At 32.6% G+C, this 144,179-nt stretch overlaps 3 protein-coding genes and 2 long non-coding RNA genes across 8 annotated transcripts in view; 2 read left to right on the forward strand and 3 right to left on the reverse strand.

Annotated features, from left to right (window-relative positions):
- The first annotated feature begins 14,342 nt into the window (after nt 1-14,342).
- On the forward strand, nt 14,343-62,886 carry LOC127721549 (UPF0394 inner membrane protein YeeE-like). 4 transcript variants are annotated; one of them, XR_007991300.1, is made up of 12 exons: nt 14,343-15,257; nt 34,062-34,145; nt 34,698-34,855; nt 36,386-36,434; nt 38,197-38,299; nt 38,855-38,978; nt 40,931-40,991; nt 41,491-41,660; nt 42,041-42,192; nt 43,523-45,565; nt 52,411-53,042; nt 59,892-60,435. XR_007991300.1 is itself a non-coding variant. In XM_052228315.1 (10 exons), the coding sequence occupies exons 1-10, from the start codon at nt 15,014-15,016 to the stop codon at nt 43,668-43,670; spliced, it is 1,293 nt and encodes a 430-aa protein (XP_052084275.1). In that variant the 5' UTR covers nt 14,343-15,013; the 3' UTR covers nt 43,671-46,724. The 4 variants fall into 4 exon arrangements, 1 of the variants encoding a protein (XP_052084275.1); XR_007991302.1 differs by lacking the exons at nt 52,411-53,042; nt 59,892-60,435 and adding an exon at nt 62,636-62,886 and having other exon boundaries at nt 43,523-44,002; XR_007991301.1 differs by lacking the exons at nt 52,411-53,042; nt 59,892-60,435 and adding an exon at nt 55,787-55,967 and having other exon boundaries at nt 43,523-44,002.
- LOC127721556 (uncharacterized) lies at nt 45,870-53,646 on the reverse strand. Its single transcript, XR_007991306.1, has 2 exons — nt 53,382-53,646; nt 45,870-46,519 (listed from the first exon to the last, which is right to left on the reverse strand). It is a non-coding gene; the product is annotated as an uncharacterized LOC127721556 (long non-coding RNA).
- LOC127721554 (uncharacterized) lies at nt 56,894-59,892 on the reverse strand. The gene is made up of 2 exons (XR_007991304.1): nt 58,925-59,892; nt 56,894-57,196 (listed from the first exon to the last, which is right to left on the reverse strand). It is a non-coding gene; the product is annotated as an uncharacterized LOC127721554 (long non-coding RNA).
- Nucleotides 62,887-72,146: 9,260 nt separating the features above from the next.
- On the forward strand, nt 72,147-75,207 carry LOC127721550 (uncharacterized). Its single transcript, XM_052228316.1, has 2 exons — nt 72,147-73,402; nt 73,534-75,207. The coding sequence occupies exons 1-2, from the start codon at nt 72,373-72,375 to the stop codon at nt 73,593-73,595; spliced, it is 1,092 nt and encodes a 363-aa protein (XP_052084276.1). The 5' UTR covers nt 72,147-72,372; the 3' UTR covers nt 73,596-75,207.
- A 53,270-nt stretch (nt 75,208-128,477) lies between these two features.
- LOC127722345 (mucin-5AC-like) overlaps nt 128,478-144,179 on the reverse strand; it is a 19,651-nt gene continuing 3,949 nt past the window's right edge. The window contains exons 2-4 of the mRNA XM_052229230.1: nt 139,726-139,882; nt 137,455-137,827; nt 128,478-134,842 (exon numbers count right to left, since the gene is read on the reverse strand). Coding sequence (XP_052085190.1) covers nt 130,305-134,842; nt 137,455-137,827; nt 139,726-139,882 — 5,068 coding nt within the window. The 3' untranslated portion in view covers nt 128,478-130,304. The remainder of the gene's footprint in view (nt 134,843-137,454; nt 137,828-139,725; nt 139,883-144,179) is intronic.

Raw genomic sequence — 144,179 nt, forward strand, 5'->3', positions numbered from 1 at the left:
TGCGTAAAGCATTTATAGAGAGTGAACTGTGTAAATAGTGGACGACCATTTGATATTCTGAAAAGGGGGGGGAGATAATTTTTTTGCAGAATGATTATTCGTTTTCATCTGTTGCTACGCATGGCTTTTCTTTTATATAAATATTTATTTTCTATGCAAGGTTATTTATTTTCAGGTCTTACCAGGACAGGATTTACATTTTTATAATCCTCATGCCCCCCCTAGAAAATCAAAAAGTCACCAACGAACGTATAAAGGATAAGACTTTTGTACTAGGATAAGATGGTTCCCGCTGGAAGTTGAATTGAAATCAGAAAATGATTTTTGTGTAATCATCTTTTTCTCAAACATCCGAATAAACGCACATACGAAATAACGTTCAATTGTCATTTCGGGGACTTTTACTGCTTGCTATGCGGTATGGGCTTTGGTCATTGTTGAAGGCCGTACGGTGACCTATAGCTGTTTACTTCTACGTCATTTGGTAGTTGTCTCATTGGCAATCATCTCATATCCTCTTATTTTTATATGTATGTTTTTAGAAAAATTGGAAAAGGTTTGAGGATATTTCCCTGTTAAGTGCTACGTCATTTATCATGTTCACAATATTTCTCGAAAAAAAAATATGGCGGCTTCCAGTACGTTTCCATCTATGATGCAGCCTAGCCAGTTTTCAAGTAGAGGTTGAGGAAAAAAAATATAGAGAACCTGGATCATAATGGTTAATGAATGTTCAAAATTCCATGCACACCAAAAAAAATTTTTAAATTCCGGAAAAGAGTGTGCGCAAGTCAGTGCTATAAAAGACTAATAATCATCCCTTGTCAACTATGTATATGTTTATTGTGAAAGTGTCCATCGTCTTTTTACTTATTAACGAATATCCCCATGATACCGGCATTCATTAATTTATGGGGATGTCGGATTCTCGGGGTCTTACCTAAAATTTTAGGGGAATTCATATTTTTTTATATAATTTTTAAAATGAAATGGTGAAACAAATCACAAGGATATTTTATCATATCAAATACGATCAAGAGATTTGCAAAATTGATCTCAAACAAAATTTAAGTGATTCAACAAAAAAAAAATATTTTGAAATTTCTATTTCAACCCGAGGATTTGTCCCAGTTTTAACTGTACTATTTAAATAGATAAACCCAATCGAATTATCTGATTGGTCAATCTTTAGCTGTGACGTAAGCATGAAAATTATGTTTAGCATTTTGTGCTGCTAACGCGTTAAAATCTAACAATCAATCAATCACCTAAATGTAACGATTTACTTCTATAATGGAGATGAGGTAAGATTGCCAATGAGCCAACTATCCAAAGATCAAAGCACAAATAATATATATCTTTTAATAATTTCTTTTGTTTGGGTGCACTATGACGTGGGATGAAAACCACTGAATTGAACCTTCCAATCGATGAAAGATCGATAGTCCATAAAACAATCATAACGGCGCATATGACCCCAAATCGACCTGTGATGTAAACAGTAATTTCAAAATTACGGTTCGTTTTAACATAGACACCGGATAAAAGAAGATATATTTGGACAACAGTACACCTGTCATTTGTACAATAGATGGCTGATTGCAGGTTATGTATTAGATACACCTTGAGGGCGTTAGCAATCACGAATAGGTGCATCTAATGTACACCAAGATATTATTGTCACATGCAAAATGATAGTTTTCAACAATTTAAGACGGCCGGGGTCTTTCAGCGATTTGATCAAATGTTATTAAAAAATTTATTTAAGTACAAATTACACCCATAAGAGGGCCAAAGGCATGACAATTACATGTAATAACAACAATATAATGATGACATTGAAATTTACATAAAAAATAAAAATAAACAAAAACATTAAACATTAAACACAACAAATGACCTCAAATGCCCCCTGTCCTCAGTTCCATAGACTGTTTAATAAAGGAGCCTAAAGATTTCACTTGTTTACTAGTGGTTGGATTTAGTATATATTTCATTTTATTATCAGAAAAATCTTTGTATTGAGTTTTTAAATCATTAAAAAAGACATGTCTTAAATCATCATTTATTTTACATATTAAAAAGAAATGGGATTCATCATCCAGAACTTTGCACTTATTACAAAGTCTTTGAGGGCGTGGAATATTTTTATATCTTCCAGTTTCAATAGCGAGGGAATGATCATTGAAAAGCATGATAAATGTAGGGTATCAAATTTCATTTAACGACATCTTGGTGTAAATATATATATATAGTTCAAATCGTGCAGTGCTAACCACAACAACAACTGGATGTGATTCGTTTAGATACATAAATACGCAACATTGTCTACTGTAAATACTTGATTTACGTGAATTTTGAGATTTCAGAATTATACAAGCGTTGTTCGATTTTTAATTTGTATTACGTTCAAGATTAATTAAAAAAAAGAATCAGTATAGTTTCATAAGACTGCATTTTACATTATACTGATGAAGATTACCTGCAATTCAAAATTGAAAAAAGAGGCAAAAGAAATCACTTAAACAGGGCCTTGTGAACCGTCTAGTGAATTAAAATTTATGCTCAATGCTGAAGTCCTCGTTTTGACTTTGGGGGAAAAGCAGCAATACAGAGCCGTTCCTTTGCTTTTAGATTTCCTGTGCGTGTAGTGATTATGTCACTTTTTGTGTCATGAGTTGATACTTCATATACTCCTTCCCTAATATCTCTAATTTAATCTTAAATTCCAGAATGTAAAATTCTTTTGAGTTATTGAGCAGCCTTCCTGCGTTTTCAATCAAAAACGTATCATGAATAAATAAATAAAATAATAAAACTTTTGTAGTAAAATAATCCAAATTAATGAGTATTCCTTAACTTGATTTTCGTCCAGAATATACGTGAAATAGTTTCCACTGGACGTTAAGTTAACATCAATAAATCGATTAAAACATGGACAGATAACAAACGAATACATACACATATCAGTAGTTGTTGGTTTATTATGAAGGAAAAAAAATCTTATATGTCATTGACCTTGACAGATGATAAGATTATATATGTCTTTTTATATTTCCTGATAATAAATGTGTCAACTCCTACAATAATGATTGAACGACTTTGGACATGACGTAGTTTGTATAGATGACTTGCAGTTCTTTTACAAGGACGTACTACTAATATTTGTTTTAGCGTATAAGATCATTGTTATAAGTGCGAAACCGGAAATCCTGCTACCTACCACTTCGAATACGTTATCGTACTGCATTACCTACCTACTAACGAATTTTACTAAACAAAGTTTAATTGCTCCTCGGGATTCGGACCCCTACCCCCCTCCCCCCTTTCCGTGGATATCGGATCGGGATAGACGGTGTTGGTCTGGTTCCGTCGACATGCTTCTTTAAATCATGTAAATAGATATAAGAAGATGTGGTATGAGTGCCAATGAGACAACTCTCCATCCAAGTCAAAATTTATTAAAGTAAACCATTATAGGTCAAAGTACGGTCTTCAACACGGAGCCTTGGCTCACACCGAACAGTAAGCTATAGAGGGCCCCAAAAATTACTAGTGTAAAACCATTCAAACGGGAAAACCAACGGTCTAATCTATATAAAAAACGAGAAACGAGAAACACTTATGAACCACATCAACAAACGACAACTACTGAACATCAGATTCAGATCAGAAGCATGTAAAACACAAACAAAATTTTATAAACCAGTGGCTGGTCCAGAATTTGAAAAAGGTCAACCCGGAGGATTTCACCAAAGAAAAGGAACACCCGGCCGGTGTTCAAAAAAAGAGAAAAGGGTATTGAAAACATAAATTTTAAGCCATTAAAGAGGAGATTACTCCCTCTTGGGTCCCTCTTGATTAAAGTTTTGACTTTTTACACATTATTGAATATACTCTTAATCTGTCTGAAAAAATAGATATGGCAAAAATAGGAGGCATGTTTCCATTATGGCTTCTGTCGTCAATGTTTAACAAATCAAAGAGCGTGTTTCTTTTCTAAAAAAAAATCGAAACGATGCGTCCTAAAGTTGAAATAACAAAGTTAAAAGTCTACACATTAAACCTTAATCATTTTGTTTGCAATTTCAGATGCACAAGTGAGTGAATAAACATGTTATAAAACAAATGTCTTTGTATGTTTCCCCGCAGGATAGCTTTTTTACAAAGTGAAATGTGCGTAGTAAATATTGCGCACCATTGCTAAAGTGTTAATACGTGACTTGGATGTTAATGCAAGGTCGTACATGAATGCAGAATTAATGTATCGCACCCCAATTTAGATGATGCATGTTTAAGTTACAAGAGGAGTTCATTCAATGTCATAATATGCACCTGTTAAGTCAGGAACCTGTTGTTCAGTGGTTGTCGTTTGTTGATGTGGTTCATAAGTGTTTCTCGTTTCTCGTTTTTTATATAGATTAGGCCGTTGGTTTTCCTGTTTGAATGGTTTTACACTAGTCATTTTTGGGGCTCTTTATAGCTTGCTGTTCGGTGTGAGTCAAGGCTCCGTGTTGAAGGCCGTACTTTGACCTATAATGGTTTACTTTTACAAATTGTGACTTGGATGGAGAGTTGTCTCATTGGCATACCATATCATTTTATATCTCTTTATTCGCTTCAGACCCACTGATTAGACCAGTAATATATATCGACAAATATCGCATTCTAATTTTACAAATAAAATTGATTAATCTACATGAAATATTTGATATTATATATAATTGTATATATAAGCTGATATATAAACCGAATTGAACACTAGAGTTTAGGCTTTGGCAATATTAAACATAATTATTTTGAATACATCGAATATATCAAGTGTCTAATAATTTTGTTTCCTCAATTTAAATCTGAAGGAAAAGTAAACATTTTAGAAGCTATAAAAATGAAATAAAAACCCATATATTTGTAGAATTATGAAATATTGCAAAGTAATAAAATGGTATTTTGAGCCAATAAAACGTTAAGATATCGCGTGATTTCCTCTTGTTATTTGTAATTTATAAAATAGTCTATTATGTTGACATATTTTATTATTCTATAATATGATACTTCAATACTTCAATCAAAATTTTGTTTAGTCATTTTAAATCTTTCCTTGTCTATGGAAGACCAAATTTTTAATCCATTACTTGCCTAAGTCCCGCATTTTTTATCAATATCCTTCAGTATGTCCTCTGACGAAAACACATCTTTTATCCTGTTTGCAGAAACACATCTGGTATTCTATTTGACCAAAACAAAGCTTGTACATGTACCCTTTCTGCAAAAAAGTCACTGTATACCCTATGCACACACACAAACAATCGTACAACTTACTAAATGTACATTTAGCAATGGACACATTGCAATTTGGTGGAAACTAACGATTTTTATCTACTTGCGTTACAATTCAGTTTGATCAAAAAAAAAATTTGTAAGAAAAGGTCATACATAGCTAAAAAAAAAACTAAGTAAAAAATAGGGCATTCCATAAACAAAGGGGAAAAACGACACTTCCATTTTTGTTGCTTCTGTCTCTGTCGTTGGGTTGCTGCCATATTAACGTGCATAGTACAACATCTATAATTCATGTTCGCTTAACTTATCATTGACACTCTATCGGTTTGCTGATAAAACACAGAAAAAACTATGTAAAACACACAACCGCTATCCAAAAAATCGATTATCAGATTTTCATCATATTGATATTATAAGATATCAGCCGCTGGACAAAATATGAAGCCTTTTTGAATTTATATGCTGCAGTCACCCGACAAGAAGTTTCATATTGTGACTCGTAGCTGATATTTTACAGTATTAACATGCAGGAAACCCGACACTAGGTTCATGTCAGTCTCGAGCCACAATCTGAACCTTGTTGGCAAGTTAGCTCAGCGAACCCACCAAAAACTTAGCATTGTATCCAATGGCTGATATCTCACGATATCTGTACGCAAAAAAAAAATAATCCGATAATCTGTTTATTGTACCATTCCGTTTTTGTTTTTGTTTTTTGTTTTTAATTTTTATCTTGCACTTAGTCAGTTTTACGCTTGGTTGTTCGAAAGAAAAATAGCTAGATAAGTCCCGCTGAACTTTCTTTAAAATGTAGGTCAAATACGTTGCCGTGTACAGATACAGCTTACGATATTCTCAAATGATTCAATCGTTTTAGCACGCTACCAGTTTGACATCCAAGCCGTTTAGAATGACAAATAATGTTTCATATGAAAGCTTATTATTATCGAGCGAAATCCATACTTATTCTTTTGAAGGCGCCATTTACATCTCAAAATGAAAGATTAACGTTATGCAGAGTCATGCACTGAACCAAATGATGGTTTGTCACGTCATCGTATCGATATAACTAAGAACAATCAATTCTAATGACATTAAAATTCATTCATCGAAACCAATATTGTCTTTCCCCGGCCGGTAATTACTTTTTTTTCTTTTTTTCTGTTTGTTTCTGACGATGGAGCTGTGACGTAACACTTTAAGTTCTGAAACATCATCGTATCTACATAAGACATATAACTGTAAGAGAACAAACGATTTCAAGGACATTAAAATTCATTAACTCTAAATCATTACTTTACCTATAATCACCTTCTTTTTTCTGATTGTTTCTGACGATGGAACTGTGACGTAACACACGCAGTTCTGAAACAGTTATGATTAAACTCATTATACTATAGCAAATGAAAAGCATTTAAAACATCGTACCAAGCTAAACGGTTATTTCCGAACTTTCATGGTCTAGGAAATCCAAAGTGTATCGATGTCGTGGTACAAATTAAAACTTCCATATTTGTCTTTTGGGCAACCACGTGTCAAATTATGATGTGAATTCTTTTAAATGAAATAATTATTAATATTGGAGTCAACAGCTGAGGGACAGTCAACTATCTTCGCTTCCGATTGACGGCTGTTTTATAAATGCAACAGTTTTCGTCGATTTTAATGTTAATCTCTTGTATTTCGCTGAAGTCAAAATAAGGGTATGATTGCCAAATAAATGTTTAGTGTTTAGTTTAGTTTAGTTTAGTTTAGTTTAGTTTAGTTTAGTTTAGTTTAGTTTAGTTTAGTTTTTTTTATAGTTTTGTTTAGTTTAGTTTAGTTTAGTTTTTTTAGTTTAGTTTGGTTTTATTTTATTGAATACAATTTTATTTTATTTTATTTTCATTAATTCAATTCAATTCAATTCAATTCAATTCAATTCAATTCAATTCAATTCAGAATTTCTGAATTGAATTGAATTGAATCGTGCCGTGCCGTGCCGTGCCGTGCCGTGTCGTGTCGTGTCGTGTCGTGTCGTGTCGTGTTCATTTCATTTCATTTCATTTCATTTCATTTCATTTTATTTTATCTTATTTTATTTTATAAAAACTTATTTTATTTTATTTTATTTTACTTTGTTTTATTTTATTCTATTTTATTCTATTCTATTTTATTTATCTTCTCATCTCGTGTCATTTGATTTGATTTGATTTGATTTGATTTTATTTTATTTACTTTTTTCATTCATTCATTCATTCATTCATCGATTTATTTATTTATTTACAAGTTCCTTTATTCATTTATTCATTTTTTGTTTTAATTATCTAATCATTGATTTACTTATTCATTTACATGCATTAGCAAACAATAACATTTAGCCGTTTAACGCATTGAATTACTCTTCATTCAATTTTCTGACTGTATAATACTATAAAACGATTCCCTCAGATTAAACTGATTGCATTCCATACATTTAAACTTTTGCATGTTGCATAAAATATATTAGGTTGCATTTTGATACACTTTAAACGTAAAAAATGAGAGTTAATATCTTTTTGTATGGATGATTATCCAATAGAATTAAATACAGTGACACAGCAAAACTTCGCCATCTGATCGTTAACTGTTGACATAATTTACATTTAAGGCAGTCTTACTGTACAATGATATAAATACATTCACGGTTGAAAAATGCCAAGTTAAAGGACCATTAGTTACTTTAATTGTATATTACACAGTGCTGGATCCGATCTCGAATATATATGCTCTGGAAGGAGAACTGTTGTGAAACCCTGAACCGTCTTTAAGCAAGCGATGTTCTCTTCTAAATAGTTCCACTGCACTATTTTTTTTATTTTTTCTTTCGGATTACTGTCTTATGATCTATTAATTTAAATGATCAGCTGATTTTTGTATTTTGCCTTTCCACGATATTTATATGTTGGAAGTCACCAAAGTCGCCTTGACTTGGTATTTATTTCGTTTGGGTGTTAAGTAATCAATTGGATCAATCCCCTCACCACTTTGTAAAACTTAATCAGCCTCTTATGTTTCCTCTGTTCCTGGAGAGTTGCTAGTTCTAGCGTGGAAAGCATATCTGTGACACATCCTGTTTCTCTCGTTTTGTAGTCGGTGCAGGATGAAGATTTACGATCTAGGCAAACATTTTTTGAAGCGAAATATTGAAATAATAATTTGCTATTAGTAGCAAGTTTAGTCCAAGTTTGTATGAAATGAGCTCAAAACCACGCTGATATGTTTTTGTCTTGCAAACCAATTTAAGTCTATATGCATGAAACCTTTAATTTAAACCTTGGTTAGTGATTGGTTACGCAAGTGCTCAGCATGTTCGGTTATTTACCAGACAAGAATGTCAAAATTTGAAAGTGAAACAAGGGAGCCATCAGGAAAACCATTTAGGTGATTGATTCGGCCCACAAAACATCATTGATTTTTGATTTTTGGTGTTTTAACGCCACTTTTAAGCACCGCTTTTGGGCTATTTCGTGGCGGCCAGTTTTTATTGGTGGAGGAAGCCGGAGTGCCCGGAGAAAACCACCGACCTTCGATAGGAAAACTGACAATCCTAGTCAATTAAGATTGGAGTCGAGTGCACCCACACGAGCGGGGTTCGAACTCACAACCTCAGTGTTGACAGGCTAGTGATTACAGTAGTAACTACTTAGACCACTCGGCCATCGAGGCCCCTTAAATAAATAGTCAATTAAGTATTGCACATGCTTGTATGTCTATTTCTATTTTATATTAACATGTATATAGGTTAACATGACCATCGGCAGTCTTCGGAAGTCATCCTAATGGTTAATAAGATATTTTTTCAAACAGAAAAACTCACGAAAAACTGCTGCTTTATTACAATTTAATGCATTTTTTATTGTTTTTTACGGAACTTTTGTTATTCATGACCAAACCCGTATTGTAAAGTAAGGTATAAGTTCTCATATCAAAATTTGAAACAATTAACCTGCCGTGCTAAAAAGTATGTACTGAATTACCATATTTGGCCTCAAGCGAAATGTCTGAATATTAAAACGTATCAAGATTTAACACCGAAAGAGTGAGATATGAGTACAAAACATTATAGTGAATCTGGTGTGGATAATTGGTACGATTAAAGCTATACAAAAGAATAAAGAATGGAAACGAGGAATGTGTCAAAGAGACAAGAACCGACCAAAGAGCAGAAAACACCAATGAGTCTTCAACGCAGCGAGAAAATCCCGCACTCAGAGGCGGGCTTCATCTGGTCCCTGAATAATAATGTATACTAGTTCAGCGAAATGGACGCCACACTAAACTCTTAAAACACACAAATGAACCAAAATGTAAAAAACACACAAGACTAACAAATTCTAGAGATTCCTGACTTGGAACCGGCGCAAAAATGTGGCGGGGTAAACATGTTTTGTGAGATCTCAATCCTTCCACAAATGTAGGTAAATTTTATATAATGCGTTTCTATACAGAACTTGACTTCACGTGAGATTGACTGTCAAGTTATCAACTTCTCAGGTATTTAAATTCAAAATCTACAAAAACATTCTGTACATAGGGAATATGAATCAAGATAAAAATTACAAAAAGCTGGGTTTAGAGGGTAGAAATGATTTCCGTAGAAGATATTATGGGTACAATACTGTGACATCATCTGTGTTAATAGTATTTTGCAAACATGTTTTGTCTTTGTGTTTTATCCGATTGTTGGTATGGTTTTTGATGATCTGGATAAAAAAGAACAAATACGTTGTGAATGTATAAATCAAAATAAAGAATATAAAGCAAAATAAATAAAAACAAAATTATCATCTTAAAGAAAATGTTTTAAGTTTAGTACTTTAGATGCCCTTAATTTTTGTTTGGTAAAAAAAACCTCCCCTTTAAAGAAAAATCTTTAAAAAAAATCATATCAATGCAAATTTTTTAATGGCACCCGTAGCCCGTTTCTATATATGGTGGCGTTTGTATTTGTAGCAGTTCAGTGTTTCTGTTGTTCCGTTATTTTCCTCTTATAGTTGATGAATTTCCCTCGGTTTTGGTTTGTGACCCGGATTTGTTTTCGCTTAATCGATTTATGACTATTGAATAGCGGTATACTACTGTTGCCTGTACTTTGACCTATAATGGTTAACTTTTACAAATTGTGACTTGGATGGAGAGTTGTGACGTCTCATTGGCACTCATACCACATCTTCTTATATCTATTTAGATAAAATTTTGAACAAATATAATTTTGATGTTTAGTTTATTGTAAGTGTTTTTTTTCATTTTATGTGGGCTGATTGGAAAGTTTAAATTGGAAATTTGTCAGTATAGAATCCTTTTATTTGTGTTATGGTAATTGTATAATATATAATAAAGAAAATTATCTGAAAAATTATCATTCAGACTTTATTCAACTGTGAGTATGTCAGTCGTGGTTACACATCAATTAACTCCTGCAAAATAACCTTTAACCCCAATATTTCCAAAACCTTAAAAGCATGCCAAAATAATGTTAACAACTACGTTAAACAAAGGTATATCAGATGCTTCCTTTGTTCCTAATTATTTGGACTCTAGGTGATTACAAGATTACAACGTGGATACTGTCATCAGACTTATTTCGGTGCTTTGTGTCTATTGGTTTTATGTCAGTGGTTTTTGTACTTTGGAATTATAAACTTTAAATGGTAATAGTTTAGATCTATGAATTATTTGAAAGAATTTAACTGAAACGTGATATATTGAACTAACGTATTATAAATCACTAATAACTATTCTACCTCGATCTATTACAAACATCTGGTTATAATTCTCGGTTGATATGTATATATATATATATTTTAATTTTGCAAAAAAACGAAGTTGCTGTCGTCATTTTAGGTCTTTTACGCTTGACAGCTTGTAATGTATTTATCGGTCTTTGACTGCCCCGGTCTTGTTTGTAGAACTTCTTGATACAAGACTTAGTAAAACTGGAGTAAACACGCCTCTACACGAGAGGGGTCCGTACTCACTACATCAAAATTGACATGTAGGCTAGTGGTCACTGTAGATAACCTAGTGAGACCACTCGACCGCCGAGGACTCAACAACGGATGTCATTAGTAAAACAAAAACGCCTATCCTTCTGTAGCATCGAAGTTCGCCTCTCTTTGTCTCAACAACATGTGCCATTGGCGAAACAGGAATCGCTTACCCTTCTGTGGCATCTAAGTTTGTCACCCTCTTTGTCTCAACAACGGATGCCGCTAGCGAATTAAGAACTGCTTACCATTTTGCATCATCGAAGTTCGTCACCCTCTTTGTCTTAACAACGGAAGCCACTAGCGGATTAAGAACTGGTTACAATTCTGTATCATCGACGTTCGTCACTTTTGTCTTAATAACGGGTGCCACTAGCGAATTAATAACTTCTTACTATTTTGCATCATCGAACTTCGTAACCCTCTTTGTCTCAACAACGGGTGTCACTAGATAATTAAGAACTACTCACCATTCGGCATCATCGAAGTTCGTCACCCTCTTTGTCTAAACGACGGGTGCCACTAGAGAACTAAGAACTGCTTACCATTCTGCAGCATCGAAGTTCGTCATCCTCTTTGTCTAAACGACGGATGCCACTAGCGAATTAAGGACTGCTTACTATTCTGCATCATTGACGTCACCCTCTTTGTCTCAACAACGGGTGCCACTAACGAATTAAGAAGAACTGCTTACCATTCTGCACCATCGAAGTTCGTCACCCTCTTTGTCTCAACAACGGGTGTCACTAACAAATTAAGAACTGTTTACCATTCTGTACTATCGAAGTTCATCACCCTCTTTGTATAAACAACTGGTACCTATAGTGAAACATGAATCGTTTACCATTCTGCATCATTAAAGCATTCTCAATTGTACGGGGTTGCATTTAACGGAAGCGTTGGTCTTGTCGTTTTACTTTTTCTGTGTGCCATAATGTTGTCTTTCCTTTGTCCAGGCATAATTTTATCTTTCCTTTCTCAGGCATAATTTTGATTGCCCCCCCCCCCCCCCTTTCTGGTATCATCTTACATTTTTTGAAGATTTGAGCTTTCATTGTGACGGTTTTATATGCGAACAAATATAGTTCTCGTTCCTGTTCATCCTTAATGTTCATGCCAACCCTAAAACAAATTATCATCGGACATGTTTAGTTAAGGAGGTTCGCTACTCAGTTTCAAAATAACAAGCTTTTCATAACACTAGTATACATTGATAGGGGATTATTTAAGGAACCAAAAGAGCAACCAAAAAATATAGGTCAATGTGTTTGTTTTCGAGATATTAGCCATTGAAATTTTTGGCGGGAAAATGTTCTCTCTTGATTTTTCATAGCCTTATCATTGAAAAGTTCAAGTTCTCAAAAACTATTAAAAAATAACAAAGATTTTATAAGACTTTTACAGATGGCTTATAATTATACATGTAAAAGATTTATAAAAAGAAAAATGGGGGTCAATGGGCAAAATTTTTTGAGGCATTCACACGGATAAAACCAGAAGATTCCGAAAATCTGACAAAAATTCCAAAACATGACAAGCGAACATCCTTAAGCACCGTTTAGGTCTTGAACCTTTCCAAACAAAGTCTATGTAAAAAGTAAAATAACAAAAGTACCGAATTCCAAGGAAAATTTAAATCGGAAAGTTTCTTATAAAATGGCAAAATCACAAGCTCAAACACGTCAAACTACTGTATATACATTAATATTCGTTGGATACCAATTTTCGTGGATTTCGTGGGTACAGTGGTACCACGAATTTAAATGTTCAACGAATTACAAGTTTTCTAAAGTAATGTATGCAGACTTTGCCAAAACAAAGAAATTAAATATCCACAAAAATGCTAGTTTTCCTCAATCCACGAAAATTGGTACCCACGAAAATAAATTAATCCACAGTATCATATTCCTGACTTGGTACAGGCATTTCCTTATGTAGAAAATGGTGGATTAAACCTGGTTTTATAGCTAGCTAAACCTCTCACGTGTATGACAGTCGCATTAAATTCCATTATATTGCCAACAATGTATGAATAAAACAAACAGACATAATAGGTAAAAATTTCAAAAAATAGGGGTGCAGCAGTCAACATTGTGTTATCATCTTAATCACTATAAAAATAAACAAATATGTTAACAAAGAAAAACAAAATGGGATATAGACAAAGCACATAAGCAAAAATGAAAGACAAGAATGCAAAAAAGTGGAACTTCTATTAGGCGGAACAAATATACGTTGACACCTTTCCTATTTTTCTGTCAGGAGATAAGAAACAGGCAAATATATATTTTCGCCTTATCAAGATTTTTGTTTTGAATAACGGTACATTTTTATAAACGTGACTGTTACATGTTAAAAAATTTAGAACAATATAGCCAGAAAAAAATCTTACAAACTGCATGTCATATGTTGATTAAAGCGTAAATTACCAAGACAAATTATGTCGCGGGAAAAACAGCTATATTGCATGTCATCCTTTACAAATTAAGGCGTGAATTAATTAAAAGTGCATAAAATCTATCACAACCTTCGTGTCGAACGTTTCTTAAGGAGAAATTAAAAGCAAAAAATTGTTTCAGAAATCAAATTTGAAAAAAAAAACGCTTGTCACCCGTTAATTATAGTTGAGTTAAATTCTAATTAACTTTGATCAATATTGTGTACTTGTCGTGTATGTAATTAAGCTGGTAACAAATGTAATTATAAAACATTGTTATCGGCTGTCAATTTAAATAATTATGTTATGACAGGTGAAACAATCTGTAAATAAAAATGAAATATATGCGATAGATCTAATTTTTCTTATCTATATAGGCTTATTTACATTTCAATTTTACTCAGATAATATGATATGTGAACGTGCATAGGAAATAGTCACTGCGCATGACAGAAACCCTGTTAAGCACGTTAAAGATAATAAATTGGGTTAGACTAATTCTTTAAAGAGATTATTACGAAGGTATTTAAAGATCTGTTGACATGAATCAGCAGAAAAGGTAAAGTCCAATGAAAATGGGTTTTCATTCACAATATATATTCATTAAACCGTCCCCTCTTGTTAACGTATACTATAGGTATACAAGTGAGCTGATTTGATATAAAACCAATCTATACACTGAAAGAAATACAAATAGGTTTTTTTTTTTTATCTATTCGATTATTTAGTATAATATGAATACAGAGATTGTTTAAACATGCAACGGAAATAAGAAGCGGATTTTTGTTTTCCTATACGAAAGGAGGTTCGTGTTGAAATAATTAATTTATAACTTTAACATTTGAAACGTGTAGTACTTATTACTTGGTTCATGTGAAATATAAATTGTTGATAAGTGGGATACTGTTTGACATTTCATTGTTACTTCGGATACACATCATCTGGTAAAACATTGCATATAAAAGATTGTACCACATGTTTCATGCTATTTGTGTTGCATGTTTTAAAAGAATAACGGATATTACTCTGCTAAGACAAATGCAACTGCGATAATTCTGGGACAGAAGCAAGAAGGCGATTACAAGACTTCTGGAATTAAACACCACAGCCTCAATATACGGTATGCCATAGACAGCAAACAGTGGAAGGATAATGCCTCGCTAAGATTCGATGATAAACGTGCATTTCTTACAAGAAATATGTAGTGTGAAAGATAAAACGAAGCCTATTATCAGAAATCGATATTTTGACAAATTTTAATATACTGATAGACAAATCTTCAACAATGGCATTCGACAAAACACAAATTAAAAAGACAAAATCTTCAGTCACAGTTATTCATGTGGCGGGAATGGAGAAAGAGCAGACGGACATATCCAATGGATCGTCTGCAGACAGTGAAACTAAATTTCCACTGGATTCCAAAACGTCCTTGAAACAGAAGGACTCTGCATTGACAGTTTTCTTGAAATTACTGATATCTAGTATTTGTGGAATAATATTTGGATTTGCAATGGAAAAAGCAAGAGGTAGGTTTTCATATATTTAATATACCCTCTTTTATGATGGTCTGGAGGAAGGTGTCTTCATTTCTGTATTCTTTACTTTTTTAAGGCCATGTTTTTCTTCTTTTCTTTCTTTTTTGCTTATTATATTCTATTTGTTATATTTGATGTCCGTAATATTCTTTATTCCTTATTTGTTCTTTTTTTTTTCCTCAATTTTTTTAACACTATTAAGACCGTCTTTTATACAGTCTCATTCTTGGATACCGCAAAGAGGGTCCCTGATACTGCATACATAACAAAGGGTCCCTGATACTGCATACATAATAGAAAAAGACAAGCATTGTATTGTGATCTGATTAATATTTTATATTGTGATTAATATTAAAACAAGCGAATTTTAAGACAAGCAATTTTCAAAAGTTGAAACTGTTGTAATTCAAGTTTACCTCTAGTTTTAGTTTGCACTCTACTACTATCAAAAGACGAATAGTTCAAATCAATTTGTCTTTATCTGCTCGCTGCCTTTTTCAAAATACAATTCTCTTTTGAAATGGACTATTGATTTATTTGTAAAACGATCGAAAACGGTGGAATATAAAACTTCAATCTAGAAGGCACAATCATCAATTATTTGAAAGAAACAGAAATATTTTAATAAGGATTGTAAACCTTCTAACATTTTTTTTAAAACAATCATTTTTCTTCTACGGAAAATTAATGTCCCACAACTCTTAAACAAATAATAACACTCCCAATATACTACAATATCGGTAAGTACAAAATACAAAACGGATTGAAAAATTAAGTTTGTGTATTAAAACAGGTGACCAGAGACTAATCTAAAATATCTAATCTTATAATGTCCACAAATACTACTATATATTAGTAATCTTTTAAAACTTCGGGCTATTTAAAATGGCTTAGGTTATTTAATTACAAAAAAAAAAAAAATATAACATCTATGCGAAAAAATGTTTTACAAATTCTCATGAAAAGACATCTGGATAATAAGTCTCTAATAGGTATAGAATATTGTAACGTGATTTATAAAAGAACTACATTTGTAAAACGAACAATTTACAGTAAACATGCATTGCACATGTTTTGTAATTTGAGAAAGATTTTGATAAGAGATTTAATGTTTTGTAACTGTTTAGGTTTTACAGCGTCGAAATTTATGGAATTTGGTTGTCACGTATAAAGTCCTTTGGTTAGGTTCCTTCAGAATTGTCACCCAGCGGCTTCCATATAATCAACCTAAAGATAAAAGAAAAGTTGACACTAAGCAACTTCCATAGCATGCATTTTTTTTACCGTAGATAGAAATAAACACGAAAGAGCATTTAGACGTCTTGGACCTGTTTTATGTATACAGTAAAATTGAATTTCAGAAACGTTACAAACAGTTTTATGGCGGATGATAAATGCAGAGCTGTAGATAACTTACCCTGTCGACGTACCCGGTCTCTACCCTCTGTCAGTTCATGCGATTCAATCAGTTCTTATTTTTATACCCCCGCTTTAAAAAAGTGGGGGTATACTGTTTTACCTCTGTCTGTCTGTCCATCCATTCGTCCGTCAGTCCATCCATCCGTCAGTCAGTCCATCCATCCGTCCATCCGTCCCATGAATATTTTTCGTCGCATCTTTCTCAGGAACTATATCATTAGGATTTCTGAAATTTTGTTTCAGGGTTTATATAAGTCAGCTGTACCGTGTGATGCGTTTTCAGATTCATCACTCAACAACTTCCTGTTTACCGAACACTTACATTGGGAGGCGGGGGTATCATCAGTAAGCAGTAGCTAACAGTTTCACTTGTTTTACTTTGATTTGTATCTTCTTAACTGATTTATAAGATTTGAATATCAGTAAACTAATGCAGTATCTATAAAATGGTAGAATGCCACAGTACCAAAAATAATTAGAACAGATAAAACTGAAAAAAGTGTTCTATGTTTAGTGTGACGTCCGTTTTCACTGCACTTGTACATATTTTTGTTTATAGGGACCAGCGGAAGCTCGCCTCCGGGTGCGGGATTTTCTCTCTGTGTTGAAGACCCATCGATGGCCTTGTGCTGTTTTCTGCTCTTTGGTCGGGTTGTTGTTTCTTCGACACATTCCCCATTTCCATTCTCAATTTTATTATTCGTTTCAGTTGTGTTTCTTAGAAATTGATTGTAGATTTAAAAAAAAAATAACAGCATTTTTACCACGTCCAGTGGCTAGTATTTCGTGCATATTCAAAACGATTATTTCTTAATTAACATATGCTGTTTTGTACCAAACCAACAAGTCAACAGGAATACCCCGACATATTAATCTGACTCCGAGCTGACCGATATCTGATATTTCGCCCAAATGCCGAGGGCTCGAAAATACCAATTTGAAGGTAAACTTGGACCTAGTCAGTGGTAAGACCAAACACTATCCCGCACTTGAGGCGAACACTACACCACGATTCAAAACAAGAAGATCAACATGAGTTTTACATATGCAAATATCATAAATCAATTTGAAGTAAACATATATTAAATTATCTTTAGATTGTTGTTGCATTTTGTTTAGTTTTGGATGTACGTTTAACTTTTAGTATTTGCTCTGTAAATAGTTTATCAATTTTGTTAGATACCGCTAAAGTCAATTTTGAGAACGATCGGTAAGCTGAGAACGGATTTTTCAACAGTTAAACTAATCTTAAATAAATTGATAAAACTAACAAGTGTCTTCTAAATGCGATATAAAAGATTAAGATTATCATAGACAATTCTCAAGGTAATTAAAGTACTGAAGTACTGTAGTAGTACACTTTTACAATTGAATTTTTACTAACGTTTCACTCTAAACGAATGTTGATTACCCATATGTAGCCCTTGGAATTTCTTCTCTTGATTTCTTGTGTTAAAAGGTTGCTGCCAAAATGACGTATATACCCCAATGTCTTTCCCTAACTTATTGTAATTTATTTCAATGTCATCCAAGCAAATTAACATTTTAGAAAAGAAATGACAGAGAAAAAAATACGTTTCAATGCCGGATGTTTTTTAAGGTTTGATACCACTAGAACAAACATGTGTTTAGTTGACCGAATGGTACAGTTGCTTAATTGTTGTGACAATATCTCCCTGTAAACTTTGGCTGTCATTGGTTGAGGCTCATATCTACGCAGGCTGAAATGCTTACTCGATCTTGGTCTACCAGATATTAGAAAGTTGCTCATAGTCGTAAGGTTACCCCAGGTGTTCTGTGTTTCTCCGAAAAATAAAATGACGGCCATGAAATTGCGCAAGAATGTAAAATCAAGAACGAAACACACAGTTAATTCAAAAATTTAGAAAATAAAACTGATTGAAGAGTGCTGAGATCAACTTATCATTTGATAGTACGTTTGTGGTATTTTGTAATTCTATAAACTGACGGACGGACAATTGGGATAATTAGCCCTACTTTTTACTCGTTCACTGATGTTACGAGAATCAATTTCTCCAAAAGATCAATGCTTCTGTGTTATCTTGTTTTCGTTATTTATTGTATTTTTGTTGAACGTGTTTCCACAAATACATATGTTTATTCTTCTTAACTATTTGACAAAGTTAAATCATGAATACATACAAGTACTAGATGTAGGCTTCTCATATCTGAGGGGCGTTAGTCCCGATGATATGAGACGACTACATCCGATTTATATAGAAAGGGTAAATAATTATTTTATCTTTACTCTTGTTCTAAAAATAGCAATTAGTTTTGATAAAACAGGAAAAGTGTCATTATCTCAAATTTTCCAGATGCAGTTATAATTTCAGAAAATGTTTTGTGGTTATGGATTAGGCTTTAAATCATAATTGGGTCTTTTTTTTCTGTCATCAAATTGATAAAATAAAATAAGGAAAGCAAAGTAAAAAGAGTAAAACGATCAAGTATTTATAGTCTTAGAATTTGTCGCGTCTCTTGATTGCTTTCCACTTTATGTATACTCAATGCATCTCCAAAAACCGTGGAGTATACATGTCAGGATAACTTTAAAAAAGCATTGTGCCTTTTCATGTGCTTATGAGAATATAATCTCGGATAAATCTCCATGTTACACGAGATTATATAGAAATCTTAATTATCCCTGTTATCGTATCCATTATTAATAAACATCGGCCTAAGAACTTCTTTGTGGGTATAAAGAACAAAGACTTGTAAGTAGGGCAATTAACAACAAGTATGCATTTTAACAATAAAATTATGAAATGTATTAAAACATATTTAGAACTCTTCTAAATTTGAATAATATATCGTCAATGGTAGTTCTTTAAGAAGCCTTCATTTTATAATTTATAAGTATATCCGTATATGACATTCAAAATAACGCTATTTGTATTTACTAGTTCTTTATTTTTCCCAGTAGAATATTGGAAAAAGAACAGATGAAATATGCACACGTTGTTTTTAGTTACAATTTTCTTTTTCAATGATTTGTATCCTAAATGATTAATTTCGATTGATAAAGAAAACGGTAGAACACTGAAGTGCACATGCAGGGGCGGATTCAAGCAAGGGCGTGGCGGGCGTGCGCCTCCCCCCTAAAATTTGCAAAGCATAGGTTGTCCTTAGCTTAATAAAGAATATTTCGATAATTTTACTTAAAAAAAATTTAAGTTTGCCCCCCTCCCTCCTCCAAATCTAAAATCCTTGATCCGCCCCTGACATATGTTGTATTTTGGAAAGGCAAAAAGACAGATGTGTTACAAAACTGATGCTGCAAAAGGAAAATGTATATCTATGGGTGGATCCTCCTGAATACTGAGTCGTGAGCCTTTTCGCCGTGTTTAAACACCGACTCTTACTTTGAGTTAAAGAACAACAATTAAAAACGTTGTTCCCTTGCTTAGCCCTTGGTTGATGGTGATTTTGCTCATTGTTGCACGAAACCAATTCTAGTCAAACGAATGAGGATACTAAGGGGGTTGTCATGAATAATGAATCGTGCCCTAGGTCCGTGTTGAATCTCTAATTGTGACTTTAAACGAAGAATAGCAATAAAATACGTATTTTTATCATATCAACTTTTTGTATTATTAATTGGGACTTAAAGTTTTTACCCATATTTGGCCCCTATAGACATCAGTACACTTAGAAATGTCTAACGAAGAATGCGTTATAACAAATGGAAGACATTATTCCGAATATTCTAATTTTCCTTTCATTAGTGCTAAATGACATCACGAACTAGAAATATATCGATCTAAAGAATTATAGAAAGACATTATATTCTACTCTTTATAATAAAAAAACCCCGTCTATTTCAAAGTCATTCTTTATAAACTTATTCATTCATTTTACGAAAAGTGACAAGCTATCATTTTCTGTACATATTATTCTCTTTTATATAAATATAATTTAAACACATTTACTTTGCTATTTGAATAGGCATTGCACACAGAGAACCTATTTAATATTTGTTTATTTTTTAACTTTTATTTAACTTGTTTGAAGAAAACAATTATTTTTTTTAATGTTCATATGGTGTTTCAAACATTTAATTTTATTCCCGTCAGAAAACAAAATATATAGGTAATGGACACACCTTAAAACAGCAATACTGTTATGTCTGGACACACACGCGAACAAACTCTTAAAGCAAGTTCTAGTAATTATTATGTAAACAAATTTTGCGGACAAAACGCTGAGGAATTTTTGGTCAGATGTAACGCCTAACAATTTTCATAAGAAGTATGAACTAAAGGAGGTGTGGTGTTTACGTGAATGAGACAGCAACCCAACGAAATAAATTACCATAAGACATCTAGACTTTAACAATAGACATGTGTCTTTTCAATACGTCAATCGTCCCGAGGCCTTTAAAGTTGTGATTGAACTTATCAAAGATCTACCCTCAACACCATATACAAATAACAATTGTTACAGATCTACCCTCAACACCATATACAATAACAATTGTTACAGATCTACCCTCAACACCATATACAAATAACAATTGTTACAGATCTACCCTCTACATCATATACAAATAACAATTGTCACAGATCTACCCTCTACACCATATACAAATAACAATTGCTACAGATCTACCCTCTACATCATATACAAATAACAATTGTTACAGATCTACCCTCAACACCATATACAAATAACAATTGTTACAGATCTACCCTCTACATCATATACAAATAACAATTGTCACAGATCTACCCTCTACACCATATACAAATAACAATTGTTACAGATCTACCCCTTACACCATATAAAAATAACAATTGTTACAGATCTACCTCCTACATCATATAACAATTGTTACAGATCTACCCTCTACACCAAATACAAATAACAATTGTAACAATAAACATTAAGATATAATATAATAGAATCAATGATGAGGTTCCTGATTTTGGACAGAGATATGAATTTGTAAACTAGGCTAATTTATTGTGTTCTCAACCCCTTATTTTATCAAACAATTACACATGATGAAAACTCGTATTCGTGGAAGAAGCATTTAGTTCATTTTTCAGTCAATAAAATTTAATTATTCGGTTAACGGGTAAAAAAAAACACACACACTACAAGTGGGCGGAGAATAATGGTTGAACGACATTCGATTTTAAAGATAATATAGAAACAATAAGGGATCGATTTTGACATTTAAGCAATTCTGTAATTCTTTTTCATAAATAATTTAGAATCCATAACCAATCGATTTTGACATTCAAAAATCTTTGATAATAATTAATGACTTTTTCAGTAATATAGGAATATTGAACTTCTCAATGCAAATAAACTTTTGAATAAAACATTAAAGTTATAGACGAGAACCACGAACAGTCCTGTGGTGATATCAGGTGCTCCTGGAAGGAATGCAAGACCTTCTCAGTTCGTACCATCCATTCGGAAGAAATCTTGGAATAAGTTATAGATATAAGAAAATGTGGTATGAGTGCCAATGAGACAACTCTCCATCCAAGTCAAAATTTATAAAAGTAAACCATTATAGGTCAAAGTACGGTCTTCAACACGGAGCCTTATACATGTATAACCGGATAACCAGAATCGCCAACCATATTGGACAGAACTATTGACACACCAACTAGCATCAATCGACTCCTTCGAGAAGAAAAACAGACGTAAAAACAAACGTAAACAACAAATAGTTCCGAAAGCTCGACTTAGAACCAGCACACAGCGTGGGATTTACCAAGTTATAAGTGCCATCTTTGTCTATATAAACTTTATACCGTAAAACAAAACACCCTATAAAAAACTGCATTGTTTTATAGCTACCAACAGGATGACCTCTAGAAAATGAAAGGATATGGAGTAAATGTTTTACATGGGACAAAATCGCACACAATACATAGAAAAAAATAAAAAATTATCAATGAACAGGGCTTTTATTCCTGTTCTTCATCTTGACAGTTGATGTAGGGTCTTCAACAATGAACGAATCATTCATACCCTACAACAAGGTCAAGACGTCCCCTAGCGTCGACTTAAGCGGTACTATTGATAAAAATTAACCACAGTTCACCTTCTTGCTCCCCACCCGCCTCGGAGTGCCAACTTGTGCAATGCTTGTGTACGACGGTTCTCCAGTCGAAAGCACCAGGGATACAAGAAAAGTGCAGTAATTTTGAAAGACATCGATCGCCGCTAAAATATGCCTTGAAGTTACACATGTCGGGAGCGGTCAATGAATTACATAATTTATAATTACGGGCGAGGTTTTTAAACATATATTTGTCATACATTGCCCAACAAAAGACCAACGAAACAACAAATGATCAAATGATAGACAATGCATATAAAACTAAACAACAAATTGTGATATATATTTCCCCTTTCAATGCTTTTAATTTACATCATTATTCTATTTAATTTCTGTTTCATTCTTATGTTCATATATATATATATATTTGCTATTATTGTATGCATTGTGATATATATTTTCCTTCAATTTTATATGTTAAGCGCTTAGAGTATTATGTTTATTAGATAGGCGCTATATAAAAGCTATGTAATAAATAAAATAAATAAAAACAAATGATAGACAGCACGGGCCACTTCGAAATATATGTAAGAAAACCTAGCTGTTTAACATGAATACTGAAATCTGAAATGTACATAATTTGGAAAGCATGGTATACTCAGTACGTCTATAGATGAAGCTTGTGCCGCTCAAGAACACGAAAATCAGATACAACACTCCTTACATGGTTCATAAAGTAAGATGGGGTGAGTGCAACGACTAACGGCACCTGTGAAAATAAACCATTTGTTTTTCTCTATACGAAACTAGCAAAGGTAGTTATAGCTGATTATAGAAACTGCCGCTAATGTACGCAAAAACTCAGATAAAACACAATCCTACCGCTCATGTATGCAAAAACTCAGATAAAACACAATCCTATCATGTTGAATGAAGTCGATATGAAGGCTGACAAGACGATCGGAACTAACCCATTGTCATATGTGACAAATACATTTCTACTTCTCAAACAATTGCCAACGTCTTTTTATCTTATTTTCCCGTAGACTTTTAATTCTAGGTCAAGACGTTTGAATGTCACTTATGAAACAGTCCAGTGGCAAATAGTTCATGCATATCGTTCAGAATATAATTTTATGCGTGCAATATTTGCCGTTTCACGTTAAGTAAACAACAATTTAAAACGAATCACGACCAGAAATTACTTTCCCTTCTTGTGAAGATGACACCCTTTCAACGGGATTGCTGTATTGATCCATTGCTGTATTGTATAAGATCCAAGTTTTGTGGACCATTGTATACCATTTCATTTCTTCTATTGTCTAATTGTTGACTGTCCTTTATTAGATTTGCGTTTTTTTATGTACATGGCCCTTTCGGTAATTTCTTATACTTTTGAATGACATGTTAATATCTACGACAATTGATAAGAAATATTCAAATTGTACTTCAGTCCATTATTTCCGTGTTTGATCAAATGCTCGTTCTCTTTATTAAAGTGACAACGTAATGTTCGGCCCATTTGAATTTTAGGGACATAATTAACGTGTTCACGTTTACAAAGGATATTTATTATATCGTATTGATAATGACAGAATTCTTTTTCTAAAATAAATTCTAAAATTCTAAATAATTTCTTTAAAATAAAACTGATCCGCCAAAAAATGACAGATCGCTCTAAAATAAAAATAATAAGTCGGAATTTAAATGATCTAACTACAATGCATTAATGAGGTTGATGTACAATCTAGTTCGATAATCCATAATTTATTTTTTTCATTTCAAATAGAGTACAATATTTAAGTTGAAAAGCATGTGAGTATTTTTTTCATTTTATAGTGAATCATATAATAACAGCAATGAAACTTTTCACGCACATTTTTTTAAATAAGTGTTTTGTTTTCCCAATTCTCTGCATTTTAATCAATTATTCAAGTAATTGTTAAGTCGCTGTTATTACATAACACAACTCGTTTAAAATACAATTGTTTATGTGTGAAAAAAAGGTCAAATGTACTCTTCATCTCATAATGAGTCGACTATTTCAGAATTTCTCTTTCTGGAATAAATTGCAATGTGTTCGATGGAAGACGCTTGTCTACAATCACATGAATAAACGATCTTTCAAAGGGATTTTTACAAGCTATCTGTTATCAGACCACGGAGCCATACCTCATGTTCCTTGCATTACCATGCATCAATTGATTATTTGTGTTATTTAAATTTTTTTTCAATCTTTAAACATTGAATTCGCGAAAGTTCAAAGTAAGACACATTAATTTGCGAAAGAAATCATACTTACTGTTACGAAACATTTGAATAATACTTTAAAAAAATTATTTGAAACCACCAAATTTATACTGCACCCCCTAACATAATCTTTGCGAGCTAAATTACATAATTTGCAATCATATCTTTAGATGCGTACTAGAATCGTATATGTAATAATTAGTCATATGAGTATATTTACGTTCGATTTCAACTGTCAAATAATTGTTAAGGGATAAGTATTTTGTGTGTTTCAAATCCGTGGTCTATTTAATAAAATAACTTTATTGAAATATCTTTTCTTATATTCTTATAACTTGATAAATTTTACAATTGTTACGTAATATTTACACATTGTCCCTAATATTGTATTATGTAATTTTGCATGTTTCACTTTGAATTTTCTTTAAATATTAAAAAAACGTGTTGCATACCGCTATTGTGAAGTTTTGTTCATTAAGCAGTTTATTTGATTAAAACATATATTATTTTTGATTAAACATAGTTGTAATTTGAGGTCAGTAAGAGAGCTGATAGAGGAAATATAACCACTCGAGTTCACCGAATTTATTTCTCAATCATCGGTTTTCTGTGTTGTGTATACGAACTGTTTACGATGTGTGTCGGTCTCTAACTTATAAACTCCATTACCATATTCTCCCATCTTTATATAGCATTTATCAAATTCATTAAGATTCAAATTTACTTTTTCTGGAAAATTGAAATTCCATAAATTTCATTCGAAATTTTAAAACTACTGTAACATTTTTCATCTTTGCTTAAAATCAAATTCTGTGGTATATAAAATTCGGAAAGCTATTCACCTATTGATACCTGCATTGTACATTCAGACGTGTGGGGGTTTAATTTTTCAACTGTATAGTATTTTTGTTAATTTTCGTTTTGGAGCCTCAGAAAATTAGATATTAAAACAGTATTTTGTAATCAATAAAAATGAAAAATACAATTTCACAACTACGTTTTAATTTGTAACATAAATTAAACTAGTTACGTACACAATAGAAAATTCTAAAATACAAATCTGAAAGAGGGTGCGATAAAAAGTGTAGGAGGCGAATTATTGGAATTATTGAGGACTTTTAAACAGATCAACTGAAATAATATCAATAAATATATTAATGCGGGGAGGGGTGTAATATCTTTATCAAGTCAAACCGCAGAAAGAATTAGAAAAATTTCCAATGTGTATTTTTTACAAGAGAGCTGATTTCCAAAAGTCTTTCAATCTTTAATTTTAAAAACTGCATTACAGATTAATGTGTGTACTTCTTCCAATATTGTTGATTATTTGTAAAGAGAAGACACCTTATAAATGAGCTGCGTCGGATAGAAATCGACCTTATGCAAATGAATGTCAATACATCTGTTAACTTATCTCGGGTCAAACAAATTTCTATGCAAAGTCTATAACTGTTTAAAAATTGAGTTGATATAAGAACCCTACAAAACTGACACAAATTCATCTTTTGTTACGTATTAGAACGTTCTAAAATCAATCAAAGTCTTATACACGTACATGTATACGTGCACTTGCATAAGGTCGATTTCTATCCGACGAGGCTCATATATAAAGATAGCTAAAACATCATTTTTGAAAGATGTTGGTATATCTTGATTATTTATCCAAAAAAGTATACCAAATCTTAAAATTATGTTGGAAGTAAACGTATAAATAGATAATCTCTTTCAAAAACAAAATATATTTTTGGTTAGAAATGTCCTATGCAAATTTCAGCTGGATATAATTTCTATTTTATTTATATAAATATGTAAAGTTGATGCAAATTGTTAATAAAGTATACAACTTTTTATATACCAGTTCCAATAAGATTTTGACTACTTTTAGGATTGACTCTATGAAACATACACTGGAAATTGGTCCTGCCTCTTAAAACACAATAATTGGAGATTCGTAAGATCGGTTTTGATGTTTTTGTTGACCATTTGCTGTCGCTGTTACATATTTTGTTCTGATAACGTTTCGAAAACTTGCATATATATAGGTATTTTCAATATTTTTTTATCATACAAATCAGAATATCTCAATATTTTCAATGTTGGATCGTAAGTATAAAATAAAATTGCATTCTCGGTGAACGTGAGATGGTGGTTGATACTATAAATCCCTATGAATTTACAAATACTAGCAGTCAAATTCCTTTTTCAAGTTGAAAGTCCTCTGAAGGTGATTCGGATCAATATAACGATTTTAGTTACATTTTAATCTCTTTTTGTAAGTGTTCGCTAGAATGACTTTATAATAATCTTAGGGTTTGTAATACGTCTTTACAAATAAATATTGTAATTAGTTTAAAACACGTGTAATCCGGTTATTTTGCCGAATTAAACAACATGAAACATTCAGTAAATACCGCAGGAATTATGAAAAATAAATTGTTATCGAAAACATGACCAATTCCTATGTTTCAGATGAACTTGGCATATTCGCAAAACTAAAGATATCTAACATTTATGAATATCTTTGGGTTAATTAGATTTAACGATGTATTCCTGTCTGTTTTTAAGTTTAACTGTTTCTAACATCCGCTAACAAGATTAGAGTATATATATATCTATATATCTTTATACGTAAACCAAAATACAATGGTATAGAGACTTATACACATAAATTAACATACATATCTACATGTAACAAGATTAGTGTAAAAAGTGATACATCTCATTTCCATAAACTAATTTATTATTTGATCACCCAAAATAAGAAAAACATTAGTTAATAAAAAAATAGATAGAATATTTAAACATCGCAGCAAATCTCTCCCCCCCCCCCCAAAAAAAAAAAACTAATCGTAAATCATATGTTAAGAAGAATTTGTGTTTTTGCCAGAACTATAGATAGCTTGCGTTTATTCATATATAACTCCGGGTTAATTTGAAGAAATAATTGATAAACTATTATTGAAGTTTAAAAGGTATCCTCTCTGACCCAACAACAGAAACAAATTCAAATATTCTAAAAAAAAAAAAAAAAGAAAGAGTAATTGTTCAAAAAATAAAAAAAAAATGAATAGAATAATGCATTAATAAATAAATCGAATGACTTTTTTTTCAAACTACAAGGGACAATAATTTCAAACATTTCTCAGAGACAGAAGTTACAGCTTTCGAAAGGTGGTGTGGTGATGGGGATTTGGGGATATTACCCTGAGATAGAAGGGTGCATGTTCTCCTAGTGAATACACATTGAATATTTGCCACTGGACGTTATGGAAGCACACGTCTAACGTGAGTAATTGAATTAAATTAAAGGAGAGTAAAGATATGGTAGGGTTTAACAACAACTGTTAAGAACAAAAGTGAATTATAAATATTTAACGTCCATCAGCTAATAACACGTTAATATCAAAGATATAATTTGAATTTGACGGGTTTTTCTTGCGACCAACAGGTCAAACAAGAACGGTTTACTGAACCTGGTAGCTTGCAGGGTAACTGTCCATTGGAACTAAACATGGAGACATTATGTTAACACTGAGTAAATTAGTCTTTGATGATTTTCCTTGACATAGAAACTGCAAATAACAGTTTTAAAGTCTGCATTTAGGTCCTTTAAATTATGAATCGAATCCTACATCCCACACGGGTAACGCTGACCGTTGACGTTACCACCTGACCAACGAGCAACAAAGATCAATTCATTGGTGTTTGCCAAACCTCCAGTTGCAATAATTCATGCCAATTCAGGACGAATTTCAAATTACTAGTAACAACAATGTTGCCTTGAAACAGGCCACCTGTGAACCAATAAAAAATTGTTCTTTACCACGCAGAAAGCAGAAATCGCTCCTCCTACTCCCTATACGAGAAAAGGGCTTGAACGTCTTCATATGGGAAAATGATATGGCAACGTGTTTGTACATATACCTTGCAAGACAGCAGTACACTCTCCCTATAGGAGGAAACGGATTTAATGTCTTCGTTCTGACAGGACGTGGCTGCGCATTTTTAATACATGGACATAGTCAAACGGACCCAGAAAACATTATTGTTTGAAATGCAGACATCATGCCACTCTCCTTATAGGAGAAAAGGATTGAATATCTTGACGTGGCTGCGAATTTATACATCCCACACAGTCCATCTTACTTGCTGGATGGAAGGCGTTGATGCATGACTGTATTTTCTATACCCTAGTCAACACTTGGGGCTTGTTATGAAATGAATTAAAACAATTGAGCTCCGTCGGATAGAAATCGACCTTATGCAAGTGCACGTATACATGCTAATATGTAAGACTTTTATTGTTTAAGGAACATTCAAATGCGGAATAAAAGATGAATCTATGTCTGTTTTGTAGTGTTCTTATATCAACTAAATTTTGAAACAGTTACAGAAACTTTGCATAGAGATTTTTTTTAACCCGAAATAGTTTAACAGATGAAGTGATATTCATTTGCATAAGGTCGATTTCTATCCGACGCAGCTCAATTATTATGATTTTACTAGTCTGATATTTTTGCAACTTTTTTCAACTGATTTGATTTCCCATTGTTATTAGTCCCTTTTTGAATATGCCAATTCATGTTCCTATACTTCCTATAAACATTTTATTTATATGTTACAAATTGACCCTCTTTCATCTAGATATAATCATTCAAGGATAAATAGTTTCATTAAAATCGTATAAAATTATACAATTATAAGATCAAAATCTATTTTACTAAACAGGTGCGGCTTTGTTAAAAATCAAATCAAAATTTAAACTTTTCATTTAACCCATTTTGTTTGCTCCAAGGTGCCTGTCAGAAAATGTAATTGTTTAAATACCAACAATCTTTTATTTTATTACTAATAAATGTCATTTTTTTTTAAATTACTGGCTGTTGAAATTTGATGAAGTTAAATTTTGAAAAAATGCCATGAATGAAAATGTTTATGGTGATTCGGCAAAATAGTACAAACTAACCAGATATTTTTAATGTTTCACTGTAAATCTGATAGAAAGAAAACTTTGTGGACCTTTTTAAAATTTGTGACGTGGCCTCGGTGTCCCAGTAGTATAACAGTCTAGTAATATATCTACTGTACCACTAGCATGTCAACACGGAGGTTGTGGGTTCGACATTTTAATTGACTGGGATTGTCAGTTTCCCTGCCGAAGGTCGATGGTTCTCTCCGAGCGCTCAGGCTTCCTCCATCAATGAAAAACTGGCCTCCATGAAATAGCCAATAATGCTGAAAGTGGCGTTAAATACAAGAAATCAATAACCATTCTAAGATTTGTTACACACTAATACGTTGATAAAGTATAAAGCTATTATTTTTTTAAATGTTAACCTACTCCAGAAAAATATGAAATAAAAAAAATATTTTAAATGAAAATATAACCATTAACAGGTAGATTTAATTTTGAAAATTGTTTCTGCGGCGTTTTTTTTAGGGTTTTCCTCAAAAAAATTAATTAATAGCAATCAGGAAATTTCTGCAACTTTAATTTTCATGAACGATATAAAACTGTTTACTCTAAATTGTTTGTTATGAAAGGGAAAAGGGAGATAAATAATAAGGGATAATCAAAAACCATACGTCAAAGAAATAAGACAAATCACAATGGTAAAGAAACGGTGCACAAATAACTATACACAGAAAACTTAAGAATGCAATAGATCCCCACAAAACTGGGGACGAACTTATTGTGCTAGATTACATTTAGATCACATTAAACCACTCAGCAACATAGGCGCATACATTTTACGAACATTCTATTCAGAAATAAGAGTATGACTTATCTTGATTGGTCGTTGTTTGCACCAGGTAATTATTATGATTAGGCACCTTGTTGGCTCTTCCATACACCAATGACAAAATGATATATTTTCCTTTGCCATAAATGAACCAAGAATACGGTGTCGAGACATGTATTTTTCAGGGCAGAATTAATAGGCGAGGGAGACCAGTAAAAATTAGTGTAACTTAGAAAAAAAAAACAAAAACAAAAAACGAATGCCTATATTTTTATCGACTTAAAAAATATTGGCCTTATAATTTTTATTTAATTCTAACAAGTTTTCGCCCTTCGCATACGCGCTTCATGTAAAATATGTGATGGTCACTTGTTTTCGTTTTGCATACATTTAAAAAAAAAATCAAAAAATTCAAATCAATAATAAAAGGCAATGACGATTATATACTAAATGCTTCATTTTTGTACAAAACTATGTTTCGATCAACGTTTAAACCCCCCTCCCTCACCCCACCCCCGTTTCCAAAAGGAAAATTACAAAAAAAAATAATAATTCATAAGTAAAATTATGTGTCAAAGTCCTGTCAAACATTGACGCTGATGAAGGATTTTTCTATTTTGTACGATGTAGTTGTATATGGTGAACCAATACCTGGAGTGTGATTGTGCGGTAGGGTTAATAAACAATTCCGTTGCGGTAATTTACGAGTGTTGTTGTCTTTAATATCGATTATTTTGTACAAGATATACAAATCTGATAGTGGTATAAAGAAGAGAGATTAATTTGAAAACAAAAATTAAAGAATTGAGAAAAATCGCTTAATAAAAAAAAGAAAATATGCAAATACAAAGACGCCCTTCAAGACCCTCAAATATTAGTATACCTTAGGACAGACACACGACTGACACACACTGGATAATCCTAAATGATAGTTAAGTACTTTTTCATTTAAAACTTGTGTCCCGAACTTGTTAAAACTCTACGTCTGCATTATGATTACGAAGTAATAGTGATGGTTCTTTAAGGCGCATAATTTACTGTCTTACGTGTATAACTATTAGTTTTGTGTAGATTTCGACAGGTTTCAGGTTAAAGATAATTGCTAAATTCTTCAGTGGCAAATATGTCACGCGTATTCAAGCATTGACTTTACCGGACGTGACTGCGTATTTATGCATTCCGCACTACCATACAGCAGGAATTTTACTGGCTAACGGGAGAATTATACCCTCTCGTTTCGTAGTTGTTCGTTTATCATTTAATGGTCTAGGCTGGTTTGTGTGAATAATTTATTTTGGCATTGATAATTTCTTAAACTATGGATATGGTTCTCCATGCCAGTGTTAAATTTGTTTCAACGACAAAGGTACAGTCATCGCTAAGGGAAAATCATCACTTTGAAATATATGTACTTTATTGCAAAAAGTAAAACCCTGACGGGTTAAAATGCAAACATAATAGACATATACACACGAAACATACAATACATGAAAAAAGTTCTAAACAAGTCATGTTAATATTAATAATATATACATACGTATATAGATAATTGACCAATGTGGACCTTTTTTTCGCAATTCCATGGATTGCTTGATATAGCCTTCAACACTAGACAAAATATCTTTATTGGGATCTAAAATAGTTTTAAGTTTAGAGTTTGAGTCAAGCTAGGATAATGGGTTTTAATTGCATTTATCAGGGGATTTCTAACATTACTGCTGATTTGGCAATGAAGGAAAAAGTGTTCCTCATCATCTAAAATTTTATAAACTTTACACACTATGTTCTCTTTGAATTTTTTTATATCGACCTATTTCAATTTCCAAGTTATGGTCACTTACACTGAATTTTGTTAAAAGTTGACCACGATTAAAATTGTTTAGATTGTGCAAGTAGTCTTCCAGTTTAATTTCATTTTTAAGTTTACATTGTATATATTGTATTGTTCATGTGCATGCCTGACCCAAGTCAGACCCAACTATATTTTATTTTTATTTTGTCGTTGTTGAGTTGCTATTTAAATGACGTTTACCCCACATCTCTTTCGTTTATACTTTAGTTCATCATTTAAAACCTGACAACTGACAAGGTTGTTCATGGACGAAGAGAGACATTGACATAAAACATACATGTGAGGGTTAATTGGGGTGGGTGGGTTGGGTTTGGGGGGGGGGGGGGGCTGTGATCAAAATCGGGTAAAACATAACGAATAGAAAACAATAGGATATCAAATATAAAGAATAGAGAATATTGGACCAACAAAATATTAAAAATTGGGGAAAATACATAGTTTGCGACTACCCGGCATCCAGCCCCTCATGTAAACGTAACATGTCGAAAAACTCAAACTGTGACATTGACAATAAGAAACTGAATCATATATTCATTCATTTTTACCATCCTTCATTTGTAACAATACATTCGCTATATATTTCATTTGACTGGTGTATATTTAAAAAGAAACGGTGTATCTATGAAATATCTATTTGAATATGATGCTGTATTGATATTGATATTTGATATCAGATTTCTAAATGTCAGCCATGAAAAATTCATAGTTAAACCCGTATTAGATTTATGTATCAATTGACGACATTTTTTAACATAATTTTGTTTGTATGTATAAGTACGGAGTCCTGTTGGTATCGCATAGAAATAGAGTTGTGGTTTTAACGTCAAGCGTGGAGATGTAAAGTCTAGGGTTAAATATTTAAAGTCAAACGCTGGAGAAATAAAGTCTAGGGCTGAAGATTTAAAGTCAAACGATGGAGAAGTCAAGTCTAGGGCTGGAGATTTAAAGCCAAGCGCTGGAGAAGTCAAGTCTAATGCTGGAGATTTAAAGCCAAGCGCTGGAGAAGTCAAGTCTAGGGCTGAAGATTTAAAGTCAAACACTGGAGACTTAAAGTCTAGGGCTGAAGATTTAAAGTCAAACTCTGGAGAAGTAAAGTCTAGGGCTGGAGATTTAAAGCCAAGCGCTGGAGATGTAAAGTCCATTATAGCGCGATTCAAAAACATGAATTGATAATCAATCCCCGGGTTCATTTGATAATCAACACACAAAGCAAGATTTGCTTACCTTTCCTAAGAACATGTCTTTAGTTTCCTGTATTGTGTTTTGTGGACTGTTGCTTGTCTTTTTCTAGTTTTTGTTTTTTGCCATGGAGTAATCCGTTTCTCTTCGACTTATGATATTTTAATGTCCCTTAAGTATATTCTTCCTTTATTGTAGAGGATATACAGTGAAGGATATAAGGCATTTATACACACACATAATGCATTATATTACAGTTGGTGTACAAAAAAAGGAGACAATTTTCTTATTTGATATGTTTTGTTTTTCAGTCTTCGAACCAATATCAATAAGAAAACAGATGGTGTTTGAGATGTTCATTATGCTGAAGACATTCTTAGCGGCAGTGGCAGCAGGTACGTTGAAGCATAAGATAACGGTACCATCTTACTGCACCAGATGCTCATTTCGATAACAAATGCATCTGCAGTGATGCTTGAAAAACTTGTTAAAAAATTGAAGAGCTTATAAACAAAAAAGAACAAAAAGTATAGCCAAATAATGGAAAAAAAAACTAAAACAAAATCGAGAAATAAGCAACTAATTGAGATACAATCAAACCAAAGTATCAGCATAACAAGACAAAATCATTAACAAAACGGAAACAATAACTTGAAACCTGAAATAGAAAATATCGTTTGTATATGCCCAATTTTAGGCGGAAATCTAAAAAAAAACAAAAAAAAAACAAGTACACAAACACCAGGCGACTCACTTTTATTTTCGACTAATGAGTTGAAATGTCCCTTAGGTATCCTTGGCCTCTCTTGAACGAGACCAGGTTTATTATTTTTATCCTTAAAAGTGCATGGTACGAATATTCGTTTTCTTAACTTGTTTTTAAGCCACTTTTTCAGTTCTGTTTTTTTTTGTTAACATATAAATTGGAACTATTTGTTTTATTTCAGGACAGTTGTGTTTTGTGATATTGTCTATAATTCCCCCAGTCAAGGAGAAGTTTGTACATGCTTTAGAGGAATATACTAGTTGTTTTTCACAAAAGACTCTCTTTACATCAGCACTTGGAGCTTTCATTTTAGGAATCGGCATGGCATTGTGCGGAGCTGTAAGTTTAATATCAATTTCATTTTGGTTTTAACACAAGTTGTTTCTTTTTGCTAATTGGACAATTTGTCTGATTCTAGACCGCACAAAATGGGCTTCAATATCGAAATTATATACATGGGCTGCAGTCCATGTAAATAAACTCATCATAGATACCAGGATTAAATTTTGTACGCCAGACGCGTTTTTCGTCTACAAAAGACTCATCAGTGACGCTCGAATCAAAAAGTTAAAAGGCCAAATAAAGTACGAAGTTGAAAAGAAGAGAGGACCCAAAATTCCGAAAGAGTTTACAAAATCTATTCCTGGGGTAGATAATCCTAAGTATTTCGAAAAATTTGTAATTAGTTAATTTATAATTATGACCATATATCAATGATAATTCAAGTCAACACTTCTACTTGACTGATAAAGCATGATAAGTTGAAAGTACAAAATGTATTAAAATAGCGTTTTACCCGTTTTTTCTGAAAAATAACTACTGGTATTTATATCAAAAGTTTTTAGCTTATCAAAATCCGAACTGTAATTGAAAGATCAGACAAAAATAATAATTACATACATTACGCACAGATAAATTTGCTCTTCCGGCTGCTCTTTATTGATAGTGGAATTTTTGTTCCTCCTATCGGAAAAAAATCTCGTGAAAATGGATCTCTTATTTCGGGTAACCTACGGAATTGGAAAATATACTATTATTGATATTGTAAAAAGACAGTAAATAATTGTATAAGATATATCCAATTGCATTCGAAACCTTGATGTAAATAATTAAGCACGCCAGACGCGCGTAACATTTGCGATTTGCTCATCAATGGAGGTAGAATCAAAAGTTGGAAGGCCAACTCTATTACGAAGCTGAAGAGCATTGAAAACTTTAAGGGGGTAAAAAAATCTGAAAATCAATATGCTCTGAAAAATGCTAGACATGATCTGTATGCTTATCATAGAAAGTCTTCAAAATCTAAAAACGAATAATTTAATTTTGGATGTAACGCGTCTTCCGATTGGCTGACGTTGTTTTGTTTATCAGCTCATAGACATAATTTTGTCATGTGACCTTGACGTCATCAACGTTTTTTCATGATTTACTCCGGTTTAAAATGGAATTAAGAATTAAATTATAAGAAATGACTGTAATATTTTTTCTGTCTATTCGAAATAACATAAAAAATGTGGTGCACACTTTAAAATAACCCGCTACGCGGGTTATTCAGTGTACACCACATTTTTTATGTTATTTCTTCATAGACAGAAAAAATATTACAGTCATTCCTTAATTGGTCAACTTCCAAAGATTATCTGTCGGTTTGATTTTAGATTAATTGGAAAATAGACTAAGTGGTGCGTTTTTATTGACACTCAGTATAATGATTTAAGAAATAAATAATGATATATCTTGCTTAGTGTATTCAAAGTTTAAGACACGAGATGAAAGAGACCTGTCACTGGTAAAGCTGTGTTTCATGAATTGCCTACGCAACTTAAACTGTACAATCAGATATTCACTATGAGTTTTTTTTTCTTGCAGTGCCCTGCCATGGTTTTAATACAGATAGGTACATGGGTACCGAATGCAAGTAAGTATATTATCAATAAAATGTTTTAAGGACAATTACAATATTCTCACTGAAGCTTTGCCTCAAAATGTGCCATGCTTCAGTCCAAAAACAAAGACTTCAAAACCTAATAAATCACACCTTTTAAAAAGAACTTAAGAATATAATAATTCCATTAAAAATCAAATCAACGAAAATATTTTTTCCGGTTCAAAAATAAAGTAGATTTACAATAAGATGGTATGCTTTTAGAATTTTTTAATTTAACTTCAAGCAGAAATGTTTAAATAATATATATAATGTCCTCTTGGATTCAAAGAAAAGCAACGAAGAAAACAAGACAGGTTACGTAACTAAAATAGTTAGTTTTTTCTATGATAGGGTTATTATACCATTATGTAAAATGTGATGGAATAAGAAAAAAGAAAACAAGAGACATGTTTAGATATGGAATTTCGAACAAATGCAAACACCATCGGGCAGTGATTTAAAAGCTAAATACTGGTACAACATATGAATATATTTGTTTTTTTGATTTTTGATTTTTGGTGTTTTAACGCCACTTTTAAGCACCGCTTTTGGCTATTTCGTGGCGGTCAGTTTTTATTGGTGGAGGAAGCCGGAGTGCCCGGAGAAAACCACCGACCTTCGATAGGAAAACTGACAATCCTAGTCACTTAAGATTGGAGTCGAGTGCACCCGCACGAGCGGGGTTCGAACTCACAACCTCAGTGTTGACTGGCTAGTGATTACAGTAGTAATTACTTAGACCACTCGGCCACCGAAGCCCCATATGAATATAAGGAGATGCTCTGTATATATACGCAAACAGCATCCCAAGGACCCAATTAATGGAAAACATCTAAAAGTCAAATCCTAGTCTAAAAATGTGTGAATAATTCAGCAGAATCTATTAAAGATCTGCTATAGACATAATATGAATGCCGTTCACTACAATAGCTCCAAATAACAAAAACCAATAAGACACAATACAACCACTGCCGAGAATCCTGACTTCTTCCGGAAAAGGATCGCATTCTGTCGTTTATTTCGTGACCAATCAGAATTACCTGCAATAGTCTTATTGATAGACCAAGTACAACTCTTTCATTGATATTAAGGATGTTCGCTCCTCTTGTTTTTGAATTTTTGCCAGATATTCGGAATCCTCTGGTTTTATCCATGTAGAGCCATTAAAAAATTTGCCCACTAACCCCTACTTTTCTTTCCGTAATTTGATTACATATAGTTTAAAATGCCATCTTTGAAAATCTTATAAAATCCTTCTTATTTTTTCATCGTTTTTGAAAGAAAAAAGGTGTCAATGTTAAATGTATGAAAAATCTAGAGAGAAGTATTTCCCGCCAAATTTTCAATGGCTTATATCTCGGAAACAAGCACACGGACCCTTCATTTTTTTCTGCTTTTTTAGTTTCTTTATTTATATACTATCAATTTATAACAGTCTTTTAAAAAGCTTGTTATTTTGAAACAGAGTAGCGAACATCCTTAAACATTCATTTCATAGTGTCACTCAAAATAGTACTGTACATAACCACCAATATTGACATGAAAAAACGGAACATAAGCTTAGCTAACACGAAATGATGAGTATAATGTCGTTATATCACGCTCCACTCGATTTTGTGATTTGTGTTGCTCCTTCGTGTTTATATTTGGTCTGTTTACCGTGGCTTCAAGTTGACAAACAAGTATGAAATAATTCAATATATGCGTTGCCTTTTTTTCATAAACTTTGTATTATTTTTTTTTCTTTTTACAGTATTTACACTAATAGGTTGCTTACTTGGAGCCTTGACCTACGGAATGATCGCCCCTTTTGTAGAAAGATTAACGAGACCCAAGAACCCAACGGAAAAACACAGGTATTTAAATACAACTTTTTAATTCAAATGATTTACTCATAGTAATTGGACTTTGTACTTTTGGTTAGATGCATTTTTTTTTTCAAATATATATATCTTACTCATAAGTCGAGAATATTTTGAAACAGGATTTTAGTTTTATTTATATATGAAATTATGAACATGATTCTTTAAGAAACAAGTGGCAGTAAATAACAAAAGGACATTCAAAACTCATAAGTCGAAGAAAATTTGAAAACGCCATGGCAACAAAAAAATGAAAACTAAGAAAAGACGGAGAAGTCTATAAAACACTATACATAATTCTCAAGAATGAGAAACACAAACCCCATCAAAAATCGACCGGGTTTAACTCGGATGCTTATAATTATATTATATTTTTGTCTTTACACTGGTCTAAATGATAAGTAATTCACATATTAAAAGTATAATTTAGATTTAACTCAATTTTGGATTTATAGGATTCAATTTTGTGTCTATAAATATCTAGTATCTCATGTGAGTGTTTTCAGTTGTTACATATTATATGACTTCCGTCTGTATTTATTTTTTTAGTGTTCCAGCGACATTTAAGATACCATTTTTTGCACTGGCATTACCAATGAGTATTTTAATAGGAATAGTAGGTTTTATAATGGAATGGTTCTGGCCCTGGACCAAAGATACAGACTTAATTCATGTAAGTATTTTGGCTTATTGGTAGCCGAACAAAAACACAGACTTTGAAATTGATTAAAAAAACCAAAAACATGGATTTTCGGGACCGTAAACGACAAACAAAAAAATACTTTCGGAATTGATAACAAAAATAAGGACTGTCGGTTCTATGGACCCTTCAACATCTTTATTTCGGATATTATGGCTTGAGCATTTTAATAGATTTTTTTTATTACAGGAACGATTCGTCTTAAGAGGTCTTCGAACACATTAAAAAAAATGTATGAAATTAACATAAAGGGGAAATAATTCATTAAATTCTACCTTATTTATTATCATTCTAACAATAGAAATATTTGTAAGTATATAGATGCATGAATATATTTAGTACAAAACACATCTGATATTAATGAATACCGGAAATATGGCATAAAAATGCCTAATATGCTCAATGTCTAAAGCAGATATGGATATTTGATTTCGTTTTAGGTCAAGTATCTCATTAATTTTTTATTCTCCTTTGATCGTCGATGTTAATTTTATGCTTGACGAAATTTGATAAACTGTTTACATATCCTCTTTTTTTAAAAGACATTTAATGTAAATTTCGAATGCTATACAGTATATCACATTTCTATCAAAAACACATTTTCCTTGTTGGGAATCTGACATTGAGACATCTTACTAAACTAAGTACTAAGACGTTGTATTAGGCTCAAAACACGTTTAAGTATTTAAGAAACCCAATTAAAAAATAAAGGTGTTAATTGCCATTCTATTTCGAATGAATAAATATTTTCAATCTCCGAAACAGTGGGTTACACTGACTTGCTTCAGCGTCCTAGCTCAGTAACAATTTCATATATAGAGAAAGATATAGCCTATACTTTTGAAATTTCATTTTATATAGGACATAATGCCATCAGACAGAGTTGACCCTGAACACCTTTGGCTGTTGCGGTTAGGTATTTTGGTTCTTGACCCTCTGAAAACGTTTAGTGTTCTGGTTTTCCAGTGAAACTATAAATCTTGTGTAATGTTCTAGAGAATCGGTGTCGAATGTTTACAGTAACTGACAAAGTATTATTTTGTAATAAAATTGTACTGAACTTAGAATTTTAGAAGGAATACTATTTCAGATGTTAATATCTGAAAAAAAAGAACACAGGCTATAAACTACTCATCTATTGGCAGTCTATTTAGACTTGTTTTCAATTTAGACTTGTATATATATATAGACTTGTTTATATTTTTTCGTTTGGGCTTGCATTATATTTGCCTTCGGGTTTATATGATCCGTTCATCCTATTTCGACTCTTCAAAATTCAAGAGTCAATCCCAAATTGAGGTAAATTATGTGGCCTTCCAAATACCGTTTCGATTCCTAACATCACTGAAGAGACATTAATTGTCGAAATCCGGATATGGTGTACAAATTTTTGCACCTCATGTTTGCGGTATACCATCTTTTCCGCAAGTTTATTGTTTTCTGTTTGGTATTAAATTAATATAATTAAGATCCATTGTGTTACATCTGTGATCCGTTTATTTGGCAATCGCCATGGCAGTCAGCAGGGTTTAAGAACATCCGTTGTTCGACCTGCTAGTCAAATGCGTTTTGTTAAAATATACTTTTTCACTTTTTTGGTCTTTTGGAAAATGTTGTTTGTGCTGTATTTAGACCCCTCTACAAAGAAATTTGTTTTGCATGCACACGTATAAAAATTGCGGTTTTTATCCAACGCAATCATAGGTTTGAACGTTGTTTTCAATTTAGACTTGTTTATATATATATATATATAAGTCTAAATATATGTTGTTTGTTACCTTGATATGTCGTTTTAATCGATTTATGAGATTTGGATATTGGTAAAATACTGTTGCCTATATTTATACAATCTTTTCAATAAATTTTCAGTTTGACCACGACATACTCTTTTTTAACATATTAACATACTTTTTATTTGATTTTAGAGAAGTAATCCAGCCACGGCTAATGTTTTTACAGCAGTGTCATGGCCGCCATATGCTTCTGGTAAGTATTTGTTTTTTTTAAATTTTTATATTCATAATCTATACAAATTATTTTATCCTGTCAACCTCTGGAACTGTAAATGAGGTATATAATTTGTCTGCCCTCACAAAAGAGGATAACATACGGATAAGTCGTTGACAACGGCATGTCAAAATGCAAACCACAGTTTACAAAACACAACATAGAAAGCTAAAGACTGATAAACTAGACCCCACCAAAACTAGGGGTGATCTCAGGTGCTCCGGAATGGTAAGCAGATCCTGTTCCATATAAATACTGCTATGAATTATATCATGTCTTTTGAATTAAATGGACAGATGTGCAATGGCCAATTGGGATATTTTGTACGTTGATTTAAACAAATGCATAAAAAATTACACATCCAAATGAACAAGTTAACATACTTCTTAAAATACATTCGCACTCTTTGTCTGGTATATACATTTGTTTTTATCAAAAACCCAGTTTTATTGGAACAATGTATTTTACTATATTATAGGTATAATCCTAGGAGTTATACAGTTACCGTTAGTTTTATTTGTACAAGACACATTAGGTGGAAGCAGTGCCTTCGTCACAGTGATGTCACAATGGGTTGTAACAGACAAATTACAGAAAATCTTTCCTTATCTTGCCAGTAAAAGATTAGGCGTTGGTAATTGGTGGCAGGTATGTCTTGTCTGTTTGAGTTGTAACAATAGAAAAAGAACATGTGGTATGATTGCGTAAGAGACAGCTATCCACCAGAGTATAAGTGATATGAATGTTCACACCGAAAAGTCTTCGTATTTATGCATCCTACAGTACCTGGTTTCCTGGGAGCTGCGGAGATATACAGGCAAACACCAAAAAGACAACATTTTATAATTAACAAAATGCTGATATGAAAACTGAAAAAGTTGAAAATTAAAGCTTCTTCAATTGAAAGCTCCATAGAAATATGAAGTCATAGTCGAATCCTTGAAACGTACTGTTTTTGCTTTAACAAAAATAAAAATCAACTTTTAAAACTTTTTAATCTATCTTATATGATTTACTTTTATTTGTAGGTATTTTTAGTGTGTGGAGCAGTAATTGGAGGGTTAATATCAGCGTCGGCGTCATCATCATTAACAATCGCTTATGGTGCACCAGCACATGTAGCATTTTTCGGTGGATTTTTTCTCATATTTGGAGCACGATTTGCTTCAGGATGTACAAGGTATATATGACTTCCCTTTTTAACAACTAGTCAGAACGTAGACGTTAAATTTGATGCCTCGAGTAAAAGGATTGACAAGTTATCTGCACAATAAAAAAAACCCTGTAAGGGGCCCATATATGTGGCATGTTGAAATCCAACATGCTCTCATTTCCAAATGTCAGTCCAAATTTTTCACTTCCATTCCAGTCGACCAATACCTTACGGAACCTACCTATTGTATGTATTGTCAGTTTGTTTTCGTCCTGAACATGCATGTAATATTTGCCACTCGACGTTAAGTAATCAGCAAATAATCAAATCATTCTGTTGCAACTGCTTAAATCATTAAAGGGACATTAGCTGTCAAATTTATGTTTCCCGATTTGACTCCAATTCTCATATTTGATTTATAACATACTTAAACGTATATCCAAATTATAAAAAGTCTAAAATAAAAATTTACGATGCACGGACTCGATAATATGTATCAGCATTTCGTGTTTATTTTAGTTTATACGCCATCTAATTAACCATCGCGATGACCTCCGAAGACTGCCGACAGTCATTTAACCTGATATTAACATAAACATAAATATAAAATAGATAGCATGCATATGCAATTGGATTTTTCTAGGTCTGTATGATTTCATATTATAGGTTAAAATATATGTTAATAATCGTTTTTACCTGTATACGAATGATGTTTTGTGGATCGAATCAGTCAACCAAATGGTTTATTATTGTTTCACTTTCAATTTTGACATTTTTTTTTAATAACTGAACACGCCAAGTACATGCGTAACTCATCTCTGAAGGTCACATGAATATGGATTCAATGAGGTCGAATTATTAACTTGCAAGTGAATTCATTAGCGATGTTTCTTAGCTTATTTTGACCAAATCGAACCTAACTAGCTGCTAAAAGCGAATTATTTTTTCACTATTTCACTCTCATTAAAGATTGAACACACAAATAATCATATTTAATTTTTTGTCATATCTCGTAGCTAATGCCCCTTTAAACTATTGAAAATAAAAGTGTCTGGTGAGCCTGTCTGTTACCACTCTTCTATTAATAATTTTCACTACAGCTTATGTAGATATTTCAATTTCCAATTAATCATCCTATTCTCTCATCAAAATAAATAAGTTATTATTGCGATTGTTGAGCATTGGTAAAGACCTTGAGATTATTTCTTTCTATGCCAGAAAATGCTACATATAAAAAATGCTATCCAAATCCAAACTTATTTTTGCGTAACCCATTTTGTCACAATTTTCGAAAGCAGAAAAACATCAACATCATTTTTGAATATAAGATATTAACAGAAATGTCTTTTATTTTCAGTGGTCATGGGATATCAGGCATGGCGTTGTTAGTGTGGATGTCATTTGTAGCTGTTCCTTTTATGTTTGGAGGGGGGATAGCAACATCTTTTGCCATGCAAGCAACCGGTGCATTAGACACGTATGTGATGTCTACCGGTGCTGTATGAAAACAATGATCTCTAAAACGAAGATAATTTCCGGTAACGTTAATTTCCGGTGCTTATTACTATGCAACATATCAGCAAATGTGTAGTTCAAGTGAAATAGAGGAAAACATTTAAGGATAAAATTATCGTTGAACCATGACCAAGTTGTTTGAATGTGCAATGCAATTAGTATAACAATGACGTAGATTATTTGCCTGCATTCAGATAACTAAGTGGAGAAATTAATTCAGAACAATTACATCACAGTAAATGATACAACAATTTTTCCATTTGGAACATTCCTCGACTAAAGCAGTTGAACAAAACCCTGTTTTAAAGTTTATTTAACGCAGGTAATTGCCATTCGAGACAGTCAACCATTTATTCAGTAAGATAATTGTATCAAATTACAGAAATGTACAAATCAAATGTGCCAAATGTTACTTATTTTGTGATTATATGCATATTTATACATAATTATTATATCATTTTGATTTATATATACATGTATATATATATATTTTGCCTTAATCAAAAGTTGTATGATTATCGGAAACCTCATTAGAGTTTTCATTAACCAGGTTTATTTGTTATTGGCTATTCAAACTACATGACTAACACTGAGATAAATATGAAGACGTTCCTATGTAACTTTTCTGCTCTGTATTCTACCGAACTGAATATTTTAAGGAATGTCTACGTATCTAAGTATGCCCCGTCGGTGTAAGGCATGCAACTGTTTCAATGGCTAGTAAATTATTCTGCATAGCAATAACAACTACATATCACGGCGGAACGTATATATTGATTTATAAGCTCTATGACTGGCTGTCCTATTCTCTTTTGTTTGCGTCTATACATGGGGCATTATTTCGATACGCTGTGATTATCATCCCATCTCATCAATATTTTCATTTCGTGTTTTCCCTTCATTTTATTTAACCTTGCCAATTTATGTAATTTTTATTCATTGAGTTGCTGTAAATTTCTATAAAAATTGGTTAGACAAAAAATTCTTTAAGAATCAAATAGAAAAACCGAAATAAGAATCAAAGAAACAAACAAAAATTTTTCAAAATCAAATTCATAAAGACTGAAAAAAATATATAACAAAGGCCACCTTGCAAATTGTATCCCAAATTATATTTTCTTTTTTTAGATGGACTAAGCAAAATAAAGGATATACATGTATATTGATATCATTTGTGTGGTTAAAGGGAAGTAATCGGTGCTGGTTTATAAATACAAACGTTTTTTTTATATTTGACGTAATTTCCAGTCTTATAACATATGTGTACATTTGTATTGCCTTTAAGAACAATTCTAATTTTTCAATTACGGAGCAAACAGCTGATTGCGGACGAGAAAGAAAGTTGCAAAAGATCTCAACATTTTGAGACATTTAAAAGACTTGGATCATTTTACTGGTCTGATATTTTGATTCATTTTGATTTATTTTGTCATTTTGTTCTTAAACATTCTATCATTTATGCGCTTTTTCTCATCAAATGGTTGCTCCTTTATTCAATGTGCCATACACGCTTCATAGCCTTTTTACCTCAGTTGCCAATCATTAATTTATTATATGTTGTAGTAACCATTTGTCAACAATTAAGCATCGTGCATATTCTTGTATTCTAACAATTTCTAAACCCACCTGTTTTAACAATTAACAAATGGTGACAAAGGGGAATCGGAAACATTCGATCAAATTACCGAATGGATAACGAATTTCACCGATGTGTTATGGTTGTGTTATGGTCACACGGGTCAGACGGCAAGCTTATTTACAGCTTAACAGTTTTTGGTACGGGTTTTCGCACTAGTTAATATAATATAAATCGTTATAGTCAAAAGGCAGTTTTTTATTATTCGTCATTTTTGTTCTATTTTAAGAAACTTTTATTTAAAAGTAGGTCTAATGATTTAAATTTCGGCAAATTTTTATTTTATTGATAAAAAAGATCGGATTATCATTCAATTTTGTTTTTCTAGATGTAAACGTATGAAAAAGTCTCAAAGACTTTGAAACTGAAAACAAACCAAACATAGATAACAAAAAATTAGTAAAGAGCAATATGAAATTACAAATGTTAGAAATTATAATTGGTTTAACAACTTTTAAAAGTGAAACAGATTGTGAAATATAAAAAAAAAACAACAATAAAGATATGACAAAACTATGATGATGACAACGTTTAAAAGCTGTACTTTTGGCTATTTCTTTAAAGATTGTTTAAGTACTTTTCCACTTTCACTTTTTTTTTTATTTTAACGGTACTTTGAATAATTGTCAATGTTATGGTTCAAGTTCCAAATTCACAATAACTGCACATCTAACTGACAGATTCTGTCTTGTACAAACTGAAATCACCACAAATAACTTAAAATTTACCGCACTTATCAACGACTAGGAAACCTAGAGTTACATGTAAATTTGACGGTCATTTCAAACTACGTGTAGCATTATCATACTCATGAGATCCTTATTACATTGTGTTACATTGATGTGTGATTTCTACTTGCCAATGGTATAAGGTTTTGCAATGTATACATAATTTAGTCATGCCAAATTCAGTGTGTTTTGTCATTCAAAATGAAAACAAATTGAACCATGTACAAGGAAAGATAAGTCTCTGGCTACAAGCAGTATAAATTTACCATTGAAAAAAATACCACATTTTTATGAAATATATTGTTTTCTGTTATTATGTTTTGTTTTTTTGACGTTTATCTTTTTGGAAGCAAGATAATGATTCAGGTAATAAAAAAATGGAACACGTGACTAAAATACCTGTCAATAAACAATGAAGACTTTAACTCGTGCAAAAGTACTTTGTATGTCTATGTAATGCTGGGAGATCTTTGACCTGATTATGAACTATCAATGGTTTTTTTATACTGTTTGTAGACTGATGCACATAACCATTATACGATAGATTTTATATGATTAGTTTGAATGGACTATGTCTATGAAGGAGATTTTCTGTGTTTCCATTGTTACAATACGACATTGTTATTCATGTTGACTTTGTTATTATTGTTGATTTTCATATTAAATTTCAATATAAAGATTGTAATGTTTATCTTTTTTGTTTTGAAGTCTGTGTATAAAAATAAACACAAAGGCCGTGAAAGCCAAAATGATATTTGTATCAGTAATGAATGAACACTTTATAAATTTTGTGCGCCCGACGCGCTTTTATGTATTTACCTTCATCCTTAAGGATGTTCGCTCCTCTTGTTTTTGAATTTTTGCCAGGTATTCGGAATCCTCTGGTTTTATCCATATATTGTCATAAAAAAAATTTGCCCACTACCCCCTACTTTTCTTTTCATAGTTTTATTACATATAGTTTAAAAGCCATCATTGAAAATCTTAAAAAATCCTTGTTATTTTTTCATCGTTTTTGAAAGAAAACAGGTGCTAATGTTTAATGTATGAAAAATCTAGAGAGAATTATTTCCCGCCAAATTTTCAATGGCTTATATCTCGAAAACAAACACACGGACCCTTCATTTTTTTCTGCTTTTTTAGTTCCTTTATTTATATACTATCATTTTAGAACAGTCTTTTTAGAAGCTTGTTATGAAACAGAGTAGCGAACATCCTTAAAAGTGCTATATGACCACCAAGGACCTAACCAGAATGGCAAAATTTAGTTACGGTCAACTTTTCCTGTGGTAGTTGCAACCTAAGTTTTTTTTATAAAAGGAGAGAATGGCAATCAAACATTATAACCGGACAAAAACAAAAGACGTAAACATTTCAAAAGAAGAAAATAGAATGATATAAACATGACCAAAAAAATCTATCAATTTATCAACATTTAAAAGGAAAAATAAAATGATAAATAAAAGTCTACAATACACTACATAGAAATCTAAAGATTGAACACCTCGAATCCAACTAAATGGCTGTGAATTAAATCTGGTAGTCTGATATGGTCTCTTATAGTGACACACTTCGTGTTATTTGTGTTACATGTAAAATTGAGAATGGAAATGGGGAATGTGTCAAAGAGACAACAACCCGACCATAGAGCAGACAACAGCCGAATGCCACCAATGGGTCTTCAACGTAGCGAGAAACTCCCGCACCCGGAGGCGTCCTTCAGCCGGCCCCTAAACAAATATGTATACCAGTTCAGTGATAATGGACGTCATACTAAACTCCAAAATATACACAGGAAACTAAAATTAAAAATGATACAAGACTATCAAAGGCAAGAGGCTCCTGACTTGGGACAGGCGCAAAAATGCGGCGGGGTTAAACATGTTTTTTGAGATCTCAACCCTCCCTCTATACCTCAAGCCAATGTAGAAAAAAAACCCACAACAGTACGCATAATACATTGATGTGTAACGTCATGTGATTGCGAATCATTCAATAGTTGATTGGATAGTTAAATGACTCTTATCCAATAAAATTCGTAATATGTATGTACATGTTAATTGTGTTACCCTAAAATTTGACCAAATGTAAAAGTTCGAAATAAATTAGAATAGAGCATGATTCTCAATATAAAAGTCCAATGTCACATCTGGGAGTCATGAGACGTCTGTGTTCGTTGGCCGCGATAAGACTATTTGTGCTGATGTGGCGTAAAATATTCTACACCTATTTACTGGTTATGAGGGTAATAGCAAGTTTGTTGTCCCTGAGATACCATCTATTGCTCGAGGCAAAGCCAAGGGCAAAAGTTAGTTTCAAGGGGACAACAAACTTGTTATTACCCTCATAACCAGTCATTAAGTGTTTTATTATACCGAAGAAAACAACATTCTAAAAAGACTACATAGACCACTACGAAAAAAAAACAAATAGTCACATAGACATGCACAATATGACCTATCAGGTTTTTTTTGTCCGTGTGGTATTTGTCAATATTTCATTTACTGTAATCAAAACCAGGAATCCGTGTGTAAAAATTTCCATGCATATAATAAACGCTAGCTTAAATATATTAATGTACACCAAAGCAATCCCAGATTATGAAGACGACGACAGACACATACAATACATTTGTTATGTTTTAGTTCTTATAATATGTCATGTATATTTTCTTTTTCTTTTTTAATTGCTTCTGGTAAGTAATATATTAATTTGAAATTACGACGACTGACGTAGATTATGTGCTTGTATTCAGATAAAGTGGAGAAATTAATTCAGAATAATAACATCACAGTAAATGACGAAACTTTTTTTTGAACATTCCTCGACTAAAGCAGTTGAACAAAACCTAGTTTTAAAGTTTATTTAACGCAGATAATTGCCATTCGAGGCAGTCAGCCATTTATTCAGTAAGATAATTGTATTAAATTTCAGAAATCTACAAATCATATGTGCCAAATGTGACTTATATTGTGATTATATGCATATTTATACATAATTATTATATCATTTTAATTTATATATACATGTATATATATTTTGCCTTAATCAAAAATTGTATCATTATCGGACACCTCATTGGAGTTTTAATAAACCAGGTTTATGTGTTATTGGCTATTCAAACTACATCGTATTGCAGAATGACTAACACTGAGATAAATATGAAGACGTTCCTATGTAACTTTTCTGCTCTGTTGTCTATCGAACTGAATATTTTAAGGAATGTATAAGCATCTAAGTATGCCCCGTCGCTGTAAGGCATGCAACTGTTTCAATGTTTAAAAACATGGCTAGTAAATTATTCTGCATAACAATAACAACCACATATAAACAAAGGCAACATTAGTATACCGCTGTTCGAAACTCATAAATCGATAGAGATAAAAACAAATCCGGGTTACAAACTAAAACTGAGGGAAACGCATCAAATATAAGAGGAGAACAGCGACACAACAAAAACACAACATTAAAATGTAACACACACAGAAACGAACTATAATATAACTATTAAAGAGGAACGTATATATATAAGTATGAGTTATAAGCTCTATGACCATCTGTCCTATTCTCTTTTGTTTGTGTCTATTCATGGGGCATTATTTCGATATTCTGTGATTATCATCCCATCTCATCAATATTTTCATTTCGTGTTTTCCCTTCATTTTATTTAACCTTGCCAATTTATGTAATTTTTATTCACTGAGTTGCTGTAAATTTCTATAAAAATCGGTTAGACAAAAAAAATCTTTAAGAATCAAATAGAAAAACCGAGATAAGAATTAAAGAAAGAAACAAAAATTTTTAAAATCAAATTCATAAAGACTGAATAAAATATATAACATAGCCCACCTTGCAAATTGTATCCCAAATTATATTTTCTTTTTTTAGATGGACTAAGCAAAATAAAGGATATACATGTATATTGATATCATTTGTGTGGTTAAAGGGAATTAATCGGTGCTAGTTTAGAAATACAAACGGTTTTTCTATTTGACGTAATATCCAGTCTTATAACATATGTGTACATTTGTATTGCCTTTAAGAACAATTCTAATTTTTCAATTACGGAGCAAACAGCAGATTGCGGACGAGAAAGAAAGTTGCAAAAGATCTCAACATTTTGAGACATTAAAAAGACTTGGATCATTTTACTGGTCTGATATTTTGATTCATTTTGATTTATTTTGTCATTTTTTTTTAAGCATTCTATCATTTATGCGCTTTTTCTCATCAAATGGTTGCTCCCTTATTCAATGTGCCATACACGCTTCATAGCCGTTTTACCTCAGTTGCCAATCATTAACTTATTATATGTTGTAGTAACCATTTATCAACAAGCATCGTGTATATTCTTGTCTTCTAATAATTTCTTAACCCACCTGTTTTAACGATTAACAAATGGTGCTTTGAATAATTGTCAATGTTATGGTTCAAGTTCCTAATTCACAATAACTGCACATCTAACTGACAGATTATGTCTTATACAAACTGATATCACCACAAATAACTAAAAATTTACCGCACTTATCAACGACTAGGAAACATAGAGTTACATGTAAATTTGACGGTCATTTCAAACTACGTGTAGCATTATCATACTCATGAGATCCTTATTACATTGTGTTACATTAATGTGTGATTTCTACTTGCCAATGGTATAAGGTTTTGCAATGTATACATAATTTAGTTATATCAAGTTCATAGTGTTTTGTCATTCAAAATGAAAACAAATTGAACCATGTACAAGGAAAGATAAGTCTCTGCCTACAAGCAGTATAAATTTATCATTAAACAAATACATCATTTTTATGAAATATATTGTTGTTTTAATTGGAGTTTAAATTAACCAGGTTTCTGTGTTATTGGCTATTCAAACTACATCGTATTGCAGAATGACTAACACTGAGATAAATATGAAGACGTTCCTATGTAACTTTTCTGCTCTGTTTTCCATCGAACTGAATATTTGAAGGAATTTCTACGCATCTAAGTATATCCCATCGCTGTAAGGCATGCAACTGTTTCAATGTTTAAACACATGGCTAGTAAATTTTTCTGCAAAGCAATAACAACCACATATAAATAAAGGAAACAGTAGTATACCGCTGTTCGAAACTCATAAATCGATAGAGATAAAAACAAATCCGTATAACAAACTAAAACTGAGGGAAAACGCATCAAATATAAGAGGAGAACAACGACACAACAAAAAAACAACATTACAATGTAACACACACGGAAACGAACTATAATATAACTATTAAAGAGGAATGTATATATTGATTTATAAGCTCTATGACTAGCTGTCCTATTCTCTTTTGTTTGTGTCTATACCTGGGGCATTATTTCTATACTCTGTGATTATCATCCCATCTCATCAATATTTTCATTTCGTGTTTTCCCTTCATTTTATTTAACCTTGCCAATTTATGTAATTTTTATTCATTGATTTGCTGTAAATTTCTATAAAAATCGGTGAGAATCAAATAGAGAAACCGAAATAAGAATCAAAGAAACAAACAAAAATTTAAAAATCTAATTCATAAAGACTGAAAATAATATATAACATAGGCCACCTTGCAAATTGTATCCCAAATTATATTTTCTTTTTTAGATGGACTAAGCAAAATAAAGGATATACATGTATATTGATATCATTTGTGTGGTTAAAGGGAAGTAATCAGTGCTAGTTTACAAATACAAACGGTTTTTTTTATTTGACGTAATATCCAGTCTCATAACATATGTGCACATTTGTATTGCCTTTAAGAACAATTCTAATTTTTCAATTACGGAGCAAATAGCTGATTGCGGACGAGAAAGAAAGTTGCAAAAGATCTCAACATTTTGAGACATTTAAAAGACTTGGATCATTTTACTGGTCTGATATTTTGATTCATTTTGATTTATTTTGTCATTTTGTTCTTAAACATTCTATCATTTATGCGCTTTTTCTTGTCAAATGGTTGCTTCCTTTTTCAATGTGCCATACACGCTTCATAGCCTTTTTACCTCAGTTGCCAATCATTAATTTATTATATGTTGTAGTAACCATTTATCAACAAGCATCGTGCATATTCTTGTCTTCTAACAATTTCTAAACCCACATGTTTTAACAATTAACAAATGGTGACAAAGGGGAATCGGAAACATTCGATCAAATTACCGAATGAATAACGAATTTCACCGATGTGTTATGGTTGTGTTATGGTCACACGGGTCAGACGGCAAGCTTATTTTACAGCTTAACAGTTTTGGTACGGGTTTTCGCACTAGTTAGTACAATATAAATTGTTATAGTCAAAAGGCAGTTTTTTATTATTCGTCATTTTTGTTCTATTTTAAGAAACTTTTATTTAAAAGTAGGTCTAATGATTTAAGTTTCGGCAAATTTTTATTTTATTTATAAAAAAAGATACTAGTAGGGGTTATTATTCAATTTTGTTTTTTTTACAGATGTAAACGTATGAAAAAGTATCAAAGACTTTGAAACAGAAAACAAACCAAAAATAGATAAAAAAATGAGTAAGGAGCAATATGAAATTACAAATGTTAGAAATTATAATCGGTTTAACAACTTTTAAAAGTGAAACCGGTTGTGAAATATAAAAAAACAAACAAACAATACAGATATGACAAAACTATGATGATGACAACGTTTTAAAGCTGTACTTTTGGCTATTTCTTTAAAGATTGTTTAAGTACTTTACCACTTTCACTTTTTTTTTATTTTAACGGTACTTTGAATAATTGTCAATGTTATGGTTCAAGTTCCAAATTCACAATAACTGCACATCTAACTGACAGATTCTGTCTTGTACAAACTGAAATCACCACAAATAACTAAAAATTTACCGCACTTATCAACGACTAGGAACCATAGAGTTACATATCAATTTGACGGTCATTTCAAACTACGTGTAGCATTATCATACTCATGAGATCCTTATTACATTGTGTTACATTAATGTGTGATTTCTACTTGCCAATGGTATAAGGTTTTGCAATGTATACATAATTTAGTCATACCAAATTCAGCATGTTTTGTCATTCAAAATGAAAACAAATTGAACCATGTACAAGGAAAGATAAGTCTCTGCCTACAAGCAGTATAAATTGACCATTGAAAAAAATACCACATTTTTATGAAATATATTGTTTTCTGTTATTATGTTTGTATTTTGTCGTTTACCTTTTTGGAAGCAAGATAATGATTCAGGTAATAAAAAAAAAATTGAAACACGTGACTAAAACAAAACACCTGTCAATAAGCAAAGAACAATATAACTCGTGCAAAAGTATGTTGTCTGTCTTTGTATTGCTGGGAGATCTTTGACCTGATTATGAACTATCAATGGTGTTTTTATACTGTTTGTAGACTGATGCACATAACCATTATACGATAGATTTTATTTGATTAGTTTGACTGGATTATGTCTATGAAGGAGATTTTCTGTGTTACCATTGTTACAATACGACATTGTTATTCATGTTGACTTTGTTATTATTGTTGATTTTCATATTAAATTTCAATATAAAGATTGTAATGTTTATCTTTTTTGTTTTGAAGTCTGTGTATAAAAATAAACACAAAGGTCGTGAAAGCCAAAATGATATTTGTATCAGTAATGAATTAACACTTTATAAATTTGGTGCGCCCGACGCGCTTTTATGTATTTACCTTCAACCTTAAGGATGTTCGCTCCTCTTGTTTTTGAATTTTTGCCAGGTATTCGGAATCCTCTGGTTTTATCCATATATTGTCATAAAAAAAAAATTGCCCACTACCCCCTACCTTTCTTTTCATAATTTTATTACATATAGTTTAAAAGCCATATTTGAAAATCTTAAAAAATCCTTGTTATTTTTTCATCGTTTTTGAAAGAAAACAGGTGCTAATGTTTAATGTTTGAAAAATCTAGAGAGAATTATTTCCCGCCAAATTTTCAATGGCTTAAATCTCGAAAACAAACACACGGACCCTTCATTTTTTTCTGCTTTTTTAGTTCCTTTATTTATATACTATCATTTTAGAACAGTCTTTTAAGAAGCTTGTTATGAAACAGAGTAGCGAACATCCTTAAAAGTGCTATATGACCACCAAGGACCTAACCAGAATGGCAAAATTTAGTTACGGTCAACTTTTCCTGTGGTAGTTGCAACCTAAGTTTTTTTTTAAAAAAGGAGAGAATGGCAATCAAACATTATAACCGGACAAAAACAAAAGACGTAAACATTTCAAAAAAAGAAAATAGAATGATATAAACATGACCAAAAAAATCTATCAATTTGTCAACATTTAAAAGGAAAAATAAAATGATAAATAAAAGTCTACAATACACTACATAGAAATCTAAAGATTGAACACCTCGAATCCAACTAAATGGCTGTGAATTAAATCTGGTAGTCTGATATGGTCTCTTATAGTGACACACTTCGTGTTATTTGTGTTACATGTAAAATTGAGAATGGAAATGGGGAATGTGTCAAAGAGACAACAACCCGACCATAGAGCAGGCAACAGCCGAATGCCACCAATGGGTCTTCAACGTAGCGAGAAACTCCCGCACCCGGAGGCGTCCTTCAGCTGGCCCCTAAACAAATATGTATACCAGTTCAGTGATAATGGACGTCATACTAAACTCCAAAATATACACAGGAAACTAAAATTAAAAATGATACAAGACTATCAAAGGCCAGAGGCTCCTGACTTGGGACAGGCGCAAAAATGCGGCGGGGTTAAACATGTTTTTTGAGATCTCAACCCTCCCTCTATACCTCAAGCCAATGTAGAAAAAACAAACCCACAACAGTACGCATAATACATTGATGTGTAATATCATGTGATTGCGAATCATTCAATAGTTGATTGGATAGTTAAATGACTCTTATCCAATAAAATTCGTAAACTGTATGTAGATGTTAATTGTGTTACCCTAAAATTTGACCAAATGTAAAAGTTCGAAATAAATAAGAATAGAGCATGATTCTCAATATAAAAGTCCAATGTCACATCTGGGAGTCATGAGACGTCTGTGTTCGTTGGCCGCGATAAGACTATTTGTGCTGATGTGGCGTAAAATATTCTACACCTATTTACTGGTTATGAGGGTAATAGCAAGTTTGTTGTCCCTGAGATACCATCTATTGCTCGAGGCAAAGCCAAGGGCAAAAGTTAGTTTCAAGGGGACAACAAACTTGTTATTACCCTCATAACCAGTCATTAAGTGTTTTATTATACCGAAGAAAACAACATTCTTAAAAGACTACATAGACCACTACGAAAAAAAAAACCAAATAGTCACATAAACATGCACAATATGACCTATCAGGTTTTTTTTGTCCGTGTGGTATTTGTCAATATTTCATTTACTGTAATCAAAACCAGGAATCCGTGTGTAAAAATTCCCATGCATATAATAAACGCTAGCTTAAATATATTAATGTACACCAAAGCAATCCCAGATTATGAAGACGACGACAGACACATACAATACATTTGTTATGTTTTAGTTCTTATAATATGTCATGTATATTTTCTTTTTCTTTTTTAATTGCTTCTGGTAAGTAATATATTAATTTGAAATTACGACGACTGACGTAGATTATGTGCTTGTATTCAGATAAAGTGGAGAAATTAATTCAGAATAATAACATCACAGTAAATGACGAAACTTTTTTTTGAACATTCCTCGACTAAAGCAGTTGAACAAAACCTAGTTTTAAAGTTTATTTAACGCAGGTAATTGCCATTCGAGGCAGTCAGCCATTTATTCAGTAAGATAATTGTATTAAATTACAGAAATCTACAAATCATATGTGCCAAATGTGACTTATATTGTGATTATATGCATATTTATACATAATTATTATATCATTTTAATTTATATATACATGTATATATATTTTGCCTTAATCAAAAATTGTATCATTATCGGACACCTCATTGGAGTTTTAATAAACCAGGTTTATGTGTTATTGGCTATTCAAACTACATCGTATTGCAGAATGACTAACACTGAGATAAATATGAAGACGTTCCTATGTAACTTTTCTGCTCTGTTTTCTATCGAACTGAATATTTTAAGGAATGTATAAGCATCTAAGTATGCCCCGTCGCTGTAAGGCATGCAACTGTTTCAATGTTTAAAAACATGGCTAGTAAATTATTCTGCATAACAATAACAACCACATATAAACAAAGGCAACATTAGTATACCGCTGTTCGAAACTCATAAATCGATAGAGATAAAAACAAATCCGGGTTACAAACTAAAACTGAGGGAAACGCATCAAATATAAGAGGAGAACAGCGACACAACAAAAACACAACATTAAAATGTAACACACACAGAAACGAACTATAATATAACTATTAAAGAGGAACGTATATATATAAGTATGAGTTATAAGCTCTATGACCATCTGTCCTATTCTCTTTTGTTTGTGTCTATTCATGGGGCATTATTTCGATACTCTGTGATTATCATCCCATCTCATCAATATTTTCATTTCGTGTTTTCCCTTCATTTTATTTAACCTTGCCAATTTATGTAATTTTTATTCACTGAGTTGCTGTAAATTTCTATAAAAATCGGTTAGACAAAAAAAATCTTTAAGAATCAAATAGAAAAACCGAGATAAGAATTAAAGAAAGAAACAAAAATTTTTAAAATCAAATTCATAAAGACTGAATAAAATATATAACATAGCCCACCTTGCAAATTGTATCCCAAATTATATTTTCTTTTTTTAGATGGACTAAGCAAAATAAAGGATATACATGTATATTGATATCATTTGTGTGGTTAAAGGGAATTAATCGGTGCTAGTTTAGAAATACAAACGGTTTTTCTATTTGACGTAATATCCAGTCTTATAACATATGTGTACATTTGTATTGCCTTTAAGAACAATTCTAATTTTTCAATTACGGAGCAAACAGCAGATTGCGGACGAGAAAGAAAGTTGCAAAAGATCTCAACATTTTGAGACATTAAAAAGACTTGGATCATTTTACTGGTCTGATATTTTGATTCATTTTGATTTATTTTGTCATTTTTTTTTAAGCATTCTATCATTTATGCGCTTTTTCTCATCAAATGGTTGCTCCCTTATTCAATGTGCCATACACGCTTCATAGCCTTTTTACCTCAGTTGCCAATCATTAACTTATTATATGTTGTAGTAACCATTTATCAACAAGCATCGTGTATATTCTTGTCTTCTAATAATTTCTTAACCCACATGTTTTAACGATTAACAAATGGTGCTTTGAATAATTGTCAATGTTATGGTTCAAGTTCCTAATTCACAATAACTGCACATCTAACTGACAGATTATGTCTTATACAAACTGATATCACCACAAATAACTAAAAATTTCCCGCACTTATCAACGACTAGGAAACATAGAGTTACATGTAAATTTGACGGTCATTTCAAACTACGTGTAGCATTATCATACTCATGAGATCCTTATTACATTGTGTTACATTAATGTGTGATTTCTACTTGCCAATGGTATAATGTTTTGCAATGTATACATAATTTAGTCATATCAAGTTCAGTGTGTTTTGTCATTCAAAATGAAAACAAATTGAACCATGTACAAGGAAAGATAAGTCTCTGCCTACAAGCAGTATAAATTTATCATTAAACAAATACATCATTTTTATGAAATATATTGTTGTTTTAATTGGAGTTTTTATTAACCAGGTTTATGTGTTATTGGCTATTCAAACTACATCGTATTGCAGAATGACTAACACTGAGATAAATATGAAGACGTTCCTATGTAACTTTTCTGCTCTGTTTTCCATCGAACTGAATATTTGAAGGAATTTCTACGCATCTAAGTATATCCCATCGCTGTAAGGCATGCAACTGTTTCAATGTTTAAACACATGGCTAGTAAATTTTTCTGCATAGCAATAACAACCACATATAAATAAAGGAAACAGTAGTATACCGCTGTTCGAAACTCATAAATCGATAAGGATAAAAACAAATCCGGGTAACAAACTAAAACTGAGGGAAAACGCATCAAATATAAGAGGAGAACAACGACTCAACAAAAAAAACAACATTAAAATGTAACACACACAGAAACGAACTATAATATAACTATTAAAGAGGAATGTATATATTGATTTATAAGCATTATGACTAGCTGTCCTATTCTCTTTTGTTTGTGTCTATACCTGGGCATTATTTCTATACTCTGTGATTATCATCCCATCTCATCAATATTTTCATTTCGTGTTTTCCCTTCATTTTATTTAACCTTGCCAATTTATGTAATTTTTATTCATTGATTTGCTGTAAATTTCTATAAAAATCGGCGAGAATCAAATAGAGAAACCGAAATAAGAATCAAAGAAACAAACAAAAATTTAAAAATCTAATTCATAAAGACTGAAAATAATATATAACATAGGCCACCTTGCAAATTGTATCCCAAATTATATTTTCTTTTTTAGATGGACTAAGCAAAATAAAGGATATACATGTATATTGATATCATTTGTGTGGTTAAAGGGAAGTAATCAGTGCTAGTTTACAAATACAAACGGTTTTTTTTATTTGACGTAATATCCAGTCTCATAACATATGTGCACATTTGTATTGCCTTTAAGAACAATTCTAATTTTTCAATTACGGAGCAAATAGCTGATTGCGGACGAGAAAGAAAGTTGCAAAAGATCTCAACATTTTGAGACATTTAAAAGACTTGGATCATTTGACTGGTCTGATATTTTGATTCATTTTGATTTATTTTGTCATTTTGTTCTTAAACATTCTATCATTTATGTGCTTTTTCTTGTCAAATGGTTGCTTCCTTATTCAATGTGCCATACACGCTTCATAGCCTTTTTACCTCAGTTGCCAATCATTAATTTATTATATGTTGTAGTAACCATTTATCAACAAGCATCGTGCATATTCTTGTCTTCTAACAATTTCTAAACCCACATGTTTTAACAATTAACAAATGGTGACAAAGGGGAATCGGAAACATTCGATCAAATTACCGAATGAATAACGAATTTCACCGATGTGTTATGGTTGTGTTATGGTCACACGGGTCAGACGGCAAGCTTATTTACAGCTTAACAGTTTTGGTACGGGTTTTCGCACTAGTTAGTACAATATAAATTGTTATAGTCAAAAGGCAGTTTTTTTTTATTCGTCATTTTTGTTCTATTTTAAGAAACTTTTATTTCAAAGTAGGTCTGATGATTTAAGTTTCGGCAAATTTTTATTTTATTTATAAAAAAAGATAGGGGTTATTATTCAGTATTTTTTTTCTAGATGTAAACGTATGAAAAAAGTATCAAAGACTTTGAAACAGAAAACAAACCAAAAATAGATAAAAAAATGAATAAGGAGCAATATGAAATTACAAATGTTAGAAATTATAATCGGTTTAACAACTTTTAAAAGTGAAACAGGTTGTGAAATATAAAAAAAAACCAAACAATACAAAACTATGATGATGACAACGTTTTAAAGCTGTACTTTTGGCTATTTCTTTAAAGATTGTTTAAGTATTTTACCACTTTCACTTTTTTTTTATTTCAACGGTACTTTGAATAATTGTCAATGTTATGGTTCAAGTTCCAAATTCACAATAACTGCACATCTAACTGACAGATTATGTCTTATACAAACTGAAATCACCACAAATAACTAAAAATTTACCGCAATTATCAACGACTAGGAAACATAGAGTTACATATAAATTTGACGGTCATTTCAAACTACGTGTAGCATTATCATACTCATGAGATCCTTATTACATTGTGTTACATTAATGTGTGATTTCTACTTGCCAATGGTATAAGGTTTTGCAATGTATACATAATTTAGTCATACCAAATTCAGTGTGTTTTGTCATTCAAAATGAAAACAAATTGAACCATGTACAAGGAAAGATAAGTCTCTGCCTACAAGCAGTATAAATTTATCATTGAAAAAAATACATCATTTTTATGAAATATATTGTTTTCTGTTATTATGTTTTGTTTTTTGACGTTTACCTTTTTGGAAGCAAGATAATGATTCAGGTAATAAAAAAAAATTGAAACACGTGACTAAAACAAAACACCTGTCAATAAGCAAAGAACAATATAACTCGTGCAAAAGTACTTTGTCTGTCTTTGTATTGCTGGGAGATCTTTGACCTGATTATGAACTATCAATGGTGTTTTTATACTGTTTGTAGACTGATGCACATAACCATTATACGATAGATTTTATATGATTAGTTTGACTGGATTATGTCTATGAAGGAGATTTTCTGTGTTACCATTGTTACAATACGACATTGTTATTCATGTTGACTTTGTTATTATTGTTGATTTTCATATTAAATTTCAATATAAAGATTGTAATGTTTATCTTTTTTGTTTTGAAGTCGGTGTATAAAAATAAACACAAAGGTCGTGAAAGCCAAAATGATATTTGTATCAGTAATGAATGAACACTTTATAAATTTGGTGCGCCCGACGCGCTTTTCTGTATTTACCTTCATCCTTAAGCATGTTCGCTCCTCTTGTTTTTGAATTTTTGCCAGATATTCGGAATCCTCTGGTTTTATCCATGTAGTGCCTTTAAAAAATTTTGCCCACTAACCCCTACTTTTCTCTCCATAATATGATTACATATAGTTTAAAATGTCATTTTTGAAAATCTTATAAAATCCTTGTTATTTTTTCATCGTTTTTGAAAGAAAACAGGTGCTAATGTTAAATGTATGAAAAATCTAGAGAGAATCATTTCCCGCCAAATTTTCAATGGCTTATATCTCGAAAACAAGCACACGGACCCTTCATTTTTTTCTGCTTTTTTAGTTCCTTTATTTATAAACTATCATTTTATAACAGTCTTTTAAAAAGCTTGTTATTTTGAAACAGAGTAGCGAACATCCTTAAAAGTGCTTTATGACCACCAAGGACCTAACCAGAATGGCAAAATTTAGTTACGGTCAACTTTACCTGTGGTAGTTGCAACTAAATTTTTTTTTATAAAAGGAGAGAATGGCAATCAAACATTATAACCGGACAAAAACAAAAGACATAAACATTTCAAAAGAAGAAAATAGAATGATATAAACATGACAAAAACAATCTATCAATATATCAACATTTAAAAGGAAAATAAAATGATAAATAACAGTCTACAATACACTACATAGAAATCTAAAGATTGAACACCTCGAATCCAACTTAATGGCTGTGAATTAAATCAGGTGGTCTGATATGGTCTCTTATAGTGACACACTTCGTGTTATTTGTGTTACATGTAAAATTGAGAATGGAAATTGGGAATGTGTCAAAGAGACAACAGCCGGACCATAGAGCAGACAACAGCCGAATGCCACCAATGGGTTTTCAACGCAGCGAGAAACTCCCGCACCCGGAGGCGTCCTTCAGCTGGCCCCTAAACAAATATGTATACCAGTTCAATGATAATGGACGCCATACTAAACTCCAAATTATACACAGGAAACTAAAATTAAAAATGATACAAGACTAACAAAGGCCAGAGGCTCCTGACTTGGGACAGGCGCAAAAATGCGGCGGGGTTAAACATGTGTTTTGAGATCTCAACCCTCCCTCTATACCTCTAGCCAATGTAGAAAAAACAAACGCACAACTGTACGCATACATTGATGTGTTATGTCACGTGATTGCGAATCATTCAATAGTTGATTGGATAGTTAAATGTCTCTTATCCAATAAAATTCGTTAACTGTATGTACATGTTAATTGTGTTACCCTAAAATTTGACCAAATGTAAAAGTTCGAAATAAATTAGAATAGAGCATGATTCTCAATAGAAAAGTCCAATGTCACATCTGGGAGTCACGAGACGTCTGTGTTCGGTTGCCGCGATAAGACGTTTTGCGCTTATGCTGCGTAAAATATTATACACCTATTGACTGGTTATGAGGGTAATAGCAAGTTTGTTGTCCCTGAGATACCATCTATTACTCGAGGCGAAGCCATGAGCAATAGGTAGTTACAAAGGGACAACAAACTTGCTATTACCCTCATAACCAGTCATTAAGTGTTTTATTATACCGAACAAAACAACATTCTAAAAAGACTACATAGACCACTAGGAAAAAAAACAAATAGTCACATAAACATGCACAATATGACCTATCAGGTTTTTTTGTCCGTGTGGTATTTGTCAATATTTCATTTACTGTAAATAAAACCAGGAATCCTTGTGTAAAAATTCCCGTGCATATAATAAACGCTAGCTAAAATTTATTACTGTACACCAAAGCAATCCCAGATGATGGAGACGACGACAGACACACACAATACATTTGTTATGTTTTAGTTCTTAAGATATGTCATGTATATTTTCTTTTTCTTTTTTAATTGCTTCTGGTAAGTAATATATTAATTTGAAATTACGACGACAGACGTAGATTATTTGCTTGTATTCAGATAAAGTGGAGAAATTAATTCAGAATAATAACATCACAGTAAATGACAAAACAAGTTTTCCATTTGGAACATTCCTCGACTAAAGCAGTTGAACAAAACCTAGTTTAAAAGTTTATTTAACGCAGGTAATTGCCATTCGAGGCAGTCAACCATTTATTCAGTAAGATAATTGTATTGAATTACAGAATTGTACAAATCATATGTGCCAAATGTGATTTATTTTGTGATTATATGCATATTTATACATAATTATTATATCATTTTAATTTATATATACATGTATATATATATTTTGCCTTAATCAAATGTTGTATTATTATCGGACACCTCGTTGGAGTTTTAATTAACCAGGTTTATGTGTTATTGGCTATTCAAACTACATCGTATTGCAGAATGACTGACACTGAGATAAATATGAAGACGTTCCTATGTAACTTTTCTGCTCTGTTTTCTATCGAACTGAATATTTTAAGGAATGTCTAAGCAACTTAGTATGCCCCGTCGCTGTAAGGCATGCAACTGTTTCAATGTTTAAAAACATGGCTAGTAAATTATTCTGCATAGCAATAACAACTACATATCACAGAGGAACGTATATTTTGATTTATAATTACACCTTATATAAGAATGCCGGATTTTGATTGGTTGTTAGCCAGTGTATTTTTCGCATATTCTAACATTTTTTCCTCATTTCAAACGAATTTGCCTGTTTTTTCACCACTGCCGGTGAATTTGCCTGAAAATCCCCTCTCTGCCGTGGTATTTGTCATTTTGGATATTCCCTTTTTACCCTCGCGAGCCTGTCCCCGCCAAAATTATTCGGAACCTTTCTCACTTTATCCCGACAACATGGTCAAGCACTATTGATTGAGTTAACCCGAAAACTGTCAGAAATATACACATAAAGAGGAAAAAAAATGTCTATACAAATGAACGATTTAATGATGGAATAACAATGACGTTTACACATATAGATACCATGACGTTACAAAAAGACAGCACTAACGCATATAAGTACATGTATAATTCCCGCGGTACTACGATTTCCCTTCACATATACAGACAGTTTCAATCAAAATCTATTCGGTGTAATTAAACAGATATATCATGTAATGGAGGGGTATTTGCGAAAAATACCAGTCTTGGGACCAAATTTCCCTCGCCTAGCGGCTTGGGAAATTTCACCGTCCCTTGACTGGTATTTTTCGCAATACCCCTCCATAACATGATATATCTGTTTATAAGCTCTATGACTAGCTGTCCTATTCTCTTTTGTTTGTGTCTATACCTGGGGCATTATTTCGATACTCTGTGATTATCATCCCATCTCATCAATATTTTCATTTCGTGTTTTCCTTCATTTTATTTAACCTTGCCAATTTATGTAATTTTTATTCATTGAGTTGCTGTAAATTTCTATAAAAGTCGGTTAGACAAAAAATTCTAAAGAATCAAATAGACAAACCGAAATAAGAATCAAAGAAACAAACAAAAATTTAAAAAATCAAATTCATAAAGACTGAAAAAAATATATAACATAGGCCACCTTGCAAATTGTATCCCAAATTATATTTTCTTTTTTTAAGATGGACTAAGCAAAATAAAGGATATACATGTATATTGATATCATTTGTGTGGTTACAGGGAAGTAATCTGTGTTAGTTTATAAATAACAAACGGTTTTTCTATTTGACGTAATATCCAGTCTTATAACATATGTGTACATTTGATTTTCCTTTAAGAACAATTCTATTTTTTTCAATTACGGAACAAACAGCTGATTGCGGACGAGAAAGAAAGTTGCAAAAGATCTCAACATTTCGAGACATTAAAAAGACTTGGATCATTTTACTGGTCTGATATTTTGATTCATTTTGATTTATTTTGTCATTTTGTTCTTAAGCATTCTATCATTTATGCGCTTTTTCTCATCAAATGGTTGCTCCCTTATTCAATGTGCCATACACGCTTCATAGCCTTTTTACCTCAGTTGCCAATCATTAATTTATTATATGTTGTAGTAACCATTTATCAACAAGCATCGTGCATATTCTTGTCTTCTAACAATTTCTAAACCCATCTGTTTTAACAATTAACAAATGGTGACAAAGGGGAATCGGAAACATTCGATCAAATTACCGAATGAATAACGAATTTCACCGATGTGTTATGGCTGTGTTATGGTCACACGGGTCAGACGACAAGCTTATTTACAGCTTAACAGTTTTGGTACGGGTTTTCGCACTAGTTAATATAATATAAATTGTTATAGTCAAAAGGCAGTTTTTTATTATTCGTCATTTTTGTTCTATTTTAAGAAACTTTTATTTCAAAGTAGGTCTGATGATTTAAGTTTCGGCAAATTTTTATTTTATTTATAAAAAAAGATAGGGGTTATTATTAAATTTTGTTTTTTACAGATGTAAACGTAGGAAAAAAGTATCAAAGACTTTGAAATCTGAAAACAAACTAAAAATAGATAAAAAAAATGAGTAAGGAGCAATATGAAATTACAAATGTTAGAAATTATAATCGGTTTAACAACTTTTAAAAGTGAAACAGGTTGTGAAATATAAAAAAAAACAATACAGATATGACAAAACTATGATGATGACAACGTTTTAAAGCTGTACTTTTGGCTATTTCTTTAAAGATTGTTTAAGTACTTTACCACTTTCACTTTTTTTTTTTATTTTAACATTACTTTGAATAATTGTCAATGTTATGGTTCAAGTTCCAAATTCACAATAACTGCACATCTAACTGACAGATTATGTCTGATACAAACTGATATCACCACAAATAACTAAAAATTTACCGCAATTATCAACGACTAGGAAACATAGAGTTACATATAAATTTGACGGTCATTTCAAACTACGTTTAGCATTATCATACTCATGAGATCCTTATTACATTGTGTTACATAAATGTGTGATTTCTACTTGCCAATGGTATAAGGTTTTGCAATATATACATAATTTAGTCATGCCAAATTCAGTGTGTTTTGTCATTCAAAATGAAAACAAATTGAACCATGTACAAGGAAAGATAAGTCTCTGCCTACAAGCAGTATAAATTTACCATTGCAAAAAATCATGTACAAGGAAAGATAAGTCTCTGCCTACAAGCAGTATAAATTTACCATTGAAAAAAATACATTATTTTGATGAAATATATTGTTTTGTATAGTTAGGTTTTGTTTTTTGACGTTTAATACCTTTTTGGAAGCAAGATAATGATTCAGGTAATAAAAAAAATGAAACACGTGACTAAAACAAAACACCTGTCAATAAGCAAAGAACAATATAACTCGTGCAAAAGTACGTTGTCTGTCTTTGTATTGTTGGGAGATCTTTGACCTGATTATGAACTATCAATGGTGTTTTTATACTGTTTGTAGACTGATGCACATAACCATTATACGGTAGATTTTATATGATTAGTTTGAATGGACTATGTCTATATAGGAGATTTTCTGTGCTACCATTGTTACAATACGACATTGTTATTTATGTTGACTTTGTTATTATTGTTGATTTTCATATTAAATTTCAATATAAAGATTGTAATGTTTATCTTTTTTGTTTTGAAGTCGGTGTATAAAAATAAACACAAAGGTCGTGAAAGCCAAAATGATATTTGTATCAGTAATGAATGAACACATAATAAATTTGGTGCGGCCGACGCGCTTTTCTGTATTTACCTTCATCCTTAAGGATGTTCGCTCCTCTTGTTTTTGAATTTTTGCCAGATATTCGGAATCCTCTGGTTTTATCCAACATCAATGGCAATCAAACATTATAACCGGACAAAAACAAAAGACATAAACATTTCAAAAGAAGAAAATAGAATGATATAAACATGACAAAACAAATCTATCAATTTATCAACATTTAAAAGGAAAAATAAAATGATAAATAACAGTCTACAATACACTACATAGAAATCTAAAGATTGAACACCTCGAATCCAACTAAATGACTGTGAATTAAATCTGGTGGTCTGATATGGTCTCCTATAGTGACACACTTCGTGTTATTTGTGTTACATGTAAAATTGAGAATGGAAATGGGGAATGTGTCAAAGAGACAACAACCCGACAATAGAGCAGACAACAGCCGAATGCCACCAAATGGGTCTTCAACGCAGCGAGAAACTCCCGCACCCGGAGGCGTCCTTCAGCTGGCCCCTAAACAAATATGTATACCAGTTCAGTGATAATGGACGCCATACTAAACTCCAAATTATACACAGGAAACTAAAATTGAAAATGATACAAGACTAACAAAGGCCAGAGGCTCCTGACTTGGAACACACGCAAAAATGCGGCGGGGTTAAACATGTTTTTTGAGATCTCAACCCTCCCCTATACCTCTAGCCAATGTAGAAAAAACAAACGCACAACAGTACGCATAATACATTGATGTGTAATGTCACGTGATTGCGTGATTGCGAATCATTCAATAGTTGATTGGAAAGTTAAATGTCTCTTATCTAATAAAATTCGTAAACTGTATGTACATCTTAATTGTGTTACCCTAAATTTGACCAAATGTAAAAGTTTGAAATAAATTAGAATAGAGCATGATTCTCAATAGAAAAGTCCAATGTCACATCTGGGAGTCACGAGACGCCTGTGTTCGGTTGCCGCGATAAGACGTTTTGCGCTGATGCGGCGTAAAATATTATACACCTATTGACTGGATATGAGGGTAATAGCAAGTTTGTTTTCCCTGAGATACCATCTATTGCTCGAGGCGAAGCCAAGGGCAATAGTTAGTTTCAAAGGGACAACAAACTTGCTATTACCCTTATAACCAGTCATTTAGTGTTTTATTATACCGAACAAAACAACATTCTAAAAAGACTACATAGACCACTTGGAAAAAAAACAAGTGGTCACATAAACATGATAAACATGCACAAGATGAACTATCAGGTTTTTTTGTCCGTGTGGTATTTGTCAATATTTTATTTACTGTAATCAAGACCAGGAATCCTTGTGTAAAAATTCCCGTGCATATAATAAATGCTAGCTAAAATATATTACTGTACACCAAAGCGATCCCAGATTATGAAGACGACGACAGACCCATACAATACATTTGTTATGTTTTAGTTCTTAAAATATGTCATGTATATTTTCTTTTTTGGTCTTTCCACTTTTCTGTGGAAAGACCTATTGGTTTTCTTCTGATTATTAGGTCTTTCCACTTTTCTGTGGAAAGACCTATTGATTTTCTTCTGATTATTATTATTTTTTTCTTCTTCCGCCACTTTTTTCTGACGGTGCTTTTTTGTTTCGCAAGATGCCGCTTAGATTTTTTGCATATGATATCGAACAGTTATCATGATTTTGAAACTGACCCTGTTAAGCCGAACACTTATTATTGTAAGAGTTATCTCCCCAAACACTGTTTTTCTTGTGTACAAATCTCCTTTGCAACTGTTAAAGATTACGACAAAACTATTTCACCAATTTGCTTGTTATATCTTCAGGATCTTAAAAATAATTTTGACCGAAGAGGTCCGGAGACTACATATGGGAGTTATTTTCCCTTTTGTCTTTTTAATAAGAAAAATATAGTTGTAGCTTGTAAACTATAAGTGATAAAGACCTAGCGTCTTTTGATTTGAGATTTTTGGTCCAAAAAGAGAAAATAGGGTCAAGGTCAAAGGTCAAGGTCATTTCAAAATTTGGATTTTGGCTTATTTTCACCACTTTTCAAACACGATATCAGATATCGACAACATAGTTTTACTTAATTGCAAGTTGCGACATGTCGTAACACAATACATATTGGTTTAAAAGGTGTGCTTACATCAAAATTGAGTTTTCTCCCCTCTTTATTTAAAAATATGCATATGGTGATATAACTCATGAACCAAATATAATTAAGATCTAGGGTCTTTTGATTTGAGGTCCTTGGTTGATGACCTTGAAATTGAGGCCAAGGTCATAGATTAAATTGACGTTCTAGATTTTGACCTTTGCTTTTACCTCATTTGTATACATGATAAAGCCATAGGACTTTTTGCATTTAGTTGCAAGCCGTATGACCTTGAAAAGGGAACCGGACGTGACCCTGTGTTAACCGGAAGTAGCTATTTGTTTGTACTTTTTGAATGTAAAAGTATATAGAACCATATATTTTTGGAATCAGTGTCAATTAAACAGTTAAATAATACCGGAAGTAACCTTTTTCAAACCGGAAGTAACAAATTATTTACCTTATTTTAAAAATATTGTATAGAAACCATATATTTTTGGAATCAGCGAACTATAAGCTATCATTTGACGCTGTTAATGACATTTTAAACCGAATTTTTACTATTTTCATATCAAAAATACTTGTTTTTTTGTGAAAGACCTTCAATTGTTCTCTGAACAATTGGTTTTTAATTATTATTATTTTTTTCTTCTACCGCCACTTTTTTCTGACGGTGCTTTTTTGTTTCGCAAGATGTCGCTTAGATTTTTTGTGTATGATAACGAACAGTTATTGCGATTTTGAAACTGACCCTGTTTAGCCGAATACTTTTTATTGTAAGAGTTATCTCCCCAAACACTGTTTTTCTTGTGTACGCATCTCCTTCGCAACCGTAAAAGATTATGACAAATTTATGTCTCCAATTTGTTCGTTATATCCTCAGGATCTTAAGAATAATTTTAACCGAAGCGGTCCAGAAACTCCATATGAGAGTTATTTCCCCTTCTGTATTTAAAATAAGTAAAATGTAATTGTAATTGGTAAACCATAAGTGATAGGGACCTAGGGTCTTTTGATTTGAGGTCCTTGGTCCAAAAAAAAAGAAAATAGGGTCAAGGTCAAAGGTAAAGGTTATTTTTCAATTTGGATTTTGGCTTATTTTCACCTCTTTTCAAACACGATATAAGATATCGACAACATATTTTTACTTAATTGTTAGTTGCGACATGTCGTAACACATGCATATTGGTTTAAAGGGTACGCTTACATTAAATTAGAGTTTTCTCCCCTCTTTTATTTAAAAATATGCATATGGTGATATAACTCATGAACCAAATATAATTTAGTCCTAGGGTCATTTGATTTTAGGTCCTTGGTTGTTTATCTTGAAATTGAGCTCAAGATCATAGGTTAAATTGACGTTCGTGATTTTGACCTTTGCTTTTACCTCATATGTATACATGATAAATCCATGGGACTTTTTGCATTAGGTTTCAAGCCATTTAACCTTAGTAAATCCAACCGGAAATGACCTTGTGTAAACCGGAAGTAGCTTTTTTTGTACTTAATTAATGTAAAAGTTTATAGAACCAGATATTTTTGGTATCAGTGTCAATTAAACGTTTGAATAATACCAGAAGTAACATTTTTCAAACCGGAAGTAACAAATTATTTCTCTTATTTAAAAATATTGTATAGAAACCATATATTTTTGGAATCAGCGTACAATAAGCTATCATTTGAAGCTGGAAATGACATTTTAAAACGAATTTTACTATTTTCATATTAAAATACATGTTTTTTTTGTGGAAAGATCTTCAATTGTTCTCTGAACAATTGGTTTTTAATTCTTTTTTAATTGCTTCTATTAAGTAATATATTAATTTGAAATTACAACGACAGACACATACAGATTATACCGTTCACGATATTTCAGAGTTTAACGTTGCCAAGCGCAAAAATCCAAGCAGAATAGCCAATGACGTCATAGTTGTCCAATGAAAAATAAGTATGAAAAAGTACGGGAAATATGTTTATAAAACAATTGACCGGGGTAATAGTCTTTGAAACTATTGAATAGCAAACAGTATGTGGAATGAAATAGCATAAATACTTCATTCTTTTTATATAGAAAAAACATACTGAGGTATAATAAAATCAATTAGTCAATCAATCTGTGTTCGAAGTCAGTGCTTTAGCCGACTGAGCTAATGAAGTACTTTCCCAGTTCCACCACTTACGGCTGGCTAAGTATCTACTACGAAGGATAAACTAGTATATTAATGTATCATTCCTAAGTCATGAACTTCGACTGAGGTGCTTGCATCTTAAAATGTTTTTGTCTTTGAAGGAATTCAGGAATTATAGTATTGTAATCGTCAGTTTGAGTTTCGTCGTTCGCAAATGCAATTTGCGCCTCAGCTCAAAATAAAATGCATGCAAAAGAAAAAAAAAACAACATGTGTTTGCTTTTCGTGTTCCTTGAGTCGATGTCTCATTGACGTTAACACTTCGTCGGTGGTCTCGTGTTAGTGTACATGCCTCAAGTGCTTGGATGTCTTGGGTTCGATTCTCGGCCGGGTAAAAACAAAGACTTGAAAATTGGTAGTTGCTGCTTCTCCTCCTTACACGCAACATATTGAGGAAGCAAATACTGGTCGACCCGAAGTCAGAATGATATATCTGGGCAGGGTGACATGTCTTCCTGGAGACTGTTACCTTATGAACTATCACGTTAAAGTAGGGCTCAAAATTAATATTATATAAAACATGTTCTCGTCCTGAATATGCATTTAACATCCCCACTTGACGTTTAGCAGCCATCCGCCATCAGCATTGGCGTTTACATAACACCTCCTTCTACTTTTTCTTAAAACCTATTGCATTCTCCAAGTCCAAATTTTTAGTTTACGCGATACACGATTGGTGTATTTAAAAATAAGGATATTTGAAAGTGTACATGAAAATACGGGATTGTGGCATGACTGCAAGTGTATATAAAAATAAGGAAAGCGGTAGGACTAAAGGTGAATATAAAAAATAAGGAGATGTGGTATGATTGCCAATGTATATATCAAAAAGAAGATTTGATAGGAATGCCAATGCGACCAAAATCCACCAGAGAATAAAAAGACGTTTATATAATCGTATGGGCTTTCAATGTGAGCAAACCCATACCACATATACCAATATCAAGGCATTGACGTGACAAAATTGTATGTTATAAAATATGCCAGCAAATATTGTTGTAAAAAACAACTGATAAAGCCTTTCATCTTGTAATCAGCAAATTTTGCACAAATAACACATCTACAAATAAATGTTTGCTTAATTTGTATGTAGAACGCTAGTATCCTGCCTCTATGTTGAGCGAACGCTAATGGTAAAATTACTGACCACGTCACAGCCCATTCGGGGGTTCTCTTGGCATTTCAAGATTTAGACATGTCGATTTCTATAAGAATCGAAGACTACGGGTAGGTTTAAAAAAAACTAAGTGTTAAAGGGTCATGGTTTAAACGTGTGGGGTAAAAAATATATAAGTACATTGTCGAAATTGAAAAGAATATATATGAAATGAATAATTCTTTACCTTTCTTTTCACTTTTTATTATTATATAAATTGATGACAAAACAAAACGTTGGTAGCTTGTTTAAAAAAGGATAAGGAGACCGAATATTCATAAGTTGTAACAAAACCTAGCTTTTGTCGTATAGCCTTATTTTCTATATTGTGGTCTACAAGTTAAGCTTAATAAAAATATATTTTAACCAATGAGGTTATTGGACTCTTGACGACGTTAAAGTTGTGATATTAAATTTCTTAAATGTAAATCAATATTTGTTTAAATGTTGTTTCTAACGCAGAGTTAAAACATATGCATGCACGAGTAAATCTTTTTTGTAGATTGATTCAACAGCTTTGAAAAAAATAATACGAAGAAACAAAACGTATATGCCAATAACAAATTTCTTGGTTTACATTTAAAGCCATTTACATGTTTGTCCTTGATCCAATTTGAATTAAGTGTACAGACGATATCTTGCACATTTACCTGACGAAGAAGATAATATTTTGTCATGTTATTGAGGAAGTGAAATATAGTAGGTTTTTCATTTAGGAAGCCATTTTAAAACCTATATTCGATATGGCGACATCCATTTGTAAAGCACAAATACCACTTTCATGTCAACTGTGCAACCTTCGGATAGCAATACAATGGAAATGTACCGAATGTGAATTATTGATGTGTGACAATTGCAAAAACAACGTTCACTCTCGGATTAAGACTGCAGAAAAACATAACATTATCACTATCCTGGAGATAGGTAAGGATCTATCAGAGCGTCTTAAGGCTCTTCAGATTTCCGAGGTATTTTCTTCCGTTTTTAATGCATATACCACTGAATTGCCGGGAATCCACAAATTGATTTGCTGCGCTGATGATATAATTTATTTTCTGAATAGTATAAGCTGGGAGGAGTGTAGTATTTTGAAAGCTAAATTGTTAAAGGCTTCCATGAAAATATTTAAAAAAATGGACATTCAATGTGTCGATTTTGCTATCAGTTTTAATGAAGAAATACTATTTGCTCCGCTACCCGGATCCAAACTTATTGCGGTGACAACGACTACAATGGAAACGAAGACTGTATTGGATGTTTCCCCAAACAAAATCCTGGCAATTTACATGAGTAAACATAATGAACTTCTAATTGGTCTTCGAGACAATGGCAAAAAGTTCCCTGTAACTGATTCAAGTACAAGACAAGTTGCTATTTTCGGGACTGATTATAAACATAGATCAACATTTGAGCGTGATGGTACCGGGAAAAGGTTATTCAATTATGCGAGAAGAATCACAACCGACTCGGCTAATAATATTTACGTAATTGACTGGATTAATGATGATGATGATGAACACATAGGAAGAGTAGTGAGCATAAACAGAAATGGCAGTAACAGATTTGTCTACAACGGATGCGCTTCTTTCAATACACACGAAGCAGCCTTTAATCCTGAGGATATTGCAGTTTCATCGAGGGATACAACAATAATATCGGACTGTGATAATCATGCTTTACATGTTCTTAGTGCAAATGGAGAATTAATAGGACTACAAATCACAAAAAACTTTGATATTTTATATCCATGCAGCTTATGTATAGACAATGAAGGCTTTCTATTAATAGGATCAAAAACATTTAACGCTAAGATACATGTTGTGAAATTATCATCTTAACAGATGTCGTATATGTAAATATTTCCATTCTTATTTTCAAATTATTTGCTTTGAACAAAAATGAAGGATTTCTGTTGATTGGATCCAACGTAAATAAAAACGCGAAGATATATGTTGTGAAATTATGACCGTAAAACTATAGCAAATATCATTTATGTTGATATGTCCACTTATTTTTCAAAAACAACAAAAAATTGAGAATTAACCTGCTGATTTGCTTTGTTTTTATTTTATGTTATAATGAAAAGACATCGGATAGATGTACAAATCTAAAGTACATGTATAGAGTATAGAAAAATAAAATTATGAAAATAAGGGGATGTGGTACAATTGAAGGCAAACGTACGGCCTTAAACAATGAGAAATACCCATACCAAATTTTTAGGCAATACAAAATATTTTTATAACACTAAACAAGAGGCTAATTTGTTTAATTTACAGTGTGAAAATGAGAAATATGTTTCTTTAAATCGAAAAAATAATTAGAAAGACCTGATTTTGACACACTTTGATTCTCTAAATAAATGAACATATGCAGAAATTATGTACTGTTACCAGTGTTGATTTTTTATTGTTAAAAACTTCTATCGATTTTTCATACGTTTTCCCGAACTTTTTTGAGTGATAGTTTTATTATACATGTTATACTTTGAAGTTCGTTTCTTTCCCCCGTCATTTTTTGGTTCCTTAATTGTTAGACAAAACGTCATCAAACGCATTTAAAAGTATCATAAACTACACCGAATCACAATGTAAGTTTATAATGGTCCCACGTAACGTGTTGCGAGGGACATGGAAATACCGGGCGTCCGTCCGTCCGTCCGTCCGGTCTTGTTAGCGCTCTCACGTGTACAATTCTTGCCAGATTTTTATGAAACTTAGGTTTATATCAGCAATGTCTTGGACGAGTTCTAAAATCAGTGCCGATCAATTATTTTTAAAAGATTTATGCCCCTTGGACACATTAATTATATGGAAAATTGCATCGTTAGCGCTCTCATGTGTACAATTCTTGCCAGAATTTTATGAAACTTATATCATAGGTTTATATCAGTAATGTCTTGGATGAGTTCGAAAATCAGTGCCGATCAAGTATTTTTAAAAGAGAAATGCCCTTGGAAACATTAATTATATGACAAATTGCATCGTTAGCGCTCTCGTGTGTACAATTCTTGCCAGAATTTTATGAAATTTATATCATAGGTTTATTTTAGCAATGTCTTTTATGAATTCGAAAATCGCATTGCATTTGCTCTGAAGCCTTCATTTCTCTAAGATATAATATATGAATTGTTTAACAGAACAAAAAAAAAGTTCTTTTTTAAGTTATTGCCCTTGGACAGATAAAATATGTGCAACGCGGAGGACATTGGAACTCTGTTCTGTTATTCATTGTTTTTATTGAAAGTATCACGATAGTTGCTTTGTGTTCACATTAAGATAGGTTATTTGTATTTTGATATTAAACAAACGTGAAATATGATTATCGTTAATTATGTCAGTGTTATTACAAAATGAATGGGAAGCCATGTGTGCTATAATTTTTGAATAATTTGATTGAAAATTCATTTTGATACAAATATTTGAGCTGTTAATTTTATGATTTTTGCAGTCATGATTATGATGTGTTATATAGCTAAGGTTTATTGTTTTTTGTTTTTTGTAGCTTTTTACCAATATCACAGCGCACATACAGAATTCATTGTGTTCCATGATTTTCGGAATAAATGATTAAACCTGTTTACGTGTGGCTAATTATGGTTATACTATGCATTCAGGCAGGACAAATTACTTGTCGCCTTTGCGATTACTGCTCTAAATGTGGTTTTTAATAGTATATCTCTGTATATTTGACTTAGTTGGCTCCACGAGGGGCTTCAATAATGGTGATATTTTAATAGCGAATAAAAGAAAACGCGATATTTGCTTTTTGTGTTTAGGGATAGTTCAGTATTTGTTATTTGCAGCTTTGTAAGTTATCGTACGACATTCAACTAGGAACAACGTACAAGTACGTACATGTAGCCACATCTGGTCAAAATGGGACGTGTAGAGAGAATGACACACTCTCTGCACGTTAAGAACCCTTGCAACAACTCTTTGAGGGGTTCGTTGGTTGCCTGTTGCATGCAAGGCAAAATTTCTGTCCCTATCCAATATACCCTCATTATCCAGTGGCAGTCTAAATTTCCCGACATTAATCCCGAACGGACTCTATTACAGGACCTACTTATGGTATTTATTGTTAATTTGTTCTCGTCCTTAACATACATGAACTATTTGCATCTGGACGTTAAGCAACCAACAATTAATCATCTTAAATTGTCCGTTTATAAATTTAAGAATTATAAAGAAACTAAGGTTTCAACTCCCTCAGGCAAAGTTGACCTAAGATGGATTTTGCTATCTTTCATGTCCTTTTTGCTATAAATATAAATATTCAGCTTTGAGCGTTCCTGATGTAGGTGAATACAGAAAAACGCTTCGGACGAATGAAATCAAGTTTTTCATTTTTTATTAGATATTCCATTTAATTAAAATGTTATTGTCAATGGGAAATAGTGCATGAGCGGATAATGGTTTTTGATATTGTAATTTTACTTTTTGCAGGGAGGCCTCTTTTAGTAGAATATTTGTGTTTTATTGAATTTTTCTGATTTCCTGATTTTTCACTGCTATTCGTTAGTTTTCTCACCCCTATTTTCAAAACTCACTGTAATATTTATCAATCATAAAATTTTATTGACTAATAAAACAAAGGTAGCATGAATTGAAATTGAAAAAATTATGAGTCCCCTGTACTCGGTTCAAAATATGAAAAGTAAGAAAATGTGGTATCATTGCCAATGAGACAACTCTCCAACAGAGACCAAATTACATATTAGTAAACAACTAAAGGTCACCGTATGGCCTTCAACAATGAGTAAAACCCATACCGCATAGTCAGCTATAGAAGGCCCCGAAATGACAAATGTAAAACGAGAAAACTGACGGCCTGATTGAAGTAAGAAAAACATGAACGAAATACAAATATGATATACAGCAACAAATGACAACCACTGAATTACAGGCTCCTGACTTGGGGTCAGGCACATACAGAACGTGGCGGGGTTAAACATGTTAGCGGGCGCCCAACCCTACCCATAACATGGGACATTGGTGTAACAGTACAAAATATGAACCAACTATAAATCAGTTGAAAAAGGCTTAAATCATTAGGTCGATACAAAGCAGAAAAAGAAGTAACAAAAACACCGACCGGACGTGGTAGGATATTTATACATCCTACAACAAAAAAGGCACTACGTCCAGATCTGAGAGTAGTCGCAGTTACTGACAGCTAGTTCAAAGCCGATAACAACGAATAAAAAAAAACATGTATCTAAGACTAAAGTATCAATCAGTACACATCCAACATCTAATGGATTAAGTTTAAAGACGCAATTAACAGTCAGAGAAAACATGACCTTGTGCAATGCCAAAATAAAGGTATCGATAGATTGTAGAACCGCGAATGTGCATATTTATATGTATATAACAATAATATTAGTTTGGTTTTAATTTACTAATAACACAATCAATATTTATACTAATAAAAACAATATCTAAAGATCTAGATATCCTCTAATTATTTGTGTCGCTGGGTTGATGTCTTATTATTGTATACCTTCATATATTTAATCTGAAATGTTGATATATAACATTTTGCAGTATGTAATAACAACAATGAAGTAAATCATACATAAAAATAACAGGAGGTGACACAAATATTGGACAGTACAAAAATCACATCAACCGCAAATGTCAGATTCCTCCGAAAAAAAAAAAAAAGTACAAACATAGACAAACAACAACGAACAACACATTATTCAGATAACCTGATAAAAATGTCATACTTAATTGACAAGAATTGCCAAAATATTAGCTGTAAAATATTGGACTGTACAACAAACCATATTAACCACTAACACTGGACACCTGACACATCTGATGAAATAATAGTAAACAACGCACGGTTTACATAGCCTGGTTTAGTACAGACAATAAACTGTGGTGGGGTTTTTCCCAGTATTACGTGCTTATAACACCGCTATCCTTATCGTAAAGGTACCTGCATGGTCCAGCTACCGACAGGATGACTACTAACTAAATAAGAAATATGAAATGGTTCATAATTAGGTAATCAGGCTCAAAACGAGCTTGATTCTACAGCAAAGATAGCTAAAGTATACGTAGCCATAGCTGTTGGTTGAATATTGCCGCTCAAGAAAGCAAATAAGAAACGACACTCCTAAAGTCTTATCATAAACTTCATTGAAATCAGCTGTAAAAAAGGAAGATAATTTAACATGTATGACCAGATATATTAAACAGTGAAAAAGACCACACCAACCACCGTTGATTATGTTATAATTTTGGAGTTTCCAAAGGGGTCCGTCTAAGTTCCGGTTCTCGGTCAAGGGTCAGTCTCTTGGTCTCAATATATAATGGAAGAGACAAACAAATGACCAAAACATATGTTCTGCATAGTTTCAAAGAACATAAAAGAAAAGTTTTGTTTTGATAAAAAAAAAAATGTCCAGGAGAACAAAACTAAACAAAAACATTGGAAAAGATTCAGTAATATAAATCGGTCTCTGTCACGTTTTCTTGCATTTTCTTACAATGGATTTTCATGATTGTAAAGTTACTTAAAAATGTCATTATTGATTAACATTAATTGCTTGTGATTTGTTTTTTTATTACCAAAGTTATATAAAATTGACGTTGTTTAATTTTGTACATCAGTTTAAAACAGAGATACTGTAATACAAATTACAAACTGACAAAAGTCGAAAAAAAATTAAGGTGTTCACGAATCAATAGCGAGCGGATATTTAAAATTAAATATTTCATATATCTAACTATCTTTCATATTTGCATATAATTTCATTTCGAATGTATATAAGCAGTAATACATGATGATTTATTCATTTTGATATTTTCTCTTTTTATTTTTTGTTGTATAAGTTTTTCACTAATGAATGCAAGCACTAATTTCTCTACGAAATCAGTAAATTTAATAGTCAAATTAGGTCTTTATTGTTTTTTTGAAATATTTTCAAATTGCCTTTACGTTTTCTTGTAAATATATCATACAAAGAGAAACAACTCTGTTTCAATCTTTATCATTTTTAGTCCCCGTTTAGATGAACATTGGTTTCGAAAATAATATCAATTAACAAGATATGATCACATTATCGCAAAACAGAAGTTGTACCTTTTTTCTTTTGAGGGGAGAGGAGTCATATTTCTTTACTTGTTGCGATCGATACAAGCACTTTGAATACAGTCAGGAGCCTGTTGTACAGTGGTTGTCGTTTGTTGGTGTGGTTCATAAGTGTTTCTCGTTTCTCGTTTCTTATATAGATTAGACCGTTGGTTTTCCTGTTTGAATTGTTTTACACTAGTCTTTTGGGGGCCCTTTTTAGCTTGCTGTTCGATGTGAGCAAAGGCCTGTGTTGAAGGCCGTACTTTGGCCTATAATTATTTACTTTTTACACATTGTATGGATAGTTGTTTCATTGGCACTCATACCACACCTTCTTATTTATATGAAAGTTCAAAATAAAATTATAATAGTAGCATTTTGACGCTAGGAACGATATTTTTTCTCAATTAGTAACGTCAAAATTTGACGTTTCACGCCGATAATCGAGGATATTTGTTTCTTTTTGTCGGCAAATTTTTCTTTCTATAAAGATATTTCTTATGTTTGATTGTCTTGAATATGCATGAAATACTTCCCACTGGACGTTTAGCAAATAACAACTAATACAACATATGCATTTGGTTAAGATAATAGGATATTGAATGTAAAAACAATGAAATAGTTTCCCCATTTTGATCCGAGAAGAAGGAAAAAGCTCTCAATTTTGCTTTAAAAAGTATGGGAAGGGAGAGCTTCAAGTAAAACAGGTCCTGCTCAAAAAGTAGTGCATTACGTGTATTAGAATTTGTTTCTGTTTTGTTTCATATATGAGACTCTTTATGTTTTCTTAGACTTTTTTAGAGAGAGATGTCCACTGTAGTTTCAAAAATTGTTTTGCTGTTAGTGACGAGCACAGATAGTGTTGCAGTATGTTTGCAGTGCACTGCATTTGGTCATCTTATTTTCAAACATTGAATTTCAATAATAGTCATTTTGGTTGATACATTGTTTTACATTCTGAGCTTTTTTCGTGACCGACGTTTGTATGCATTCTGTTTTTCTATCTTTTCTTTCATTTTCTGTCTTTGATTTCCGGACTTATTTTTTGTATTTCTTTGTTAGTATGTATTTATCAGTTTTATTTTCTGCTATTTTCATTTTTCATTTCTTTATAAAATTTATTTATCTTGGTTCCGGACATATAATTCATTGTTCCTGCATTTACTATGTTACCGATTCATTTCAGTTTGTCATATGTTTATTTTCGATAATTATTTGAGTAAATTACGTAAATTCTTTACTTTTTCTTTGCAATTGTTATCTTCTTTTCTACCATAGCCATATATAAATTTTTCGATACATAAACATTTGCGAAATGTATAAGTTTTTTTACTTTGTTTTGTCTTTTGATCTTAAAATTATGTCGGACCGTACTAAATTGTTATTTAAAAAAAAAACTTTTAAAGGGGCTTTAGCTACAAGATATATAAAAAATTAAAATATGATTTTGTTTTGTTCAAACACTAATGAAAGTGAAATAGAGAAATAATAATTCGCTTTGAGCAGCCAGTTTAGTTCAATTTTGTCAAAGTAAGCTAACAAACATCGCTGATGAATTATTCACTTGCAATTGAATAATTCGACCTCATTGAATCCGTATTCATGTGACCTTCAATTTAACCCATTAGCTAGTGATTGGTTACGCATGTATTATCGTGTTCAGCCATTGAAAGGAAAAGAATGTCAAAATTGAAAGTGAAACAAGGATGAATCATTTTGTTGACTGATTCGATACACAAAAAATCATTCTTTTACAGGTAAAAACGATGATTAACTTATTTATTTAACCTATACCATGAAGTCAAACAGACCAAAAAAAGCCAAATTGCACGAGGTCGCTATCTATGTATACTTATGTTTATGTTTATATCGGGTTATGTGACCGTCGGCATTCCTCGATGGTCATCTCGATGGTTAATTAGATGGCGTTTAGACTAAAATACACAAGAAATAATGATATATATTATCGAGTCCGTGCATTGTTAATTGTTTATTTCAAACTTATTGTAATTTGGATATAAGTTTCAGTATGTTATAAATCAAATATGAGAATTTGAGTCAAATATGTGAACATGAGTTTGACAGCTAGTGCCCCTTTAATAAATACCAAGATAGAAACATTATATGGCTTACAAAGTGGATAAACAGTTCATATATTATATATTATAGAGTTAGTGAGGAATATGAAAATCTTTTTTCTATTTTGATGGCTTCTGTGGCGGAGTGGTGTAAGTGGTTCATATACAATGATCTCGAGCCTCTGAAATTAGAGGTTGTGATTTCGAAACCCACTCGTGACGAGGTTTGTTTCACTCCGATCTAAATTGACAAGGATTACCAGCTATCCTGGTTCTTTGGTTTCTTCCATCAATGAAATCTGGTTTTATATGTTACAGGAAGGTCACTGAAAGTGGCGTTTAACACCAAAAAACACAAATAAAACAATCATTTCGATTTGACTTCGATGTGTATTTTTTTATCGAAAAAAAAATGCTTTAACATAGTTTTGACGATAATGGCTTGAATGAAAAGGAGTAAATTTAAAAAACAACAAACAATTGAAAAGTTGAGTGCATGAGTAAAATGATATAAAGAGTATACGCAAGTAAGACTGTACAGCAAAAAATCTTGCGGTTGTATTAATTCATATTCATCGATCGTGTTTAATAAGAAATATTGAGTAGATGACAGACCTTTGGCTGTCTATGTTGAATTTATTATGTGAGTATATACCAAATCTGTAAATGCACAAGACATGTACACATGTAGACATTTTGTCTATTTTCAAGCCGATCGTTCAATATCCTGACCCGTCTTTGGAGTAGATTTTAATTTAACCAGTGTTGAATAAAATGTAATGGCAGATGACAAAATTAAGAAGAATTTACTCAGACTTCGTTTTGAGTTTTTTGTTTTTGTTTTGTTTCATTGATTCACTGTAGAATCACGGGAATATCGACATGAAATAAGCTGGTATACTCCCTCTTTCAAAGGAAAACCCCGTATAATCTCTTACTTAAATAATATTCTACAATTGAGCCTGTATCAGATTATGAGTGCATTTCTTTCTAACCAAAATTTTGTAAACGTTGTGTGGAGTTTGTTATCGTTTGCTAAACGCTTCAAAAAAAGAAACAAATGCATCGTTTAATCCGTGTTTTCTGACCCTGTTTTGAACTTTCAATAATGTGTTGTTGGTAAACAGATGTATCCCCATAAGTGAAATCAAATTGGAACCATTCTAAATTATTACAAGAAAGGTAAAATATAGGGGATACTTGATGAGGATAGGCCTAGGTCTACATGACCATAACCGAAACACCTCTTTGTAATACTGGTAATAAAAACACATACCAGATATGAATTTCTATTCTTAAAATACACACATAAGTCTCATACTACAAGCATGCAAGTATGAATTATGAAAAATGTATTCCACAAGAAAAAATATGTATCATTCACAGAGTTATACCAGCTCTAAATTACTCTAAATATATGCACAGAGAAAATGGATGAATTACGAAGGATTATAATAAGATATACTGGATTGGTCCTGGACCCGATTGATTTTAATATATTAAAGGTTGAAGTTAGAAACAAATGTAGCGTTTGTACTAACAAACGACAAACGACAAACTGCAGACGCATTTTTAGCGAGTGCATAGTTTGTCAAAGTTTATGTAAACGTTGCAAACGTATGTTTGAAACAAATGATCAAAACATGTGCGCGCGTAGTCGTTTCCATCGTTTGTGCTAGAAAAAAATGCACTCATTATATGATGATTGATTGTTGTTTGTTTAACGTCCAGTGCATATTCGCCTGATGGTCATGTATTATAAGAGTTATAGCTTATGTACAGGTAAGATACCCATTGTTTTAGTCTACATTTTGTTTCTCTTTGTATAGGTAACTATAAAATTGATTTGCATGGTAGTAATTCTCAGAATATAAATAGCAATGGAATGAATTCCTTGTGCGTTTACATATTTGGTGAATATTAACAATGTTTTTTGTATTGAATTTTGATAGTGAGAAGTATTTAAAATATTTTTGTTGAACGGTCGAAATAATCTTAAAATATTAAATAAATATAATACTTAGTTTTAGTGGAGACAACTGTGGACATTTTCTGTATTTTGGTAGTGAAATTTTAAAACTAGTTTTGTAGCCACTGTATCTTCTTCCGGCACATAGCTGTACTCTGTGCAAATGATCAGATAAAAATATTTGAAGATTATCATGCGTTAAAGTGTTTACATATGACATGATTGAAAGTTTTTCATGTTGATAGGTCACACATTTTTTTAATTTGTTTTTCAATGGGCAGAACTGTTTGGTTCTTAATATGCTTGATGGAAAAGATCCATCATTCCATTAACAAAAAATCACTACAAAGGCAAGGAATGGCGCTTTAATAAAAGTTTTCATCTCAAAGCCAACTTGAAACCTACATGGAGTATAATCTCTCTCCTCACTGCAATTTCAAGACAGCCCCTATCATTGGTTTAAGGATATTTGGGGTGGGGGGGATATGTCAATGAGTATTGAACAACACAGCTGCGGGTAAAAACAACAAATAATTTATTATACCTGGCAAATAAATCCTACAGATACTTTTATGATTGTCTAGTAATGACACTGCATCATCCCGATACAACATAACGCTAAGAAAACAACGTGGTTTTTGAAAATTTGGGAAAATTATATTCCATTAATATCTAGTTTATCTACACAACCTTATTTCGGTGTAAAATTGTTTAATTAAGAAATTATTGTACCTTGATCATATTACTAGATATTATGAACATTGTACCTGATAGATGCAAAGTTCTAACATTGTATAGCCGGTGGACAAATTAAGCTTGTACATTTTCTATTCTGAACAAAAATCTAGTGCAGACCCAATTTATAAAACACGGGTATTTTAATGATTGTTTTAATTACTTACTCGTTTTAAGTAGAGTGCAGTTGCAGGTTTGATTTCTTCGACATATCAGGAGGTAAACATGCTGCTGACAATATTATTCCTACTAAATTGATCCATTTAAATATTTACAAACTATAACCATGTCTAGTTACGAATCACTTATTGTGCTATTTTCAATCCAATTACATTTTTTTACCACAAGCTGGATATATGCTCTTTTTATTGCATACATGTAGTTTAAATATATATTAGTTCAATCACTCTAAATTGTATATATCTAGCTGGTGTATATGGCACAGAGTATAACAATATAAAATGTTACATGGTAAGATGACAAAATTTACTGGCTATGACCAAATTTAGTTTTATCCAATTTTCTGTTGATGAAAACTAAAATGTATTATTTTTCTCTCTCTCAATACTACGTGTGCATACTATATGAACTGTAAACGTTCCCTAATTGATGTACTGTCATATTTGTAATCATGTTCTCAAAGGCTTCTTAAATAGTTTATTGCAAATGTCTTGTCTGGTTTTGTCTTGTATTGTATTGTATTGTATTGTATTGTATTGTATTGTATTGTATTGTATTGTATTGTATTGTATTGTATGTATTGTATTGTATTGTATTGTATTGTATTGTATTGTATTGTATTTAGGGATATCAATGAGTTCTCGAATATTCGATTTCGCTCGGTAATAAACAGATCCAATAGAAATAATAACTGCTCGAGGAATCCGTATGATTATTGTTATCAGTATCAGAATGATTATAGTTTATTGGATCTGAATGATTATTTCTTATTGGATCTGTTAATTATTGAAACAGGGACCCAAATTAAAACTATAGCTTATAAGGTTAACATATCAAAACATAGATATATATATACGTGACGCATTTCCTTTAGACGTTATCGCAATGTTGCAAATCATGATGAAAAGGACAATTTCCGTAAGATTTTTTTTTAAACAATCACCGCCATCATCATCGTTTAATGTGATAGTATTTTTTTTCTCAAGTACATTTACCAATCCTCGTCATATCCGACTTATCCACCGGATCTATACTGGTCAAATGAGACCTATCAACCAGATCAATACTGGTCAAATCAGACTTATCAACCGAATCATTACTGTTCAAATCAGACTTATCAACCGGATTTATACTGGTCAAATAAGACTTATCCACCGGATCTATACTGGTAAAATCAGACTTATCAACCGGGTCTATACTGGTCATATCAGACTTATCAACCGGATCTATACTGGTAAAATTAGACTTATCAACCGGATCTATGCTGGTCAAATCAGACTTATCAACCGGGTCTATACTGGTCGATTCAGACTTATCAACCGGGTCAAATGCAAGATTATTATTGCCATTTACACTCCCAGAGCACTCGAGTTTATTTAGATTTCGTACGAAATCTTTGGTTTACCATTTGATAATTTGTTATCTGCGACGCCGTAGGCGGAAGCAGGTCTAGTAATCGCTCGACTCCGTCCGTCCGTCTGTCTGTCCGTCTTTCCGTCCATCTGTCTGTCCGTCCGAAAGAAAGAAAAAAAAAACAGTTTCGTCAAAGTTTTCTGGGCTTCTATGAAAGGGAACGATTTAATATTTGGTTTGCAGCTTTATAATGTTAAGTTGTAGCGAGTAAGCAATCTTTACATCTGCCATGTATCCACTTTCTGTTTGCCAATAGTTTGAAATTTTACAACACTAATTGTACTTAGACAACTTTTCGTCAAATGTTTCTCATCTCTTAATGAAGGGAATGATTTATAATTTTTTCTGCAGCTTAAAAGTCTAATAGTTTCAATTTTACAACTATAACACTCATTGTACAGGGAAAATTTTCGGCAATTTTTTCTGGGCTTCTATGAAAGGGAATGATTTAATATATTCGATCTTCAGCTTAATAATGTTGAGTTGTAGTGAGTAAGCAACGTTTACATTTGCCTTGTAGCCACTTCCTGTTTGTCGATAGTTTGAAACTTTGTGCTTTACCACACTCAATGCATGAAAAAAAAATCGTAAAAATTTTCTTGGTGGAAGGGAATGATCAGTTATGGTTATGAACCCGTAAACATATTACCTCAAACAATTGCATGCAGCGACGAAGGTTCAGAACCAGTATTGGTCTTGTTTACTATTGCTTGGCTTTATGCGTTTGCCATAGTGGCCAATTCAAAAAGGCTTGTGGTTGTGTCACAGAATAGTCCGTGCGTTTTGTTATATTGCTTCATTGAGCTGTATCTATAGCCTTTTGTTCCATGGAACAGGCTAATGGGTAATTTCCTTGACCCGAGATCACCCCCAGTTTTTGTTGGGGTTCGTGTTGCTCAGTCTTTAGTTTTCTATGTTGTGTTTTGTGTACTGTTGTTTGTCCGTTTGTCTTTTCTTTTTTAGCAATGGAGTTGTCAGATTATTTTCGACTTATGAGTTTGAAAGCCCCTTTGGTATCTTTCGCCTCTCTTTTAGCATCTAGAGGGTATTATCCTTGACCTGAAGCAGGAGTTTGTGCACACTGACCTTGACCTGCAACTTGTGCAGTGTTTTTTGCGTAGTGCCATATGTTAATATCTATATCTTCTTCTACGGGGTAATAATTCTAAAGGTATGCGAAGCCCAAGAAAAAAAATATATTGCCTAATATCTCCAGTTTTCTTATATGAGTTATAGTCCGGCAGACTGTTGAAAAAATGTGGGTTTGATGATAAAAGCACCAAATTCGGCATGGTAGTAGTTGTGGGTGTTTCAAGCAATATAAGCTATGGACCCACCTAAAAATTTCAAGATGGCGGCTTTTTCCAAGATGGCCGCCATGAAATATTGAAATCAACATATATCACTTATATAAGGTCACATTTAAGGTAAAATTTGGTATGGCAATAGTGCTGGGTGTTTCAAAAATATTAACTGTGAACCCACCTTGAAATTTTGATATGGCGGCTTTTTCCAAAATGGCCGCCACAAAATATCAAAATCAACAAATATCCCTTGTACTAGTTCAAATTTGTCATTTTATTAGTACTAGGTGCTTCAAACAATATAAGCTATGGACCCAAATTGAAATTTTTATATGGCGGCTTTTTCCAAGATTGCCGCCATAAGATATCAAAATCAACAAATATCCGTTATAGAAGTTACAAAGTGTTTTATTTTGACGTACCTGTAGTAAAACTTAAGTGCCCTATAATACCAAGTGCCACATTTATATACTAAAGACATCCATTAAAACATTTGTGAGGAAAGTATAGAAAATCGTATCTACGGTACCTTTCTTGCAGAACAGTAGTCAACAACGAGGGATCACGTATAAACATTTGCGTTATTTCAATATTTAAGCTAGACTTTACTGAAATGTATACTTCTCGATTCGACCAATTTTCTTTAGGATCAATTGGAAGAGGACATAGTTATGATCTGACAAAAATTGCAGTAATATCAGGCTTGCCAAGCCATTTACATGATTAACAAGGCATCTGCTTGCTTATCCTGTTTAATGATTATTTTGGTGTTGCATTTAAATAAGTAACCGCAACAATCTGTTTGTATGACAACGGTATTTAAAAGCTGCAAATGCTGGTAGTTCAAAAAGACATGATGTAGGCAAACGTTTTTTCCACAGTCATTAAAACATTAGTTTTATAATCGTTTGGCCAAATATTCAGATGCAGTCGAGTTATTCTATTGAGGCAAATACGACGCTATCCATTCTAAAAGTTACTTCTGTTTGGTTTTCTCTATTCTTCATTAATATTACATTCAACTGAACTAAACCATTCTCTTAATGTATATATGCCATCTTATTAATGCTAGGACCAGAAAAGGAGGTACTAAATGACCAAAATGTACAGTTTGCGTTTGTCGTTTGTGAAAGATGCAATTATCCATGTATCTATATTAGTAGAAGATTCCATCTTTGAAACATTCAACATTGAATATGTGGTTCCTCCCTCGAATCCTGGTGGTGCAGCCGTGGACAATATTGACAACAACAAGAGTTCAACTACGGTTAGAATCGTTACATTCAGTATCTTCTAAGTCTAACCTTATGTACATATCCACAAATTTTCCCATGCAATGCCAAAAAATGGCTAACCTGTTTTAGATTAACTTCTCAAAATACTGTAAGGTCAATAGTGAACGGGAGAACTTTTTCGCTCCCCTTTTCCTGTGATATTACCTGAAAAACTTAAAACCTGATATATGTGGTTACTTGAACCCAACCTAAATGTGGTATTCAATATGTGGGACAGACGGGACGAGAGTATTACAAAAGAAATCAAGAACACCTTTACCGCTTTCGTAGACCCAAAAAATTCAAAAGTTTGATATATCAACATTTAGATAAGCAAAATCACAATCTTAAATTTATAAAATTCCAACCCCTCGAAACCGTTCAGAAACAACCAGGAGAATCACACAAGCAATTTGAAAAATCACGTGAAGTTCGCGAATTATTTTGGATAAAAAGACTTCAAACAGCTTATCCTCTCGGTCTCAATGACAAAATATTAGGACAGGGGAAAATATCTAAAACTTCTATCGATGTCATTAATATTGTTAATAAACGACTTAGAAATAAAAGGCCTCACGGTAAACGCAAAAACCGTAATCAACGTATTAAACATCGTATATATTATACACTTGCTGATCTGTTTTCTATAATAAAAAATAATGGCAGACATCAAGTATTATGCAAACTGGGTCAGATACCAATAAGTAAATTATATGCTATTTTTCTGGAGTGTGATAAAATTTCTATTTTTAGCCCGTTTTATGAATACACCCGTATTATTACAGCCTTTTGTCATCACAGGCTGTTCCTTGTATCGATAAACCTGAAAATCATAAACGACATTTTCTTAAATTAAAAAATATATAAATAGAGGTATTGATTTCATTAACTTATCTAGCATATTCAATGACTCTCCCGTCTATAGCCAAATACCTCCATATTTTGATAATATAGAACCACCCATTATTTCGTATTCTTATAAAAAACCGAGCAGAAGTTTGATTTTTAATTATACGTCAGTTACATCAGACGTCAATATAGAAAATAATGTTCCTTCCACTTGAGACTGTGAAACATCTAGTTTTGGATATGTTCCCTATGGTCATGTTATTACAGGAGACCTCAACATCGTCGAAGACCGTGAGGTCAAAACGTTTCTAAAGAAAGGACCGAAATACCGTCCTCCATCTATAATAGATTGGAAACAGTGTCGTCAGGTCATTAGACATTTTCGAAAAGTCATCTACACGGACACTTATACCGACACCGATACCTACACTGACTAAAAAAATAGAGGGACCGTATCAAAATGTCAAAATACACTAAATGAATTCAATTTAACATTTATTAGTTAGTAAATAACTACATTAACGAGGTAAATTATATTTAAAAATAAACGCATATATTTTTAATATGGCGACCCTGCAAATAGGATGGATATCCCATAGAAGAAAAAGACTCCCCTCGTAAAACTTTGTTTGACTCAGTAGAGGTAGAAAAAAAAATATAAATTCATTATTCGTTAGTTGGTTTTCTATAATTTTTAATTCAAAATCTGAGCTAGAAACACAAAGTCCTCTCATCAGTTATGGAATTCTTTTAGTGATGATTTGTGATATTCCAACTGTTTTCTTCTAATTGTCGAATTATACTGATTGATCTTTTTCAAGCAGTAAATTACATTTCATGTAGTTTTTGGGGTAAAATAACCAAAATGGGTATTCATCTTATCAAAAGAGAAAATCGGGTACACCTTTTTATGTTCAAGCGTGTTTGAGTTGACTGTTTTGTCCTGAATACGTATAAAGCAAAAATATTGATACATCGGTCTCGCTTCAGATCCATTATTTTTTTTATATATTTAGGCTACATTTTGATATAATAACATTACACATTCACAGTACCAAAAACAGGAAGTATATGGGTCAAGTGAAATATCTTTCTAATAGAGTAGGTGTGTTTGAATAAAATGAGAAAAGATTCGTGCTATTTCAAATGTTTAAACTGGAAGTGTATTTCTTAGTTGTATTTTGTTTTTCGTTCACTCATTTTTTAGTGAAACATTTAGGCATGTTAATTATTTTATTTATGAAATGCATAAAAAAAAGTGGGACAAATGTTGTTCATTAACTCCTCCTTGGATTTATACAAAAAGTCCATGACTTTATAAGTGGATCTTAAAAATGCATAACTGAAAAAAAAAACATTTTTGTGTGTGTAATCTAGGTTAATTATTCTTCAACCTCTGCAAATGTTTAGTCTGCCCTTCCACATAATACTTAAATAGAATTTTTTTAATGTTTTTATTAACTTTCCAAATTTCCCCCTGACAACCAACCAGACAATAGTTTTTAGTTGACAAAAGGCCTAAAAGTACATGAGATGCTTTATAGCTAGTAGATACATTTGTTTTTTAAAACACAACTGTCATTTAAGGATCGTAATTATGCCAAGTGGATAAATTTATCGGTTTTCAAGAGCTAAGTTGACAGCTCGGGTCATCCCTACAATGGCTTCCATTTTCACGATTGAAAAAATTAATCGGCGTGTTGAAAGTTCTACTAATTTACACAAAGCCAAGCCCCCTTTTTTAAAAATTATAATATGAAGATCGGTCAATTCTCAGCTTATAAGCAGAGCCAATAAATCAACAAATCATTGAAAATATTTTTTATACAGTATTTAAAGTGTAAATTATATATTTTTTTTATAAATGCCTGTGCTCATTGTACACCTTGAGATGACCCCACCTAAAAAGGTTACCTGTCGTCCTAGGCATAGGTGTAAGCGTCAGTGTCGATAAGTTTTCGAAAATGTCTATAAAAGACGCTCTATCTGCCTACTGTAAAAATTGGTGCAAACGTGAAAAATCTGATAAAACATCTCCACAGTGTAGATACTATTCTGTACGCTATCCGGAAGTCGCGATTTTCGAAGCGAGAACTTTTTGGATCACATTTTAAATTTGATGGATATACTGAATTTAACGGTAAGTTGATCATCTGTACATTGCTTAATGATTAATTCAGCTGACATCGATATTCTCAAATGGTTTAGAATTAAATTCAGCACATTCATTATTCGTATCTTTGCCTTAATCAAGAGATTTTCAAGTGCATCACTAAGGAAAATCAGTCGGTGAACCTAAACACAATCTTTTTACCCTCTTAGTGTACAAATTAACGTAAAAACCAGACGTAATTAACTAAATGAAGTATATTTCAAGTGGTGATAAAAGTTTCAACCAGATCTTTGAAGCCAGAAATAAGAAAATTACACTTGTTTGAATTTCTCACTGTACGATCAGTCTCGCTTGTATATTTTGAAACTGTATGATCAGTCTTTATTTCACTGTATTCTAGTGGTGATTTCAAAGTTATTTACGATACATTAGAAGGTGGCATTTTTCTAAATAACACAAATATATTTCAATAAATTCACATCCTGAAAACTTATGAAACATGTTTTAGCTTGATGGAGTGTACTCGACTTACTAAATTAAGTATAAGGATGTTTAAATGTTGATAAAATAAGAGGAAGGTTTGTTGTATATATAAGTTTCAGAGATGTCCTCCGTTATACTTAAAATTGTACAAACACACAGATTTAATTGTTATATAAAAATGCATGTATTTACACACATTCGAGGCCGTACTGTAGCCTATAATTGATCACAGTTCCTTCACTTTGTTTTGGATGTAGTGCTGTCTCTTTGACACTCAATTGTACACCACTTTGTAAAGCGGGGGTTTATAGTGATAATGAATTCCGTCTTTCCGTTGGACCGGTACAATATGTTTCGTCGGTTTTGTAAGTGCATCTCCTCATAAACCACTTAATAAACATTGTGGGTTCCAGCCATTTTTAAATGGAGAGGGGGTCCAATCCAGGAGAAAAGGGATTCCAAATATATGTTCCCATACAAATGCCGTCTACAAAAATCATCAGAAATATATTTGTATTGTCTGATGAAAGAAATTACACGTTATAGTTCCCTGGACAGTTCATAATATCACATAGACACGTATATACCTTCAAATTTACGTTGTTTCTTTTTCAAAATCACGACTGGTCATACAGTCATAAAATCTGAAATCGCTTCTAGAATACAGTCAGTTCTAGACTGATCGTACAGTAATTTATTTTGGGATCCTCAAGGAAAACATATTTTTTATGGGAAATACGAATATTCTACTTAAATACGAAAAGAATATTGAAACAGTATATATTTAACTGTAAACTGATGCAAATATTTGCATTAAAAGATTATTTGCTTTGTACTACGAGAGCAAAATTGTCCATCGATTTCACTTTTTTCTATCAAGTTGGTGTGATGCACACGTATATTTTATATTCTTATGCATGTTTTTGTTACAGTTACTCATATTTATGATGCTATACATACCTTGAAGATGTTCAAAGCACTTTATAGATATAGGAGTAAACAAATGATGAGAAAAGTCACCGTAGGCAAAACCGTCCTGTTAGCCAGTTGGAAATCATCGCTTCAAAAATCGCGACTTCCAGAAAGCGTACAGAATAGTATCTACACTGTGATCTCTAGACAGTTATTCGAATAAAATGATGAATACTGTTAATATTCGAATATCTCATTTTGAAAACAATTCTGAAATTAATAATAGGTTCCATGATATTCCCATTTCTAGAATAAAAAATAAACTCCAAGTACTCGCAGAGCGGTTTGTGTTCGTACCGGCAGACAAAGCAGCCAATAATGTAGTGGTGGTATGACACATATAATACACGGAAGTTCTTCAAAACGAAATTATCAATTCCTCTACATTCAGGTCCGTACGCACCACTGAGAGTCAAATCGTTAACAAGCATATAACTGCCACTACCCAGCTTAAAGCCTCTTCCGAACATTTGAAAGTCTCTACCATGTACTGGCTACCAAAATTACACAAAAAACTATTTAAATTCCGTTTCATCTCCGCATCTTGTAAGTGTTCTACTACTAATCTATCAGTGCTTCTTACTACCTCCCTTACTACTATCAAAGAACTGGTTATTAACTTTTGTAATAAAGCTTACGAAAATAATGGTATTAATTATTTTTGGAGTGTTAAAAATTCTTTAGAGGTTTTAGATAAAATACATGCTTTTGATGGTCCTTTTAATTCTGTTGACAGTTATGATTTTTCTACTCTCTACACTACACTTCCACACAATCTAATAAGGAAAAAGAAAAAATTTTCATATTTAATAAAATGGTCTTTCGAAAAATCTCATTGTAAATTTATTTGCTGTAACTCGTTTAAAGCCTTTTTCTGTAACGAAAAAGGAAAGTATGCTAGATACACTTACTGGAAATGTGAGGATATGATTGAAGCTTTAAATTTTCTCCTAGATAACATATATGTACGTTTCGGCGATAAAGTGTAGGTAGTAGGTATTCCTATGGGCACTAACTGCGCCCCTTTAATAGCAGATTTATTCCTGTATTGCTATGAATCTCTGTTTATGACCAAACTCAGTATAGACACATCATTGTTACATTTGGTTGATACATTCAACAATACCTACCGTTATCTGGATGATATTTTTTCGTTAAATAATCCAGAGTTCTCTAAATATACTACCGAAATTTACCCAAAAGAACTTACTTTAGCTAAATCTAACATAACAGCAGCAGTTGTCCTTTTCTAGATTTAGACATTTCAATTTCTAAAGGGAAACTCCATACTAAAATTTACGACAAAAGAGACGATTTTTCATTCCCTATTGTTAATTTTCCTTTTTTAAAAGGGCGATGTGCCTTTGGCTCCATCATACGGTGTTTATATATCCCAAATCGTTCGGTATGCCCGTGTCTGTAGTGATGTCATAGATTTTAACGAACGTAATCAATGCATCACTGGTAAATTATTAAGTCAGGGATTTCGTTACCATAAATTACCTAAAACGTTTACTAAATTCTTTCATAGATACAAAGATTTAATTAGGAAATTTGGCTGTACCTGTAGAACACTTATTAAAAATGGTATTTCACATCCTAAATTTTACGGTAATATTGTACTTAAAGCGCGGAAATCACTATGTGATCCGTGTAAACTCATCGAAACTTTAAACAAACTCATTAGTAAGGGTTATCGTACCAATGTTGTAATTAGATCTCTGAATATAGTTTACATTGGCACTAATATCGATTTTGTCATTAGCAAATTAAAACATAACTAAATTTGTATTTTCTTTTCAAACGGGATGTATAGACACACACACACGTTCATTTTAATCTATAAAGAAGTCACTCCTAACTATCCTACTACCTGTCGATACATTTATTTTTGGCATTGCACAAGTCATGTCTTCTTTGACTGTTCATGACGTTAAAATACTAAATCCCTGGGATGTGTTTAGTTGATTTCAGTCTCTGATGCATGATTTTTTATTATTAATTGTTTTGGCTTTTGACTAGCTGTCAGTAACTGCGAGTACTCTCAAATCGTACTTTCTTGTTTATTTGACCTGTTGATACTAGTTGTAATGCTTTTTTGTTATTTAATGTTAACATGGATCTTGTCTATACACCAGCTTTGATTATTTGGAATTACTACAAATTTTCACTTCTTCGTACTATGAACATCAAAATTATTTCATTTCTCCTTAAATAATGTTCTTGCACCTGTACAGGAAATTTTATCTAGCACTAATTGTAGAGTTTTATTGTTGATATTCACCCCATATGTACCAAGTGTTAGATTAGTTTTTTTGATATTAAAGAAATTTCTTGATATTCCTAAACGGTAGATTTTATACACACAAAAGAAGAAGTATTCTTAACAACAAAATTATTTTCATTTACCTGTGTATAATATATATGACGCAGGTTTTTTCAAAAGTGTGTCTTTCTATGTTGTGATGTTATATTATTGTTTCAGAAAAAGGGAGAAGTTTTGGTACCATTAAAACGTTTAATCCCGCTGCAAATGTTTGCACCTGTCCTAAGTCAGGAATCTGATGTACAGTTGTCTGTTTATGTAGTTCATACGTGTTTCTCGTTTCTCGTTTTTATATAGATTAGACCGTTGGTTTTCCCGTTTAAATGGTTTTACACTAGTAATTTTTGGGGTCCTTTATAGCTTGCTGTTCGGTGTGAGCCAATGCTCCGTGTTGAAGGCCGTACCTTGACCTATAATGGTTTACTTTTATAAATTGTTACTTGGATGGAGAGTTGTCTCATTGGCACTCATAGCACATCTTCCTATATCTATATAGCATGTAATGATGTGTCCTGATTGATACTTAAGAAAAATAGTATTTATTTTTATTTGCAAATTCCGTTGCCTTTCAGTAACTGCAAGTACTATTAGATCGGTACTTTGTGTCTTTTGTCTTTATGTTAGTTAATATGTTTTTGTCCTTCGTGCCAATCTGAATCAAGTCATTTCCAACTGTTTATTCACAGTTTGTTCGTATGTTGAGATATTACACCTCTGTCACAGGTTAAGGGAGCATTGAGCGCTCACTCGATTGTTTCATCTCGGAAATTAATTATGTGTCTGTTCCAAAGTGAGAAGTCTGTAATACAGTGGTTGTCGTTGGCTGCTAATTGTCATATTTGGTTTCGCTTATTGTTTTGTCATGAATCAGACCGTAATTTTTTCGTATCAATTCGCGCTATTCAGAGGTTAGATTATCTTACATATATTTATGATGCCACCTTATATCTGAATTTAACAGCTATAATCTGCGTAATAGCCAAACTTATACAGTTGAATCAACTCGATATAATCCTTTCTTCTTAAAAGGGATTAGCAGTCAAGTTCGTGTTCACCGATTTGACTAAAATTCTCATATTTGATTTATAACATACTAAAAAGTATATCCAAATTACAATAAGTCTGAAATAAACAATCAATAATTATGCATGGACGCGTTAATAAATATCAGCATTCCGTGTGTATTTAAGTCTGAACGCCATCTAATTAACCATCGAGATGACCTCCGACGGTCGCATTACCCTATATAAACATAAACATTAATATAAATAGATAGTGACCACGTGCAATTGGATTTTTCTAGGTCTGTTTGATTTCATGTTATCAGTTAACAAATAAATTAATCATCGTTTTTACCTGTATAAGAATGATTTTTTGTGGATCGAATCAGTCAACGAAATGGCCAACCTTTGCTCACTTTCAATGTTGACGTTAATGGCTGAACACGCCCAATCCCTGCGTAACCAATCTCTAGCTAAGGGGTTACAGTGAAGGTAACATGAATACGGAATCAATGAGGTCGAATTATTCAAATGCAAGTGAATAATTCATCAGCGTGGTTTTTTTTTTTATCTTGTTTTGACAAATTTGAACTAAAGTGGCTGCTAAAATAAAATTTTTATTTCACTATTTCACTTTCATTAATGGTTGAACAAAAACATATTATATTCTAATTTTTTTATATCTCGTACCTTATGCCCCTTTAAGACTTCTCAGACTCTGGAACAATGTTTTACTTAGCTACGAAATTTGAATTCTATCCATACCTTTTAAAAGTCTTAGCAGAACAAGTTTCAATAGAATCATAATATTCTTATTATTAACTTTTCCAGTGTTGGATGATTTTTACAAAGAAAGCTTCCGACTTAGATATATATGATATAAATGTTAAATAAATAAATAAAATAAATACATAAATAATCTTTATTTCAAGAGGATAATCCCATTGAATAAAACTAATCTTCCTGTGAGTCCTCAAAATAATAATAACATATTTATAAAGTGCAATATTATAAATATATATATACAACAATATATAATAATATATAGATACTAATGAAAAAGCATATTAATTTGCACAATCTATGAAAAATTTGTAACATTTTGTTTTAAAAGATACAAGTGTGCTACTCATCTTTATTTCTTGTGGTAAACTGTTCATATTTGAGAACCAGAATATGTAAATGTTTTTTTTCAAAAAATTCGATTTTGGCTTCGGAAGATTTATTAGTTTTTCATCAGCTGAACGTAAATTATAATTTTGGTTATCCGTAAAATGAAAGTTTTCTTGCAAATAGTAAGGAACCTTATTCTTTAATGATTTAAATACAAGTATTGCCTTTTGATATTGAATTCTTTTTTCCACATTTATCCAGTTTAAACTATTAAACAAATAAACTGGAGGATGTCATTATGTCAGCTTCTACTATAACACTAACAGATTTCTTTAATAACTTATTAAGTTTATTTATTCCACTTTCATAACAACTACCCCATATATTACAACAATAATCAAACAATGGCAGAATATAAGCGTTAAAATAGATAATACGTATATGCAAAGGTAAATACTTTTTTTTATCTTTGGTAATAAGTTGATTATATTTGATATTGTACATGATATTTTATTTATTGGCTCATTCCAATTTAGGTTTTTGTCGATATATAAACCAAGAAGTTTTTCACAATCTACATTCTCTATTTGTTCATCTGAAAAATTGATATCTAAACTGTTTCCAGTGGAATAAAGCCTCTGTTTTGAACCAATAACCATTGATTTACATTTTTTGGCATTTAGTTTCATACAATTTTGCGAACACCAGTTTTCAATAATATAAATATCATTTTGAAGGTTAGCATTTAACTCATGTACATTATTACCTTTTCTATGTAAAGTAGAATCATCTGCATATAAAACAAGTGATTGTATCTAATGAAAAGAGGGTGATTGATGATTCTATCAGAAATTCGCACTTCACTGGTCGAGCTGGTTTTGGTCTCAGCGTCAAAAGTAGAAAAATGTAGATATGAATTTTTACTCACATTATGTTTCAATTGATTTCATTGAATATGTAAAACATTACTGTTAAACATTTTGTTAAAAAAAAGTAAAGGAAAATGATGAGGAAATTTAGATAAAAAAAGTTTTTTTAGAGGAACTGTTTGGTACTTTGGAAAGGCATATCAACATGTCATGGCGACAGAGAGTGTATGATTTAACCAACTTAATAATGCCTATGCAAATATTTATCGTGATTCCATGGCTATTCAAACATTTTTTCTCGCGATTCCATCGAATTATTTCTGTAACTTTGTGAAAATTGTAACATGAAGAAAAAGTATTTAGGGATGGGAGTAGTAGTTAAACACATTTTATTCAAAGAGTTCAACAGCAGAGAAGAGGTTGATTTAATGGATTTCCAATCAAACTCAGGTGAAAGCTATAAATTTCTATAGAACCACCGAACAAAATTTGTAACATTTGAGCTCTCATGTCAAAATGTGCTTCCGATGTGACTTTCGATTTAAATGATGTTTTCACAATTTTCGGTGCTCCCTTTAAACTGCAAAGTGACAATGCGAGTTAAAACTATGGTGGCCAGAACTAGTGACGTTATCGCAGGTAGTTGACATTTTAAACTTAAGTTCTTGTCATGTTATAATGTACCAAATGTATTTTAACTTTCAATAAATGTCTTTTTATTTATCCGTATTTACATTTTAGGCATTAAGACTGGACACATTTTACAGGATTTAAGCTTAAATCTTAGGATTTAAGAATAACGTCTAACATCATTTAGGCAATAGACTTACTGCCTAGGCGTTAGCTTATTGCCCAGGATTTAAGCTTAATGCCTAATTTCTTTTATTGCACGATTTGCCGCTAACATATATATCATGAATATGGTTTTTCATGTGGGTTTCAAAATATGAACTTACTTAGTATAATTTTGGAAAATATTGACGAACATCTTAACTTGAAATTTATTTGACAATTTTTTCGGTTTATTGTTTTTGGAGAATTTAGGATCAACTATCTTAGTATTTTAATCAAATAATATTAATTCTATCAATTTGTTATTCTTTTATGTTTAAAATAGAATTTGACAATATTTCAGGTTTCCTATTTTCGGAAAATGTATGATGAAATCTTAGTTTTTTTCCTAAAATACAAATTTTTTTGGTATTGAATTTTGTCAGTTTCCGTATACAGCCATGTTTGTGATGTTTCAAGTAGAATAACATATGACAAATTGTTCGGTTTCTTATTTTCGGAGATTTTATGATAAAATCTTAGTTTTTCCCTCAACTTCCTAATTTCTGGTTATGAAATTTTGTCAGTTTGTTATACAATAATCATGTTTATGATGTTTAAAATAGAGTTATATTGTTATAACAGATTATGATGTGTGGTTAAAATGATTATGAAAATTTCCCAATTCTAATTGATTTTTTGCATAAAAGAAGATGCTTTTAACCCAAACTCATCAATTTCCACCATTATAAACTTGGTTGAATGTAATAATATTTAATACGATAACATCCTGGACATGCTGGACACTAGAACTCTCAATTACTTTCTGTTGCAATCTAATTGATTTTTATACCTTTTCTGCACATACTGACTGGACTATAAGGCACAAGCCACCGACATAGAATTACCGAAAATTGTGTGCTACAATGACAAAAATATGTATGAACATAAACTTGAAAACAATAGATAATAATAGTACATATGTAGTAATCGTACAGTTTTCGAGTCCACTCTCCTTGGTGACCATTATTCTCTAATGAATTGTCCAGCATACTGCATAACTGACAGATATGAAAGATATAAAACCATTAATCAAAATTATCCATATCATCTATATTTAATATCAATTCTAACTTTCTGTAAACATTCGAGTCTCAAGTTTTATTTTTTTTGTACATTCAAATAAGATCTGTTCTATTTTATTTAAACAAAAACGTTCTTTTATTTTTATATTTTTGTACCTCCCCCTTTCAATTACTAAAATATGGTCGCTTACCATTGATCTACCTTGATTAATGTTTATTCTAAAAGAGCCGTCATGTCTCTTAGTCCAAATAATGATGACATCTTAGAAGATTCTTATAAAGTTTGCTCTGACGCCTTCTTACGGGATCTATTAAAATTACCTCAGCAGACACCAAAATCATCGGGACTGTCATGCCCCCAAAAAGATGAATGGTCGGTATCCTTATTTACCTTGTGCATGACGATTTCTTGAAAACAGATGACTTCTTTTTCGGTGAAGAGTTATAAAGCCGCTTAGAATTAAAAACAGAAGAAGATCACACAAATAATTAGTACATCCCTAAGCGGATGTTGGTAATAACCAGCCTTTTTAGCTCACCTGGCCCGAAGGGCGAAGTGAGCTTTTCTCATCACTTGGCGTACGTCGTCCGTCGTCCGTCGTCGTCGTCGTCGTCGTCGTCCGTCGTTAGCTTTTTACAAAAATCTTCTCCTCTGAAACCACTGGACCAAATTTAACCCAACTTGGCCACAATCATCATTAGGGTATCTAATTTGAAAAATGTGTCCGATGACCCTGCCAACCAACCAAGATGGCGGCCATGGCTAAAAATAGAACATAGGGGTAAAATGTAGATTTTGGCTTATATCTCTGAAAAAAAAGCATTTAGAGTTAATCTGGCATACGGTAAAACTGATTATCAGGTCAAGATCTATCTGCCTTGAAATTTTCAGACAAATCTGACAACCTGTTGTTGGGTTGCTGCCCCTGAATTGGTAATTTTAAGGAAATTTTGCAGTTTTTTGTTATTATCTTGAATATTATCATTTTCTACATTTGAAAATGCCTGTACCAAGTCAGGAATATGACAGTTGTTGTCCATTCGTTTGATGTGTTTTGTCATTTGATTTTGCCATGTGATTAGGTACTTTCCGATTGAATTTTCCTCGGAGTTCAGTATTTTTGTGATTTTACTTTTTATTATAGATAGAGATAAACTGTAAACAGCAAGAATGTTCAGCAAAGTAAGATCTACAAATAAGTTGCATGACCAAAATTGTCAGTCGACCCCTTTAGGAGTTATTGCCCTTTATAGTCAATTTTTAACAATTTTTGTAAATTTTTGTAATCTTTTACAAAAATCTTCTTCTCTGAAACTACTGAGACAAATTTAACCATACTTGGCCATAATCATTATTTGGGGTATCTAGCTGAAAAAAATTGTCCGATGACCCCGCCTTCCAACCATCATGTTCGACTTGGTTAAAAATAGAACATAGGGGTAAAATGCAGTTTTTGGTTTATATCTCTGAAACTAAAGCATTTAGAGCAAATCTGACAGGTCGCAAAAATGTTCATCAGATTTAGATTTATCTGCCCTGAAATTTTCAGACGAATCCGACAACCCGTTGTTGGGTTGCTGCCCCTGAGTTAGTAATTTTACAGAAATTTTACAGTTTTTTGTTAAAATCTTAGATATCATTATAATATCTAATATCTAATACTATTAATTATGATTTTAACCTTATTTTACATGATTTCCAAAGCATCAGTAAATACAGGTGAGCGACACAGGCTCTAGTTTTCTGTTGTCGAGAAAAACGTCCAACTTTGATAATCAGAAGTTCGATTCTCGTCATGATCATTATGATTGATAAGCTTGTCAAATATTTGGAAATAAATGAAACACTGCATCGTTAAACGATGAAAGCAAAGTGATTTACTCTTTTTATCGATATGAACACTCAGTGCCAAAAAATGTGTATGTTTTACTACACGAAATGTTGTGTATGTATGGCACTCCATGTGTGACATTTTGCACAATACAAGTTCTGCAGAAGTGCTGATATGATCGAAATCATCAACAGACTCCTTGTATGTGTTAATTACCATAAATGACGATGTTTGGCTAATTTAACTTCGGTACTGACATGATTTACAACAAACCTTTCTAAAATTGTTCTTAATAAATTTTGAAATTATTAGAAACTAAGGTTTCAACTCCCTCAGGCAAAGTTGACCTTAGATGGATTTGGCTATTCTTTAGGTCCTTTTTGGTAATACAGCTCTTCAAATGTTTCGGTTCGTAAACATCCTTGGCTGTCAAATATTGGCTTTGAGTGTTCATGATGAAGGTAAATCCAGAAAAGCGCTTCGAATGCATGGAATTTATAGCGTGTTGTTTTCATTTTTTAAATGTTCTTGCCTCTCATTTTTAAAGCTATTATTACAAATAGGTAGAAGCTTAAATAACAGAAATGATATTCAGTTCACGATCTGAAAAATACCACTCCTAATATAATTCATGTTTATTGGTTTCATCTGATCACACCAATAAGCAGTACAAAAAAGACCCAGAAGATACCAAGGGGACATTCAAAACTCATTAGTCGAACAAAAACTTACAACGCCATAGCTAAATACGGAAAACGACGAAAAGACAAACAGATCCACAAAAACACTACATAGAAAACTAAAGATTGAGCAACACGTACCCAACCAAAACACTACATAGAAAACTAAAGATTGAGCAACACGTACCCAACCAACACACTACATAGAAAACTAAAGATTGCGCAACACGAACCCAACCAAAACACTACATAGAAAACTAAACATTGAGCAACACGAACCCAACCAAAACAAAAAACTAAAGATTGAGCAGCACGTACCCAACCAAAACACTACATATGAAAACTAAAGATTGAGCAACACGTACCCAACCAAAACACTACATAGAAAACTAAAGATTGAGCAACACGTACCCAACCAAAACACTACATAGAAAACTAAAGATTGAGCAACACGAACCCAACCAAAACACTACATAGAAAACTAAAGATTGAGCAACGCGTACCCAACCAAAACACTACATAGAAAACTAAAGATTGAGCAACACAAACCATGTCAAAAAAAGAGATGAACTCAGGTGCTCGGGAAGGGTAAGCAGTATGCATTTGAATGTGTTTCACAATCAAATGCAACCTACTTACGCACTTCATTAGTAATGGCAATTTCCCAGTATTTTTCGACATGCTTATCCTTCATTGGTAGAGCTTTGTGATTCTCAAAACATACATGTATGTGTAATAATTTTATAAATATGAAACAGTGTCCATCTTCGCCAACTAGACAACACGAGTCTGTGTCCACACCTGTTTACAAATAAAACCAACCTATAAACTGTTTTTGCAGAAAGTGAATGAGGTGAACAAGCGTGATAAATTGCAGAAAAATCTAGTCTATTTTGTTTATTTGTTTGATACAGTAAGAATCGATAAGGATGTTTTTAAACAGACGTTTAAGAGAACGGTTTAATTTATGATGTTTAGATAGAAACAATCGGAAATTTACTTGCTTCCTTTTTCTAGTATCATATAAGTGTCCATATCCTGTATTCAATGAACCGGACACTATTTACCATGTTCATTGTTACATTAGGAAGCAAAACCATAGCAAGTGGCCACTTTGAAAACCAATCTTCAATATGGCGACATCCATTAGTAAAGCAAAAACGACATTTTCGTGTCAACTCTGTAGTAGTCAGCGAGTAATAAAATGGAAATGTTTTGAATGTGAACTATTTATGTGTGATAATTGCAAAACCACCGTTCATTCTCGGATAAAGACCTCGGAAAAACATAACATTATCACTATCCAAGAGGTAGACATTGACATATTAGAGCGTCTTAAGGCTCTTCACATTTCCGAGGTATTTTCTACCGCCTTTAATGCATATACAACTGATGTGTCGATAATTCATAAATTGATTTGCTGCTCTGGTGATATTATTTACTTTATGGATAGTACATTCGGACAAATGTATCGTTTTATCAAAGCTAAATTATTAAAAGGTTCCTTAAAAAAATTACAAGAACTTGACATCAAATGTGTCGATTTTGCTATCAGCATTAAAGAACAAATACTATACTGTCCACCCCCATATACCAAACTTAAAACGACGTCAACTACTACTATGAAAACCAAGATGGCTTTGAACATGTCCCCGATGTTAATATTGGCAATTCACATGAGTAAACATGGTGAACTTATACTAGGTCTTCAAGAAGAAGGCCCATGGTTCCCAGTAAGAAAATTTAGTACAAGACAAGTAGCTGTTTTCGGGACGGATTATAAACATAGATCAACATTTGAGCGGGATGATACAGGCGAAAAGTTATTTAATTATGCGAGAAGAATCACCACTGATTCATCAAATAGCATTTACGTAATTGACTGGATTGATGATAATGAGAGGGGGAGAATAGTGAGTATAGACAGGAATGGTCGTAAACGATTTGTCTACAACGGATGCTCTTCTTTCAATATACACCAAGCAGTCTTTAACCCCAGGGATATTGTAGTGACATCGCAGGATACGACAATAATATCGGACAGTAACAATCATGCTTTACATGCTCTTAGTGCAAAAGGAGAATTAATAGGACTACAGATCACAAGGACGTTTGGTATTGAATTTCCTTACAGCTTAAGTATAGACAATGAAGGATTTCTTTTGATGGGATCCGGAATAAACAAAGAAGCGAAGATACATGTTGTGAAATTATTACAGTAGCAATGTAACAACTGTCATATATGTTGAAATTAATAATCATTTTCAAAATGTTGGCTTTGAAGAAAACAAAAGTCACTATCAACCAGTTAAGTTGCTTTGTTTCTATTTCGTGTAATTATGATAAGACATCGAATTGATGAACAAATCTCAAGTACATAGAGTAAAGAAAACATAACCGTAGCTGTTTTACTTTGAAAGCTGACAGTCCATATTGTTGATTTTTGTAGTCGCAGATCGGACTCCGCGCTTCTTCATAGTAGCTTGTATAGAGTTTTGTTAAAAACGCTGTTTGTAACTTCAATGCATCGAGATATTTTACAGGTTAAATACTTCAGTCTTTTATTCACGTTAAATGTCCTGAGCCAGTGTGAGGGTCTGAATGGGGTTAACAGAACAGAATAAATGGGTAAAAGATGGAGAATAAAGTAAAAGAAAGAAAAGAAAAATTGACCGTAGAGAATAACAGTGTGCTAAAATATACAAAATAGAGAATAATGGACGAAAAAATTAAAGAAAACATAATAAAGACCCCAATTAAGCCCTCGTTTTATTTCACATCCGCCTGTTATATCTGTTACAGGTACAATCCCTTAATGAGTCATATCAGGGGGTAACAAATTATTCATATGTTATATATAAATTTCACTTGTCTAACCCTAACACATTACCAACTAAATAAATCATAGGCACAGGTTCATCAGCTTACACTAAAAGTTGAACGCATGTGATAGTTTGAAATGCAAATATAGATAAAATAACAAGTCATGAACCTTGGAATCGTTAGATTTTAATAAATATAGATATCTTAATGTGTTTGTCTTTTATTAAGGAGTTAAATATTAGGAGTATTGTATTTGAATTGTTGCCACCGTAAGTTGGAGATTAGACGTAAACAAAAAACAGTTCAAATACCATACTGCCATTCATACTGTTAAGCCCTACAAAACAAATTCGTAATTTCCCTTGAGTTTCAAAATAATCAGAAATCCAAAATAAAAGAATTACTGTTAAGTTATTTATGAATGGTCTAAGTGCATCATTGTCAATTTAAACTAAATCCAATACGCAGAAGAAAAAACAAATGAAGCAATTAAACATTCCTTTTGAATTTTTTCGCCGTTGCGTTGCTGTCTCATTAACGTTTACACTATTTTCTCAATACATTAATGCTTGAAGGAGCATTAGCTACGAAGTTATTTGGTTTTGTTTTGTTTCAAACATTTATAAAAGCGAAATTGTGAAATAATATTTCGCTATTAACAATCAGTTTTGGTTCAATTCTGTCAACATAAGCTCCTTAGCTGGGATGGGCTACATATTGGCTAAGCATATTCAGTTTTTTTTTAAATAAACGAAAACCAACAATATAAAGTGAAACAATGCAGACACCGGGAAGATTCCTTTCGTTGAAGGATTCTGACCACGCATTGGAAATGATCTCGCACGGTAAATTAGATACCGTCTATTCTAAAATACACACTAAAGCCATTATACAACAATTTTCATATTTACATTTTGGAAGCAAACTTTACAAACAATTGAGACAATTTGTCACATGTCTTATTTCAAATTTTTTGATTAGTCTAAATGTACGATATTTTGGATTATCAGAGATTTCCTCCCGCCAAATAGTTTTTGCAAAAATGTCATATACGACAGTTTGGAAACCCAGAGACGATATGCGAATGATTATTGCTCAAGGGATTCATATCAGTGTTGTCGTTCTTCGTGACTTAGTGTATTTGTTCATTACCAAATTTACCGTGTATCAAAGATGTTTTGAAAATCACTTTTTTATTCAAACTTTGGTTATAACAACCGTGTCACAAACACCGTAGATATGTTCCATTTGTCTAAATAATTCCGTTCTCCTCGACTCAATTGTTGATGACTATCGAACCAGACTTATCCACCTGATCTATACTGGTCGAGTGCAAGATTATTGATGCGATGAGTTTATAATGGTTCGTGTTGCAAAATCCTTGGTTTCCCATTTAATAATTTGTAACCTGCGTAGCTTTAGGCCGAAGCAGGTCTAGTAACCGCTCGATTCCGTACGTCCGTCCGTAAATAAAATTTCGTCAAAGTGTTTTTTGGCTTCTATGAAAGGGAAGGATTCAATATTTAGTCTGCAGCTTTATAATGTTAAGTTGTAGCAAGTGAGCAATTTTTATATCTGCCATGTATCCACTTCCTGTTTGCCAATAGTTTTATATTTTACAACACTAATTGTGCAAGAACAAAATTGTCAAAGTTTTCTCATCTCTTAATGAAGGGAATGATTTAATACTTGGTTTGAAGCTTGATGATGTTGCGTTGTAGTGTAAGCAATTTTTACATTTGCCGCGAAGCCGATTATTTTTGCCGATAGCTTGAACTTTTACAACACTCATTGCACAAGAAAACATTTTTGCCAAAGCATTGGCATTCCTGAAAGGGAATGATCAGTTATCCCCTGGTATCTGTACATATTACCTCAATTGCATGCAGCGACGCAGGTCCAGACCTTGTACTGGTCTTGTTGACTATAGCTTGGCTTAATGCGTTTGCCATAATGGCCAAAAAAAAGCTTGTGGTTGTGTCACAGACTGGTTCGTGTGTTTTGCTATATTGCTTCCTTGTGATGTATCTATAGCCTGTTGTTCCATGGAAGAGGTTTATGGGTACTTTCCTTGACCTGCAGTAGCGACTTATTGGTATTGTCCTTGGCATGTAGTAGCATCTAGTGGGTATTGTCCTTGACCTGAAGCAGCAGTTTGTGCATACTGACCTTGACCTACAACTTGTGCAGTGGTTTTTGCGTAGTGTCCTCGATTGGAGCCATATGTTGATATCTATATCTTCTTTTTTGAGTTGGTAATTCTAAAGGTATGCGAAGCCCACGAAAAATGTATAAGTTATATATATAGCACGCCTTTTACGAATTAATGTATTTAATTCACGAAAAGCGTAGCTTTGAGTGGATTAAATATGTTAATGAGTAAGGCATGGCTATATATGATTTGCAATGGGCTAGTGACACATGTAAACGGTTAAATGCTGACCAATAAAACTTAACTGTACTTTTCAATATGTCAATCAAATAGTGGCGTGATACTGTTTCTGATTTCCAGAAAATTAACACATGCAGCAGATGTCAGTTTGGTTTGTATGTCAGAAACAGGTACATTTAAATGAATGGTTGCTGTGGGATTCAGGCTCGATAGCTAGTTACGTGTTATTCAATATTTTTTCTCCCCGAAAACTCTTGAAAAAGAGGTTGGGGGTGATGCAAAACTTTATTCGATGTTTATCTGCCCTCCAACTCGAAAATGACGTGTAGTTTCAAAAGAGTTTTAACGTTGTGATAAGAAGGAAACATTTTCTAATACATTTATGAAGGTAATCAATACTATTCTTCCCTTCCCAAGAACTGGAAAAAGATCGGTTAATTGATTGCAGTGGTTGCATGTTGAATGCGTGTAAGGTCCAGGGACAAATATTTGAAGCATGAATAATTCACGGAGATAGATTTTTATAAAATGGTGAAAATTACTTAACATCCAGTGACATATATTTTTCAGAATATTATTAATTTTGACACGATAAAAGCAGGTATCCAACCAAAATAACAGTGGGAAAATTTATAGTCATTTCTTTTACATTTCTATTACATTTTGTTTTATTCTTTCATTAAGTGGAGGAAATTAAACAACTGAAATCCACTTTTAATTTCGCTCTTATTTCTCAATTTACAAGCTGAAATCCAGTGATCAGTTTCAAAAGTCATAAACAAATTCAGTATACTTACAATCCACTTTAGGTGTAAGATTTTTTTGAGAAAGTTGGCAATGTTTGTAAAATCCGAAAGGAATATATCTGCATTAGAATTGAGAACTAGTTAAACATAATCATTTTCAAAAAGAAAAAAAAACAGTTTTAAAATAAGACCAAAAATGTACAGAAAACTTACGATTTAGTAGCAAACCTCCTCCCGACAACAAAGCCACAAACAAAACTTAAAAATGTAAAAAAAAAACCATAGCAAATAAATAGCAGGGTAAGAAATCTACTACATTGTATTTACATAACTATAGTTAATTTGAACATAGCAATAAACTTTCAAGCGATACGCATGTTACATAATATAAATTATAAAATAAAAACTGAAGAGTTATAGGAAAAAAAGTACACAGAAAGCTCAAGTTTGAGAAAACCTGACCGTAGGCAATTTCTGTCTTTGTGTAACAGATGGAGTTTAATCCATTCATAAGTTCAGTGGTAAGTAATGTGACAAAGAGCCTAGTTATCCTATTATCATGATTGTAATTTGTCACACGAATATAACGGTCATCATATTTCAAAGTAAACTTTCGGGACTTTCAAATTGGAAGTTAAAGAGTGAGGATATTTTGTCACCAAATTTAGAAAATCGTTAATAACAGTTATGAAAGAAATAAAAAGTTTATGCAAATATTAAAACAATGGTTTTAGACACATACTTCAATAAATTGTAGAATCAAATAGCTAATTGTTTTGTCTTGTCAACCAACATTGTTGTCAGAGTAGACACTGAAATCATTCCATTCAAAGAATACCTCAGAAATGTCGTTCGTATCGATCTAAATAATTAAATCAAATATTTAGTCAAAGTATTATTCATACTCGAAGATTCACTTGAAAACATACTAGCATTCTAGACACACTTCATGAGTAACCTTATTCAATAATAATAAGAAAAACCTCTGACATAAACCATTAAAAAGTTTTGAATAAATGCCTAAATTATGGTATGTTCAAGTTTGAAGAAATAGAAAAGTTATCTCGTGTACATCAAATTATAATATATCTTCGTTTACATGGTACACATATATAACTTCTTGATACGATTTAGCCTCGAGTTTGATTTAAGTTTTGACTGTAACTGGACTACCCATAATACTTTTATGATAGAAAAGCCTCAAAATAGCTAAATTTCTTGGGTAAATTGAAGTTTAAACCGAACCGTGTGCATTTAGGGAGACATTTATATTTTTTCCAATTGCAGAATATTCTTTTAAAGTATGAAACAAATGTGGTCTACAAATGCAGATCGTTCAGAGAAAAAAACTTAATGCAGCACTAACTATTAAAAGAGGTACATAATTTTATACACTTAAGTAGGTTGGGAAACTCTTGACAAGACGATAATAAGGCAAACTTCTTTTATAATCAGCTTCGATCCATGTAAACTCGTTGATCCTTTGAATAAATTTATTCTTAGGGGTTGTCAATTGAACACCAAAGTAAGATTTTTATCGGTTCTAACTTAGATTTTGTTTTTGATATACAGTTAAACATAGAGTGCACATTTTGGATTCTACATCCTGTCGATAGTATGTACTTATTTTTTGGCATTGTACAACGTCATGCTTACCTCAGACTGTTGATGTTGTCTTTATACGAAATCCGTTGGATGTGTCCTAATTGATACTTAAGAAAAATACTATTTATTTTTTATTTGCAAATACCTTATTTACAGTTTGTTCGTATGTTGAGATATTACACCATTATCAGAGATTAAGGGAGGATTGAGCGCTCAGTTGAATGTATCATCCTGGGCCATTCTTTATGTGTCTGTTCCATGTAAGGAGTCAGTAATACAGTGGTTGTCGTTAGCTGCTGACTGTCATATCTGGTTTTCGTTTATTGTTATGTCATGGATCAGACAGTATTTTCGTATTAATTCGCGCTAATCAGAGGCTAGATTATAATACAGATATTTATGATGCCACCTTATATCTGAATTTAACAGCTATAATCTACATAATAGCCAAACTTATACAGTTAAATTAACTCGATATAATACTTTTTCTTAAGACTTCTCAGACTCTGGAACAACTTATACTTAGCTATACGAAATTTAAGTTCTATCCACACCTTTTAAAAGTGTGGGTGATTTTTACAAAGAAAGCATCCGACTTAGATATCGATGTCATAAATATTGTTTGTCATGTGATATTTTAAATATTAACTTATTTAGTAACAATTTTGGAAAATATTGACGAAAATCTTAACTTGAATTACATTTGACAAATATTCTGGTTTATTGTTTTCGAAAAATTAAGGATCATGCAACTAACTTAGTATTTTAATCAAATAATACTAATTTGATCAATTTCCGTATACAATTTTTTGTTATGTTTAAAATAGCATTTGACAATGTTTCAGTTTTCCTATTTTCGGAGAATAAATGATGAAATCTTATTTTTTCCCTAAAATACAAATTTCTGGTTATGAAACTGTGTCAGTTTCCGTATACAGTCATGTTTGTGGTGTTTCAAGTAGAATTACATGTGACAAATTGTTCAGTTTCCTATTTTCGGAGATTTTCTGATAAAATCTTAGTTTTTCCCTCAACATCCAAACATCTGGTTATGAAAGTTTGTCAGTTTCCTATACAATTATCATGTTTATGATGTTTCAAATAGAGTTATATTTCTATAACAGAGTATGATGTGTGGTTAAAATGACTATGAAAATTTCCTAGATTTGATTGATTTTTTTTCATTAAAGAAGATGCTTTTAACCAAACTCATCAATTTCCACCATTATTAACTTGGTTGACTGTAATTATATCAAATACGATAACATCCTTGACATGCTGGACAATTAAACTCTCAATTTCTTCTTATTGCAATTTTATTGATGTTTTAACCTTTTCTGCACAGACTGTCTGGACTATAAGGCACAAGCCACCGTCATAGAAGTACCGAAAATTGTGTGCTACATTGACAAAAATATATATGAATATAAACTTAAAAAAAATAGATAATGATAGTACATCTTTTTTTTAATGCACAGGTATATCCCAATGGCGTTGATGGCATACATGAATTACAAAGTTAATAGTATTTTGCATTTATTGGATGATTTCTTACCATAGATCCACCAGATGCTGAAGGTGAGAGGAATATGGCTATAATGATGATGATTTTCAAAAAACTGAATATTCCTATAGCTAAACATAAGACAATAGGTCCTGTAAAATGTTTAGAATATTTGGGTATAATTCTAGATTCTGAAAAAATGGAAGCTCGACTGCCCCTTAATAAAGTCAATCGCATTTGTGAATTCATTAAAAAATTATACAGGAGAAAATCATGTACAAAAAGGGAATTGTTGCAGCTTTTGGCCCACTTAAACTTTGCTTTACGTGTCATTTTATTGGTAGATCCTTTGTTTCATACCTCATTGGGCTGTCCACTACTGTCAATGATTTGCATCACTACGCTAAATTAAATAAGGTGCAGTGTTGACCTAGAATTTTGGTTAATTTTTCTGAGCAGCTGGAATGGTGTGAACATGTTTTACAGTAGACTATTTAATCCAGGTTATGATATAGAACTTTTCACAGATGCCTCAACAACAAAAGGATTTGGTGGATATTTCAAAGGGTAATAATAAAAGTACAAGACACAATATACATATGTTGTAATCATACAGTTTTCGAGTCCAATCTCCTCAGTGACCCTGATTTTTTTTAATGAATTGACCAACATATTGCATAACTGATGGATATGAAAGATATAAAACCTAGTAATAAAAATTATCTATATCCTCTATATTTGATATGAATTTTAACTTTCTGTAAAAATTCGAGTCTCAAGTTTAAATTTTGTGTACATTCAAATAAGAAATGATCTTCAATGTAAATAACAATGTTGACATAAACATAATAAACGTTATTTTCTTTTTTTATATTTCTTTACCTCCCCGTTTCAATTACTAAAGTATGGTTGCCTCCCATTAGTTTACCTTGATTGATTTGTATTCTAGAAGAGCCATCATGCCCATTAGTCCAAATAATGATGACATCTGACGAAGGTTAATGTTGTATTAGTCACGATCCACGCTATCAAAGAGAACAAACATGACACCTGATTACGGTGTATGTTTTGACAAAATCTATGTAGTTTAGTTTTGTCCGATTCTTAATGAAATTATTTCAGGATTTTATTTTAAATTAAAAAAAGAGAACAAAACCTATCACTTACCCTAACCATTTCGTACCCCCCATTTCGTACCCTGGCAAAAACTATCTCGTATCTTGACCATTTTGTACCTTGACCATTTCGTACCTCATGGAAGATTTGTATGTATACCATTTCGTACCTCATGGCAGGTTTGTATGTATACCATTCCGTACCTCATGGAAGATTTGTATGTATACCATTTCGTACCTCATATGGAAGATTTGTATGTATACTATTTCATAACTCATGACAGATTTGTATTATACCATTTCGTACCTCATTGAAGATTTGACTGTAAAACAGTCTCATTGACTTTACTGTAAGGCTGTAAAGGTAACGAGAAATGCATAATATTCAAAAGGTACGAAATGACTTGCTACAATAAAAGAGAACCTCGAATTGATGTTAACTGAGGTCAAATGTATATATTTTTCAATTTTCTAAATCCTTTTTCACACGAGTAACCATTAAATATACACATAACCTAATTAAAACAGTTACATTCAGAGTTACCGAACGTAATTACGACTGGAATAGTTGCATATGCCAAACAGACGATGCCGACGTGAAACCTGACGTGCCTGTCAGTGTTTAAGAGGATTTCGGGTTTTTATTGGTGGAAGAAGACTTCAAGTCTTCTGAAAGCCTTTATTGCCGGCTGTAAAATCGTTGAACCGTTACCAGGTTGTATGCCGTATCCCTTTCTGTGTATTACAATTTCATTACAACTTCCGTGACATTTCGTGACACCGATTTTTACACATGATTAAGCATCTGCATCATTTAATTTATAAGTTAGGCTTGAAAAACAATCACTATCGAAAGTGTTATAGTTTCTCATGTTTTAATGTAAAAATATATACCCTTTTATTTATGTAAATTATTAGATTTCATCTCATCTTGCATGAACGTTATCTGTTTACTTGTAACCGGATGTTTTTAATGTAGATTATTGTAGTACGCATGCGTGAATTTGCTATCGGGTCGGTTCGCCGTTTTTAAATGTTCGCCCTTGGTCTGTTCGTCCTAAGTTCTTTCGCCCATAGAGTACGTTCGCCATAAGTTCCTTCTACTTACTTTTATCAATGACGTTCTATACGTCCTTTCATTTATTAAAAAATATTAATATTAAGGGTATTCAATTTTAATAAACTTATTCAGATATTTATATGGTATATATTCTCGAAATTCATGAAAACACATGAAAAAAAATGATTAAAAGTTGATGGCTTGTCTTGGAGCATTAATAGGTCATGATAATACTTCTCTGATTGTTGTAATAATTTTCTTTAGTAGATTAATGATTGGAATTATCGGAATAAAAAAACTGGATTATTCGGGTTAATCTAAACCATGTTGGTTACATATCTGCGCATGTGCACAAATGGGAAATTTAATTGACAATTTGTGCGTACGAAAGTTTCAAAATATTGATAAACAGAATTGCATTTATTCATCTTATGTTAAAGTCAAGTATCTTCGTGGAGAGTACGACTTCAAATCAATGATGCTTGAAAAAATACACGGATTGGGTTGTTCCGTCTACGTTTAGATCTTTAATGCAATCAAGTCATATTCCAGTTTTAGACAACATGTGTTTTTTAATACGAAAGTTAGAATATTTTAGTATGTTATGGCTATAATAAAGAGTCAAGCGCACACGTGAATCTGCTGGTATGTTACACATCAAACGATGCACCGTCGGTCATTGTCGAAATGTCCCCAATGATTGTCTTTATTCCCTTACGATTCAAAGTTTTATAAGTGACAAAAAAACGGGATCTTAACAACTAAATAGTCCAGCTCTTTACCGTTATTCGTCATTTAGGTACACCCATTATCGAGGCTCGAGTACGGAACCAGTTTGAAATGCTGATAAGTGCCCAAAACCCAATTCTTGGCCTGACACATATCAGCATTGGATATATTTAGAATTTTTCAATATCTGTTTATAATGAAAACCCTAGTTTAAGCAAACTTGACTAAAATCTTGGTAGCTAGTTTTTTTGAGGTCAACTATCTACCTTTGACAGAAAACTTTTAAGTGAAACCAAATCAAATAATGTTATAATTGCTTAGCAAATTTGCATTGCATCAAGTTGACCTTTCCGAGACGAATGTATGGAATCTAGTTATAGAAAAATTAATTTGAATCAACAGTATTTGCAGATTTTTATGTTAAGTATAGTGAGTTCGGTTGAGTTATGAGTCTAACTATTATTTGAAGAAAAAAAATACGTCAAAAGCAATAATGGGACAAAGCAGACTGGTTTGGTGGGGCTGCTCTTATGGTAATTCAAGTTACTTTTTATGCATCTTCTTCCGCCTCAGAGCAATCAGCTCTTTGATTTTTCCTTTTTTTGTGGGATCCTTTTATACATTGTCAATGATATCAGTGGGATGTGGGTGTTCTATTAAACGGTGCAATAAAAATGTTTATTAAATAGATAAGCCCTTTTATAATTCTTTTAATAGTCAAGTCTGTGAAGCACTAGCTAGAACCCCCAGTTTCCATTGTAATAAGATTAACTGGTTAGAGACCAATGCACACATGCACAAAGCACACACCATACAATTATGTTACAAAGCCAGCTAGCATACTGCAGAGGATGTTTAAGGGTCAGAGGGTACATATGCTATATACATGTATATACTATTGAAATACATGCAATTTTGAATATAAAAAGAAAGATTATGCAACTTGTAATATTTGAAATTATATACTAGTATGTGCTATGGTATGAACTACAAAAGGAAGTGTGAAACCCATACACAAACATTGCATACACATACACAACCATTGCATACACATACACAAACATTACATACACATACACAAACATTGCATACACATACACAAACATTGCATACACATACACATCAATAGTTCTAGGTGCATCAAAACACAAGAAGAACAAATAATAAGTCTGACATGCATGAATTGAGCTGCGTCGGATAGAAACCGATCTTATGCAAAGGAATATCAATACATCTGTTAACCTACTTTGGGTTGAAAAAAGCTCTATGCAAAGTCTGTAACTGTTTGAAATTTTAGTTGATATAAGATCCCTACAAAAAAGATCAAAATTCATCGTTCATATTTTGTATTTGAATGTTCCAACATAAATCAAAGACTTATGTATACGTGCTCTTGTATAAGGTCGATTTAATTTCTATCCGACTTGGCTCACATTTTATATCAGTATATTTTTTTTCTTGCAGGGCAGACCCAGGTCTTCGACAGTATTTGTTTCTACTGTTGAGATAGCGAAGTGGTCCCCGACATTCACCCAGAGATACATAGACTAAAAAATGAAAACGCAATAGTGCGACCAATATGTTCATCATGCATGGACTCTGAGCTAAAGATTATGACCAGGAATGCACAAAACAAAATGATCAATAAAATTCACATTGATTTGTTGTTTAATCTATATGTAGGCGCCTGTATCTGTATTAAATGCAATAGAGGATGAATAGAAAAATATTTTGTGATTTGGTGATGTCTTCGTGACATTGCCCCATATTCGTTCTTTTTCATATTAAACATAGTTAATATTTTCATAACAGATGGGTGTAAGTATTTGTCCGTTCTCATTTCATAGTTCTTGTCATTTGATAAATTTCTAGAAAAAAAATTTAACGCATATGATGATTTTATTGTTATTTTTATTATCGACTGGACAAATTTTGCACTTTTAATTCTATTTTTATTTCGCCCCTCGACCCTAAATTTTGATAAATTTTCGCGTCAAACAGATAAAAAAAAGTCTGGCCTTAGGTGAATTTATAGTTTTTACCATGATACAATTTATATTAAATTGTGATTTAGTAACATTGATCTGCTTTGTATTTGTGAACAGAATTTTGTGATATGTCACTTGTAGTTAATTTACATGTAACAGCGTTCATTTAAGATACTTTTATTTAAAAAAACTATATATCCATGAAAATCTTAAAGTTCACTACAAATTATGTATAATATATATGAATAAAAAAAAAATGAGATGTATAAACCGTGTTTAATCCACCATTTTCTACATACGAAAATGTCTGTACCAAGTCAGGAATATGACAGTTGTTATCCATTCGTTTGATGTGTTTGAGCTCTTGATTTTGCCATTTGATTAGGGACTTTCCGTTTTGAATTTTCCTTGGAGTTCGGTATTTTTGTTATTTTACTCTTTTGAATCTAGCTGTCTTCAAAATATCCTAGATATAATGTTACTAGGCTTGAACATTTTGTATCACACTATACAATCCCTTTTCCAAACCTAATGGTTGACCCAGGTATAGAAATATGGTCATCTGTACTTTTCCATTTCGTTTACGGAGGTTTCGAAATTGCAAAATTGCTGCACTAATTTGAACCAAGCGTGTTGCATGTATATATTTAAAATATAAGGCAAACTCATACACATACTTAACAATCCCGTTTTAACGTTTAAAGTCTAAATTTCCTGTCCTGCATCCCGCGATCGTCTATTTTTGAAGACTATGAATAAATGAATAATTTGATTTGCTATCTACCTGAGCATATATGAAATATTTGCCACTGGACATTAAGCCAAACATAATCAATAAACCACATATTGTTTCATGTATAAAGATTAATCTACTGATGAATAAGTAATATTTGGCGTTTTCATCCACCATCACACAGATTTATTCAAATACATGCATTGTAATATTTCGATTGAAAATTGAAAAGAAAATAACACTTTTAATATAATCAACGAATTTCTTTTACTTTGAGGTTACTAATCCGAATCTTGGTCTGGAATTTTAGTATTCTAGAGTCTAAAATAATACATATCAAAGATTCTACAAAAAATTTTACAAATATATACATCTATTGAAAATGGAAGAGCTAAATTTCCCTGAATATATTAGACATCCGACCATCAAAGTATAAACAAGAAGATATCATACTATACATTTTAGTTATGATGAATACTCTTTGGAAATGGTCCGGATGTCTAATATATTCCGGGAAATTTAGCTCTTCCCTTTTCACAAGACGATATCTGCATAATAATATCTAAACATATTACTGCATGGCATTATATGTTATGAATTAATTTTTAAATTAATTCATAACATATAATGACATTGTTCATATTTTCAGTCCATATTTTGAACTGAATGTATGAAAGAGTGGTTGTACATATATATATATATATGACTTTCCAAATACCGTTTCGATTCCTAACATCACTGAAGAGACATTAGTTGTCAAAATCCTGATATGGTGTACAAAAACCTTTGAACTTTTTGTTTGCTGTATACCATCTTTTCCGCAAGTTTATTGTTTTCTGTTTAGTATTAAATTTATTATTAAGATCCATTTATTACATCGGTGATCCGTTTATTTGGCAATCGCCAATAGCAGTCAGCAGGGTTTAAGAACATTTGTTGTTCAACATGTTAGTCAAATGCGTTTTGTTAAAATATACTTTTCCACTTTTTTGGTCTTTTGGAACATGTTGTTTGTACTGTATTTAGACCCCTCTAACAAGAAATTTGTTTTGCATGCACATGTATAAAAATTGCGGTTTTTATCCAACGCAATCATAGGTTTGAACGTTGTTTTCAATTTAGACTTTTTTATATTTACACATATATATATTACGTATATACAGGTCTGTGTTTTTTATTCATTTTCTGTACATACAAGAGACATGTGCATTAGCATGTCTTCATTCTGGAACCTCAAGGGTGACAGGGGTATAGAAATATGGTTTTCTTCCGACCGACAGTAAAACCCTTGTCAAGTGGCACATCCGTTTAGCTGTGCGGGATGTATAAAAATGCAGCCACGTCCGGTCAGAATAGGGACGAAATCTGAGGCCTCGTTTGGAGTGAGTTCCACGCTCCCTGCACGTTAAGAACCCTTTCAACAACTCTTGTATGAAAATTTCTATCCCTTTCCATTATACCTACAATTCAGCTGGTGGCTGTTCAATTTTTCCCTTCTTTTTCCGGGTCGATCCCTATTACAGGACCTATACCTATTGCATCTATTTGTATTTTGTTCTAGTCCTGAACATTCTTGAATTATTTGCCATTGGACATACATCAAACTATCCATAAATCAATCATCCTGGCTCATGAATACAAGGAGATGTATACAGCAACAAGTCAGCAACGTAACCACAAAATAAATTAATTTAAAAACACAATTCCAGGCACTACCATATTTATTATGCACATAATTTGTTTTTCATATTTAATGCAAACTCAAAAGCTTCGAAAAGAAAGACACGCAGCTCTGCTTCAAGTTATGATTTTTATGCTTAATTTATTATTACTGCCTGAAATCTAGAAATCTTCAAGGTTGATGTACAGGGTTTCAAATGGAAAGGTGGATTGGAATTAATTTTCTTTGGATTTATCATATTACAAAAATAGTACATGGAAATTATCAAATTCAAAATATTTGCAAATTCCGTTTTTTAATGCTTTGTGCTGGCTAGTAAAGTTCATACGCTATAAAAATACGTTAGTTTTTGCATCATTTTGGCTAATTTTGTGTATGACGTGTGCTGCGGTAGTGGTATTACTAAGTGTGTTTTTATTGTAAATCTAAATGTTGGCATACAAAATGCATACATTCATGAATATCAAGCAGATGCTTGAGGTCAAAGGTCAAAAATGAAAATGAAAACACAAATAATAAATGCTTTTTGTGTATTTATGTCATTACAAAAATCCCACAGAGTCCTTACTAGTATTATACAAGTGTAGGAGCCGGATAATATGTTTCATATTCATAACTACATAAGGAAGTAAAACTGTAACATGTGCTATCTCTGTTCAGCGCTCGTTTCCGTTCCGTATACTCAGTACATTACACTACAATTACAGTGGATTGATACGAAGTAATAAGTACGGAGCGAATGTGAGCTATGCGCCGGAGATTGTAGCAGGTGGTCACTTAAAAACAAATTCTCGAAATGGCGACATCTAATAGTAAGGCACAATCACCATTATCTTGTCAACTCTGTAATCAGAGAGGAATAAAATGGAAATGCACCGATTGTCAATTATTGATGTGTGACAATTGTAAAACCACCGTTCATTCTCGGATTAAGACTGCAGAAAAGCATAACATTATCACTATCCAAGAGATAGGTAATGACCTATCAGAGCGTCTTAAGACTCTTCACATTTCGCAGATATTTTCTTCTGTCTTTAACACATATACAACTCATGTGTCGGGAATACACAAATTAATGTGCAGCACTGATGATATAATTTCCTGTATGAGTAATGCACGCGGACAAATGACTCAATTTTTAAAAGCAAAATTATTAAAAGATTCCGTGAAAATATTAAAACAAATGAACATTGAATGTGTCGATTTTGCTATCAGTTTCAAGGATAAAATACTTTTTTCTCCGGAACCACGAAATAAGCTAATGGCGGCGTCAACCAAAAAAACAAAAACGAAAACTGTCTTGAACATCTCTCCACTCGTAATATCGGCAATTCACATCAGTAAACATAATGAACTTCTACTTGGGGTTCGAGAGCAAGGCTCAATGTTCCCAATAATGGATTTAAGTACGAGACTAGTTGCTGTTTTCGGGACAGACTATAAACGCAAATCAACATTTATGCGCGATGATGAAGGAAAAAGGTTATTTAATTTTGCACGTAGAATTGCAACAGATTCAACAAATAACATTTACGTAATTGACTTGTTTAATAATGACGATGTTGGACGAATAGTGAGCATAGACAGAACTGGCCATAAAAGATTTCTCTACAACGGATTCGTTTCTTTTAATACACAAGAAACAGCCTTTAATCCCACTGATATTGCAGTTACATCGAGGGATACGACAATAATATCTGACTGTGACAATCATGCTTTACATACTCTTAATGTAAATGGAGAAATAATAGGACTACAGATCACAAGGAACTTTGATATTTTATATCCATACAGCTTATGTATAGACAATGAAGGATTTCTGTTAATAGGGTGCAACGAATATGACGCGAAGATACATGTTGTAAAGTTGTTGCCGTAACATTAAAATATGTGACATAATTATGTTAATATTTCTAATTATTTTTCAAAATGTTGTATTTGGACAAATACAATTTATTTTCAACCATTTGATTTTTGTTGTTTCTATTTCGTGCAAAAATGACAACACATGGGATGGATGTACATGTCTCGCGGGACATCTCATTTATATGGAGAATCAAAATGAAAAATAATAAATAACATGGACCTTATTAAGTTGATTTCCATAGAATCCGTGTTTTATTTATTTACACCACTGGGTCGATGCCACTGATGGTGGACATTTCGTCCCCGAGGGTATCACCAGCCTAGTAGTCAGCACTTCGGTGTTGACATGAATATCAATTATATGTTCATTTTTATAAATTTCCTGTTACAAAACTTTGAATTTTTCGAAAAACTAAGGATTTTTTTATCCCAGAAATAGATTACCTTAGCCGTATTTGCACAACTTTTAGGAATTTTGGGTCCTCAATGCTCTTCAACTTTGTACTTGTTTGGCTTTATAACTATTTTGATCTGAGCGTCACTGATGAGTCTTATGTAGACGAAATGCGCGTCTGGCGTATTAAATTATAATCATGGTACCTTTGATAACTATATACCAATTATTTCCTTTTTAACAACAAATTCATGAAACTTTTAAGAACCTTCATAGCTTCATACTACCTCTGAAAACAATCTCTTACATTGCATAGCATAAATGTACATGACTTGTAAAGCGACTGTTTTCAAAAGCATTTGAATAATCTTACTTTATTGTGCTCCGTTACACCTAGAAGATTTTCACCACGTTACGAAATAGGACTAACACAATATTTTTTGAAGATTTACGGACGATATATGTATGGGAGCAATGGCGTAACACATAGTTGTCTGGACTGTATGAGTACCAATTTCTTTTACATTTTGGACGATTTTGCAATTGTAAAGACACCTTGTATACTTTGCACCCACTTTATTTTTTTGTTATTTTCTAAATACACAATGTATTGATATTTTATATGCTTGTAATCTAGTACATGCCAGCCATATTAGGCTGTACAAAATAGCTGAAAAGTAATTACTGTTTTGTGCACAACAACCGTATAAGTTCATACAGTATTGTACGCACAAATCGTATTAAATTGTACAGTTTTGTACGCACTGATCAATACGCTTTTGGCATTGATAATTTTAAAGTTACATTGGTTTCTTATAATGCATTAAAAGAATAACAGGTATCATCAGAAATATAGAACAGTACAAAAGACCACAACAACCGCCATGAATTTTAAAGGATGTTCGCTCGTCAGTTTCAAAATAATAAGCTTTTTAAAAGACTGCTATTAATTTATAGTATATTAATATCGAAACTTAGAAAGTAACAAACAATCACAGGTCCGTGCCCTTGTTTTTGAGATATAATATTTATAGATTTAGCGGGAAATGATTCTCTCTTGATTTTTATTACTTTTAACATTGATACCTTTTTAATTTCAAAAACTATATGAAAAGAACAAGGTTTTGATAAGATTTTCAAAAATGTTTTTTTATATAATATGTAATACAATTATGTAAAGAAATGTAGAGGTTAGCGGGCAAAATGTGTATTGGCACTACATGAATAAACCTAGAGGATTCCGAATATCTAACAGAAAGTCAAAAACAAGAGTAGCAAGCATCCTCAATCATGTTATATTTGTGGGTTTCCGAGAGTCAGGTTTCGGTCACTGCTTTCGGTTTTGGTTCAGTCTCTCAGACTCATTGTAAAAATGTAAAAATAAATTAAAAACATATGAAGCATATTAGTTTCAAGGAAAATCATTGCAAATGTTTTTTTTATAAAACATTTTGATAAGAAAACTGAAAATAAAAAACAAAAGAAAACTAAAACATAACACAACACAACCTCCCCCCCCCTCCCCCTCCCCCAAAAAAAGAGAAAATATAGGAAAAGATCATATAATATCGATGTATATTAAGAATATGAACTATTCATCGACCTGAGTCCCATTTTTCAAACTGATTAAAATACAGATCCCAGTGTCAACACTATGCTTAAATGGATCTAATAAAAAAAATCACCCTGTTTTACTGTCTATTTTAGTAATGATAATATCAACCAAGGAAATTTCAGCCTCCTATCATTTGAAGGTGTGTCATTACACAGGCAAAATTTGCTCACATGGATTTTACATGAATCTCACATGAAATTCACGTGAAAAATTTCACATGAGATTCACCTCAAACGAGCTTTTACATGAAACTCACGTGAAAATTTTCATGTGAATTTCACGTGAATTGAGATTCACATGAATTTCACGTGAACTCTACCAAAATAAAATGGTATTTTTCATGATTTTGAATAAGTTTGAAAATTTAGATGTTATTTGAATTAAGTTATTTTAAAAATTCACGTGAAAAAAAATCATGTGACTTTCACATGAGATTCACATGAAACTCACACTAACTGATTTCATGTGAGATTCACATGAATTTAAATTCACGTGAAATTGATGTGAGTGAAATTTCCCTGTGTACGATAAAACAAGATGATCCTGAAAAGTATATTAAAAAAATTAAAACAAAAAAGAATGAACTGCTCAACAAATTAACCACATAATTCCAAACGTTCAACAAATACAATGAATTGATAAGTTTTATCGTAAAGTAGATATATTTCGTCATATAAAATGACCAATATAAGTGTGATTTATTTAAAGTGAAGTGTTTTATAATGGTTTGTGAAATTCGCGGTTACTGGGAATGCCATCGGCGCCATTTTTAATTACCCCGTCTGCATTCTGTACCGTTCTATGATGAAATGACTGCGACTTTGTCAATATATATGTTCCTGGTCACTTTTTTGGTCTTTTGGAAAATGTTGTTTGTGCTGTATTTAGATCCCTCTGACAAGAAATTTGTTTTGCATGCACACGTATAAAAATTGCGGTTTTTATCCAACGCAATCATAGGTTTGAACGTTGTTTTTAATTTAGACTTGTTTATATTTTTTCGTTTGGGCTTGTATTATATTTGCCTTCAGGTTTATATGATCCGTTCATCCTATTTTGACTCCTCAAAATTCAAGAGTCTATCCTAAATTGAGGTAAATTATATGGCCTTCCAAATACCGTTTCGATTCCTAACATCACTGAAGAGACATTAATTGTCGAAATCCGGATATGGTGTACAAAAAATCTTTGCACCTTTGTTTGCGGTATACCATCTTTGCCGCAAGTTTATTGTTTTCTGTTTGGTATTAAATTTATAGTTAAGATCCATTTATTACACCTTGTGATCCGTTTATTTGGCAATCGCCAATGGCAGTCAGCAGGATTTAAGAACATTTGTTGTTCGACCTGTTAGTCAAATGCGTTTTGTTAAAATATACTTTTTCACTTTTTTGGTCTTTTGGAAAATGTTGTTTGTGCTGTATTTAGATCCCTCTGACAAGAAATTTGTTTTGCATGCACACGTATAAAAGGCTTCGGATGCACGAAATTTACAAAGTGTTATTTTCATTAGCATAAATGTTGACAGGATGATATACTGATTGATTGATTGGTTGTTGGTGTTTAACGCCACTATTAGCAGTATTGGCTAAATCGTGGCCGTCAGTTTTTATTGGTTGAGTTAGCTGGAGTGCTCGGAGAGAACCATCGACCTTCGGAGGAAAACTGACAATCCTTGTCAATTTAAATTAACAAGGTTCGAACTCACAACCTGAGTGTTGACATGCTAGTGATACAGTAGATGAGCTACTTTTTTCTTTTAACGTTTTAGACCACTCGACCACCGAGGGCCCTCAGTTAGAAAAGATATGCCGTGCAAATAGTATATATAAGTAAATAAAAATTGATGATTTGAATCAATCATTTAGATATTGTAAAGAACATGTGTTAGTTAACACCACATTATTGTCGGCTGTTGAAACTTTGCACTAATGAATGTACATATCAAATCTCGTTCCTGTGTGATCTGCATATGAAATTTCAAACCCTACAAAAAAGGTAATTTTGTTACATGTATTTTAATTAAATTTCAATTGTTTTTTGAAATATTTTCTTTTTCCTTGTAATTGCCACTGGCAATAGAAACAACTCTGTTTCAATATTTTATAATTTTCAGTTTCCTAAACAGATGAGTTTCCAGTGGTTTCAGTTTCCTAAACAGATGAGTTTCCAGTGGTTTCAGTCTCCTAAACAGATGAGTTTCCAGTGGTTTCAGTTTCCTAAACAGATGAGTTTCCAGTGGTTTCAGTCTCCTAAACAGATGAGTTTCCAGTGGTTTCAGTTTCCTAAACAGATGAGTTTCCAGTGGTTTCAGTCTCCTAAAAAGATGAGTTTCCAGTGGTTTCAGTCTCAGTCTCCTAAACAGATGAGTTTCTAGTGGTTTCAGTCTCCTAAACAGAAGAGTTCCCAGTGGTTAGAAAATAATCATAAATAACAAGCTGAGGTCACATTATAGGAGGACAGTAGTTGTAATTTGTGGGAGCAACATTTATTTACTTTTTGGACTGTCATATCTTTCAACCAATTTAAATAAAGGGTATGCGTAAATAGGACAGTAACCCATCTCACCGTTGTATTCATATATATACACCATTTTCAATAAGGAATATTGAGTTGATGTCAGACCATTGGCTGTCTGTGCTGAATTGATTAAAACGTATTAGAATCATGGCGATTTTCAACTTTGGTATGTGTGTAGAAATTTTTCTATTATTCAAGGTCACGACCGTCTTCGGAGTAGTTCTAAGTTAACCAGTGTTTATAAATGGCGGATGACAAAATTCAAAATGAATTACTCTGAGTTCGTTCAGAGGGTTTTGTGCTTTTGTGCTTTGTTTTATAGATTTGCTGTTTAATTGGTATATATTATAGTTAACACTCCACCTTTCATGGTAATGATGTTACCAAAATGATTTCGGAAGTGATGTTAACGTATATTTGTTCCGCCTAACAGAAGTTCCCCTGGAAACTTTAATATAAACAATGCCATAATATCTGTTCCTGTTGGAACAAATATTATATGTCCTTTATTCCGTAAGGAACACATTCTGTAATATTTGTTCCAGTGGTAATAATATTACAGAACAGTTCTTCCAATTGGAACTTATATTATGAAGGAACTTATATTTCGTAACAGTTCTAGGGCGTCGCTTCTCGCATGATGAAATATTCTTCAGAAATGTTACCCCATCTGGCCTTTTCCTATGCCATACTTTAAAACTGCTTGCATTGGACATTATTTTTTATCTCATAAATCGTTTCGGTGTTTATATTGAAGGATCCAGAGGGCGTTTCAAGAGTTGGAAACCTACCCTGTTCGTCGGATTTTCTTTAAATCACTCAAATATCGATATAATCGAAGCTGGTATACTCACGTATAAACTCTGAATTTTTAAAATTTCTGCATCTTTGCCTTATCAGGTATTATATGATGATTGATTGTATGTTTAACGTCCAGTGGTAATTATTTCATGCATATTCAGGAAGTTCAGGTATTATAAGAATATATATGTTTAGGGCGTGAGCAGATACTGTACTCATAGTTTTAGTAACTATAACACTGACTTGTACATAACAAAAAAAATAAACAAAAGCTGCTCTTCATCTCAAAGTCACAGTGACATTTATGTTGTGGTGTGGTGTGGGGTGGTGTGGTGTGGTGTGGTGTGGTGTGTTATGTTGTGTTGTGTCGGTATCGCGGATTCGAAATGAATCAAAGTGACAATTCTGCAATAACTGATTGTTCTTTCGGATCACCTGAGTTGACTCTCGATTTTTAGTGGAGTCCGGTTTGCTCAATCTTTAGTTTAATGTTCCGTTGACAGTTGTTTTCTATTTTTGTTTCTTTCTGTCGCAGTATTTATTAACTGTCTTACTTTGACATTATTTTTATTGTCCGTTTGACATTATTTTGTTGCCCGTTTAATATCTTCTTTTATTATACTTCACGTTAAAATGTCATATTTTGATTGGCTAATACGAGGGTGTTAATTTACTCTATCACATGGCTGAGCGGGTGACAATTTTTTTGAATGTCACCCTCTCGTCCAGACCAATCAAAATTCGATAATTTGAAGGACAATATGAATTGAATTTACATCAAGTAATAAAATACAATGCTTAAGTTCTACGTTTTGGCTCAGATTTTATTATTTGACTGTCAAAATAAAAAAAAATAAAACATCTTGCCTCACTTTTGTTGTTTTTTCTAATACCCGTAACTTTGTTATGTACGTGACGTCATAGAAAATACTTTTACAATACAATTAATCTGTAAAAGACAATAATGATAGGACATTCAGTATAATAAATTAAATAACACATAGCTGAGAGGGTGATAGAGTAGATTGGTACGCCGCGGTTGACAATGTTTTCTCGGGGTAACAATCTGCTCTATCACCCTCTCAGCTATGTGTTATTTATATAATGTAGGATCCCTTAACCATTAGTTTCGATTAGGTAGTGCATTTCGCGCGCATCTCGGGTTCACTTGATCTCGTGATAGCGTCCGTAAAATTTACGAAGAGATGTATTTAACTTCACCACTTGTTACTCTTGGTCTAATAGCTTCCTTGTAAGCAGCAAACCTCTATCAAAAAAATGATAATGGGAAATGCAAGCACTGGAATAAAGTTTTGTTCTAAATCAACAAGGATCGACGTTAATTGTCAATTTCTGGAGGGAAGTTAAGATATAATGCAGACTTAACTGTATCTGTTGTATCCTTTGTCTCAATTTCGATGGGATAGATGCATTCTACAAAATCACCAAACCTTGTATTGTTAAGTGGGAGGACATCATCAATAGTAAAGTTAAACGATGATACCCTTCCTAATCGTTTTGGATTAATACATGTGGATTACTTCCCTTTGTCCAGGATTTTGTAATTATATAGTTTCTGTTACAATCAAAAGGGTCTGGATGGGGTTTATAGAATAGGGAATAATGGCAAAAATAAATAATGAATAGAAATAAATGAGCAAAAAATATAAAGAATAGAGAATAGTGTGCAAAAGTATAAGAATAAATGTGGAAAATATAAGAACGTAGAAGAATAAATAAATTAAGAACCCCCATCCAGACCATCATACATCATGTATATGTTTTTCCAAAGTATTAAAATTGAGAATGGAAATGAGGAATATGTCAAAGAGACATTAACCCGACCAAAGAGCAGACAACAGCCGAAGGCCACCAATGGGTCTTCAATGCAGCGAGAAAATCCCGCACCGGAGGTGGTCCTTAGCAGGCCCCTAAATAAAATTGTGTGCTAGTTCAGTGAAAATGGACGTCACACTAAACTCCAAAACATATAAATGAACTAAAATTAAAAAACATACAAGACTAACAAAGGCCAGAGGCTCCTGACTTGGGACAGGCGCAAAAATGCGGCGGGGTTAAACATGTTTTGTGAGATCTCAACCCTCCCCTGTACCTCTAGTCAATGTAGAAAAACAAAAACATATAGCAATACGCACAGTAAAACTCAGTTTAAAAGAAGTCCGAGTCCGATGTCAGAATAGGTAACAAAAGAAACTAAGCAAAATGACAATGATACATAAATGAACAAAGGACTACTAGCAGTTACTGACATGCCAGCTCCAAACCTCAATTAAACTGATTGAAAGATTATGTCTTCATCATATGAAAATCAAGTACAATCCCTCCCGTTAGGGGATTAGTATCATACCATCAGAAAATATATGAGAAGAAATAACCTGTATCATGCCAACAACTGGTTTTAGAATAAATGTGTTTATTTCCAATGCAAAGACCCTATGAGCTAATCAATATTAATACCAAAATATGCAATCCTTAATGACTTGACAACAGTATCGTAACTATATCCTTTCCGAATAAGTCTGTTTAAAGGTTTGGTTAGCTTTTGAGGTGAATACCAACATTTTTGTGCTTTGTAAAGAATATTACCATAAAATATTGGATGTGAAATACCTGAACGTATAAGATGTCTGCATGTTGATTTATATTTACGAATGATGTCCTTGTACCGATGATAAAATTTAGTAAATGTTTTCACTTGTTTGTGATATCGAAATTCCTGGTGTAATAATTTTTCAGTAATACAGAGATTTCTTTCGTTGAAATCAAATACGTTGTTACATACACGAGCGAATCGAACAAGTTGAGATATATAAACACCATAAGATGGCGACAAGGGAACGTCAACATCTAAAAATGGATAATTAACAATAAGAAATGAAAAATCATCTCTTTTATCATAAATTTTGGTATTAAGTTTCCCGTTAAAGATAAAGATATCAAGATCCAGGAAAAAACAGTGTTCATTGTTAGTACGTATTAGCTTTATTTAAAGTCAGTTCGGCAGGATAAATCTCTTTAGTGTACATACTGAAGTCGTCATTATTGAGAGCCAATATATATTGTGTTTCATTTTACATGTAAATGGTAAGGAGAAGGTGGCGTTCACTAGAACAATGAAGTGGATGGAAATAATTTTATTATGAATGATAGATGATTCTCACAATAATAATAAAAATATACATACACATTATAGAAAATAGTTAGAAACTTCTGTGCAATTCTGTGATTCAAAATAACAATTATATACAAAAAATAAAATCCTGTTTGTTTTATTCGTTTTTGGTTTTCCATACGCATCAAAACTTTAAGCAATCATATGAACCAACGAGTGACACGTCCTTAGGTATAATATGAAAAAAAATAGAGAAAAATTGACAATAAATTAGTATGCTCCATAAATTTAAAAAAAAGGGCACGACTCAATACGGAATTTGACGAAGTGTTTGTTTATCTTTTTGCAGTATTTAAGTAGTCATCACAATTTCAAAATAAGAATTTACCTGAAAAGATAAACTGTTTATATACGACGTTGCCTTTTCAGGATATTAAGTGATTTATTGAGGAAAAGGGAAAAGAAACAACCTCACACACACACACATATACCAAAGAGCAAACAAACACAATTTAAAAGGAAATCGTAACAAATGAAAAGAAAAGAAAAAAAAAGCGTAAATATACTCCTGAAAAAAATCAAGAAAACAAAGAAGGAAATGAACAGTAGATTCTAACGTTATATATCACATTTTCTCATTTATATACAAAAAATATATTAGTCTTCCTTCACTGAATTATGACCAAAATTTAAACGTAAGCATCAGTTTTACCCTATCAGTTCCGATCTTTTAAATTGATGTACATTTTAATGTACCTTTATTAATAAACAAAAACACTGAATTGGCCACTTCATGTTCGAATTTCTAAAACAAAACAAAAACCTACACACTTAAAAACCATTCAAACTACACAAATACAACATCAAAACAATAGTAACCTATGACATTTTACTTTTGAGACCATAGTTGAAAAAAACAACCATACATTTCTCTTGAATTTATTTGAATCTTATTCATTTTCAGGTTTTGGTATTAATCACGTGATACATTTCAAAATTTCAAAAGAATAAATGCAAATCAATATCTGGCGTAGAGATCACAAATTTCCGTTCTATACGTAGCAACATTTCGAAGCAGTGAAGGTAAGAAAGGAATCGAAAATTTTTTGTACTTTAAATAAAAAACCTTAATTTAAAGACAAAAGTACATTATCTGCCAACATTTATAAAACACCATTCGACTTTGATGCGGAATAAAAAGAACAAATGTTTTTTAATTTATATTTAAAAAAATCAATTAACCCAAAAGAACTCAGTGGGATCATATCGAAATGACATAATGACTTGATTAATCGGTTTACGATTAAAAAATACAGCCTTTCGTTTACTATTAGTTGGTGAACATGCATAACTTCGAATATGCAATCCCTGTCGAAATCAGAATGTGACAACGTATCTAAATTGCAAATAGTACAAACCAAGCGAAAATTGAAGATGTTTATAATATGGACATGCAGATCTTTAATCATTGAGAAAAAAAAATTCAAATCTTAGGACGTTCAAAATATTTCAATAAAGCTTTGGGTTGAATAACAGGTAATCCATAACATGTAAATCAAATGTATCAAAGTTGACATGACGATTACTTTTAAATTCGTTTCACATTTTACAAAAACCGAAAAAAAACATCATGCAATATGAAAATAAACAGTACTATTATTATATTTCAGGAAAACATTTCTAATATTTCATAATAGTATCTTGAAATTGATGCATATAACAGTAACAGTGTGGTAAAGATTTCAATATCATTTTTTATTCCTGACACACGGATTTCCGGAACAAATTCCAACCCCCTCACCGTCATTGTATTGTTTATTTAACATGTTCAACCTTATAAGCCCATCATTTCAATCATTTGGTCCATCATCCGAGCACGTCGTCCTCCGGGTACCATTGGTCCGCCACCGGCTCCTCCTGCTCCTCCTGCTGCTCCTCCTGGTGGGACATCTCCTGGCTCAGGGCCTACACCAAGAACTCCAGCCCATTCTGGAGTCATAGCTTGAGGACCCCTTGGACGCCAGGGATCGGCTGGACCTGCACCATAAGGACGTGCGTACGGATCAGCGCTATATGGCTGGGCATACGGATCCTGATAAGCACCAGCAGCTCCACCTGCCATTCCACCTCCAAGGCCGCGACCACGCCCTCCTCTACGCCCACCGGGTGGTACATCTGGAGGTTCAGGAACTAAACCAAGCATCTGAAGAACTTGTTTTGTCATTGCTGCTTCCATTGCTCTCTGAATTGGATCAATAGTAGGTCTTGGAGGTCTATTATATGCTTGCGCTGCTCCTTGTAAGGAGGCTTGTGGTTGTGTCATCGCATAACCAGTTTGTCCTTGGCCTGAAGTAGCGGCTTGTGGGTATTGTTCTTGACCTATAGGAGCAGCTTGTGGGTATTGTCCTTGACCTGAAGTAGCAGTGTGTGGGTATTGTTCTTGGCCTGTAGTAGCAGTATGTGAGTATTGTCCTTGGCCTGTAGTAGCAGCTTGTGGGTATTGTCCTTGACCTGTAGTAGCAGCTTGTGGGTATTGTCCTTGACCTGTAGAAGCAGCTTGTGGGTATTGTCCTTGACCTGTAGTAGCAGCTTGTGGGTATTGTCCTTGACCTGTAGTAGCAGCATGTGGGTATTGTCCTTGACCCGAGGCAGCAGTGTGTGCGTACTGAACTTGACCCGCTACTTGTGCGGTGTTTTGTGCGTATTGTCCTTGACTGGAGGCATAAGGCTGTTGATATCTTGGTCTTCGTCTAGGAGGCGGTAATCCTAAAGGTCTGCGAAGCTCAGGGAAAATGTTCATTAATGCAACATGAACAGAACCACGTATGTTTTTGGGATTTATTCCCATTGAGTTCATCAAATCAGGACCAGTTGTATATAGAACTGTAAACAGATCTTGACGAGTTGGAGCCATAGATTTAATCATTTTCAACATAACAGCTCTAGAGATAGGATCTACATCCCGTGGTGTTAAATCTTCAGCATAGTAAATTATCGGTGGTGGAGTAGGGGCCGGTGGTGTGGTTGTCGTTGGAATAGGAGTGGTCGTGGTTGGTATTGGAGTTGTCGTGGTAGTAGGTGGCGCTGGGGTTGCAGCAGGCGGTGGTTGTATATAACCTTGCTGTTTCATTAACTGAATCAGTGCTTCCATTCCTGTCATAGGTTGATTTGCTGTTTTGGCCGTTCTCCCCCTTCCTTGTAAAGCATCCCAGTCAACATTTACCATTCCTCCTGCGGCCATTTCCTGGATGGTTCGAGGTTTAGTTGTCATTTCGATTTGATTTTGGAAAGTTTGTCCTGTCTGTGCAGGTGCTTCTAAATAATTAAGGGTATTGTCTGTAAAAACTTGGTTAGTAGCCGAACTTACAACATTTTGGTATGGTTGTTGTATTTCGACTGCATTTAGTGTAGCGACTTCTCCAGTTCCGCTCGCTGAAGCTAAACTTCCGCCTTGTATATTTGTTGTAGTGGAAGATTGTTGATTTATTATGTCAACAATTTGTTGATTGGTCAAACCACCAGATTGCATAGCTGTGTTCTGAGCAGTTAAAGTATTCATTAAATCTACAAAATTCTGGTTCATTGATGGAGAGTTTTGTGTTGCTGGTACATCATTCATTAAACCAGTACCACTTCCGGCATTAATCAAGGATGACGAACCCACTGCATCATTCCATGTTATAGGTGAAACTGTGGTAGGAGGTACATTATTCCATACATTTGGTGTTCCTGTCGTTTGAGGGTTATACATGTGATTAAAAAAACTCATTGAGGCACCACCGACTGCATCGACAACTGGTGGGTCGGTTGTTGTCGGTTCAGTTGTTGTTGTTGATTGTGTCGTTGTCGGTTGAGTTGTTGTAGTAGTTGGTATTGTTGTTGTCGTCGGTGGTGGTGGTGGTACTGTTGTAGTTGGGGGTTCTGTCGTGGTTGTCGTAGTTGTTCTTTTGGTCGTTGACTTGATTGTAGTTGGTGTGGGTGTTGATTTTATTGTTTTTACAACATCAACCATTTTCAACTCCTTGACGTGATTTATTGCTGAAGGAGTTGCTGGTATATTTCTATCCACGTTTTGCTTAATCCTTCTTATTGTTGTTTTGACAGATGACACACCAGGTTGTAACTGTGGACTGCTTTTAATCTTTTTCATTAGATCAGCCATAGTCAACATCATATTTTCAATTAAGACTTGAGATTTCTTTTGCATTCCGAGAGAAGCTCGAGGAGGTTTGACAGACTGTTCTTTTATCGTTGCTTGTATTTCATTTTTTATTCCTTGGGCACTATCTTTACCCTGTTTGACAACGGTATCAACATCAATTGGCTGTCCAATGTTCTCCTTGAAAACATTATATGATCCTGAGGGTGCAACGTTTTTAACCAATTTAGGAGCTTGTTGTGGTACGTTCAGAACAACAGGTTGTTTTGTTGTAACTTTAGATACACCTGTTGTTACCACAGTTTGTTGTAGCGTCGGTTTTATTTTAGTTGTCGGTGGTTCTGTGGCAATCTGTACATCATTAACTGTTGTTCTTTCCGTAACTACAGCCTTTGCAGGTGTCGATGAAAGATCTTCAACTACTGCACCGTATGAATTTGGTTGAATACTGTCAACTGCGGATCCAAGAACTGGTCGATGAGTTGACAATCGTTCCGTTGTCGTAGGTACTCCTGTAGTTGTAATTTCGACAGGTTTTGCTTCTGTTATGTTTTTCTTTTCCTCTTTTACTGCTACTTGCTTTGTAGATTCAACAGGTGTTTGGGTAGTAGAAGTATGGGTTGTTGTCTTGAAAACTGTTGTACTTGGTGTTGTTTGTGTTGTTATGCCGTCTGTGAAAGGTATTTCAGCCCAGTCATAATAACCCGGCGTTGACATTCCTGATAATTGCGTCCACAAACCGCTATTACCCATAATACCTTGATTGTTAAGTTGCTGTGTTCCATGAAGCATAACTGGTTGTGTTAGCAGCCGATCACTTGGTGCTACTGTTACCCAAGTAGGATTTGCTTCGACCCATGGAGCTTGAGTCGTCGTAGGTGGTAAAGGTTCGATCATTCCGTGGATAGACCATGTATTCGTACCTGCTGTAAGAGGTTCGACTATTTTGACTTGATTTGACTGTGGTTGATCACTAGTAACTGTTGTAGTACTAGGTGCTTTGGTAGTACCCACAGCAGATGTTGTTGTTTCAGCTGTTTGTTCAACCCAGGAAGCAACATTGCTAGTCGTGTCAACAAAACCACTTTGTGTTTCGCTAACAATACCATGATCAAACATAGAGATTCCCAGTAAGCCCTGATTTTGTTGGTTGTATGTAGAATAATCCATAGTCGGGTAAGCAGTTGGATGCATCATTCCTGTAAACTGTGCTATGGAAGGATTGTATGTTCCAGGATTCGCCAAATTACCTATACTATCAGTTATATGATGCGACAACAATGTACCCGATGTAAAATCATTAACAGCATTAGCAAATGCTATATTACTTATATCAAACTGAGAAGTCGATAGCGGGTTAGTTTCCTGAATTGTTACTGGTTGCTTCTGTTCAGGGGACTGATTTACGTTTATAACTTTCCATTCCTGACCTTTAACTGGCGATATTGCTTCAGTCATAGATGATGATGATGAAGACAATGACGGTGCTGACTGGTGACCGTTTACAATTACAGTTGTTTTAGTGACAACATCCTGACTTCCTGTGGACATAGCAGAAGTTTGGCCTCCTTCAATTGATGCGCCTTGACTTCCGGTAGTCGACGCACTCGAATTTCCAACGGAAGGTACAACCTGACTGCTAGATGGTGCCGATTTAACGTTTCTTTTGGTACGTGACAGCTCAATTACTTCAACATTGTCTCGTAAAGTACCGGGATCCTGTGTTGGGGAAACGCCATTAGATTGGTCATTCTTTTGAACTGAAGTTGTCATACCGATATAAGGAAGATTAATCACGTCTTTTGTAACAACTTCCTTGTTATCTAACGAACTTTTATCGATTCGTTTCGTATCTTCGGGTAATGAATTGACAGAATCAACAACAATATTATTCTTGGCCATTAGTACATTCGACTTTGTCTCGGTGACTGATTTTGCAGTTGATACCGGAACTCCATATAAATCGCCTTTTCCTATCAAAAATGAATAAGTTGAAGACTTTCCAAGAGGGTTTTCACTAGGTGAGACATCTAAGGATTGAGATTCTGGTTGAATTATTGGAATACTGAATTCGTTTGTCACTTCATTAAGAGTATTTCTGAATGAGTTGTGTCCCCTTGGTAATATAGAAATGTCAGCACAGTTATATATTTCAGTTTGGTCGCCGCAACCGACTTGACTACTTCCATTTGCACATCTTCCCCAGTGGAGAGCTGAAAAAGACAATATATGTTTTATTAATTCATGGTATTCACATTATCTCTCTGAATTCTTACAGAAGTTTTCTGAATCTTTAAATATGAATAAAATAAATAATACTGTAGATTCAGAAATTATTGCGAGGTTTTTATTAATGCGAATAATGCGACTGGATGCGTATCGCAATGATAAGATCTCACATTATGATATCTGATACATATGTCTGTAGGCAGCTTTTCCCGAAATCGCAATAATCAATCTCGCATTTTCGTCCATTCTTTTAAAATCGCAATAATAAAAGCATGCAATAATTTCTGAATTTACAGTACACAAAAATGATAACATGAATCACCAACAATACTGTACATTAAAACAGAAAGCATTCAACACCCAACTCCTCCAAAAACAAACACAACAACGAACATACTGTGCATTACAACAGACAGCATACAACATCCAACACCCTACTCCTCTAAAAACAAACACAACAAAGAACATCACATGGTCCACAGAGGCTGGCTTTGTACACGCACACAATGACTGGTGAAGTAAAAACATTTTTACATGCGCACACACTTAACGCTTTGCTTACTTAAACCAGATGTCGTAAAACTAAAACACACAATAAAACACTTGTAGTCCAGGTACAAACAGGACCAAGGAAATAAAACGGCACAAAACAGGGTCAAAATGTGCTTCCTAATAAAGGTGGGATATACTGTCAATCAGGCAATATGTCTAGCTTAATCAAATATCGTTGTTCAATAAGGCAGCAAGACAACGACACATAAATCAATAGTCATTTAGAGTTCACCAGACGGTCTGCATTAATTGACAATATCTATACTATATAATATGACAAACTCCAAATTGTCCATAGTCTAGAAAAGTTGTGAGTACATTCTTGTTCCACACAAATTATCTAAGACCTCGATTTTTAGTCAAAACACTTTACATATAGTACTCTGAGTACAAAATGTGTGCTCGAAATTCCAATATTAGTGTTTTATTGGTTGATTTCCGAGTCTGAGGACGATAATCGTACTCGGATTGTTTATATAAATCAGAAGATATGGTATGAGTACCAATGAGACAACTCTCCATCCAAGTCACAATGTGTAAAAAGTAAAAAAATATAGTTCAAAGTACGGCCTTCAACACGGAGCCTTGACTGTATGACTGTATTATGACTGTATTAGTATCGAATTCCCAATAGTTTTGTGGTCCATAGCAATGCCGAGAAAAAATTTCATCTTTTTCATTAATTTGAATTTTGGACTTCCGAAATTATATCAGCGGTATCAATTTTACTGCTCCAGATGCCCAATTTACTTATGGGTTTTGTTCACTGATGAAGGCCGTATAGTTCTTTAAATTCTTGTCTTTGGTGGATATTTGACACATTGGCAACCATACACCGTCTCCTTTTTTATATATAACATTCACAATATCCCACAGACAGTCTCTCGCATGGATTTTATTTGAAAACTATTTCACTTTCCTAAAAGATCTTGGTGAGAAAAGTATTGGTCTTTACTATTATAGCATTACGTCACCATACGCATATATATTTTTTATATATATATATACATGTACACAAGTCGACCAGTTTTGTCAATAAGCATGCCCATGACTGCAGAACAGGAGATAACAAATGCACAGTACGAAAGATTACGGGTTTACTAAATCATTAAAACAGTCATACAATGCAGAAACTTTTGGGAAAATTTCGGCAAACGGTACCTTTTGCAAAAAAATGACCTTTTCGAAAAAATGGCCTTTAAGATTGAAAGACAAAATTTCTACCAGTCTTTCATTCAATACGAAACTTTCAATTACATATTTTTTACGGTGTGATGTAACACAGTTTGAACAATTGCTGTCATTTGCGAGCGCAATATTGTGACCTGTAGAGATGTGTTTTTTTATTAAGTTATGTTGTTTGGCTGCTGTCTATTTGACGTTTACTCAATATCGCCTTTTATCAATATCTCAATTTAATCCTTTTAAAATCAAATGCATTCTTACATGTAGTAATACTTTAATTAACAGTGTGACTGGTGAAGTACATAGTCAACAATGCCATTGTGGTCTGTTCATTTTGGTGTACAAACAATGAAATTATTCACAATAATTAGTATTTTAAAACGGCCAATTGTAACCTTGCAAACAGCGTATTCGTGACATGTAAGTAGACATTTTCATTTTTTTCTCGAAAAATATCATTATATTTGAATAATAAGTGTGAATGATGGCTCACATAAAACAGTAATGGGTTTACTATGTCGAGTCATATAAAAATTCTTCTATTGGCAATTAATATAATTTTATGGAATATGTGTCTGTTCGTATTACTCATCGTTTTAGTTTTTGTTTACTACAATGAGAACCAAAAAAATCAACTTTTCTTCAGCACCACTTCGAATATGATTATATTTATTTATAATTTATTTACTTACTTATTATCGTTACTATTATCATATCTGACTTTTAAGTTCTACTAGAATAAGTTTCCAGAGTTATTTAATTTTAGTGGACTTTTGGTAAGAACAACTGAGAAAACATGCATGTTCCAATGTATACATGTAATTGATGATTCAAATCATGATATTTAAAAAAAATATACCTGTATGCCATTTCCATTGAAGGACACATCTTTCGCAAACCAAGCCCTTTGGCATAGCAATTTGCAAATACACATTTCTGGCACTAGAAGGATAGAAACGTTGCCCGTGTCCAACAATTTCCAATGGAAAACGATCTAAACATTCCTGTGACACTGGATTATTATCAGAAACTTCAGGACAAAGTCGGAATTCAAAATATCCGTGTTTGTTCTTCTCAACTTCTATTTCAATATTAATGTGAGAATCGTCTGTATGATAAGTTCTAGCAATGAGTCCATTAAAATATTTGCCACCCATTTCATTGGGGCGGGGATTTGAATCCCATGGGTCGCCACAGACTCCACATCTGCCTTTGTTTTCCTGCCACTGGTGCTGTAATAAAGAAAACATCAAAATAAATATCATAACCTATATCATTTTTTAATTGGATGTAATTGTCATTTTGTAGGGTCATACAAAGGTCAGTTGTCTTGTTTGATTGCTTCTGCTTTTTACTGACAAGCCTTTTAAAGATACACTTTTGCTATTTAAGATAAATATTTAATAACAGAGGGATATTTCTCTGACCTGACAAATGTGATTTAAGGACAGCGTTGTATGATATATTAGTTTCATTACAAACACACATAAGCTGATATTTAAGGAATGACTGTAATATTTTTTCTGTCTATGAAGAAATAACATCAAAAATGTGGTGCACACTGAATAACCCGCGTAGCGGGTTATTTAAAAGTGTGCACCACATTTTTAGGTTATCTCGAATAGACAGAAAAAATATTACAGTCATTCCTTATAATTTAATTCTAAATTCCATTTTTAAGGAGTAAATTTTGAAAAAAACGTTGGTGACGTCACGGTCACATGACAAAATTATGTCTATGAGCTGATAGACAAAACACTTTCAGCCAATCAGAAGACGTGTTACATCCAAAATTAAATTATTTAAAAGAGAACATAATGTAAGGGACCGATCATTCATTTTATGTTAGGTATAGGGTCTTTTATCCCAGGAGAAACTGTTTTTTCAAGCTGAAATAAAAAAAAAAAACATTTTTTTCGGCAAGATACAAGAACAAGACTTTTTTTAAATCAATGTTGTTTTTATTTATAGTAATTTTCAATAGTAAAAAACACTTCCATTCAAAACAAAATTTTAAGAATATGAGACCTTTCTGTACAAAGTTTAAAGAATATAATACCTATTTGAAGCTATAAAGTCATATGAAACGAGTTTCTTGAAAGTATATTGTTATGTTTAAGTAAGCCGCAGCAATTTCTTGTTTTATTTACATGTAAGTTAATATGAAACACATCAATGTATAGGTGTAAAAACTTCCTACAATATCGGACAAAACATGGCAAATCTCGTGGTAGTTCGAGTGGGGGAGGTTGTTTTCCGTCCCCGGCATTGTCAAACCGAAGACTTGAAAATGGCATTTGCAGTTTCTCTGCTAAATACATGACATTTGAGAAGAGCTTACTGGTTGGAACGGAGTTATTATAATGTGTCCGGGACACTGTGGACTGTAACTTTATGAACTAGCACGTTAAAAATACGGAATAATTTTTATTTTCAATAACTGATGTGTATTGCTTATCACATGTATCTAAAAAACAAAGTCATGATTTAGAGAACGATGTCATTTCGAATATATATACCCTACAAGAAGTATACATTATAAAATGGCTTAAGGACATGGTGTATCTAATACTTGGTAAATCTTTTCAACATCATCACTATTATGTACTATTTTATATGTTGATATGACTCCTTTGGTGAACCCCTGATCACGTCAAATATTATATATGACAACAATACAGTTTAAAAATAAAGATGTCAAATGCTATAGAAATGTATATTCTTTTCCTCGATTGTCGGTAAACAAACGTATAAAATAAATAATCTGACAGCCACTGAAAAATGGATTGTCAAAAATGTATTTTCCTTTTTTTTTCTCTTGATTTTCTTGGTGTTTTTTGTACAAAGCGAAATTCCGACTATTAGCCACCTGAAATTGATATTTATTTTTGGGGAAAAGAGAGAGGACATGGTTTCAATCTTTAATAAGTTGTTTTATTCAAAAATTTCTTGAACAAATAATTTGTTTAAAAAGGGAAGATAAAACGATAGTTTGTAATGGGTTTTCTGCATTCCTCATGAAGGTTAACTAGAAAAGCGATTCAGACGCGCGAAATTATAAAAAATTGTAGAACTGGGTCGATACCACTGCTGATGGACTGTTAGTACCCGGATATTCCATATATCTTACCCAGTATCCGCCACAGTTTAAGCCATCATCATCTTGATTTACTGGTGAACTGTAACCTTTTCGCCATAGTGATGACCTTTGACATGGTTCAATCATTCGACCTCTGGCATTGGCACATGATATGGTTGATAAGAAAATAAAAACTAGAAGGAAATGTCTGAAAGTAGAAAATTGCGAAAGAAATTAGACAGTTTAAACATACAAACAATCAATTGCTAGACATCTTTAACCAGGAAATTGTATTAAATCGATATGCTATACTTGGAGAAATTTATATCTTGATATATAGTGTAGAAACTTGTCTACTGTTGAACACAGTTTACGTTAATTCTGTGTTGATAGGCTGCTGTCTCATTTACATACACCACCATCCCCTTTATTACCCCAGGCATAGATTTTCTCGTTTGAATTGTTTTACATTTGTCATTTAGGGGCATTTTATAGCTAGATATGCGGTATGTGACAAAGGCCGTACGGTACCAATAGTTGAAAAGAAATCTGAGTCAATTGGTCTCTGATAAAGAGTTGGCAATCATACCGGAATATTTGGTTCTACTCCGTATTTGATTTAATCTTATTATTCAAACGTATTTGATTCTGATTATTCTGATTATTGAACTTATCCGATAAAAGCAGTAACCTCATACATATTGGAAGAGAATCGGATAACCAACGTTGGCGCAATATTGGCAACAAAAATTGGTATGGGATATTGTTAAGTTAAATATTCCCCCATATATATTGTTTGCAGTCCACCCCGGAAAAAAATAGTTCCAAAATTTTTCGGATAATCGAACTAATTCGAAGCTTTGATGATAAAAAACCTTCATACGATCGGGATCAGATAGAAAGAATGCTGGAGACAAAAGAGTGATGCAGGACAGATACACTGACATACGGACGGACGGACGGACTGATTCATAGACGGACGGTTAGGTCAAAATCATAATGACCTCCGTAACAGAGGTATAAAAAGATAAAACAGTAAACAAACACGACACTAAAAACTTTAGATAGAGAAAATGGGCTCAGCCGCTATCTTCAATTGCTTCGGAAAGGAAACAGTCGATACCCTTGACCTATTGACCAACTATATGTGTTTCATGCGAACTTAATCCCGTATAGGTAAACAAGAAAAGACATTCATCCCTCCTATCCCCATCACTCAGATTTGTTTGTCTGTTTTAATTTGGAAAAGACAAACGCATGCGCAGTTTCTGTGCTATCATGCACTATTCCTATATTGGTTATGTATGTAAACGTCCATTAATTTGATAAAAAAGGAAAATGAAAAAATCCACAGCCTCAGGCTTCATGTACAATTGCCAAAGATATAAACGGTCAAGATTCTGGTTATTTCCACTTTGTCGATTATTCCTTTAACTTTCATTAATTAAATATGTTTCAGTGGTGAATATGATTAATAGTCTCTTCTTTAAGTAATATGTAAGCTTAAATCTTATACTTTGTAGAAAGTAGAAAGGGACACGTACAGGGTGACCCCATAGTGTAGAAATGATACAAAAAATATCAAAATTGCGGTTTTCATCCATCTGTAAGCACGTATTATTTGATTAAACAATTACACAGCTATTCTTGCGCGTGTACTTTTAAGTGCTTAATATAATTTTTCAGCACTGAAAATGTACTTAAATAATAAAGAACTGATATAGTACTTTCGAACTATTGTACTGTACTTATGTACATGCACAAATATGAAGTTATACTAGTTTTGTATCTCCGTTGTGCAGTACTATGAAGGTACAATAATTATATAGTACTTCTTTGTTTACTATAATTTGATAGGAAATTTAGCTGAAAGTGCAATTATATAAAAGTACTAGATTGGTACATGATAGCCTTTTTAAAACTTGAAATGTCCTAAAAATAAAAAAATATAAAACTGTACATTCAACTTGAAGCCAAAATCCAGTACTGTGAAATTATGGGACTGAAATAGTACAATATCTTCGAAATACTGATAAAATTTCACATTATTTCGGTACGTTTTCAGTACTTGACTATACGTTCATTTGCGTTGATCCTTTCTTTTCATTTTCGTCCGTGCCCATACATTTAACCCTTGTACAACCCCCATAAATAACTGAAAGCACATAAAATAATATTAGATATTTATCAACTTATGTACGTGTTATAAATTGTATATACACTCTTAAGGTACAATGCTCGTTGTTGACCATGTTTTATAATTTCTCAACAATTTGTAATTGACATATAGAAGGTGCCATTCAATGTCCTGTAACGACAACATGTTTACGACCAATTTACGGCCTTTCACATGGAAACATGCTCGAGTTATGTCCCTTTTCTGTCAAATTGTAAGTACAAGGTGTAAAAGTACACGTGAATATATATGCATTAATGTAATAATTACGTAAGATATAAGTTAATCGAACGTAATAATTGGGGTTAGGAATGTTTACAAATGATAATTAACCTGTTATAGAGGTCATGAGACGGGGTTTCAATGTCACCTGGTCAGGTGCAATACACAAAAGAGCAGTGACATTGTATAATAAATATGTTCAAATAAATATTTTTTGTACTTTTATTATATAAATTGGTTATTAAATTCATACTTGCTCCAGGATAAAAATGTCATCCTGTATGATGTACAATGTAATAAATTGTTGTATCTTATAAATTTGTTTAATTTCGGGAGAAGGAGGCATGTTTTTTACAATAAATTGTGTGATGCTTACATTTCTTGAGAAAAAAATTTGATTAGAGAGTAATTATGCAAAAAAGTTTGTTTCTGTGGAAAATGGTAAAACATATAAAAATTTAATTAAAAAAAAATATTGTTTATGTTTGTCTATGAAAAAAAAAGTTTTTATTATTGAAGTCGATAAAAAAGTGTTCCCCCCAAGGGACAATAGTTATCAAAGGTACCAGGATTATAATTTAATACGCCAGACACGCGTTTCGTCTACATAAGACTCATCAGTGACGCTCAGATCAAAATAGTTATAAAGCCAAACAAGTACAAAGTTGAAGAGACAAAATATGCCCCATCAAAAACCACACACACACACAATATGTATGTTCAGTACCGTTTTATGCAATATAAATGCCTTGACCTAATTATTTACAATGAATACGCATGCTTTGTTAAATCTTGTGGTCCATAAAAACTTATTTTTGGTTGTCATAAAAATATATTATAGGGATAAAACATGTCATTACCATTCGTTATGAATAAAGACTTTTTGTACATGTGTGAAGGGATAAAACTTGACATCATTTTCCGCAACAACTGACACTTGTTGGAAAGTAATATGATCTGTTAATGGTTTTTCTCTTATTTTTAGAGATGTAATTAAACATTATTTATTTGTTTCGTGTGTTACAAACAACGGAGTGGCATGTTGAATCATAAAGGAAATTGTCACATAGAATAAAAATCAGTTGTAATATCAAAGGCAAAATACATATGTAGATAGTTTACCGAATTGGAAAATCCTGTCATTTCTTAAACCATATATGGTGTAAAATAAATCCTCTCCTGAGCATGAAGCCTCTTTTTGCGATAAGTAGTATCGTCTTAAAATTTCACATTTTAAAAAAAATTGTGACTTTTAAGCTATGAATACATAATCAACTGTCAAAGGATGTCTGAGTTATCCTTCATTGATGCTGTTTAAAGTAGTTGGTTACAGAAGCAATCTTTAGAGAATTCGACAGATTGGGGGAGGGGTGACTTTCTTTGTGATTGTACTCCTTGCGAGAAGCCACCAAATGGCCATTGTTTAGTCTGGACAGTTGTCTTATTGGCACTCATACCACATCTTCTTATTTATATTGTATGTTTTTTTTTAATTTTGGTTCATTTATATGTTTCGAAGTTTAGTGTGACGTCCATTTTCGCTGAACTAGTATACATTTTTGTTTAGGAGCCAGCTGGAGCCCGCCTCTGGGTGCGGGAGTTTCTCGCTGTGTTGAAGACTCTTTGGTGGACTTGGGCTATTTTTTACTCTTTCGTTGGGTTGTTTTCTCTTTGGTGCATTCCCCGTTTTCATTCTCAATTTTATAAGTAATTCTACCTTAAGGATGTTCGCTACTCTGTTTTAAAATAACAAGCTTTTTAAAAGACTGTTCTAAATTTATAGTATATAAATAAAGGAACCAAAAAAGCAGAAAAAAATTAAGGGTCCGTGTACTTGTTTTTGAGATATAAGCCATTGAAAATTTGGCGGGAAATGATTCTCTCTAGATTTTTCATACTTTTAACATTGTCCGCTTTTCTCTTTTAAAAACTATGAAAAAATAACAAGGATTATATAAGATTTTCAAATATGGCTTTTAAAACTATATGAAATAAAATTATGAAAAGAAAAGTAGGGGTTAGTGGACAAAATTATTTAATGGCAAAACATGGATAAAACCAGAGGATTCCGAAAATCTGGCAAAATTTTAAAAACCAGAGGAGCGAG

Source organism: Mytilus californianus, unplaced genomic scaffold (assembly GCF_021869535.1).
Source record: "Mytilus californianus isolate M0D057914Y unplaced genomic scaffold, xbMytCali1.0.p SCAF_12, whole genome shotgun sequence".
Classification (NCBI taxonomy): Eukaryota; Metazoa; Mollusca; class Bivalvia; order Mytilida; family Mytilidae; genus Mytilus; species Mytilus californianus.

Bases quoted from the DNA above. Each gene is read 5' to 3' on its own strand.
- LOC127721549 (XM_052228315.1), top strand. From the start codon at position 15,014: ATGGCATTCGACAAAACACAAATTAAAAAGACAAAATCTTCAGTCACA. The intron at 34,146-34,697 runs GTACGTTGAAGC...GTTTTATTTCAG, and splicing joins CTTAGCGGCAGTGGCAGCAG to GACAGTTGTGTTTTGTGATA. The intron at 40,992-41,490 runs GTAAGTATTTGT...ACTATATTATAG, and splicing joins ATGGCCGCCATATGCTTCTG to GTATAATCCTAGGAGTTATA.
- LOC127721550 (XM_052228316.1), top strand. From the start codon at position 72,373: ATGGCGACATCCATTTGTAAAGCACAAATACCACTTTCATGTCAACTG. The intron at 73,403-73,533 runs GCTTTCTATTAA...ACAAAAATGAAG, and splicing joins CTTATGTATAGACAATGAAG to GATTTCTGTTGATTGGATCC.